Source organism: Thamnophis elegans, chromosome 9 (assembly GCF_009769535.1).
Source record: "Thamnophis elegans isolate rThaEle1 chromosome 9, rThaEle1.pri, whole genome shotgun sequence".
NCBI lineage: Eukaryota > Metazoa > Chordata > Lepidosauria > Squamata > Colubridae > Thamnophis > Thamnophis elegans.
This window is the reverse complement of record NC_045549.1, coordinates 3,363,421-3,497,939: the sequence shown is the minus strand read 5'-3', so window position 1 is coordinate 3,497,939 and position 134,519 is coordinate 3,363,421. Positions and strand designations below refer to the sequence as shown.

Below are 134,519 nucleotides of genomic sequence, written 5' to 3'. Positions count from 1 at the left end.
TCTTGAGATTCATCATCCAGCACCTCCAGCCCTTTTCAGCATGTCTTCTTCAGCCTCGGGGAAGGACCATTCAAAATAAAGGCTCTGCAGTTTTGCAAAAGAAGAGGGGGGAAAAACCAGGATTTTCTCCCATGTGAGAAAACAAGGAGAGGGAGGGAGTGGGAGAGAGAGAGGGATGGGGAGAGAGGGGGAGAGGGAGGGGGAGAGAGAGGGAGAGAGAGGGAGGGGGAGGGGGGAGAGAGAGGGAGAGAGAGGGGGAGGGAGAGAGGGAGAGGGAGGGGGAGAGAGGGGGAGGGAGGGAGAGAGAGAGGGAGAGAGAGGGAGGGGGAGAGGGGGGAGAGAGAGGGAGAGAGGGAGGGAGAGAGAGAGGGAGAGGAGGGAGAGGGAGGGGGGAGAGAGAGGGAGAGAGAGAGGGAGGGAGAGAGAGGGAGAGGGGGGAGAGGGAGGGGGAGAGAGAGGGAGAGAGAGGGGGAGAGGGAGGGGGAGAGAGAGGGAGAGGGAGAGGGGGGAGAGAGGGAGAGAGAGAGGGAGGGAGAGAGAGAGGGAGAGGGGAGAGAAAGGGAGAGAGAGGGGAAGGAGGGGGAGAGAGAGGGAGAGAGAGGGGGAGAGGAGGGAGGTAGAGGGAGGGGGAGAGCGAGGAGAGAGAGGAGGGGAGGAGAGCGGGAGAGCGGGAGGAGAGGGAGGGAGAGAGGGAGGAGAGAGGGAGGGGAGAGGGAGGAGCGAGAGAGAGGGGAGGGGAGAGAGAGGAGAGGAGAGAGAGGGGGAGGAAGGAGGGGGAGAGAGGGAGAGGGGGGAGAGGGAGGGGGAGAGAGGGGGAGAGAGAGAGGGATGGGGAGAGAGGGAGAGGGGGGAGAGGGAGGGGGAGAGAGAGGGAGAGAGAGAGGGATGGGGAGAGAGGGAGAGGGGGGAGAGGGAGGGGGAGAGAGAGGGAGAGAGAGAGATGGGGAGGAGAGGAGAGGGGGGGAGAGGGAGGGGAGAGAGAGGGGAGGAGGGAGGGGGAGAGGGGGTAGAGAGGGAGAGAGAGAGGGAGGGGGAGAGAGAGGGAGAGAGAGGGGGAGAGGGAGGGGGAGAGAGAGAGGGAGAGGGAGAGGGGGGAGAGAGGGGAGAGAGAGAGGGAGGGAGAGAGAGAGGGAGAGAGAGAGGGAGGGGGAGAGAGGGAGAGAGAGAGGGAGGGGAGGGAGGGGGAGGGGAGGGAGAGAGGGAGGAGGAGAGAGAGGGGAGAGAGGGAGAGGGGGGGGAGAGGAGGAGAGCGGGAGGAGAGGGAGAGAGGGAGGGGGAGAGGAGGAGAGCGAGGAGAGGGAGGGGGAGGGAGGGGGAGAGAGAGGGAGAGAGAGGGAGGGGGAGAGGGGGGAGAGAGAGGAGGGAGAGAGGGAGGGAGAGAGGGAGAGAGAGAGGGAGGGGGAGAGAGAGGGAGAGAGAGAGGGTGGGGGAGAGAGAGGGAGAGAGAGGGGGAGAGGGAGGGGGAGAGAGAGAGGGAGAGGGAGTGGGGGGAGAGAGGGAGAGAGAGAGGGAGGGAGAGAGGAAGAGAGAGAGGGAGGGGGAGAGAGAGGGAGAGAGAGGGAGAGGGAGGGGGAGAGGGAGGGGGAGAGAGAGGGAGAGAGAGGGAGGGGGAGGGGGGAGAGAGAGGGAGAGGGGGGAGAGAGAGGGGAAGAGAGACGGTTCATTGGAGAAGGATTTAGGGGTGACACGATAGAGTTCCAATATTTGAGGGGCTGCCCCCCCAAAGAAGGGGGAGTCAAGCTATCCTCCAAAGCACCTGAGGGTAGAACAAGAAGCAATGGGTGGAAACTAATCAAGGAGAGAAGCAACTTAGAGCTAAGGAGGAATTTCCTGACAGTGAGAACAATTAACCCATGGAACAGCTTCCCACTAGAAATTGTGGCTGCTTCATCACTGAAGGTTTTTAAAGAGAGATTAGACAATCCCTTTCCTGCTTGAGGAGGGGGAGTTGGACTAGAAGACCTCCAAGGTCCTTGAGATGTATTTGTACGCAAAGCTTCTGGTGCTTTGAGCATTGCACCCAAAAATGGGAGCCAAAGACAGAAAAATATATCATTTTCAACCCTCAAAAAAAAAAAAACCCTGCTCGGCTCTTGCTATCGTGTTACATAGCAAAGCCAGGAAGAGAAACAAGATATTTTAGGGTACCAAATAAACGAAAAAGAGACATTTGATGGCTGGATTATCTTCCCCTTTTACTGGTGTGTGCTATCATATCTTCCTTTTTCTTTCCTTTTATCATCATCCTGTATTTCATCCACATCCATTATCGCGGAACAAACAAGAGAGACAAAATGTTTTAAGCTGTATGTCTTTCCCCGGGTAGCCCTCGACTTGAAACAGTTCACTTAGCGACTGTTCAAACTTACGACAGCACTGGGGGGGTGGAAAATGACGTGCGGGTTTTTTTTACCCCAAGTTTTTTATTTGGTAACCTAATCAAAATTCCATTTTCAATTAAACAGGCTTACGATTTTTCACACTTACAACCTGTGGCCACCTGATCAAAATCCAGTCGATTGGCTACTGACTCATACTTACGACAGCCGCAATATCCCGGGGTCGTGGGATCCCCTTTTGAAACCTAAAGTCAGATTCACTTAACGACCAAGTTTGCATCTTAATCCCTGCAGCGATTGACTTAACAACTGTGGCAAGAAAGGTCGTAATATAGGGCAGAACTCATTGAACAAGTGTCTCACTTAGCAACAGAAAGTTTGGGCTCAACTGAGGTCGTAAGTCGAGGCCTCCCTGTATTTAAAAAAAAATGCTGTAAAATGACTACAATCCTCACCTTACAACCACAATGGCAAGGCGCTTCTGAAACGAATCGGACCCAATCTTACGACCATTTTTGACACGGCTGTTAGGCAAATCCCTGCCGTGAAGTGAATTATGCAGTCGTTAAGCGAATCAAGCTTCCCCCATAAGACTTCGCTTGTCAGAAGCCGGCTGGCCGGGTTATAAATGGCGATGGCCGTTGCTAGGGGGACGCTGCTGTGGTCATAAGTCTGAGGACCAGTCATACGTCAACTTATTTTCATTATCACTGAAACCTTGAATGGCCACTAAACAAAACGGCTGTAAGTCAAGGACCACCATGGCCCATCAACTGGATGTAGATTGTACAACGGTTAAACCATGGTTTGTTAGGAACCAGCATCAGAGGGCAGGAGAAGAAAACCAAACAACTAAATGAACACAATTTAATTCACATAGCAACAATTATTTATTTAACCACCCCTTGTTTAACAATTACTTCCTAACAATGAAACCAATAAATAATCATAATCAAAGTCATTAATTAAAACATGGCTTTTAGAGAGCATAGTTCGTCACGCACCTCAACACACTGTGACTTACGGAGAGCAGAGCGGCCATGAGACTCGATAGCCACATCGATATCATGCCTGCCTGCCTGCCAGATAAGGTCAAAAAAGTCAAGATGGCTGCCACGAACGGCGCCATGAAAACTCCGCCTGGCTTTTGCACCAACGTTTGAGCTTTTTTTGAAGCCCTTCTGTGAACATTATCCTCAAAGATAATAAGGAAAATAGGCCTTCAAACTGAAACCTTTTGACGTTACTGATCAATTGGAGATGGGCAGGCCTATAAATTTAATTAATAAGTAAATAAATAAGAAAGAAAAAGGGTAGGTTTTGCTCGAGTTCAACCTCACCCAAATTACCCCACAATGAATGAATATGTGAATTTGCTCAAGCCGGGCATTAGGAAAATCCTTCCAAATCAACTTACTTGGAAAGGAATGATAAAAAGGGAGTGATATTTTTTGTAAAAAGCTATTTATTTATGGAGGCCTCCAGAACATCCAAAATACAAGAGCTAACTAAGTTCAAGCCAAACCAACATGGACACTGTCATTACCAATTTGAACTGAACAAGGATATAAGCGTTTTGCACACTTGGGATGAGCGTGCAATGGCTACCTCGCTTCAACGCAACATAAAATATTCACAACCGAACGGCCCAGGTGTCGAAACTTTGCGCTACACCCATCTCTCCCTCTTTCCAGACTGCAAAAAAATAATAATAATAATTGAAATCTGAAATCATGCAGGCCTTCAAAAAGCTTTGGGGAAAAAGAGCAGCTTCGCAAAATAAATCAAAATAAAATAAAAATCCCCACCAAGGATTGCAAAAAGCACACACCGTTTTCTCCCGCTCTGCAAACACAGAATTCGATCATTCCAGTTTGTTCCAAGCTGCAACTTTAATTTGATTTATTTTATTTTATTTTTTGCAAGCCACCCCCTTGGAGGTTGCTCCTCCGCTTACAGAAGCAGGCCTGCTTTTGAGGTTTAAGAAAAAAAAATCAAGCCAAGATTGAACTAACCGCCTTTGGAGAACAGCCACCGTATTCGGCGTGAAGATTTTCTGGCCTCGGGCTTCATTTTTCCCATCATGCAGTGCAGAAAGCATGGAGGGAAAGAGGAAGGAAAGAGGGGGAAATGGCCCCTATTTGAGTTTTCTACAGCACAGTCTTCTCTAATTGGCCTGTGGTTTCCTATCAGGGTCATAATCAATCAATCAATCAATCCATCAGACTAGAATTGGAAGGGACCTTGGAGGTCTTCTAGTCCAGCCCCCTGCTCAGGCAGGAGACCCTATACCATCTCAGACAAGTGACTGTCCACTCCCTTCTTAAAAAACCCCAGTGATGAAGTATCCACAACCTCTGGTGGCCAGCTGTTCCACTGGTTAATTGTCCTCATTGTCAGGAAATTCCTTCTTAATTCCAGGTTGCTCCTCTCCTTGATTAGTTTCCAATCATTATTTCTTGTCCTGCCTTCAGGTGCTTTAGAGAAGAGCAGAATCACACAATAACAGAGTTGAAAGGGACCTTGGAGGTCTTCTAGTCCAACCCTCTGCTCAAACTGGAGACCCTCTACCATCTCAGACAAGTGGCTGTCCAGTCTCTTCTTCAAAACCTGCAATGATGAAGCACCCATAACCTCTGGTGGCCAGCTGTTCCCCTGGTTAATTGTCCTCACTGTTAGGGAATTCCTCCTTAATTCCAGCCTGGAATTAATGCTTCTCTCCTTGATTAGTTTCCATCCATCGTTTCTTGTTCTGCCTTCTTGTGCTTTGGAAAATAAGTTGTCCCCCTCCTCTTTGTGGCACCCTCTCAAATCCCGGAAGACTCAAATATTGGAAGAGTGACGTGTGTCGTGTTCTCAGAGCGAATAGGAACTCCGGCTGAGGCTCAGTCTAAAGGTTAAAATTTGGGTGGATGGGTCACCACTAGGAAATCTACAGGCTGCAAACCAGATTAAGCGATTGGAAAAGCAACGGAGGAGGAAATCATGATGTCCAGAAATGAATTTGGACATGGACAGGATCTTGAAGAATCAAGTTTTTACAATCACAGATTGTATTAGATTTATATCTAATATAACTAAATACCTCACTTTCATTGTACAACGTATATTCAATTACGATTAATATTTTTTTTCCCTTTTCAATAAACCTAATTCCCTTACATTCTTGATTGTCTGTTTAATAACAGTATACCTTTGTATAATCACATATCCCGATATGAAAAGATTTTACCAACCATTTATATTTGTATATCACTGTTTTCAATTATGCATAATCCCACCAATCATCTATCGAGTATTCTTATATTCATTATTGTCCTTGTACATCATACATTCAAACAAAGATGCTATTCCTTCATTTTTCAACGAGGCATTCTAAATAGTCACTTCATATGTATTGAGAATATGGACGTAAAAACACTTGTAACCAAACGACATGTGATATGTAATGGATTAGAATTTTTTTTTTAATGTTGTTGTTGTTTTAAATAAAAAGAAAAAAAAACTTGAAAAAGAAGAATCAAGTTTTGGCTGGAGAAAGGTTTAAAAAAAATATTATGCAGGCAGAAAAGGAAGGAAGATGGACTTCAGAAAATCTTGGTTATATTTCAAGCTCTTTTGCAGCCTTGTTCTTGGCTATTTTCTTTGTCTTATATTAAAAATATATATATATTACGTATGGATCTGGCATGTTCCCGGAGCTTTCTGCCATCTGCCAAAAAGACTAACACACCACAGCATTTGGCTCTTGATTCTACTTTCACGCAAAGGACTTCTGGAAAAGGAATAATAATTTGCGGATGATCCAGTGCCTATAAGGGCCATTTTGGAGGGTCTGGGTGGCAGAGAGACGCTTAAAGCGTGAATTTAAGGGCTTTGCGGGAGAGAGGAAGTGCAGAAAAGGGGCCTCAGTTGACAGAGCTTGGGGGGAAAATCATATCAGCCTGGCAAGGTAGATGGGCAGGTGGATCGGTCCAGGTGTATAGCCATTCCAGCATCTGATCCCAGATCCCAGGCTTGGCACTTGAAGACAAGTGAACTTCCAAGACACGTGGAAAAACAGAGAGAGAGAAAAGAGGGAGGGAGGGCGGAAGGAAGGAGAAAGGGAGAGAGAAGGACGAGAAATGAAAAAGGAAAGAAATGTAGGAGGAGAAGCAAAAAAAGAGAAAAGAACAAAAAAAGGAAACGGGAAGAAGGGAAAGGGAGGGAGGGAAGGAACTGGAGAGGAAGGAAGAAAACGAAGGGGGAGGGAAGGAAGGGAGGAAGGAAGGAAGGAAAGAGAAATAAAAGAAAAAGAGAAACAAGAAAGAAAGGAAGGAAGAAAAGAAGGAAGAGGAAGGGAAGGAATAGAATGGAATGAAAAGGAAAGAAAGAAACAAAAAGAGAAAGAAAGAAAGGAAGAAAGAAAGGAAGGAAGAAAAGAAGGAAGAGGAAGGGAAGGAATAGAATGGAATGAAAAGGAAAGAAAGAAACAAAAAGAGAAAGAAAGAAAGAAAGAAAAAGGAAGGAAGGAAGAGGAAGGGAAGGAATAGAATGGAATGAAAAGGAAAGAAAGAAACAAAAAGAGAAAGAAAGAAAGAAAGAAAGAAAAAGGAAGGAAGGAAGGAAGGAAGAGGAAGGGAAGGAAGGGAATGGAATGAAATGGAAAGGAAAGGAAAGGAAAGGAAGGGAGGGAAGAAGGAAGAAAGGAAGGATAAAAGAAAATAAAGTAAAAGAGTAAAGAAAGGAAGGAAGTAGAGACACACCTGGAAGGGAAAGGGAATGTGGAAAGGAAGTTAAGGAACTGAATATAATATGAAAGGAAGCTGTTTTAAACTCTTTCACACGCCAATTTTAAATATTTTCTTTCAAAATGCAAAAGCAACTCTGGAAAAGATTTAAACTCCCCTGAATAAGGGAACTTTTCGCAACTCAGGTGGGAGGGGAAGTGAAGAGCCCTCTGAATCCGGGGGGAGGCAAAATGGCATTTTCCTCCCCAGAGGAGAAAGCATTGTCCAGGATGAAGCTCAAAGATAAAAAACACTGGAACTGTTTTGACTCCAGGCCCTAGAGAGGAGGCAGCGGTTGCCTGGGCAACGGGAGAATTCAGGGATTTGCATCCTCCGGGGATGGGTACCCAAAGCGATACCATTTCGAAAGGGGCCAGGTGAGGCTGTAAGGCACTTATAAACATCTTTAATAACATTCACTGGCATGGATGCTTATCAGAGGGCATTGGACTGCAACAACCATCATCCCCAGTCGGTGTGGTTCCCATACACCCAGAAGGAAGCTGCTTGCGAATCCAGAATGTCTCCATTGGCTGCAAAATCTTTCCGAAAATGCTTGGGATCATAAGCGAGCGAGGTTTTATGACGTGCAATTTTCCCATAAGCCTCTCCTTCACAGGAAGAACAGAGAACTCCCAGAATTCCCTGTGCTGGCTGGCTGGCTGGCTGGCTGGGGAATTCTGGGAGTCAAAGCCTACCTACCTTAAAGGCACCGAAGTCGAGATACATTGCCGTGGGCTCTCGTGACACGTGGCACAAGACTGAAAATGGAGTAGAAATCAAAGTAGGTTTTCCTGCATTAAAAGGGATTTTTAAAAAAAAAAAATTTAAACACATAAGCACATCAACAAAAACAAACACGTAACTTAAAAACAACATAGGAACAATAAGTTCCATCGTATATCATACCGCAGTTCCAAATCGGTTTTTTTACAGTTAGTGTTTTTCCTACTATACATTTCTATCTTTCATTCATAATCTCCTTATTCATTATCCATTTTTATGTACATTTCTTTATTTGTTTAAACTTAGCTACTTATGACCAAATATTATTTACCTATATTATGCTTTATATTTTTACTGTCATTTATTCTCTTACATACAGATTATACATTCACATAATTATTCTTTTTCTTTGCCATTCTTATATTATTATTATCCCATTTGGAAGGTTATAAGGTATATTTTAAAATGCTTTGTTTACCATCCTTCGCACCTGCTAAGACACCACCTTGTTTTCTCTTTCTTTTCCTTTCTCCCTCCCTTCCTTCTCTACTTCCTTCCTTCCTTGTCTCTGTCCCCTTCTTCTTTCCCTTACCTCTTCCCTACTCCTACCCTAAAAGGGATTTCTTGCATAGGCAGACAAAGGAAACATTGACAGAAGAGAATATTTGAATTGAACATTAGGGTCTTCTCTCTGAACTTGTTTTCTTGCAAACGTTTCATGACCCAACTAGGGGATGTCATCAGGTTCAGGTTCAGGTTCAGGTTTGTTTTATTTATATGCCACCCTATTCCCTGCGGGACTCAGGGCGGCGAACAACCCAAGGGGAAAAGGGAAACACAAAAGTACAATACAAGCATTTAAAAATAGCCAACAGCCACACAGATCGAGAGGGGAAGGGAACTCATCACCCCCAGGCCTGCCGACACAGCCAGGTTTTAACGGCTTTCCGGAAGGTCTGGAGAGAGGTGAGGGTCCGAATCCCTGCGGGGAGTTCATTCCAAAGGGCCGGAGCTGCCACAGAGAAGGCCCTACCCCGGGTGGTAGCCAGATGGCATTGGCTAGTAGACGGAACCTGGAGGAGGCCAACCCTGTGTGATCTAATGGGTCTTTGGGAGGTAATTGGCAGCAGGCGGTCTCTCAAGTGAGGAGGAAGTGGGGTGGAGGAGGAGGAGGAGGAGGAGGAAGTCAAGGAGGACTTAGAGGTTTTTGGGACTCCCTGAGCTTGGTTGTTTTCTTGTAGATATTTCATGACCCAACTAGGTAACATCATCAGTGCTGGAAGAGAGAAGAGTGAGGCATGCAGGGATGAGGAAGAGGACAACTAGGACTGGGACTAGGACTGTGGGATTTTTAGTGCTGTCTGAGTTTAGGGGTTTTCTTGCAAACATTTCATCACCCAACTAGGTAACATCATCAGTGCTAGAAGAGAAAGGGGCATGCAGGGGGGGGGAGGAGGAGGAGGAGGAGGAGGAGGAGGAGGAGGAGGAGGAGGAGGAGGAGGAGGAGGAGGAGGAGGAGGAGGAAAACTTAGGGGTCTTTGAGCTTAGTGGTTTTCTTGCAGATGTTTCATGACCCAGCTAGGGGACATCATCAGTGCCAGAGGAGAGTGGGGTGTGGGAGGAGGAGGAGGAGGAAGAAGAGTCCTTGATGCTCTCTGATCTTGGTTGTTTTCATGCAGACGTTTCATGACCCAACTAGGTAACATCATCAGTACCAGGCGGGAGAGGGGCATTCAGAGACCCCACTCCTTTCTAGCACTGATGATGTTCCCTAGTTGGGTCATGAAACGTTTGCAAGAAAACCACCCAGCTCAGAGAGCACCAAGGACCCCATAGTTCTCCCTCCTCCTCCTCCTCCACCACCACCACCACCTCCTCCTCCTCCTCCTCACAAAGCCCACACCCTTCTAGCACTGATGATGTTCTCTAGTTGGGTCACAAAACATTTGCAAGAAAACCGCCAGGCTCAGAGAGCACCAAGGACACCACCGTTCAACCTGTGCTGGATATATTTTCTTCTACTGGTTCCATGTCTCTGCATTTTCCCCACCTAATTCTATTTCTTTTTCCCTGTGGCTTCCAGGGGCTTCCGTACAGGAGCCGCAGGTGCCGCTAGGCCTGACTGTCTTTTCCCCAAATGGACCTGAAGCTCCCTGAAGCTTCTTCTTTTAAGAAGCCGACTTAAAAGGCCACCTTTTCGTCTCCTGTTCCCCCCCGCAGGGCCAGATTATGGTTTCCATTAGCTTCTCCTAAAATTGGGCTCTGATTGGGGAGGGATCTGTGTTTCTTCCTAATTTAATTTGTCTTTGCATTAAATGAAACAGGATCCAGGCCGGGGATATAAACAGCAGCAGAAACAGCCGGAACGTTAGACGGGACGATGGCATGAAGGGTTCTAGATTGAGCCAGGAGTGTGCCAGGAGACATCCGGCATCAACGGGCAGGCTGCAAACTTTTCCAGAGCTGGAGGGGGGAAAAAAGAGGATAAACAGGAGGATAAATAAATGTTGGTTATTACTATCATGATTCCTGTGGTTATTACTCTGTTTAAATACCGCAGATGAGAGAGACTCACAGCAGGGAGCATCGCGGGGAGCAAATTAAAACCTGTGCAGGAAACATCACTCAAATCAAAACTGTAATTAATTTAGAGGACTTATTCTTAATAAGAATAAGTGAGGGTGTGTGTGTGAATCGAGATTGCAATCCAAATATAAAAGGGAAGGAAGGAAAGGAGGAAGGGGAGGGAGAGAAAGAAAGAGAGAGAGAAAGAAACGAAGAAGGAAGGAAGGAAGGAAGGAAGGAAGGAAGGAAGGAAGGAAGGAAGGAAGGAAGGAGGAAGGAAGGAAGGAGAACCATCTTCGTTCAGTGGCCCCATATCAATCGTAGCCTTGGAAGGGACCTTGGAGGTCATTTAGTCCAGCGGTCACCGACTGGTGGGCCAGGGATGACTGATGGTCCATGAGAAAATTTCGTTGGTCCGCAGAAAAATTATTTGCATTTTCTATATTGCACTAAATCCGGGGTCCTCAAACTACGACCCCTGGGATGGATACGTGCAATGAACGCTTGTGTTGCTGCAGAGAGTCTCCCCTTTGGGGTCTTTTTGTGGGGGGCAGAAATTCCCACTTGGGGTCTGCTTCGGCCTCCTGATGGGGGGCTTTGGGCGAAAGCTGGAGGGAAGAGCCGCTGGTGGAGAAGAGCCGGAGGGCCTCGTTCCAGTGGGACTGCCTCATGGCCTGGAACTGGCTGACCATCTCAGCCCGCTGAGCCTCCAGGCGCCGGCACCTGGCCTTGCACTCCCGCAGGTCTTCCCTCTGCTTGGAAAGCCTATGCTCCTAGTCCTCAGTGAGGTGCTTCTGCTGAGCCTCCTTCTCGGCCGGATCCAATTTGAACTGAGCTCTTTTGCCAACTCTTCCTCCTGGGGGCTGCTTAGCTCCAGCAACTGCTTCCTGTTGGGGCCCTAAAGAGCCCGGGAGGGCAGGCGAAGAGGGGCTGGGAGGGGAGGGGCGAGTAGTGTCCATCCAGTCACATGACCACCTAGCCACGCCCACCCAACCGGTCATTAGGCAGATCATATTAGTGGTAGACGGGATTTAAAAGTATGAATTTAGTGGTCCCGGAGGTCCGAAAGTTTGGTGACCCCTAGTCCAATGCAGACAAACGGGGGGCCAATATTGCTTGAAGACCCCTAGTGATGGAGTGTCGTTCGGCCCTCGTCCCCACCCCTCCTATCCACAGAAGATTCCTTTCAACGCAGGAATTCACATTTTGGCTTTTTGACAAGTTGCAAACTTTACAGCGCTGGCTGCCGATCGGGTGGATGACGTCCGCGAGTCCTTTTGATTCTTGCGACTCGAGAAATAATTGGGAAGAGATTTCAGGCAGAGGGAAGGAAAGCGTCACCAGTTTTGGTGCTGATGCGGTTTCCGAGGCAACCAAGTGCAAAGCATTCCTCGGCCTCCACCTTTTCGAAATCCCCAAATCCTGAAACTCAAAAGAAAGTAAATCCATTTGCCTCTCTCTTTTTTTTTTCCCCCTTTGATCTGACAGCGGCCTGAGTGCAATTTTTTTTTAAAATTCCAACTTGATTGCGAATTAATTATGGCAGCTATTTTGGCCCAAGGAATCAAAGCTCCGATTCCAGAACTGAATTAAATCAAACGGCAACAGATGTGGCTCAGGGATCCATTACAAGCACGTGGCTTTTTTAATGATGCCAAGAGATTTTGTGCCCTCGATGAAGGATAGAAGGGGGGGGGGGGGTTTCACTTCAAGATTGCCCCACTGATGGAGACATCTATGGGGCTAGGTCAAAACAAGTGAAAATGATTCTTTTATCCAAATGAGAGATTATATTTCATTGCGTCCCTGGTTTGAAATTGCTTCCGGATTTTGTGTTTGCAATGAGAAATATCTCTATCTCTACTACATCTATATATCTACCTACCTACCTACCTACCTATATCACTATTTCTTCTTCCCTCTGCATCTGTTTTTATCTATCTATCTATCTATCTATCTATCTATCTATCTATCTATCTATCTATCTATCTATATCACTATTTCTTCTTCCCTCTGCATCGGTTTTATCTATCTATCTATCTATCTATCTATCTATCTATCTATCTATCTATCTATCTATCTATCTATCACTATTTCTTCTTCTCTCTGACTCTCTTTTTATTTCTATCTATCTATCTATCTATCTATCTATCTATCTATCTATCTATCTATCTATCTATACACACACACACACACATATGCTGGTCTTGTTGTATTTGGGTCTTTTCCCGTGTAAGATTGAGATTGTCTTGGCAACGTTATATATATGAAATTTTGATTCTGTTTTTGTAAACCAGACAGGCTTATTGTTATAGAAATAGCTTGCGCATACTGTTGTGTAAAGGCAAAAAAAGTTGTGGTTGTCGTGTTGTTGCCTTCGACTGTGCTAAAGCGCGTCGGATGTTGGTGCCTTTTTCTGCCATTACATTATACCATCTCTTTTCCCCTTCCTTTTATTTCCCCATGGGTTTTTTTTCTTTATATTTTATACTTTATGTATATCTATGTGTTTTATATTTCATACGGTAAACTAATAAAAAAGTTAAACTGGAAATGGAACTCTTTACAATAAACTTTAAAAAAAAAGTCAAAATGATGTCCACGGTCTGAATGTTTATATCCCAAACTTTTTTATTATTTTTTTACGAGAATCGTGCATGAGATGCGTGGGAAAAAGGGGGTGGGGCTTCAGTTGCATGGCTGCGGCTGCCATCTTGACTTTTTTGCCCCTCCTTGCAAGACTATCCTGCTTGTTTGCAAGCACCAGCCCGAAAGCCACATGGCTGCTGTCCAGGGGGAGCTTCACAGTCCAAATTTGATCCCGCCCGATTTTACAGCTCGCCCAGCTGCTTCTGGATCCACTTGTTAAAAAGTTCTTAAGTTTGGAGTGATGGGATCCTGAATTTGTTCCCTAAAGTCCCCGACTTACGACCACAATTGAGCCCGTGTTGCTAAGGGAGGAATTTGTTATGTGAGTTTGGCTCCATTTTACAAATTTCCTTGCCACCGTTGTTAAGTGAATCATTGCATTTGTTAAGCTGGTAACACGGTCGTTAAGTGAATCTGGCTTCCCCGTTGACTTCACTCGTCACAAGGTTCACAAAAGGAGATCATGTGACCCCAGTTGCTACGGCAACTGTCGTAAATATGAATCAGTTGCCAAGCATCCAAATTTGGATTACATGATGATGAGAATGCCACAGCCGTCGTAAGTGTGAAAAACAGTCATGTCACTTTTTCAAGGGTTAGTGTAACTTCAGTCAGTCAGCCATGAATGGTAAGTTGAGGACTAACTGTATATGATCTTTTAGCTGCCGTTGTTAAGTGAATCACAGAGTGATCATTTTCATCCTTCGTACCTGCTTCAAACCTACCTGTCTTTATTGAGGTAGCCCAGTTTATGTAGCTGTTGAAAAATTGAGGCTACAAACTAGGAGACGGTGAGTTCTAGTCCCACCTTAGGCATGAAAGCCAGCTGGGTGACTTTGGGCCAATCAACAGGAGACGGTGAGTTCTAGTCCCACCTTAGGCATGAAAGCTCACTGGGTGACATTGGGCCAATCAACAGGAGATGGTGAATTCTAGTCCCACCTTAGGCATGAGAGCCAGCTGGGTGACTTTGGGCCAATCACCAGGAGACAGTGAGTTCTAGTCCGACCTTAGGCATGAAAGCTCACTGGGTGACTTTGGGGCAATCACCAGGAGACAGTGAGTTCTAGTCCCATTTTAGGCATGAAAGCCAACTGGATGACCTTGGGCCAGTCCCTCTCTCTCAGCCCTAGGAAGGAGGCAATGGCAAACACTTCTGAAATCTTGCCAAGAAAAGCCCCTCCAGGCTGTTTCCGGAGTCAAAGTAGACTTGATTGCAAGTAGAGGCATAATTTCCTTTAATATTTTGAGGTCCAGTTTTCATTCACGCCTGCAAAATTAACTGGAGGTGGAGAGAGCCAGGAGAAAGGATTTCTTGGAGACGTTATTTAGGGGTGGACATTCCTTAGCATTTGAATTTTTCCTAGCTTTGGAAGGGGACAGAAAACCCCTCCTGTTTCTGTAGGAAAAGTTATCTTCCGATCCATGGGAAACGGAAGCCGGGCACGGGCGTTACGATCGCTAATTTCTGCCATTCAGAGGGGTTTGTTTCGCTTGGCCGCTGAAGCGTAGCAGAGCTGGCAGGAATGGGGAGAAGGACGAGAGGATGGGGAGGAATGAAGGTCGCTCTGACCTGGTCCATCCTTGACCAGTTAGCCAAATCCATTTTGCTTTTGTTTAAGCAGAGGAAAACTCGTGATTGCTTCCTTGGCAAGGTTAGATGTGGGGAGATATTTTTTTTCTTATAAGGTCAGGCTTAGCTTGTCCCTGAGCTGGTTGAGGTCAGCTTGGCCCGCTGAGCTGAGGGGGCGAAATCAGAAGGACCTTCACTGTCTACCCAAAGCCCAAATTCCGTCCCTGCCAGACCAAGGAGAACCTGGCTGGTGGGAGATACTCGGCGCCTCTTTTCGGCTTGGCCCAGAAGGGGTCCATTTTTCCCGCTAGCGTTTTGTAGGGTGAACTCCAATGAAGAGGAGGGAGGGAGAGAAGGAAGGAAGGAGAGAAGGAGGGGAGGAGAAAGGAAGGGTGAAATGAATGGAGATGGAAAGAAGGAAGGAGGGAGGGTAGGGAGGAGGGAGGGAGAAGGAAGGAGGGAGGGAGAGAAGGGAGGGAGGAGAAAGGAAGGGTGAAATGAAGAGTGGAGATGGAAGGAAGGAGGGGAGGAGAAGGAAGGAGGGAGGGAGGGACAAGGGAGGGAGGAGAAAGAGAGGGTGAAATGGAGAAGGAAGGAAGGAGGGAGTTAGAGAAGGAAGGAAGGAGAGAAGAAAGGAAAGAGAGAGAAGGCAGGGAGGAGAAAGGAAGGGTGAAATAAAGAGTTGAGAAGGAAGGAAGAAAGGAAGAAGGGAGGGAGAGAAGGGAGGGAGGAGAAAGAAAGAATGGAGAGGGAAAGAAGGAAGGAGGGAGAGAAGGAGAGGAGGGAAGATGGAGGGATGGAGAGAAGGAGAGAGAGAAGGGAGGGATGAGAAAGGGTGGAGAGGGAAGGAAGGAAGAAGGAAGGAGAGAGGGAGGGAGAGAAGGGTGGGAGGAGAAAGAAAGGGTGGAGAGGGAAGGAAGGAGGGAGAGAAGGGAGGGAAGAGGGAGGGAGAGAGAGAAGAAGGAGGGAGGGAGAGAAGGGAGGGAAGAGAAAGGATGTAGAGGGAAGGAAGGAAGGAGGGAGGGAGGTTCTCACAAGGGATGTTTACCTGTGAAACTCTGTGCACATCATTCAATTGTATGAACACAGTTTATGGTTGAATGAACATAAATCATAAACTAATAGAGTTGGAAGGGACCATGGAGGTCTGCTAGTCCAGCCCCCTGCTCAGGCAGGACACCATTTCAGACAAATAGCTGTCCAGCCTCTCCCGTGTTGGGCCACCCTCGACGTCTGGTGGCAGGTAGTTCCACTGATTAATTGTTCTGACTGTCAGGAAATTTCTCCTCAGTTCTAAGCTGACACCCCTTCCCAAAAAAACATCACCCCTGTAAACCGGGCCACGCCCGCTTTGCCTCCGATCGTGGCTGCTCTAGAACTGGGGGTGGCTCTCTACACTTGGAAACTTTTAAGGCCTTCCCCACATGCTGGCTGGGGAATTCTGGGAGTTGAAGTCCCCAAGTCTTAAAAGTTGCTGAGTTTGGGGCGGGGGGACTCCTGCTACAGGATGAAGCCTTCAACATGTAGATTTGTTCGACTGGTCGCTGGCTCCTCCAGCGAATTCATTTCCACGGCTCTTTGTGCTCACCGATCATCCGTTGGCAATTAGGAGAGATTGCATCGCCGCCCCGAGAGTCGGAGGCCGGCCTGAACATCGTTTTTGTTGTTGTTAATGGACTGGAATCGCTTGCAGAAGTTTCAGCCTTCCAAACGCTTCAACCTCTCCCATTTTCTGGCCCTGCCAGGTTCATTGGAGCTGTTAATGTGCCCGCTGCTGTGCCAAGGCTGTTTTTATGGGGCTGGAGGCATCGCGTGGCAAAGTTCGTCTTCCTGGATACATTGCCAAAGGGGTTTGAACGTCTTCTTCAATTTAGGAGCTTGGAACGGCTTCCTTCTCCGTTCGTTCTTCGTTCGTTCTTTTGCTTTCTTCCTCCTTCCCACAAAGGGATCGGTGTGTGTGTATGTGTGTATTTGTGTGTGTTTCAATGCTGCGTTTCCAATTGCACTGGCTTTGTATTTAGGAATGAAAATGGGCTGCTTCGGGGATCCTGTATGTTCCTGGTGGTCTCCTATCCCCATTGTACCGGTTTCGATAGGGCCCAGTTTTCGGGCTCAACCAATCTCATCTGCTGAGACCCTCTATTTCATCAAAAAGTGGGAGGGAGGGAGGGAGGGAGGGTGAAGAAACAATCCAAGGAAGGGGATGTAGGGAGGAAGGGAGAGTGGATTGAGATGGAAGGAAGGAAGGAAAGAAGGAAGAAAGGAAGGAGAAACAGAGGGATGGAGAAACAAACCAAGGAAGGAAGAGGATGTAGGGAGGGTTGAAATGGAAGGAAAGAGAAGAAAGGGAGGGAGGGAGAAATGGAGAAAAGAAGGAAGCAAAGAAGGGGATAGAGAGGAAGGAGGGAGGGAGAGGAGGGAGGGAAGAAAGGAGGAGAAACAAAGGAAGCATGGAAGGGATGTAAAAAGGGTAAGGATGAAGGGAGGGGAGAAGCAAGCCAAGGAAGGAAGAGACTGTACGGAGGGAGGCTGGAAGGATGGAAGGAAAGAGGAGGGAGGGAGAAATGAAGGAAGGAGGAAGGAAAGGGGAGAGAGGAAGAGAGAAAAGAAGGAAGCAAGGAAGGGGATGGAGGGAGGGAAGAAGGAAGGGAGGGAGGGATGTGGTTTGGCTTGTTGTGAGTTATGGTTAAGCTACCAGTAGTTCTATCCACACAACCTCCTGCCTGTTTAAATAAGCCCTTAAAGTCACACTTTGTCCCTTCCCGGGCTCTTTGAGGTCTGAAGAATCAGGACCCCTCCCAGTTAAGTCCCAGTTAAGTCCCAGTTAAGCTGATTTATTGCTCAGGCCTTTGCACCACAACGTAATCAACTGATGTTCAGCACTAAACTGGCATTAGATAGAATGAGATGTAGATGCAGAATGAGATGTAGCTCCCACTTGTGGCAACGTTCGTGACTCCAGGCTTATTCCTCTCTTGACTCCATCCTCAAGCTCCTCTCCCGGTCCTTCTCCTCCATGCCTTGAGTGAAAAAGTCCCCCTGTGGCTCTTAAAACCAATAGTTGAACTTCTCCAAACTTTCCTTTGAAATGTTTTTTTTTGGGGTTTTCGCATCTGTCTGCAGCTGGAATAGCCAGGTTGTTCCCGGACTCTGCCCAAACCAGAGTTTGGACCATGCCATCATTTGACCCAGCAAGGGCCGAGTGGTGTGGAACTGAGGAAGTGGGCTGGGGTCGAGAACGGTGCTGTTTTCTCTTGCAGCCAGAGAGAGGAGGGTGTGTGTGTTCGCGCTAGGCTCTGCAGCCCCTTTCCATATCTGCTTCGTTGGCATCCCGTTATCTCTCATGGCCACTTAGCAGAAACTGCCACAATAGCGTTTTAAAGACATGCTTGGCAGTTCATTACTTCTGCACAAGAGATAAAGGCGCTCTGGGAAAGCTCTCACTGGCAAGTCACCAAGTTTGGTGTGTGTGTGAGTGAGTGAGTGAGAGAGAGAGAGAGAGAGAGAGAATGAGAGAAAAAGACTAAAATAAAAAGAAATAAGAGTAGAGAAAAAGAGAAAGAGGGAGAGAGAAAGAGGGAAAGGAGGAAGAGAGGAAGAAAGAGAATGAGAGGAAGAGGGAGAGAGAGAGAGAGAAACCAAAAGAGAAGAGAGAGACAAAGAAGGTAAGAGAGAGAAAGAGGAAGAGAGAGGGAGAAAGAGAATAACAGAAAGGGAGAGAGAAGAAAAGTGAGAAAGAGGGAGAGGGGAAAAAAGAAAGAAAGAGATAGAGAAAAAGAGAGAAAAGAGAGAGCGAAAGAAAAAAAAAGAAAGAAAGAAAGAAAGAAAGAGAGGAAGGGAATAAAATAATGGTACCCAGATCACACACTGTTTGATGGAAGTTGAATGTTGAAATAAAATAGATAAAACATGAAAAATAAATAAAAAAGAAAGAAAGGATTGAACAACCATTTGTCCTGGATGGTAGAAGGACACCCGCCTTGGGCAGGGGGCTGGATTGGAAGACCTCCAATGTCCCTTTTATGCCTAATCACAGTTCTATGATTTTACGTATCTCGCCTACATTCAAAAGGCTGAATCTTTTGGATGGTCCATAAATGCAGTTTTAAGGCGCAAACATTCAGGCGGAAGAAGTCAAGACAACCCCTTTTTTCTCCATCTGACTGGATGAATATAATTTATTGGGTTTTAGAATCGCATCCAAGTTACAGGTGTAAAAAATAATAATCACAAACAGCCAGTATAAACGTGTAAATAATACAAAATAAAGGTAGAAGTACTTTTATATATTTACGGAATCAAGTTGTGTAATAATACAGATAAGCCCAAAAGCTTCAATCACACGGTTTTTTTCAGTTTAACTGAAGTTACAGTAGAGTTTTTTTTTTTTTGGTAAAAAATAACACATTTTGACGGAGTCTTGCAAACGCGGTGAAAACTAGTATGAAACTTTCCATTTTGGCACCGGGTTAAAAAAAAAAAAGGAGAGAGAGAGAGAGAGAAAGAGTGAGACGACGGTTAGCGGAGGGCACAAAGTCCGTTTCTTACTAGTTTTCTGAGGTACGCTTTTCATCGTCTAAAAGTAGATTTAGCAATGCAGTTCTAACAAACTCACAGTTTTTATGTCTTATCCTTCCCCTGATCCCCTATCCCTAACCTGGAGGGGATTCGAGAGCTTATCGGCTGTGCAAAATTCAGGAAAAATAATGAAAATTAAGATTCAGAAGACAATTTCGGGCACGCTTAAGGGCCCCCCCCCCTCCCCCCAGTTGATGCTGCTGAAAATAAAAAGGGAATTTGGGCCGGAAAAAAAAGGAAGTGTTTGAAGAAGTACCCCCGATGTCACCCCAAATCCCTGGCAGCCGTCGATGCCATTTCATCTGGTGGAAAGTTGGCCCATCCGTCCTTAACCGGACGGCAGAGGCGGCCCGACTCGGGGTCCACCTTCTCCAGATGTTTCCCCATTTTTATTCCAGCAGCAAAGTTGGGAGCTATAAGCCTGCCGCTCTCTCAAGTTTGCAATAATCTGCCCCCCCCGGCCCCCCCACCCTCCCCGTATAACTTCAGCGACTTCTGACCACACTCATCCTCATGTCGATAGGGAAAAGAAATCCACACATACGGCTACATGGGAAGTCAGCAAGCACGGAAACTCCTTGAGGACTCGACTCTGGGCCTCCCGCCGACGGAAAGGACCCCAAAAATCTCGGGGAGCCGCGGGTAACCCAAGAAGGCCTGTAATAGCACTTTGGATGGGGAGTGTTTGCGGCTCCAGAGTGTGGAGCCGCTTTTTCAGTGTGTGTGTCTGTGTGTCAGTGGTGGGTTCAGGCCAGTACGGCCTGGTATGGGCATACCGTTAGTAGCCAGAAGCAGCTGACAGCGGCTTGCCCACGTTCGATACTGGTTTTTAAAGCCACCGGCCAATTGCGTACATGTGCACAGTGTGAAGTGCCTGCGCGATCTTCAACAAGTTGCTGGGTGTCGCAGGGGCGGTGGAGTGCATGTGCGTTTGCAGCGCATGTCTACGAAAGGATGTGTGGCCGTAAGCACCATACTAGTAGCGACGGGGAGAGGAACCCACCACTGGTGTGTGCGTCTTTGTGTGTTGTGTTTTTTTTCCTACCGCAGGCAAATTTTCTTTGCCACCCCTCCCCAATTAAATGTCTACCAGCCCCGCCATTCCCCTTCCCCTTCAAATATATATTTCTATATATATATATATAATAAAATAAAGAAAATTAGTGTCCCCCCCCCCTCTTTAATAAAAATGCTGTCGGTTTGTTGAAGCAATTCCTAACAGGGGGAAAAAATAACCCTGCAATTTGTCTTCAAATTCCCGACAGGATCAAGTATTTCTCCATTTATTATTGACTTCAGTCCTCAAAGAGTTTGGAGATTTCATTCTTTAAAAAAAGAACACCAAACAGAGAGCCTAGCTAAATATCTGTGCTAAATATGCTTTACTAAGTTCATAGTCCTTCCACCAAATGGTTTTTTATTTTCTCCTTCCCTTCAAAAGAGGGGGGCGAGGATTAAGGGCCGTGACGTCATCCAGGTATCCAGATCGTCGGCGTCTTTTAATCGTCGGCGCCGCAAATAAGGCACTGGTATTTCTGACGGGACCCTCGTCATCACAGTTTTAGAAATCATTTTTGCTGTTTAATTTCTCCTCGCCCTTCCCTACCCGGTTTAGGGGAGGGGGAGAGAGACAATCGTAAATCACAGTTCAAGATCAACCGAGTTTGAGGTAACGAAACAATTTTTTTTTTTAATAAAAAGATCCTTACCCAAAAAGAGAAGAAATATTCGCGTGGTACCAAGTTGGTAGAAGGTCTTGAATCTAAAAATACGGTGATTTTTTTTTGCTTTGATTTAATTCTTCTATTTTGCATGCAGTACAAAAGACACCCTTTCTCTACCGCGTCTTCGCTTCCGGCTTCTGCTAAACGGCTGACTCGGCTGCGCTTTCCCCCCACACAACTTAACGCAACAGAAATGGCCCACAACAGAAAGGGGGGCATCCAGGGACCCCTGTGGAGACGCACCTGGAAGAAACCTATTCTGCACCCTAAAAGTCCCCCATTCTGTGTCGGGATGGGACGACCAGATGGAGAACTTATTCGGGGCAGAAAGAGAGCATCTGGCTGAGCCAAGGAACCCCGGGATATTTAGGCCTTTGCAGTGGTGATACCTGATCCTGGTTACATGTATCCCCTATAGCAGTGGTCTCCAACCTTGGCAACTTTAAGACCTGTGGACTTCAACTCCCAGAGGGAGTTCAAGTCCACAGGTCTTAAAGTTGCCAAGGTTGGAGACCACTGCCCTAGCTCTTGATTTGCCAGATGCTACCGGGGCACCGTTGGTAACAGACACTGGCTCCAGTCCAAGAAGCAGGAAAAGTTTCCTATGCCATGGGAAACTGTGACCCGCAAGACGATAGCTGTTCTCAAAAGCTTCGTCCACGGACTGTGAATTTCGGAGCAAACAGACACACGATGTTGTGTTGACTTCTCCCCTACGTGGTTTGTGTGGGTGAAAGGCTGTGTTTAATACAATCCTTGGAGCAATGCTTGTCAAACTGGGGCACTTGAAGATGGGTGGACTTCAACTCCCAGAATTCCCTGACTGGGGGGGGGGATTTTGGGAGTTGAAGTCCACCCATCTTCTAGTCCCCAAACTTGAAAAAAAAAAAACAACTACAGCCTTGGGGAATTTACTTTTTCTACGCAGGACCCGCGTGTTTCAGAGTTCGGCAGAGCTTTCGATGCGGCAAATCTATTTCATTCATAACAATTGCACTTAAAACCTACTCAATCGCCTTTTTTCAACGCCGAAGCAGAGACAAATCGGGCTAGGCTGCCCCTTTGTCTCCGCTTCCAGATGCTGGGTAGCAACAAGGTTATTTCTAGATAGATATAATATGGCTTCGCGGATCGTTAGACAAACTATCCTAAGCAAAAAAATTAAAAAGGAGCCTTCCGTAACTGTGGCTGGACGAGCAAAACTTCTCCACTGGTTCTCCCTATGAAGCACTGGAGAAGCCGAAGGTGTTTTGATTATTTGGATTTCGTTGGATTATTTCACCTTTCTGGAGGTCTCCCAGTTTGGAGAGAGATAGATAACTCAGCTGGGATAACTCTGAAATGGCAATGCATTTTGTGCTAAAACCTGCACTGCGATTCCTGGGGAGAAAATGGTGAGAGTCACCTTCCCTTCCCATCTCCCAAAACACCGAGCGTCTTTTCACCTGTTACAGCCACGTTTCCTCCTCCTGAAACTATTCCTAGCTACGTTATTCCTACCAGGCACTATCAGTTACATCTGAAGAATTAACTAGGTTACAACCATGCATAGATAAAATTCACAATTCTGATAAGGACACTCTATTCGCCTGTAAGAGGGGCCTTCGGGCACCCCACGGAAAGCTTCACGCGCCGATATAACCAGGGTTCGCCAAGCTTTCCATTTAAAACAAAAACCACTTTATCCCTTGCAGACGGTCCTACGGAACTAAAAATTAAGAAGCCACCGTAAAGTATTCCAAAGCTTCTTTGTTCCAGATCAACCTGGACTCTTTTTCCAGGGGGGAAAAAGAAAAGAATGAATTAATCGACCTAAGACAGTGATGGTGAACCTTTTAGGCCCTGAGTGTCTAAACTGGAACACGCGTGCTTTTTGCGTGTGGTGGGCACCAGAGTGCCGGAAACTCAAAGACAAGCTGGCTGGCACGTGCATGTCTGTTTTTGGGTCATTTTTGGCCATTTTGGGGGGCTGTTTTCAGGCCATTTTTTGAGTCGTTTTCTGGCCATTTGTGCGACGTTTTCTGGCTAAAATGGCCCCCAAACAGCCTGAAAATGGTCCAAAAACCGCCCTGAAAATGCCTGAAAAATGGCCCATTTTGGGGGCATTTTGGGGGGCGTTTTCTGGTGCCCTAGTGCATGCAAAAACCAACTCGCACACATGCCACAGGTTTGCCATCACAGACCTAAGAAGTGAATATCAAATGGCATGAAGGATTTGGGGTTTTTTTTGCAAAACATTTGAGGCATCTTTTCTCGGCCTGGAATGGATCGGCACGTTTCTGTTTCAATCAACACAGCCCACATTTTAATAGGTAGCTGGCATTTCTTCCGAAGAAGGTGATCGCAATTAGGACACCCGCTGCCAATCTCATTGGGTACCTTAGGAGCAGCTTCGTGGAATACTTTAGGGGTGGGGGGGAATTCAAAGGCATTATGCTATTTTGGGGCAGGCTGTCAGAATATTTACGTCCCCCCAATTTTTGCTTTTAAGAGTAGTTTAGAAACTTGAATTCCGGGCACTCTTTAAGAATGCCAACCTTCTCCACTGCTTATTGTAGAAATATATTCCATTTTGCACTTATCTTCACATGGTTACTTGTGGGTTTGGGGCAGCTGTCTAAGAATATTTCTCTTCCCCCGTTTCTCGTTTTAGCAATGTCATCTAAGCTGCCATGTTGGTTAGATTTAGTCCTTAAGAACAACTTTGTTCCCTCATTTGTCCCTTGAGGAATATCTCCCCCAAACCTCAAATGTTGGTTTGGGCTCAAGATTGATGGCATTCCCCTATTTCTCGCTGCAGGAATACTAAGCAAGCCACCATTGTTGGTTAGGAGTGGTTCTAGAACAGTGTTTCTCAACCGTGGCTACTTGAAGATGTCTGGACTTCAACTCCCAGAATTCCCCAGCCAGCGAATGCTGGCTGGGGGATTCTGGGAGTTGAAGTCCAGACATCTTCAAGTGGCCAAGGTTGAGAAACACTGTTCTAGAACAAAAGTATTCACCCATTTCTTGGCTTAGAAACATCAAACGAGATGCCACATTGGTCATTAACATATCTGGTTAACACCAGATATGTTTCCCTATTTATCGCCCTAGGAACATCTTCAAACCATGATATGTTGGTTTGAGCACTGTCAAGATCACTCGTGTTCCCTCACTTCTCACTTTGGGAACATCACCAAACCACCATGTTGGTTAGTCGCTGTCCTTAAGGACAGGAAGGTTCCCCCATTTCTCGCTTTGAGAACATCTTCAAACCATCATATGTTGGTTTGAGGCACAAATCAAGGTCATTTGTGTTCCCCCATTTCCCGCTTTGGGAACATCTTCAAACCATCATATGTTGGTTTGAAGGACAAATCAAGGTCATTTGTGTTCCCCCATTTCTCGCTTTGGGAACTTCTTCAAACCATCATATGTTAGTTTGAGGCACAAATCAAGGTCATTTGTGTTCCCCCATTTCTCGCTTTGGGAACATCTTCAAACCATCATATGTTGGTTTGAGGCATCATCAAGGTCATTTGTGTTCCCCCATTTCTCACTTTGGGAACATCTTCAAACCATCATATGTTGGTTTGAGGCACAAATCAAGGTCATTTGTGTTCCCCCATTTTTCGCTTTGGGAACATCTTCAAACCATCATATGTTAGTTTGAGGCACCATCAAGGTCATTTGTGTCCCCCCATTTCTCGCTTTGGGAACATCTTCAAACCATCATATGTTGGTTTGAGGCATAAATCAAGGTCATTTGTGTTCCCCCATTTCTCGCTTTGGGAACATCTTCAAACCATCATATGTTGGTTTGAGGCACAAATCAAGGTCATTTGTGTTCCCCCATTTCTCGCTTTGAGAACATCTTCAAACCATCATATGTTGGTTTGAGGCACAAATCAAGGTCATTTGTGTTCCCCCATTTCTCGCTTTGGGAACATCTTCAAACATCATATGTTGGTTTGAAGGACAAATCAAGGTCATTTGTGTTCCCCCATTTCTCGCTTTGGGAACTTCTTCAAACCATCATATGTTAGTTTGAGGCACAAATCAAGGTCATTTGTGTTCCCCCATTTCTCGCTTTGAGAACATCTTCAAACCATCATATGTTGGTTTGAGGCACAAATCAAGGTCATTTGTGTTCCCCCATTTCTCGCTTTGGGAACATCTTCAAACATCATATGTTGGTTTGAAGGACAAATCAAGGTCATTTGTGTTCCCCCATTTCTCGCTTTGGGAACTTCTTCAAACCATCATATGTTAGTTTGAGGCACAAATCAAGGTCATTTGTGTTCCCCCATTTCTCGCTTTGGGAACATCTTCAAACCATCATATGTTGGTTTGAGGCACCATCAAGGTCATTTGTGTTCCCTCATTTCTCGCTTTGGGAACATCTTCAAACCATCATATGTTAGTTTGAGGGACCATCAAGGTCATTTGTGTTCCCCCATTTCTCGCTTTGGGAACATCTTCAAACCATCATATGTTGGTTTGAGGCACAAATCAAGGTCATTTGTGTTCCCCCATTTCTCGCTTTGGGAACATCTTCAAACCATCATATGTTAGTTTGAGGCACCATCAAGGTCATTTGTGTCCCCCCATTTCTCTTTTTGGGAACATCATCAAACCATCATATGTTAGTTTGAGGCACAAATCAAGGTCATTTGTGTTCCCCCATTTCTCGCTTTGGGAACATCTTCAAACCATCATATGTTAGTTTGAGGCACAAATCAAGGTCATTTGTGTTCCCCCATTTCTCGCTTTGGGAACATCTTCAAACCATCATATGTTGGTTTGAGGCACAAATCAAGGTCATTTGTGTTCCCCCATTTCTCGCTTTGAGAACATCTTCAAACCATCATATGTTGGTTTGAGGCACAAATCAAGGTCATTTGTGTTCCCCCATTTCTCACTTTGGGAACATCTTCAAACCATCATATGTTGGTTTGAAGGACAAATCAAGGTCATTTGTGTTCCCACATTTCTCGCTTTGGGAACTTCTTCAAACCATCATATGTTAGTTTGAGGCACAAATCAAGGTCATTTGTGTTCCCCCATTTCTCGCTTTGGGAACATCTTCAAACCATCATATGTTGGTTTGAGGCATCATCAAGGTCATTTGTGTTCCCCCATTTCTCACTTTGGGAACATCTTCAAACCATCATATGTTGGTTTGAGGCACAAATCAAGGTCATTTGTGTTCCCCCATTTTTCGCTTTGGGAACTTCTTCAAACCATCATATGTTAGTTTGAGGCACAAATCAAGGTCATTTGTGTTCCCCCATTTCTCGCTTTGGGAACATCTTCAAACCATCATATGTTGGTTTGAGACACAAATCAAGGTCATTTGTGTTCCCCCATTTCTCGCTTTGGGAACATCTTCAAACCATCATATGTTGGTTTGAGGCACAAATCAAGGTCATTTGTGTTCCCCCATTTCTCGCTTTGAGAACATCTTCAAACCATCATATGTTGGTTTGAGGCACAAATCAAGGTCATTTGTGTTCCCCCATTTCTCGCTTTGGGAACATCTTCAAACATCATATGTTGGTTTGAAGGACAAATCAAGGTCATTTGTGTTCCCCCATTTCTCGCTTTGGGAACTTCTTCAAACCATCATATGTTAGTTTGAGGCACAAATCAAGGTCATTTGTGTTCCCCCATTTCTCGCTTTGGGAACATCTTCAAACCATCATATGTTAGTTTGAGGCACCATCAAGGTCATTTGTGTCCCCCCATTTCTCGCTTTGGGAACATCTTCAAACCATCATATGTTGGTTTGAGGCACAAATCAAGGTCATTTGTGTTCCCCCATTTCTCGCTTTGGGAACATCATCAAACCATCATATGTTGGTTTGAGGCGCCATCAAGGTCATTTGTGTTCCCCCATTAATCGCTTTGGGAACATCATCAAACCATCATATGTTGGTTTGAGGCACAAATCAAGGTCATTTGTGTTCCCCCATTTTTCGCTTTGGGAACATCTTCAAACCATCATATGTTAGTTTGAGGCACCATCAAGGTCATTTGTGTCCCCCCATTTCTCGCTTTGGGAACATCTTCAAACCATCATATGTTGGTTTGAGGCACAAATCAAGGTCATTTGTGTTCCCCCATTTCTCGCTTTGAGAACATCTTCAAACCATCATATGTTAGTTTGAGGGACCATCAAGGTCATTTGTGTTCCCCCATTAATCGCTTTGGGAACATCTTCAAACCATCATATGTTGGTTTGAGGCACAAATCAAGGTCATTTGTGTTCCCCCATTTCTCGCTTTGGGAACATCTTCAAACCATCATATGTTGGTTTGAAGGACAAATCAAGGTCATTTGTGTTCCCCCATTTCTCGCTTTGGGAACTTCTTCAAACCATCATATGTTAGTTTGAGGCACAAATCAAGGTCATTTGTGTTCCCCCATTTCTCGCTTTGGGAACATCTTCAAACCATCATATGTTGGTTTGAGGCATCATCAAGGTCATTTGTGTTCCCCCATTTCTCGCTTTGGGAACATCATCAAACCATCATATGTTGGTTTGAGGCGCCATCAAGGTCATTTGTGTTCCCCCATTTTTCGCTTTGGGAACATCTTCAAACCATCATATGTTAGTTTGAGGCACCATCAAGGTCATTTGTGTCCCCCCATTTCTCGCTTTGGGAACATCTTCAAACCATCATATGTTGGTTTGAGGCATAAATCAAGGTCATTTGTGTTCCCCCATTTCTCGCTTTGGGAACATCTTCAAACCATCATATGTTGGTTTGAGGCACAAATCAAGGTCATTTGTGTTCCCCCATTTCTCGCTTTGAGAACATCTTCAAACCATCATATGTTGGTTTGAGGCACAAATCAAGGTCATTTGTGTTCCCCCATTTCTCGCTTTGGGAACTTCTTCAAACCATCATATGTTAGTTTGAGGCACCATCAAGGTCATTTGTCTTCCCCCATTTCTCGCTTTGGGAACATAATCAAACCATCATATGTTAGTTTGAGGCACAGTCAATATCATTTCTCGCTTTGGGAGCACCCCAAAACCACGATGCTGGTTAGCAGCAGTCGCTAAGGACAAGTATGTCCCCCTCATTTCTCATTTTAGGAACATCTTCAAACCATGACATGCTGGTTTGGGGCACCGTCAAGATTATTTGTGCTTCCACATTTTTCATTTTAGGAACGTCTTCAAACCATGATATGTTGGTCTGAGGCACCGTCAAGATGATTTGTGTCCCCCCCTCCCCATTTCTCATTTTGGGAACACCACCAAACCGCCATGTCGGTTCATAGCGGCCTTTAAAAACGGGCACGTTCCCCCATTTCTCGCTTCAAGAACATCTTCAAACCACGATATGTCAGTTTGGGGCAGCCCTTAAGATCATTTACATTTCGCTTTGGGGATTAGGGCCCCCCAAATTAACCTTTTCAGATGCGTTCCCCTCAGGAATAAGCCGGGCTAGCAAACAATCACAGGCCCCGATTATCTCGGTCACTAAACTGAAGCCAAAGCGTTTCGGGAAACGTCCGAAAAGCAAAACGAAGGAGCAGACAGTTCCGTAAACGCTTGAAATGAATAAAATAAAATAAAATAAAACCTCTACATTGCTTTTCCACCAATGCGCTCTAGATGACTCGACAACAAATTTGGAAATCACGCCGGCCCACCAATATTCCTGGGACCGTTATTAAGATGCCAAGCTAATGTGAATGCAACTTAATTTTAAAAAAAAACCCAAACAAACCAGCTTTACAGCTAGCCAAGATGAAAGAAGATGATTTCTTGGTGGCAAATTAATTTTCAGACTGTTGAAGAAGGGTCTCGGGGAGTTTTTTGGTACCCCCACGTGGATCCCCGGCTTAGATCTTCTGCTCGAAGAGATCGTGGTATTCCTGTTTGTCCAGCTCGCTGTTGTACTTTTCAATCTCTCGGTTCGCCTCTTCCAAGTAATCGTTCATGAACTGGTCCATGACTGGGATGAAACCGTTAAGGAGAAGGAGAAGGAGGAGGAGGAGGAGGAGGAGGAGGAGGAGGAGGAGAAGAAAGAAGAAAGAAGAAAGAAGAAAGAAGAAAGAAGAAAGAAGAAGAAGAAGAAGAAGAAGAAGAAGAAGAAGAAGAAGAAGAAGAAGAAGAAGAGGAGGAGGAGGAGGGGGGGGGAGAAAAGGATTTCCGGGAAGAAGTCGGGAAACAACTAAAGGGGACTAAAAATAGTACTGGAATTACTACTGTTCGGATCGAGGCTTCCCAAGAACAGGAAGCAACTCCTTATCCCGACAAAAAACCCTTTTATTAATTTACTTAATTAATTGACTTTGGGCTAATCACCAGGAGACGGTGAGTTCTAGTCCCGCCTTAGGCATGAAAACCAACTGGGTGATTTTGGGCCAATCACCAGGAGATTGGGAGTTCTAGTCCCGCCTTAGCCCTGAAAGCCAGCTGGGTGACTTTGGCCAATCACCAGGAGTCGGTGAGTTCTAGTCTCGCTTTAGGCATGAAAGGCAGCTGGGTGACTTTGGGCCAATCACTAGGAGACGGTGAGTTCTAGTCCCGCTTTAGGCATCAAAGCCAGTTGGGTGACTGGGCCAATCACCAGGAGACGGTGAGTTCTAGTCCTGCTTTAGGTGTGAAAGCCAGCTGGGTGACTTTGGCCAATCACCAGGAGTCGGTGAGTTCTAGTCCCGCCTTAGGCATGAAAGGCAGCTGGGTGACTTTGGGCCAATCACCAGGAGACGGTGAGTTCTAGTCCCGCCTTAGGCAGGAAAGCCAATTGGGTGACTTTGGGCCAATCACCAGGAGAGAGTGAGTTCTAGTCCTGCTTTAGGTGTGAAAGCTCACGGGGTGATTTTGTGCTCTTTCAGGCCAACCCACCTCACAGAATTTTGGGGAAAACGGGAGGAGGAAAGAGTGTTAGGTATGTTCATCACCTTAACCTGATTTATAAAAAAATAGTAGTGAGATATAAATAAAAGAAAGGCATGAATAAAGGAAGGCTGCACAAGACACGCGGTTATAGCAAAAGATACGTGGATGGTAATCCATCTTGTCTCCAAAGAAATTCACAAACTGCGTCCCGTTGTAGAAATAGCCAGCTGGAAGCGGATCGAGGTGCCGGGTCACCTGGGATTCAGAGAGAAATTTTGCTGGGCGCAGGATCCCCAAAACATTCTCTTACAGCAGTCTTTCTCAACCGTGGCGACTTTTAAGTCCTGTGGACGTCAACTCCCAGAATCCCCCAGCCAAGGTTGAGAAACACCGTCTTACAATGTATATTTGGGCCAGTTTAGTCTGCATCGTTTAAATATTTGATTATATTTTGATCGCTTCTCTATGGGTTTTATAGCCAGGAAGCCACCCCCAGAGTCACCTTAGAGCGGGGATGGGCTAACCTTTTCGCCCTCGCGGGCAGAAATCGTGCATGCGTGTGACAGCACGCGCATGTGCCCACACCCATAATGCAATGTGCCCTGCCTGCCTGCGCATGTGTGCAAGACCCCCCATGCTCTCCCACCCCCACGCACGTGCGTGACCTCCTGTGCCCCGTCCCTGAAGCCTCCTGGGTTCAAAAATAGAGCGCAGGGGAGGGGGGGCGCTTCCTCAATGCATGCGCACGTGACCCCCCCGTCCCGCGCCCGTCCATGCATGCGCAAACGTCTCCCACGTGCGGCAGAGACCCGAAAATCAGCTGGCAGGCAGGAGGCACGCACGCAAGCGTAGTGAAGCTGGGCTGGGCGACGGCTCGCGTGCCTGCAAGCGGGGGGGGGACGGACTCCGTGTGCCACCTGTGGCACGCATGACACAGGTTCGACATCACGGCTTTGTAGGGAAGATGGTTGGTAAAGAACTTTGAATAAATAAAAATATAAATCAATTTGGATCACAGGCGAAGCAAACTTGTCTAGAAACCGAGTCTCGTGAACCAACAACGCAGACAAAAGCAGTCCCTTTTCAGTCCTAGCCGCAGCAGAAGAGAGTCCTCGAATATTTTAATTTAGCGGATTAAATGAGATAATAAATAAAGACGGAAGGGGCAAGAATAGACAAAAAACACAGCCAAACCATGGCGTCAGGACTCCAGTCGAGATGAAAACTTGGCTGTCTTCCCTGTGTCTACTTTTATCTACTTTTATCTACTCTACATCCCAAAGCAGCAGAAACAATGGATGGAAACTAACCAAGGAGAGGAGCAACCTCGAACTAAGGAGGAATTTCCTGACAGTGAGCACAATTAACCAGTGGAACAGCTGGCCACCGGAAGTTATAAATGCTCTATCGCTGTAGGTTTTTTTAAAGAAGAGATTTGACAGTCCCGTGTCTGAAATAGTATAGGATCCCCTACTTGAGCAGGGGGCTGGACTAGAAGACCTCCAGGGCCCCTCCCAGTTCTGATGGATGGATTGATACTTTTTTGCTCGGCTCTGTTTAACTCGGCTCCTCCTACCCGGAAGCCCTCTGGCTCACTTACGTGAATGGTCTTGATTTCCTGCGACGTCAACATGCCCCGAGTTTTCAGAGCTTTTCGTTGTGGTTTCTGTTTTTGGGGTGAGACAAATAAAAATCCAGTTTAACTTATTTAAAACCCAAATGAAAAACGAAGCAAACAGAAAGAAAAACAAAAAAAACCAGGGCCTGATAAATGTAGGGTATAATTTAAGAACGATTGTTTGGTTTGAGCAACATAAACCATCATCCACCAAACAAACCATCATCCACCAAACAAACCACCATCCGTTAATCAAACCATCATCCACCAAATGGATGCTAAGGGGTCCCAGCAGTTTTTCTTCTTACAATCATGCTCCGATGATACATGTGGATGGAGAGAGGAAGAATTTGGGAAAGAAAGGTTAAAAGCAAAATGTTTAGAATGCAAAAAACATGAAATTCGACATGAATACAGGTAGTCCTCAAGTTATAACCGTTCATTTAGTGCAGTGTTTCTCAACCTTGGCAACTTGAAGATGTCTGGACTTTAACTCCCAGAATTCCCCAGCCAGTGAATGCGAAAACAATTTTGTTTTAAATCGTGTTTTATTCCAATTTCGGTTTAAATCGTATTTTACTCCAATTTCGTTTTAAATTGTATTTTATTCCAATTCCATTTTAAATTGTTTTTATCAGATTTTAGCCATAATTTGTGTCTGGAACTCTGCATTTTGACAGGGCCCAAGGGCTAATCAACAAAGCAAACTCAACCCAACTCAATGGCGGCAAGAAAAGTCGTAAAGTGGGAAAAAAACTCAAGCAATGCCTCAGTTAGCGACATGAATTTTGGCTCAATTATGGTTGCTGAGTCGAGGGCTTTTCAGTGTTGTATGCTAGCTCAAGTGGCACAGTGGTTAGAGTGCAGTACAGCAGGCCACTTCAGCTGACTGCTAGTTCAGCGGTTCAGATCTCACTGGCTCAAGGTTGACTCAGCCTTCCATCCTTCCGAGGTGGGTGAAATGAGGACCCAGACTGTGGGGGCGATATGCTGACTCTGTAAACCGCTTAGAGAGGGCTGGAAGCCCTATGAAGCGGTATATGTCTAACTGCTGTTGCTATTGCTATTGCTATTCTTTGTGGCAGCCCCTGAGATATTGGAAGATCCTATCATGTCTCCCCTAGTCCTTCTTTTCATTAAACTAGACATACTCAGTTCCTGCAAGCGGTATATAAGTCTAACTGCTATTGCTATGTAGATTTGTGCCTGGCTTGAAGTCAGCTGGACGGTTTGTAGCCCAACGATGTGACCCTGATATTAGACGTCCTACCGCCATTTTACCAGGGGACGTAACACGAGGACTGTGGCCACCAAATATTCAGACTCAAATCTTGAAAGCCCCAATGGAAACTTGGACAGCAACTATCTGAGAGAAGACTGTGACAGTGAGATAGTGTGGCGCCAGGAGTGGGCAGCTTCTAATCCAGATATGTTTAATTTAATATCTGATCTAGCACAAGGCTTTGATCTCCTAAATCTGGAGAGCCCCCAACTGGATTTGAACCAATTACGGCAGGTGCCAATCCTGGAAATATAAGTGGGGGCTGCTTGATTCTCCTAACCGTAACATCCTGCAAACCTGACATCGTATTGCGACGGTATGCGCCCCCCCCCCCAAAAAATGTTTACTGGATCCCTGCCTGAAATGCAGCATCTTGAGGGCAGTGCTGCCCAATGGTTAAAAGATCTAGCTAGCCGGCCATCGGCTTAGCCACTCTGGTAACTGCTCAGATATGATTTCATTTTATTCACAATTTTTATGCGCCGCGAGGGCTGTGTGTTTTTGAAATGGTTCGCTGCTGTTTGCTGTGTTTCATATCTCGATGCACATTTGATATACTGGGGTTTTTGTATGTGTAGGTTTTTATATTTTGATACGCGTTTCATATGCTCTGGTGTGCAATGGGTGGAAACTAATCAAGGAGAGAAGCAACCTAGAACCAAGGAGAAGTTTTCCTGACAGTGAGAACAATTAATCAGTGGAAGAACTTGCCTCCAGAAGTTGTGAATACTCCAACACTGGAAGTTTTTAAGAAGAGATTCGATAATCATTTGTCTGGAACGGTATAAGGTTTCTTGCCTAGGCAGGGGGTTGGACTAGAAGATCTCCAAGGTCCCTTCCAACTCTTTGTTATTCTATTCCATATTTCCATTCCATTCCATTCTATTCTATATTTCCATTCCATTCCATAGTCTATTCAATTCAATTCCATTCCATATTCTATTCTATTCTATTCCATTCCATTCTATATTTCCATTCCATTCCATATTCTATTCAATTCTATTCCATATTCTATTTTCTATTCTATTCTATATTTCCATTCCATTCCATATTCTATTCAATTCCATATTCTATTTTATTCTATTGTACTCTAATTTTCTATTCTATTCTATTTATTGTATTCTATATTTCCATTCCACATTCCAGTCCATATTTCATTTTATTCTAATTTTCTATTCTATTCTATTTTCTATTCTATTCTATTTATTCTATTTTATATTTCCATTCCATTCCATATTCTATTCTATTCTAATTTTCTATTCTATTCTATTCTATTCTATTCTATTCTATTCTATTTTCTATTCTATTCTATTTATTCTATTCTATATTTCCATTCCATTCCATATTCTATTCTATTCTCTTCCATATTCTATTCTATTTTCTATTCTATTCTATGCTATTCCATTCCATTCCATTTTCTATTCTATTCCATTCTATTCCATTCTATTCTATTTATTGTATTCTATATTTCCATTCCATTCCACATTCCATTCCATATTCTATTCTATTCTAATTTTATATTCTATTCTATTCTATTTTCTATTCTATTTATTCTATTCTATATTTCCATTCCATTCCATATTCTATTCTATTTTCTATTCTATTCTATGCTATTCCATTCCATTCCATTTTCTATTCTATTCCATTCTATTCCATTCTATTCTATTTATTGTATTCTATATTTCCATTCCATTCCACATTCCATTCCATATTCTATTCTATTCTAATTTTCTATTCTATTCTATTTTCTATTCTGTTTATTCTATTCTATATTTCCATTCCATTCCATATTCTATTCTATTCTATTTTCTATTCTATTCTATGCTATTCCATTCCATTCCATTCCATTTTCTATTCCATTCCATTCCATTCTATTCTATTCTATTCTATTTATTGTATTCTATATTTCCATTCCATTCCACATTCCATTCCATATTCTATTCTATTCTAATTTTCTATTCTATTCTATTTTCTATTCTATTTATTCTATTCTATATTTCCATTCCATTCCATATTCTATTCTATTCTATTTTCTATTCTATTCTATGCTATTCCATTCCATTCCATTTTCTATTCTATTCTATTCTAATGGTACACATTTCATATGCTGTTTATTGTTAAGTTTTTATGCATTAATGCTGTATTTTGTTATATGGAGGTTCATTGCCAACTGCGTATCACCCAGGATTTGGGGTGGCCTTAAACCTACTCAGTTTTTTTCTCCTTTGAAGAATTCATATCGTGAGAAGAGGAAGAAAAATGTTTTATAAATGACAACCTAGACTGATGCTTCCATTTGACAGCCTGATACATTTTTTAAACGACTTGGCACGTATATCAAAGACCCAGAAATCAAGCGTTACATCTGATCAAATGTTCCAGAGATCGATTTTCATGCGATGTTCAGAATCGATACACATTCATTATGTGAATCACAGATGCGGAATTGTGGCGGTTTATGAATTTTAAGATGCTTTTAAATGTCAAGCTTCCGGAAAAAAAAAATCTCTTTAATGTGCCAACTGGATGGGCTACATAGCTAGACTGCGTGGGTTTGCATTTTAAGAGGTGCGTGTGCGCGCACAGAAATGCAGAGAATGGACTTTTTGCTCTCCTTCTTCACCTACAGAACTATGCCCGTTTTCAATCCTTAACACAACAATCTAATATAAAAGACATTTCTGCTCTTCAGTGTCTATTCTCCAAAGCACCTGAGGGTAGGGCAAGAAGCAATGGATGGAAACTAATCCAGGAGAAAAGCAACCGAGAACTAAGGAGACATTTCCTGACAGCGAGAATGATTAACCAGAGGAACTGCTGGCCTCTAGAAATTGTGGGTGTTCCAACACGGGGGGCGGGTGGGAGGGTTAAGAAGAGACCGGACAGTGTCTGTGTCTGAAATGATATAGGATCTCCTGCTTGAGCCGGGGGCTGGACTAGAAGACCTCCAAGGTCCCTTCCAGCTCTCTTATTCTATTAACACTAAGAGTGAAGCAGCACGTGATATATACTTAGTGCACATACACATCCACCTGTTTATGTCTATACATACACACGCACAGACACAAATTCACACACAAGCAGTCCTTGACATACGACAGATTCCTTAGCGACCGTTCAGAGTGACAACGGCACTGAAAAAAGTGATTTATGACCATTTTTCACACTTATGACCATGGCAGCATTCCCAGAGTCAAGTGATCAAAATTCAGGCGCTTGAAAACGGACTCATATTTATGACGGTGGCAGTGTCCTGGGGTCATGTGATCCCCTTTTGTGACCTTCTGGCAAGCAAATTCAATGGGGAAACCAGATTCACTTAACGTACTGCACTATACTGTATTTCTTTTCTATTCTATCCTATTCTATTCCATATTTTCTACTCTATTCCATTCCAATTCAATTCTATTCCATTCCATATTTTCTATTCTATTTTATTCCATTCCAATTCCAATTCAATTCTATTCCATGTTTTCTATTCTATTCTTTCCAATTCAATTCTATTCTATTCCATATTTTCTATTCTATTTTATTCCATTCCAATTCCAATTCAATTCTATTCCATATTTTCTATTCTATTCTATTCCAATTCTATTCTATTCCATTCCATATTTTCTATTCTATTCCATTCCAATTCCAACTCAATCCTATTCCATTCCATATTTTCTATTCTATTCCATTCCAATTCCAATTCAATTCAATTCCATATTTTCTATTCTATTCTATTCTATTTCATTCCAATTCAATTCTACTCCATTCCAAATTTTCTATTCTATTCTATTCCATTCCAATTCAATTCTATTCCATTCCATATTTTCTATTCTATTCTATTCCATTCCAATTCTATTCCATTCCATATTTTCTATTCTATTCTATTCCATTTCAATTCAATTCTATTCCATTTCTATTCTACATTTTCTATTCTATTCTATTCTATTCTATCCTATCCTATTCCATATTTTCTATTCTGTTCCATTCCAATTTCAATTCTATTCCATTTCATATTTTCTATTCTATTCTATTCCATTCATTATCTTTTCTATTCCACTCCATTCCAATTCCAACTCAATTCTATTCCATTCCACATTTTCTATCCTATTCCATATTTTCTATTCTATTCCATTCCATATTTTCTATTCCATTCCATTCCAATTCCAACTCAATTCTATTCCATTCCACATTTTCTATTCTATTCTATTCTATCCTATCCTATTCCATATTTTCTATTCTACTCCATTCCATTCTCTTTTCTCTATATTCTCTTCTATCTACGTTCTCTTCTCTTCTATTTCAGATTCAGTTATATACTTATTATTTATAGGGATGTGTGTGTGTGTGTGTGTGTGTGTGTGTGTAAACACACACATGTATGTACGTGCACACACCCAAACTTGGTTCTTGGTTTTGATGTGTGGGGCTCTGCAGTTAGGCCCAGAAGTACCAATTGCACTAACTAATAATTATCCAAGCACTCCAACTTGGTTATGCATGTAAAAGAAGAGTCGGAAGGCCACTGTGGAAGAATTCCAGCTACTGCTGTGTTTGAAAAGCAAGCCCTATTTATAGAATCGGTCTGCAGACCTTTTTCTGCTTTTTTTCCCCCCTGTCTTGTCCACCCGATGGCACTGGTTACCCGGCCCTCTTTCTGCGCAAAGCTCTTCTTCCCACCTGCCCCGCGATTTCTGCAAAGGTCGGATCTGCTGATCTAGTTGGTCGTTCTGTGACTTTGTGAGAACTCACTCCCCGTGACTCTTCGCCTGCCGCCCTGCGCTCGGTCATCGGGAGAACCGAGATTAGCTCACCCCGACAGATGCCTTGAAGCCCGCGAGGAAAGCAGAAGGGCACCGGGGGGCTTTGGTGGCAGCAGGGAAAGTTGAACTCACTGTGGCTGTGCTCCAGACGAGGAGTGCATGCAAATTATCCTTATGTAACAGATTTCTCTGGAGCCACATTTGCACATTAAAAATCCAGAATCCTTCATCCGGGGAAGATCTCTTTATCAAAGCCCACTTTGCCATGACAGCGGTGGTATCAAACCAGATGCTCCAGCCAGGAGCATCAGTCTGCGCCAGTGGTGGCATTCAACCCACTTAACAACCGGTTCACCGAAAACGCGAGAGTGTGCGCACGCACGGCTTCCGTGCATGCGTGGCGGCCCGGGGCAAGGCTGGAGCCAGGGAATGGCACATTCCCCAACTTGGCCGAGGTGGGTGGCAAGTGGGCGGCAGACAGAGCCGGGGAATGGCGTATCCCTGGACCCCCAACCCGGGGCGAAGGGCGAAGGGGGTGGCATGATTATCTTTGGTAAGATTAGCAGATTAGCTGGATGGTCTGGACCGCGTGGCGAAGGGAAGATAATATATATCAGTGCTTCTCAAACTTGGCAACTTGAAGATGTCCGGACTTCAACTCCCAGAATTCCCCAGCCAGCATTCGCTGGCTGGGGTATTCTGGGAGTTGAAGTCCGGACATCTTCAAGTTGCCAAGGTTGAGAAACACTGATATATAGGGTGGAGCGGGCGGGGCTAGCTGGTGGTGGTTGATTTTACCGGTTCTCCGACCTGCACAAAATCGTAACAACCGGTTCGACCGAACCAGTACGAACCGGCTGAATTCTACCCCTGGTTTGCGCTCAAATTTCATAACCTAGTGCATTTCTTTCTAAAGGCATTATGGGCGGCTGGTTCCCTCCAGCTTTCAGAGCCAAACCCCCGGACTTAGATGCTCTTCAAGAGATAAGACGTGGATCTGCCTTGGAAGACAGCTTGAAAACGTCAGCGGGTGGCAAATATCTAGCAAGAGCTCCAAGTTGGCATGTTCATCGTTCCGTGGTTCATACAGAATTCATGTTCTTTATGTTCCATACATACGTTGATACGTACATGCATGAATAAAGTTCGTACATGCTTTATGTACGAGGAATTATTGAGTCTGTCTCTTACACTATGTTTTATTTATACACTACACATTGTTGAGTCTGTCATCTGCACCTCCATAACTGTCTGGTTTGGCTCTGCAATCCAACAAGACAGACAGAGACTTCAGAGGAGAATCAGAACTGCAGAAGAAACAATGGCTGCCAACCTGCCTTCCATTGAGGATCTGCACGCTGCATGAGTCAAAAAGAGGGCTGTGAAAATATCTACAGACACCTCGCATCCTAGACATAAATTGTTTCAACTCCTACCCTCAAAACGATGCTATAGAGCACTGCACACCAAGACAACTAGACACAAGGACAGTTTTTTCCCCGAACGCCATCACTCTGCTAAAAAGATAATTCCCTCACCACTGTCAAATTATCTACTATATTACTATTATTCTTCTCTTCCTTCCTAGTACCTATCTCTTCCCACTTATGAGTATAATCATGTTGCCTGTATCTTTACAATTTATATTGTTTTGTTTCCTAGTACGATTTGATTGCTTATTAGTAACCTAGGACTATCAACAAGTGGTATATTTTATGCTTCTTGATGAATGTATTTTATTTTTATTTTTGTACACTGAGAGCATCTGCACCAAAGACAAATTCCTTGTGTGTCCAGCCACGCTTGGCCAATAAAGAATTCTATTCTATTCTATTCTATTCTTCTACAGAATTTAGGTTCTTTATTACCTCCCTACGACCGATCAGATCCCACAGATTAGGCCTCCTCCGAATTCCATCGGCCAACTCCCCGGGGGAGGGCCTTCTCTGTGGCTGCTCTGGCCCTCTGGAACGATCTCCCCATTGAGATCCGGACCCTCACCACCCTTCCGGCTTTCCGCAAAGCCACTAAGACCTGGTTGTTCCGGCAGGCCTGGGGCTGATGAATTTCCAGCCCCACTTGAATTGTTGCGACTGTTGTTGTGTTTTAATTTGTCCGTCTTTTGTTTTCCTGTTTGTATCCCCCCTTCCCCTCTGGTTGTTAGTCTCTCGGGAACAGGGCGGCATACAAATTGAATAAACATCAAACAACATTTATGTTCCATACATACATTCATACGTACTTGTATAACTAAAGTTCGTACATACTTTATGTCTATACACAGTTCAAACATACGTCATGCTCATAAATACTTTATAAAGGCTTAGTAAGACCGTACTTGAAATACTGCATCCAATCTTGGTCACCACAATGTAAAAAAAAAGATGCGGAGACTGTAGAAAGGGTTACAGAGAAGAGCAACCAAGATGATGAGGGGACTGGAGGATGAGACATACGAAGAACGGCTGCAGGAATTAGGTAAATCTAAAAAAGAGAAGGACTTTTAAGGTGCACCTGATAGCAATCTTCCAATATTGGAGGGGCTGCCCCAAAGAAGAGGGGGGGGGTTGTTCAACCTGTTCTCCAAAGGCACCTGAGGGCAGGGGAAGCAGCAATGGGTGGAAACTAATCAAGGGGAGAAGCAACCTAGAATGAAGGAGAAATTTCCTCACCGTGAGAACATCTAATCGGTGGAACAGCTGGCCTTCAGAAATCATAGGCGCTCCACCACTGGATGTTTTTAAGAAGAGACTGGACACCAATTTCTCACTTAGCGACATACATTTTGGGCTCAATTGTGATCGTAAGTTGAGGACTTCCTGCAGTTTCCTAAGGAGTGGGAGGTAACACTTCTCCTCCCGCCCAGCAGAGAGACTCACCTGCTTGGCCGTCTGCCTCAGCCAGTCCTTGATGTCGTCTTCCTTGAGGGAGCATCCCACAAACACCAGGAAACATTCCTGGGACCCAGAATAGTCCCGGTTCTCGGTTCTGGACTCAGGAGGGAAAGGGAGGGGCCCCTCCTGGACAGGGACCAGGCTTAAGGTGTTGGAAGATGCATGGTGACATACTTCAACCATCCGGTCAGAATCTGCGTCAGAGAAACACCAAAGGGGGAGGGTTATTAATGAGTGGTGACTTTTGTTCAGTGAGGGGAGGGGATGGGTTCTTCAGGTGCTCTCAGGTATTGTTGTGACTTGCCAGTGGCCACCGGAGCTGGCAGCAGATTCGGACACTGAGGAGGTTGGGGAGGAACCTGGGCCAGTCCTGGAGTCTGGGGAAGGCTCTGAGGAGGGCTCTGTGTTGGAGGCAGAGAGGGGGCCAGGACCGTCCGACAGTTATCAGCTGCCTTCGGAGTCGGACATCAGTGAGGCAGAAGAACAGCTGGAGCCTGTTCCCAGTGTGCGCATGCGCAGAGTGGCCAGACGAAGGGAAGAGCTAAAGAAAAGGGGTCGACTTGGGAGTAAATGCACAGGTGGATGGTGAATGGCCCCTCCCAGAGGGAATAAAAGAGGAGTGGAGCTCGCAGGAGGCACTTAGTTCATTCCTGCATTCTTGCCAAATATTGCGGCATCTGAAAGATCTCGGCCTGGCCACTCGGAGTCAGACATCAGTGAGGCAGACAAACGGACATTAAATCAAACCTGTGCTGTCTTCAGCTCCAAAACTGAGACACATTTTGAGACTCTGCAATGCACTGAGCACAAGGGCAAGCATTAAAAATACGTACGTAGATGCAGGGATTGAGGATAAAATAATTCAGAAATGGGGGTAAGGTGGAGGCTGAACAGTTACCTGAAAACTTGACTTTGCCAAAAATGTGGTATATGTTCCCAGAGAACGGACTCGATTTGTTAGACGACTTCAAAGCTGTTTGAAAAGACAATACCTCGATTAGAGCAGTGTTTCTCAACCGCGGCAACTTTAAGAAGGGTGGACTTCAACTCCCAGAATTCCCAGGCAGCCATGTTGACTGTGGGATGCTGGGAGCTGAAGTCCACCTGTTTTCTAGTATTTCTCATTGTGAACATCCTTTAGCTTAAACACAGATGAGCTGCATTGTCAAACTGGATGTCAAATTGTTTTTGCTTCGCACAGGTCGCTTTCAGAACGTGAGGGGAGCCGAATGTCAACTGTTAAAGTTGCCATGGTGAGGAAAGTGGGGGAGCGCATTCCACGCATACCTTATTTTCTTTTGACTCCCTGAAATAAGTGCTTGGCCTTATTTTCGGGGAGGTCTTATTATTTTTGAGGTACAGGAGGTGGCGAGCGTGGTCACCTCATGGCTGCTGCTGTGTTGCAATATTTTCTGGGGAGGGCTTATTTTAGCCCATGCGCTCAAAAGCCTGATTGGGCATATTATCCAGGGGAGGTCTTATTTTCAGGGAAACAGGGTAGCATCATTTTGGGTTTTTGCAAAATGAGAATTTGATTGCCTTCTAATTCAGTGTTTCTCAACCTTGGTGACTTTAAGAAGGGTGGACTTCAACTCCCAGAATTCCCCAGCCAGCTGGCTGGGGAATTCTGGGAGATGAAGTCCACCCTTCTTAAAGTCACCAAGGTTGAGAAACACTGAATTAAGAGAAATACAGCTGAATTGCACGCACATTTTACTCCCAAGTGCTTCTGCACAAGCTGAAAAATTATACCCCAATGAAGAAAGGATACGTAAGGGGAAAAGTTGCTTCAAGAAAAAACATTTCCTTTTTTTAAAAGAAGTGTTCTAGAATCAGTTGCATAAATGTGAAAATCATTAGATTATTTGGGAGTTTTTAAACCATAAAAATTACAGTCAAGGCTGTACCGAGGCTGCAGCTTCTGATAACAATTTCAGCCATATATTCTTGTTAGCCATTCCAGAGCGGGGGAAATGCACACGCGTTGTTAAGATTCCATGTCGCCGGCCTCTTATGTATCCGAATTTACAACCTAAATGCTGGAGATGTGATTGTGCTGATGCTACTTACTTTCATATATGGTGGACTTGAGAGACCGCCTCCTGCCAATTACCTCCTCACGACCTATTAGATCACACAGATTAGGCCTCCTCCGAGTTCCATCCGCCAGTCAGTGTCGACTGGCAACTACGCGGAGGAGAGCCTTTTCAGTAGTAGCTCCGACCCTTTGGAACGATCTCCCCGTGGAGATCCGCACCCTCACCACCGTCCAGACCTTTCGCACAGCCCTCAAGATCTGGCTATCCCGTCAGACCTGGGGATAAAGATCGTAATCCGTCCCCACTCGAATGATGAATGAATGTTGTGTTCTATTTTAATTTATGTATTGTTTATGTCTTATTGTTTTGTATTCCCCTCCCTATAAATTGTAAGCCACCCTGAGTCCCCTCAGGGAAAAGGGCGGCCTATAAATAATAAACCTTAAACTTTAAAAAGGTTAAAGCACTCTGGGTAAAAATATGGTGGATTATGCAAAATGTTCTTTAAAAAAGGATAAAGTTTACCCCTCAGTTATTTTTGTTAGGTATAATTACTGATTGTTCAGTTGTAGAGATTAACCTGATTTTGCATTTAATAACCGCAGCTAGACTGCTGGTGGCGCAATACTGGAAGAAGGAAGATTTGCCTACTATTCAAGAATGGACTTTAAAAGTAACAAACCTAGCAGAGATGGCTAAAATATCTGCATATCTCAAGGACCATTCAAACGAGAGATATACACTGGAGTGGAGAAGATGGATTGACTATACTGAAAATAAATATGGGACTAAGAAATTTCAGATAGCTTATGACTAAAGAAACAAGGAATGATATAATTTGTTTAGAGCTAGCCTAGCAAGGAGGAGTTAAAGCTCAAATGAAAGATGAGATTAACTTTTTTAAAGTTTATTTTAGAATGTTTTTGTTAAAGATTTATACCCTGTATTGGTTCTGGGAACTCGGGGGGGGGGGGGAGGGGAGAAGGTTGGGGAGGGGTTGGGTGGGAGGGAAGTAAATATTTGTAAAAGTTTTTTTTTTCAAAATTCTCATTAAAAAAAAAAGATTCCATGTCGCTGAAAAAAGATGATAATTTACCTTTACATTTGGCCGCGAAGCGCATTTTCTCCAAAGGACGGTTAAACCACACACAAATTTGGACCATGGGGGGGAAGACAGAACCGGCTCTAAATTTCCCATCAAACCTGAAAGGAGAGAAAAAAAATATTAACCACTTAAAGGAAAATATTCACACTTAATAGCTAATCGCTTTTTGAAAAATCAGGCAAATTGAATTAAAGGCCGATTTTACGTTTTTGAACGTTTTAATAAAGCAGGCAAATTCTGCTTTCCAAAGGCAGAAACAACTGAAGAAGAGATAATGACTCTTTTCTTTCTGTAGTCACAGAAATATATATTTTGTCCGGAGTGGTCTGCTTTGAGCTTGGCACGCCGGTTAAAAAAAAGCATTAAATACACAGATGAGGATACAAATAATCCTCGACTTATGACCACAACCGAACCCAACGTTTCCATCGCTAAGCAAAACAGTTGTTAAGTGAGCTTTGCCCCACTTGACAACCTTTCTAACCACGGTTGGGAAGGAAACCTCCGAAGTTGGTAAGTGAACCATGCAGTCGTTAAGCAAATCTAACTTCCCCCATTGACAAACTGGGAGGGTGAGCACATGACCCCTGGATGTTGCAACTGTCATAAGTACATGCCAGTGGCCAAGCGTCTGAATTTTGGTCACGTGACTGTGGGAATTCCACGACGGTCGTAAATGTAAGGACTGATCAGAAGGGACTTTTCCAATGTTGTTGTAATTTTGAATGGTCACTAAATAAATCGTTGTAAGTTGATTACTATTTATAGTTCTGCCTAACTGCGCCTGGTTTGGTCCCCACTTCAGAAGAGCCCTCCACTTAGGCTGCAAGTTGTTATTTTTCTTGAAATTAAAAAAAAAATGGTTAAGGAGCGTATTAAACATGTGTGCCCCTTAAAACAGAACAGACACACACACAAAATTGCAACTTCATGCGATCATATAAACAGTGTGAGAAGGGTTCCAGATGTGCTGGCCTGCAGCTGGAAGGGCCGGGCCGCGGGAGGGAGATTAAGCCTTCTAACAGCGGAGAAGGAAAACTTCCTAAAAATCCCTACCCGCAAAAGGGACAAGGCTCCGTTTACCTTGATGAAAGTGCATTCTGGGAAGCTTGGCATACAATTAGGGATCAGCGCTAATTAAAGGGGAGGAGGATTAATGGCAATTAAGTATGGGGTGGGAATCCTCTTAAATAGGGGCTTTCCAAAGTTGGCAACTTTTAAGACTTTGTGGACTTCAACTCCCAGAATTCTTCAGCCAGGAGGAATTCTGGGAGTTGAAGTCCACAAGTCTTAAAGTGGCCCAGTTTGCCAAATGATGATGATGATGATGATGATTAAATGAACTGTTCTTAAGTCAAGGACCCCCTGTACTTGTACACGCATATTAAAAGACACCGGTTCAAACATTTTGCCGAACGGAGATACTTGCCATCCGGGGTACATTAAGTAGCGAGTTGCCAACATCTGGGGCTCGCAGAAGCTGTTTTCTGAGAGAATTAGCTCGATGTCCTCATTCCTAGCGGGGAGAGAAATCAAAATTTTATGGACTTATTAATATTTAGTGAGGTTTTGTTTTCACGGGGCCTTAAAGCAGCCTTTCTGAAATCGGATCTCTCTAGATGTGTCTGCAGCTGCCAATTTTTCCAATCAAGGTCTCAACTTCAAAGGCGGTGGGAGGTGCCAAAATCCCAGAAGTGACATCAGGTAAGGAAAAACTGATCCCAAACTCTAAAGCTTTATGTAAAAATAAATTTCTCTCTTTTTTTGACTCCAGGCCGGGGGCTGGCAACCATAAACACTCAAAGAGCCATTTGGGCCCATTTCCCACACAAAAGGGAGCCACAAAACTCTTCCCACGCCTGACTTTTTCCTGAACGCTCATAAAACTAGCATATGTATTTAAATTAAAGGTCCTGTTTCCTTCTGAAACTTTTATTTTCTTGGATTTTATCCATAGTTGCCCTACTGGGGGTCGAAAAGCTCAATAAACGGCGTGCTGGCGGGCGTCGCACATTGGCGGCTGTGACGCATATTTTGAGCGACAGGGAGCCGCAGCAGAGGGATGAAAGAGCCACATGCGGCTCCAGAGCCGCAAGTTGCTGATATCTGGTCCAGGCTACGAGACCTGTTTTATCTTGCCCTGGCTTATAAATGCTTATTTATTTATGACATTTACATGCCGTCCGACTCACTGGTAAGGGGGTTCTGGCCGGCTTTCGCAATTAATAAAAAGATAAATATGAAAGCCATTAGATATGGCAGAGTGTTTAAAGCAATCGTAACAAGTGAAAAACTTTTTGATATTGATCACAAAATTGATCATGGCTACAACATGGCTAAAAAGCAGGAGGCAGTGAGTTCTAGTCCAGCTTTAGGCATGAAAGCTGGCTGGGTGACTTTGAGCCAGTCACCAGGAGATGGTGAGTTCTAGTCCTGCCTTAGGCATGAAAGATGGCCAGGTGACTTTGAGCCAGTCACCAGGAGACAGTGAGTTCTAGTCCAGCTTTAGGCATGAAAGATGGCCAGGTGACTTTGAGCCAGTCACCAGGAGACAGTGAGTTCTAGTCCAGCTTTAGGCATGAAAGCTGGCTGGGTGACTTTGGGCCAATCACCAGGAGACAGTGAGTTCTAGTCCAGCTTTAGGCATGAAAGCTGGCTGGGTGACTTTGGGCCAATCATCAGGAGACAGTGAGTTCTAGTCCAGCTTTAGGCATGAAAGATGGCCAGGTGACTTTGGGCCAATCACCAGGAGACAGTGAGTTCTAGTCCTGCCTTAGGCATGAAAGATGGCCAGGTGACTTTGGGCCAATCACCAGGAGACAGTGAGTTCTAGTCCTGCCTTAGGCATGAAAGCCGGCTGGGTGACTTTGGGCCAATCACCAGGAGACAGTGAGTTCTAGTCCTGCCTTAGGCATGAAAGCTGGCTGGGTGACTTTGGGCCAATCACCAGGAGACAGTGAGTTCTAGTCCTGCCTTAAGCATGAAAGCTGGCTGGGTGACTTTGGGCCAATCACCAGGAGACAGTGAGTTCTAGTCCAGCTTTAGGCATGAAAGCTGGCTGGGTGACTTTGGGCCAATCACCAGGAGACAGTGAGTTCTAGTCCTGCCTTAGGCATGAAAGATGGCTGGGTGACTTTGGGCCAATCACCAGGAGACAGTGAGTTCTAGTCCTGCCTTAGGCATGAAAGCCGGCTGGGTGACTTTGGGCCAATCACCAGGAGACAGTGAGTTCTAGTCCTGCCTTAGGCATGAAAGCCGGCTGGGTGACTTTGGGCCAATCACCAGGAGACGGTGAGTTCTAGTCCTGCCTTAGGCATGAAAGCCGGCTGGGTGACTTTGGGCCAATCACCAGGAGACAGTGAGTTCTAGTCCAGCTTTAGGCATGAAAGCTGGCTGGGTGACTTTGGGCCAATCACCAGGAGACAGTGAGTTCTAGTCCTGCCTTAGGCATGAAAGCTGGCTGGGTGACTTTGGGCCAATCACCAGGAGACAGTGAGTTCTAGTCCTGCCTTAAGCATGAAAGCTGGCTGGGTGACTTTGGGCCAATCACCAGGAGACAGTGAGTTCTAGTCCAGCTTTAGGCATGAAAGCCGGCTGGGTGACTTTGGGCCAATCACCAGGAGACAGTGAGTTCTAGTCCTGCCTTAGGCATGAAAGATGGCTGGGTGACTTTGGGCCAATCACCAGGAGACAGTGAGTTCTAGTCCTGCCTTAGGCATGAAAGCTGGCTGGGTGACTTTGGGCCAATCACCAGGAGACAGTGAGTTCTAGTCCTGCCTTAGGCATGAAAGCCGGCTGGGTGACTTTGGGCCAATCACCAGGAGACGGTGAGTTCTAGTCCTGCCTTAGGCATGAAAGCCGGCTGGGTGACTTTGGGCCAATCACCAGGAGACGGTGAGTTCTAGTCCTGCCTTAGGCATGAAAGCCGGCTGGGTGACTTTGGGCCAATCACCAGGAGACGGTGAGTTCTAGTCCTGCCTTAGGCATGAAAGCCGGCTGGGTGACTTTGGGCCAATCACCAGGAGACAGTGAGTTCTAGTCCAGCTTTAGGCATGAAAGCTGGCTGGGTGACTTTGGGCCAATCACCAGGAGACAGTGAGTTCTAGTCCTGCCTTAGGCATGAAAGCTGGCTGGGTGACTTTGGGCCAATCACCAGGAGACAGTGAGTTCTAGTCCTGCCTTAAGCATGAAAGCTGGCTGGGTGACTTTGGGCCAATCACCAGGAGACAGTGAGTTCTAGTCCAGCTTTAGGCATGAAAGCCGGCTGGGTGACTTTGGGCCAATCACCAGGAGACAGTGAGTTCTAGTCCTGCCTTAGGCATGAAAGATGGCTGGGTGACTTTGGGCCAATCACCAGGAGACAGTGAGTTCTAGTCCTGCCTTAGGCATGAAAGCCGGCTGGGTGACTTTGGGCCAATCACCAGGAGACAGTGAGTTCTAGTCCTGCCTTAGGCATGAAAGCCGGCTGGGTGACTTTGGGCCAATCACCAGGAGACGGTGAGTTCTAGTCCTGCCTTAGGCATGAAAGCCGGCTGGGTGATCTTGGCTTCCCTCTCATCCCAACCTACCTAACAAGAGTTGTTGTTGTGAAAGAAAGCCGGATGAGGAAACTGCTGGCTGTGTTTGCCACCTTCAGTTATTTATAAAAATAATAATAAAGGTGGGATACAAATAATATATAGATATATAGATATATTCTTAACAGCTGACTTTTCTCCAGGGAAAATGCAGCGGGGACTAAGCCACATGCTATTTCTCAAGCTTTTATCATTTTTGGACTTTTCAAATGCTTTATGGATTACCGAGTTACGATGCCGTTTTCTGCCAGGATAAAAGAAACCGAAGAGTTGGCAGCTCGGATGAGCTTTTGCAGCTGGACAAGGAGCGGGCTTCTCTGCTCGGTTGTGTGGCTTGTAAACACCACATTACTCACTAAACCTGCCAAGGAAAAAATACCATCAATGTAAGGTCAAGAATGCTCCATTCTTTGGAATTTCAGACTGCCATTTCGTAAAGCAGAGGTGGGGAACAATTTTTATGACTTGCGGACTTCAACTCCCAGAATTCCTGAGCCAGCATGGGAGGACGACGGCCCTTTTATGACTTGTGGACTTCAATTCCCAGAATTCCTGAGCCAGCATGGGGGACGACGGCCCTTTTATGACTTGTGGACTTCAATTCCCAGAATTCCTGAGCCAACATGGGGGACGAAAGCCCTTTTATGACTTGTGAACTTCAACTCCCAGAATCCCTCAGGTAGCCATGCTGGGTGGGGAATTCTGGGAGTTGAAGTTCACAAGTCATAAAAGGGACGTTGTTCTCCATGCCGGCTCAGGAATTCTGGGAGTTGAAGTTCACAAGTCATAAAAGGGACGTTGTTCTCCATGCCGGCTCAGGAATTCTGGGAGTTGAAGTTCACAAGTCATAAAAGGGACGTTGTTCTCCATGCCGGCTCAGGAATTCTGGGAGTTGAAGTTCACAAGTCATAAAAGGGACGTTGTTCTCCATGCCGGCTCAGGAATTCTGGGAGTTGAAGTCCAAAGGTCATTAAAAAAAAGGGCCACTGTTTCCCTCCCCCTCCCCTTGCCAGCTTAAGAATTCTGGGAGTTGAAGTCCACAAGTCTTAAAGCTGCTTTTTTTTTTTCCAAGAGGCAGAACTGGACTTTCTTGTTTTTCTTCGAAGATGTTTCGCTTCTCATCCAAGAAGCTTCTTCAGCTCTGACTGGATGGCGGGGAGTGGAAAGATGGTCTAGGGCCTCCTAGAAGAAACGGCCATTATCCCCAGATCACACGGCTTATGTTTAACAGGATTATGGAGCATGCCACTGCAGGAACTTTGGGGAGTTTGTGCCAGTTCATCCCGACAAGCCAACTTTGGAGAAATAACTGACCTTGCGAACACTGGTCCAGAAACTTGGGGAAGAGAAACCTGAAGAAAAAAAAAGACAAGGATGAATGTGGGAATCTTCGTAGTAAGAACTTTTAGAGAAAGTTAAATCTGTGACAAGCTTGTTCTCGGGATTCAAATTCAATGACGTTCTGTGAGTGAACATACTTCTAGAACTTGGGTCTCCAACCTGGGCGACTTTAAGCCTGGAGGATTTCAACTCCCAGAATTCCCCAGCCTTGCGCTGGCTGGGGAATTCTGGGACTTGAAGTCCACACATCTTCAAATGACCAATGAGGAACATAGCTTTAATCATTTTCCCCCTGCGGGTAGTTTGCTGTGGTCTTTGAGGGCATGGAAGCCAACAGAGGTCCACATTTTATCCATTTTTGGGTAATCTCAGCCATTCTGGCCTAATTTGGGGAGGTCTCCAAATTGGCATCTTTAAGACGTGTGGACTTCAACTCTGTCTGGCTGAGGAATTCTGGGAGTTGAAGTCCACACGTCTTAAAATTGGGGACCTCTAGGTTAAGGCCTCAGGCTAGGAAGCAGGAGGCAAGAGTTTGTCTCACCTCAGCGATGGAAGCCAGATGGGGGTCTTTGAATCAATTGCTCTCTCTCTCTCTCTCTCTCTCTCTCCCTCTCTCTCTCTCAACCCAACCTACCTTACAGGGTTGTTGTGGGGAGAATAATAGTTGAACACGTTTGCCACCTTGAGTTGTTTGTAAAAAATAATAAAGATGGGATATTGATCTGGTCTAGGCTTCCCCACCAGCACGAAGCCGAGTCCTCGTCCCGATAAACCCCTCTTATTTAATTGACAGTGAATTCCTCTCCAGCAAAGACTTTCCTCTCCCACATTTCAAGAGAGTTCACAATTATCAGGCTTGGCGAGTGGCCAGGCCGAGATCTTTCAGATGCCGCAATATTTGGCAAGAATGCAGGAATGAACTAAGTGCCTCCTGCAAGCTCCACTCCCCTTTCGCTCCTCTTTTATGTCCTCTGGGAGGGGCCATTCACCGTCCACCTGTGGCCTTACTCCCAAGTTGACCTTGTGCCTTAGCTGTTCCCTTCGTCTGGCAGCTCTGTGCATGCGCACACTGGGAACAGGCTCCAGCTGTTCCTCTGCCTCACTGATGTCTGATGGAAGCTGATAACTGTCGGACGGCTCTGGCCTCCTCTCTGCTTCTGACACAGAGCCCTCATCAGATCCCTCCCCAGACTCCCGGACTGGCCCATCTTCCTCCCCAACCCTCCTCACTGTCCGAATCTGCTGCCTGCTCCGCTGGCGGACCACAACAGATACAAATAAATACATTAAATTAATAAAGGGCCGCCCTCCACAACAGTCTCAGTTTCTTATGAGGGGAAAATTAATTGCCCACACCTGGACCTGCTAGAAAAGGCACCTGGGCATGGAGATGGGGGGACATACCTGTGTTCCATGTAAGAGCTGAAGGGCTCGACACATGTTGTGACTGCGCCAATCACAAAGGAGGCCTTCACGTCTGCGTCCGGGTGAGTCTGAAGGGCCTGGACAACGTCAATCACGTCAGTGTATCTGCGGAGGACATCAAACAAAGTCAATTGGAGGAGGCGGGGGAAGAGCTGGATTCGCTTAACGACCGTGCAACTTGACTGAACAACTGAAGTGATTCCCTTAACAGCCATGGGGAGGGGGAGGGGGGAAGCTATAAAATCAGACGTGACTCATTTAACAACCACCTTGGGGAGTCTGGTTCACCCTGAGGTCGTACGTCGAGGATTACCTACCTGTACAGATGGTTCCTGGATTTACAACCGTTTGTTTAGCGACAAATGTTAAAATGGCTCTGAAAAAACGTGACTGTTTTTCACACTTACGACCCGTTCCTGTGATCACGTGATCAAAACTGAGACACTTGGCCACTGATTCCTGTTTATGACGGTTGCAGAGTCCTGCCACCACCCTTTGTAACCGCCTGACAAGCAAAGTCAATGGGGAAGCCATATTCACACAATAAGGGTGTTACTAAGAACTGCAGAGTGTTGTGGCCTATTGGCCACCGGCCCCTCCAGCAGCCAAGTCAGAGGAGGAGGAGGCGTGGGAGTCAGGGCCAGCTCAGAGGGGGAAGAGGGAATGGAGATGTCAGAGAGAGGGGGGGGGGGAGGCTGGGCTGTCCGTCAGCCCTCAGATGGAGAGTCAAGAGCCCCCAGGTCTGGAGGTGGCTGATGAGGAAGAGGAGGAACAGCTGGGTCCAGTGCCTGACGCACAGATATGCAGAAGGCAGAGGAGAGGAGAGCAGTGGAAATCTATGGGCTGGTCCTTGGGACGGAAGAGCCTCTGCTGCTAGCAAAGCCCCACTCTAGCTCTGGGGATAAAAGGCAGCGGGCGGAGATGAATAGATGTGGCAGAGGAGAGGAGAGCAGTGGAAATCTATGGGCTGGTCCTTGGGCTGGAAGAGCCACCGCTGCTAGCGAAGCCCCACTCTAGCTCTGGGGATAAAAGGCAGGGGGTGCAGAAGAACAGATGTGGCAGAGGAGAGGAGAGCAGTGGAAATCTATGGGCCGGTCCTTGGGCTGGAAGAGCCACCGTTGCTAGCGAAGCCCCACTCTAGCTCTGGGGATAAAAGGCAGGGGGCGGAGATGAATAAAAGTGGCAAACGACTATTCATCTCCCTGCCGGACAGACCTGCGGTGAGAGAGAAACTCTTTGCCGGAGCTGCCGGCGCTCCTAAGAAGGGAATAATTGATTTAAAATACAGAGGGTCTGTCGTGTTGGGGAGCTGGGCCAGAACATAGTGATTCACCGAGGCAAGAAAGATCGTAACCTGGGGCAAAACATAAAATATAGCCGCATAAAATTTGGGCTGCATCGTGGTCGTAAGTCAAGGACTCCTTATAGAAAGGACGGAAAACTCCCGCCCACAGGTGCAGCGATGGGAATCTGCTTAAATAAACGCATCTTAGTGGCATCTAGAAAGGGCCACTGAACTGCGATTGGATTTCTGGGCAAAAGTACCCGTGTTTGCTGGATCGACGGAGTTGAGATTGTGAATTTGCGAAGCCCAACTTTCTGCTCAGGGCAAGGGTCCAAATCACAGCATCCCCCCGACAGATGGCCGTCCAAACCTCCGACTGAACCTGTGCAGGGAAAGGTTAGCCCACCACGCTCAGGGTCACGGGCCCCACTGTCAAAATGGCTGTCACTGTGGGGAATTTTTAAAACATATATATCCTCTGCCACGTTGCTCTTAACTTCCCACCCGTGGCTGGTAGAGCAACCGAGGGCAGGTCGTAACCTCCTCCCGCGTCGACGCTCCTTTGAAAATGCCACCCGCTGCCCTCTCTCGGCCCTCGTTCCTCGTGGCTAAATCTGCCACCTCTCCACCGGTCGTTCTGGGGTAGGGTTTCATTTCTGATTCTGGTAGAAAAGAACGTGGGTGGCTCAGGGATGAACCACGATGCTTCCCCGAGCTTCCTTCTTTCCTTGCAGATGTTTCACGACCCAGCTAGGTAGCATCCTCAGGACTAGAAGGGAAGGAGCTTGCAGAGAGCAGGGGGGAGGAGCAGAGGGGGAAGAGGAGAAGGATTATGGGGTCCTTGATGCCCTCTCAGCTTAGTTGTTTTCTTGCAGACGTTTCAGGACCCAACTAGGTAACATCATCAGTGCTAGAAGGGGAGGAGTTTGCAGAGAGGAGGAGGAGGAGAAGAGGAGGGGGAAGAGGAGAGGGGGAACGGGAGGAGGACTGTGGGGTCCTTGGTGCTCTCTGAGCTTGGTGGTTTTCTTGCAGACGTTTCATGACCCAACTAGGTAACATCATCAGTGCTAGAAGGGGAGGAGTTTGCAGAGAGGAGGAGGAGGAGAAGAGGAGGGGGAAGAGGAGAGGGGGAACGGGAGGAGGGTTGTGGGGTCCTTGATGCTCTCTGAGCTTGGTTGTTTTCTTGCAGACGTTTCATTACCTGACTAGCTAATAACATCAGTTGCCTAACAGGGAGTGAGATTTACAGAGAGGAGGAGGAGGAGGAGGAGGAGGAGGAGGAGGAGGAGGAGGACGACGACGACTGTGGGTTCCTTGGTGCTCTCTGAGCTTCATTGTTTTCTTGCAGACGTTTCATGAACCAACTAGGTAACATCATCAGTGCTAGAAGGGGAGGAGTTTGCAGAGAGGAGGAGGAGGAGGAGGAGAAGAGGAGGGGGAAGAGGAGAGGGGGAACGGGAGGAGGATTGCGGGGTCCTTGATGCTCTCTGAGCTTGGCTGGTATTCTTGCAGACGTTTCATGACCCAACTAGGTAACATCATCAGTGCTAGAAGGGAGTGGGATTTGCAAGGAAGAGGAGGACGAGGCGGAAGATAACTGAGGGGTACTTGGTGCTCTCTGAACTAAGCGGTTTTCTTGCAGACATTTCATTACCCACCTAGATAACATCATCAACACTAGAAGGGAGTGGGGTTTGCAGAGAGGTCGACAACTGAGGGGTCCGTGGTGCTCTCTGAACTTGGTTGTCTTCTTGCAGACATTTCATTACCCAACTAGGTAACATCATCAGTGCTAGAAGGAAGTAGGATGGGCAGAGAGGAGGTGGAGGAGGAGGAGGAGTGGGTCCTTGGCGCTGGTGGCTTTCTTGCAGACATTCCATGATCAAACTACGTAACATCATCCATGCTAGAAGGGAGTGGGGTCTGCAGAGCGGAAGGGGAGAGGAGGAGGGGGACAATAGGATCCTTGGGGCTTTCTGAGCTCGGCTGTTTTCCTGCAAAGGTTTGGGGTTCAACTGAGATCGTTAAACCCAGGACAACTTGTTTTATTACTTCCTTGCAGTTCTCATTCGACCTCTTCCAGATGTGCTCCACTGCAACCCAGATACTGATTGGAGGGGAAGGAGAGGGCACTTTGGTCCAGCACATCTGGAAGGCCTCGCGTTGGGAATGGTCAAATAAAGGAGACCCTCCACATTCAAATGCCAGATGCCCCCACCCCACCCCTTGCCTCCCCCCCAGGGAAAAACGGTGGCCTTGAGGGATTGTTTGCAAGTTATCCCAAGGAATGCAAGCTGACTCAGCCTTCAGATTCTGGGTTATGGACCCAGAGAACCCCCCCACCCACCCCCCATCCCCAAAACGCAACCAGGAAGTCTCTTGCAATTTTTATTTATTTATTTATTGAGACACACTTTCCAGTAAATCAAAAATGGGCCGAGGAGGAGAAGAATATGGCCCCTTTTTTTTGGCGGTGGGGTGGGGGTGGGGGGGTTATTCCCTTGTGAAATCCATCTTTTTCCTTAGATGGGATACAGCTGCTGGATTTTGGGAAGATCTCCCAAAAAGTTTGCTCAGATCATCCCCGATCGCACAGGCTTTGCGAGCACGTCGATCACGGGAATACGTTTATGCCTGTGGTTATTTGGCTGCATCTGTCAAAGGCCCAACTCTCATTCTTAATTTCGCACTTTAGAATTTTGCCAAAAAGGCTATTTTGCCGTGAGGGGTGAACCTATGGCAGGCAGGCCACAGCTGCCATGAAGAGCCCTCCCTGTGGGCATGCGTGCCGTCGCCAGCTGCTTTTCTGGTATGCGCCGGCCAGCTTGTCTTCGTGGGCACCGGAGCGCCTGAAAACGGCCTGAAAAATGGCCAAAAAACTCAGGGTGTTTTCGGGCTGTTTCCCAGGCTGTTTTTAGGCCATTTGGGGGGCATTTTAAAGCTGCTTTTCGGGTTAAAAACGGCCTGAAAACAGTCCAAAAAAGGCCTCAAAACAGCCCCCCCAAAAAGGTCAAAAAACAGACATCCGTGCGTCAGCCAGCTGGTCTTCGTGGGCACCAGAGCGCCTGAAAATGGCCTGAAAAATGGCCAAAAATAGGCTGGTTTTAGGGCATTTGGGGGCTGTTTTCAGGCTGTTTTTTGGGGCCAAAAATGGCCTGAAAACAGCCCCCAAAAGGCCTCAAAACGGCCCCCAAAATGGCCAAAAAACTTGGTGCCAAAAAGGTTCACCGTCACTGGGCTATTGGTGGTGATGGTGATCCATTAAGTTCCACCCCGTTTCCAAAATTAGAAAGGCAAAAAAATAAAAGGCCCTTCCTAAAGACTTTCCAAGGTCTCTTTCATGCTAAACAAAACACGGAATAAATGCATACTTTGGACTTCGAGATTTCAAATAGTTTACACAATGCTCTGAAGGTTTCCACACTTAATACTGAATTCCCTTGGATTAAACAGTTCTTCCCTTGGGGAAGGAGATTCAAGACACTCCACCCAAGATACAATGCTGGCCACATCCTTTTTTTTTTTTTACTACTTATTTAGGGAATGTGATTTTAATCAAGAATAAGGCAGCTTGCTCCCCTCGAATAGCTTGGAACCGCTTACTAAAAAAACCACAATATATTTGTTATGTATATTAAAAGCCACTCGCTTATTATTAAACATCTTGTATTTCATAAACTATTCCTCCCCCACCCCCCTTTTCAAAGCTGCCTTGGTTAACTTGAAACAGAGCCCGTGTTTTTTGGGGAATGGATATATGTGTGGCAAAAGTATACAACCACAGCTGGGCTCAAAACTTCCGTGGCGAGGCGAGATATTTGTTAAGCGGGTTTTGCCCCATTTTATGACCTTCCTTGCCAAAGTTGTTAAGTGAATCACTGCAGTTGTTAAGTGGATCTGGTTCCCCTGTTGACTCTGCTTGTCAGAAGGTCGCAAAAGGGGATGAGAGAGAGAGAGAGAGAGAGAGAGAGAGAGAGAGGGAGAGACAGGGAGGGAGGGAGAGAGAAGATAAAGGTTTCTCTTGCACATAGGGGGCGGTGCTCATCTCCGTTTCAAAGCCGAAGAGCCAGCGCTGTCCGAAGATGTCTCCGTGGTCATGTGGCCGGCATGACTCAACGCCGAATGCGCACAGAACGGTGTTCCCTTCCCACCAAAGGTGGTTCCTATTTTTCTACTTGCATTTTTTACATACTTTTGAACTGCTAGATTGGCAGCAGCTGGGACAAGTAACGGGAGCTCACTCCGTCATACGGCACTAGGGATTTGAACCACTGAAATGCAGACCTTTCTCATCGAAAAGCTCAGCCTCTTAGCCACTGAGCTACCGTGTCCCTTTATAGATAGATATAGGTACAGGTATAGATATAGTTATAGATATGTAGATGTACATATAGATATATAGGTAGGTAGGTAGGTAGGTAGGTAGGTAGGTAGGTAGGTAGGTAGATAGATAGATAGATAGATAGATAGATAGATAGATAGATAGATAGATAGATAGATAGATAGATAGAGCGGGCTGATTGATAGTTGGATGGATGGATGGATGGATGGATGGATGGATAGATGATACATAAATAGAGATAAATAGAGATAGATAGGTAGATAGATAGGATAGATAGGATAGATATTGCTGAATGGTTGATAGTCAGATAGATAGATAGATAGATAGATAGATAGATAGATAGATAGATAGATAGATAGATAGATAGCTGATAGATTGATAGATAGAGCTGATTGATTGATAGTCATATACATTGTGTGTGTGTGTGTTTGTGTAGAGAGAGAGAGAGAAAGAGAGAGAGAGAGGGAGAGAGGGAGAGAGAACTGATAGATAGAGATAGATAGATAGATAGATAGATAGATAGATAGATAGATAGATAGATAGATAGATAAAGAGGCAAGCAGGAAGATACGCAACCTTCTCAGTCCAGTTCCAAAAATCAAAGGGAAAGCTGGATTTGCTTAATGACCGCACAACTCACTTAACATCTGCAGTGATTTGCTTAACAACCGTGGCCAAAACGACTGTAAAATTTGACATCACTCACTTAACAACCCCTCTGCTTAGCAGTGGACATTCTATTTCCAAGTGTTAAGTCAAGGACCAGCTGTATAAAACCAATTCAACCTTCAACAGTGAAGTGAGGATGGGTATATTTAAAACAAAAACAAAAACCCACAACCCTGGTAGGGTGGGTGAAACTTCTTACCCTTGAAGGACCACCAGGAGCCTCATTTTCTTCCGGTGATAAGCAGAAGGCCGGCTGCTTCGGCTGTGCTGAGATTCAAGGACCCCGGAGAGGTACTTCTGGAAGTGGGCAGCGCTGAAGCATTCAGGACTGTCCATGGTTTGGCGATAAACAAGCCACCTTAAAGGAAGGAAGATGGTTTATTTGCTGCGCTCACCCGAGCCTGCTCCACTCCTCAACCCAAACTGTCAAAACAGGAGCACGGCAAATACGAACTTGGCTTCCAGAGACAAGAATTATTTGCAGCTCGGAGTTGTGGGTCTTTGGTACTCTCTAAGCTTGGTAGTTTTCCTGCAAACGTTTCATGACCCAACTAGGTAACATCATCAGTGCTAGAAGGGAGTGGGGTTTATGGAGGAGGAGGAGGAGGACTGTGGGATTCTTGGTGGTCTTTGAGCTTGGGGGTTTTCTTGCGGATGTTTCATGACCCAACTAGGAAACATCATCAGTGCTAGCAGGCAGTGGGGCTTGCAGGGAGGAGGAGGAGGAGGAGGAGGAGGAAAAGCAATATGTGGTCCTTGGTGCTGTCTGAATTTTGGTTGTTTCCTTGCAGACGTTTCATTACCAAACTAGGTAACATCACCAGTGCTAGAAGGGAGTGAGGTTGGCAGAGAGGAGGAGGAGGAGGAGGAGGAGGAGGAGGAGGAGGAGAACAATGATTGTGAGGTCCTTTATGCTAGCTGAATTCAGTAGATTTCTTGCAGAAGTTTCATTAACCAACTGGATAACCTCATTAGCACTGATGATGTTAACTAGATGGGTGATGAAACGTCTGCAAGAAAACCACTGAGCTTCGAGAGCACCATGGTCTCCACCACAAGATGGTTTATCTGAAAGATTTCTGCCAACCGAATAGTCTCTCTATAGATGGGACTTCTACATGTAACGGGGCCTACAGTGATCAGAGTTCCCGTTTTCAAGCTGGCCGAGAGATACAATCCCGACATTTCTTAAGCTGGAGAAGTAGACATGCTTATATTTTGCACAATGTTTGGGAACAACTGTCCCTTTTGGGAGATCTGTCGGATGGCACAATGTGCTAAGACTGGCCAGGGTTTCAGCTGAATGTAACTTTTAATCAACCACCAAGAAAGGACAAAAAATAAAATGGTTCTACCAACCTTCCATATTCTTTGTTAAACGTGACCAAGAATGAGCATAATTCACTTGATTGGCATCCAGGAAGACCCGTCAAGATAGTAATGACCACCTCAAAAGAGAAAGGAGTGTTAAGATTATGAAATTGTCGTACTTTGGGGGGGGGAATAGTTATGGACTATCGCGATTTAGGATCAGGACTCAGATTCTAAATCTGAAGAATGTTTGAATGTTTATTTTATTTATATGCCGCCCTTTTCCCCCGAAGGGGACTCAGGGCGGCTCACAACTCAACTAAGGGAGGGGGATACAGACAAAAATTAAAAACAACGCGCAACAATACATAATTTAAAACACACAACAGTCATACCATTCGAGAAGGGGGTAGAAGCTTTTTAGCCCCAGGCCTGTCGGAATAGCCAGGTTTTGAGGGCTTTGCGGAAGGTCTGGAGGGTGGTGAGGGTTCGAATCTCCACGGGGAGATCGTTCCAGAGGGTCGGAGCAGCCACAGAGAAGGTTCTCCTCCGAGTAGTCGCCAGTCGACACTGGCCGGCGGATGGAATTCGGAGGAGGCCTAATCTGTGGGATCTAATCGGTCTAGAGGAGGTAATTGGCAGAATCTGCTCCAGCTGAACCGGTGGAATATCCGTCTCAAGGAGACACCAAGCCACGAGGCTGATCAAAAACAGTGGCACTGGGACTGCTGAAACAGTCGGATGAAGATGAGGTCTTAGTGCTGCGCACGGGTAGAGAATAAAATCTCTTGATCTGCCTCCTGATTTAAGAGGCAGCTGTGACTCATATTCCTTTTGCTGGAAGCAACAACTGAACCCCAGCGCCCGCCTGATGTTCCTGTGAATCCTGTTCACCAAAGAAACCTTGGACTTCTGACCTCTGGATTGGCCAATAATCCTGATCCTGCTCTTGGAAGCTTGGACTGATTTTTGGACTATTCTTCTGCGTGCTCCTATTTAAAAGCCAATCATTCAAACAAGCGTCTGAGACTCTTTCCTGGCCTGAATTCTTTTGTTATCTCGTGACCTTGAATTAACTGAATTACCACTGCAACCGTGTATGAGTCAGTAGTTGAAACCAGAAGGACAGAGAGGGGAATGTTGTAAATCGTGAAGATGTGACTAAAGACACTGCCATCATCCATAAATGCAGGCCAACTCCCAAGTGCTCAAAACACTATCATGTGGGGGGGGGGACGGGTGCAGAGATCCAAATTTCAAATCTGGGTGGTACGTATCTTTTGGGGGATTCATCGTAATTTTTAATAGTCACTCAGTGACCGGTTGTAAATCAAGGACTATCTGTATAGCCAAAGTGGACGAAGCAAACAGCAACTTGGAAGTAAAAAACAATGCATGATTTATAATGACGACCTTACCTTATCATTCTCCTTCTCATTATTAGGAATGTCCTCAGTCTGCTGCAGAAGCACCGGCAGATGCAACCTCATCACTGGTTCTTGGCTGACGCTACTGATAGTAAAGTGCTGTAGAAAACTTTGAAGGAATAAATGTAGTCAGAATCACTCCACTTCACTGTCCTCATCACATTCAGTCTATTTGCATTTTTGGAGATGCCCTGAAGGGAATTCTCTGAAGACCTGCTTTATGTCCATGTAGACCAGCCAAGATGGAGCTGAGAACTATCTGAGAAGGTTCAGGTTCTAATGACTTTGTCCAACCGAAGTTTCTCAACCTTGGCGACTTGGGTGGACTTCAATTCCCAGAATTCTCCAGCCAGTTGAACTCTGGGAAGTCCACCTATTTTCAAGGTGCCAAGATTGAGAAACACTGGCCCAACCCAAACACGGAGCGCCTAGTCAACCCTGACTGATCATTAAGAAGCTCGCCTAGCAGATCTCCTTAATATTTGAATGAGAGGTGATCTGGGAATCTCAGTGTTGAAGAAGTTAGAAAGTACGGGGAAAGCAAATCATGGCAAAACAACTCCACGTCTTTTGCAAAAAAATCTATCTGGGTTTTGGAGTTAACTCAACTAAAGGAAATTTTATTTGTTACAACCTCAGAAAATTCCCACTCATTCAATGAAAGAGACCTTTACACAGCATAGTCAGGGATCTTGTTTGTTAAGTACAGCGTCTAAATATTCCCAAAAGAAGGCCCAATGACAAGGATTTCCCAAACGTGCTTTTTTTCCCTGGAGTTTCTTTCCCCCACTCCTCTGAAAATATTTTACTTCTGACCCAAGAAGCTTCTTCAGTTCTTCAGAAGGGAAGCAAAATGTTTTCAAAAGGAAAGCCAAGAAAATCCAGTTGTCTTTTGGTGAAAGCACCTTTGGGAAAATTATGATCTGGATGATCGAGATTTTCTCCATAGATCAGTGTTTCTCAACAACTCTGGCAACTTTAGAGGCGTGGACTTCAACTCCCAGAATTCTCTAGCCAGTACAGTGGCTGGGGAATTCTAGGAGTTGAAGTCCACGTCTCTTAAAGTTGCCAAGGTTGAGAAACATTGCCATAGACAATGGCAAGGATACTGGGAATGGCAGCTGAGCAATGGTGGGAGGGCCAGGATGACCTACCCATCATACAATTAAGCATGACACAGCTCGACTTCCGTGGGATGATCGGATTTGCCTCAGAACAAAGGAATTATGGGAAACTCTTACCTGGCCAGATCTGGGAGGCTGGTAAGGAGTCTCACTTGGTTCCATCGTTCTCCAGCAGGATAGGATAAGACCTCAAGAGCTTCTGCATGTTGGAATGTCTAAAAGAAGGACACTAATGAATTGTTTAGCCCTTACAACTCATGTCAACACAAAAGTGTAAAGACACAATTAGGTCTCGGTGTCTTAAACCAGGGGTGTCCAACCTTGGCCACTTTAAAGACTTGTGGACTTTTAACTCCCACAATTCCCCAACTAGCATAGCTGGCTGGGAACTTCTGGAAGTTGAAAGTCCACAGGTCTTAAAATTGGCTGGCTGAGGAATTCTGGGAGCTGAAGTCTTTAGGTCTTAAAGTTGCCTGGCTGAGGAATTATGGGAGCTGAAGTCCATGGGTCTTAAAATTAGTTGGCTGAGGAATTCTGGGAGCTGAAGTCCATGGGTCTTAAAATTAGTTGGCTGAGGAATTCTGGGAGCTGAAGTCCATGGGCCTTAAAGTTGACTGGCTGAGGAATTCTGGGAGCTGAAGTCCATGGTTCTTAAAATTGGCTGGCTGAGGAATTCTGGGAGCTGAAATCTATAGATCTTAAAATTGGCTGGTTGAGGAATTATGGCAGCTGAAGTCCACGGATCTTAAAATTGGCTGGCTGAGGAATTCTGGGAGCTGAAGTCCATGGGCCTTAAAGTTGACTGGCTGAGGAATTCTGGGAGCTGAAGTCCATGGGTCTTAACGTGGCCAAGATTGGACACCCCTGCCTTAAATACTAACATTCAACATCAGGTAAGCCTACAAGAACATCAGGTCTTTTATCTCAACTCTGTTCACACAGATCCTCCCCCCGTCCCTCCACTTTCTCTTCAATGCTGCTTGTGCAATACAAGAATTGGAATAAAAAGCCACCAGCTTACAATCTTTCCTGTTCTGCAGACAGAGAATCGTCCTGGATCATTTTCAACGTGACTCCCGTATTTCCCTGCTGTTGCCAGGCGGAAAAGACCTACAATGACAAAGAAGGCCTAACTTACACAATTTCACGAGGCATAGGTAAAGGTTCCCCTCGCACATATGTGCTAGTCATTCCCGACACTAGGGGACGGTGCTCATCTCCGTTTCAAAGCCAGCGCTGTCCGAAGACGTCTCCGTGGTCATGTGGCCGGCATGACTCAACGCCGAAGGCGCATGGAACACTGTTCCCTTCCCACCAAAGGTGGTCCCTATTTTTCTACTTGCATTTTTTATGAGCTTTCGAACTGCTAGGTTGGCAGAAGCCGGGACAAATCATGGGAGTTTACTGTGTTATGCGGCGCTAGGGATTCGAACCGACAACTGATTGACAAGCTCAGCATCTTAGCCGCTGAGCCACCACATCCCTAAAATGCTGGGTACCAAAATGCAATTAAAAATTCTCTCTGTCGGTATCCTTTAATCACTGTGAATTGTGCTTCCTGATATTGCTCTGCTAATCGATGAGGCGAGAGGCCAATCAACACGCCTGATAATTAGGGGATTAGCAGAGCACAAGGCATGCCCGCATCCTCTCTCCATTCTGCCGGGACGGCGAGCAAGTACCCCCCGTTGGTCTCCTCTCGGCTGAAGCGAAGGAGAGGCGTTTGCACATAAACCGAACCCAGAGCACGGCAGACCTTACCTGGGAATAGAAAGCTTTATAAAGGGCCGACTTTGGGAAAACTGCAATCATCAGGAGGTTGTTTGGGGTGTGGAGCTGGACTGGCAGATGAGGAAGCAGAGAAGGCTTGTGTTGTACAAAAAGTGCAGCAACCACACTGGTGGAATCCTAAAACACAAAGGAGAAGAAGAAATGGGGGGGGGGGGAACTTAATGGGTAGACCAGGGGTGACCAAAACTGGGAACTTTCACACTTGTGGAGTTGAAGTCCACAAGTCTTATAGTTCCCAAGTTTAGACACCCCTGGGGTAGAGATTTTGATCTAAATTAAGCAAGGAGGAAGTTTACAATCCCTCTAAGTCAATGGTTCCCAAACTTGGCAACTTTAAGACTTGTGGACTTCAACTCCCAGAATTCTCCAGCCAGCAGAGCTCTGGCAACTTTAAGACTTGTGGACTTCAACTCCCAGAATTCTCCAGCCAGCAGAGCTCTGCTGGCTGGAGAATTCTGGGAGTTGAAGTCCACAAGTCTTAAAGTTGCCAAGTTTGGGAACCACTGCTCTAAGTTGTGTTAAGTCGATGTTCCATGGCTCTGAAGCCAGGAAAACAGCATTGTAATTTGCTGGTTTTAAGGCGCAGGATAGATAGAAGTCAAGATTGAAAATAGCCAGGAAAGGAAGAAGAATAGTGCTGTGTCTTAACCAAGGGCCGCCCAGGTGTACCAGGACTATAAATCCTAGCATTCCCAGCCAACATGGGAACTGTAGCACCAGCACAGTTGGAAAATAACAGCAGGGCAAAGTCAGACTAAAAATCTGGCTTGCTCAACTAACGAAGGTTGTGTTTTTGAGCCAGTGTGAAGAATTCTGGAGCAAAGGAACTCAATGTTACACTATGTTTTATTTATACACTACACATTGTTGAGTCCGTCATTTGTACCTCCATAACTGTCTGGTTTGATTCTGCAACCCAACAAGACAGACAGGGACTTCAGAAGAGAATCAGAACTGCAGAAGAAACAATGGCTGCCAACCTGCCTTCCATTGAGGATCTGCACGCTGCATGAGTCAAAAAGAGGGCTGTGAAAATATCTACAGACCCCTCGCATCCTGGACATAAATTGTTTCAACTCCTACCCTCAAAACGATGCTATAGAGCACTGCACACCAAGACAACTAGACACAAGGACAGTTTTCCCCCGAATGCCATCACTCTGCTTAACAACTAATTCCCACAACACTGTCAAATTATCTACTAAGACTGTATTACTATTATTCTTCTCTTCCTTCCTGGTACCTATCTTTTTTCACTTATGACTATAACCATGTTGCCTGTATCTTTAAAATGTATATTGTTTTGTTTCCTAATATAATTTGATTGCTTATTGGTAACCTATGACTATCATTAAGTGTTGTATCTTATGATTCTTGATGAATGTATTCTTTTCCAATTTTTCTTTATGTACACAGAGAGCATCTGCACCAAAGACAAATTTCTTGTGTGTCCAATCACACTTGGCCAATAAAGAAATTTAATCTAATCTAATGTATTCTACTCCATTCCATTCCATTCTTTTCTATTCTATTTTCTCTATTCCTTATTCTATTCTATTCTACTCTATTCTACTCTATTCTCTATCCTCTATTCCTTATTCTATTCTATTCTATTCTATTCCATTCCATTCCATTCTTTTCTATTCTATTTTCTCTATTCCTTATTCTATTCTATTCTACTCTATTCTCTATCTTCTATTCCCTATTCTATTCCATTCCATTCTTTTCTATTCTATTTTCTCTATTTCTTATTCTATTCTACCCTAATATCTATCCTCTATTTCTTATTCTATTCTATTCTACTCTATTCTATTCTACTCTATTCTTTATCTTCTATTCCCTATTCTATTCTATTCCATTCTTTTCTATTCTCTCTATTCCTTATTCTATTCTATTCTACTCTACTCTATTCTATTCTTTTCTATTCTACTCTACTCTACTCTCTATTCCCTATTCCTATTCTATTCGCTGGTTTTCTTGTAGACATTTCACTACCGAACTAGGTAACATAATCAGCACTAGAAGGAGGTGGGGCTTGCAAGGAGGAGGAGGAGGGCTATATAGTCCTTTAGCACCTCTAAACTTGCTGGTTTCCTTGCAGACATTTCACTACCCAACTATTCGTGCCCAACTCATGTATTGAGGAGCCTTGGCCAATAAACCTAGTTGGCTGGAGCCCGGCATCTTTTCCTCCATGCCTCCCCCAATGTAAAAAAAGCAAACAAACAAACAGAGGAGGCCAAGGAAGAGAAAAAACACACCCTTGTGTACTCATTTCCATGGAAACCAAGCCTTCTTATCCTTTTCCCTTTTCGACCGATGTCCGCAACGGCTGCCCCGTTCTTGCCCGCTTTGTGTTATTTTTAGCTGTGCAGCCTCACCCCAGGCCTCGCTCGCGAAAACAATACAAATTCCCTTTCAAGGTTTTTTTTTGCTTTGGACGAAAAATAAAAATAGAAAAAAAATACCTGGCTACGTTTCAGGAGTGACTAGAGGGTCCCCATAAATAGCCTGCAGGGAGGTTTTTTTTTGTTTTGTTTTTTTACTGAAAATGAAGATTTTGAAAGCGAAGAATAACCAAAAAGGAGGTCAAGACCCAGCTGGGTGGTTTTTTTTTTTGCAAGGCTTACAAAAGAGGAGAGAAAAGAGAGTGGGAAAAGAGAGATAAGAAAGAGAAGAGAGAGAGAAGAGAAAGAGAGTGATGAGAGTGAAAGGAGAAAAAAGAGATGAGAGAGAGAGAAATGAGAGTGAGAGGAGAGTTGGAGGAAAGAGAGAAAAGAGAGATGAGAGAAAGCAGAGAGAAAAAAGGGAGAGTTGAGAAAGAGAGATGAAAGAGAGGAAAGAGAAAGCTGAGAGAGATATGAGTGATAAGAGAGAGAGAGAAAAGAGAGAGTGGGAAAAGAGAGATGAGAAAGGGAGAGATAAGAAAGAGATGAGAGAGAGAGAGAAAAGAGAGAAAGAGAGTGACGAGAGTGAGAGGAGAGAAAAGAGATGAGAGAGAAATGAGAGTGAGAGGAGAGTGAGAGGAAAGAGAGATGAGAGAGAGAGAAGAGAGAAATAGAGTGATGAGAGAGGAGAGAAAAGAGATGAGAGATGAGAGAGAGAGAAAAGAGAGAGTGGGAAAAGAGAGATGAGAAAGGGAGAGATAAGAAAGAGATGAGAGAGAGAGAGAGAAAAGAGAGAAAGAGAGTGAGAGGAGAGAAAAGAGATGAGAGAGAGAAATGAGAGTGAGAGGAGAGTGAGAGGAAAGAAAGAGAAGAGATGAGAGAGAGTGAGAGATAAAAAAGAGAAAGAGAGTGATGAGAGTGAGAGGAGAGAAAAGAGATGAAAGAGAAATGAGAGTGAGAGAGTGAGAGGAAAGAGATGAGAGAAGAGATGAGAGAGAGGAGAGAGAGAGAGAGAAGAGAGAGTGATGAGAATGAGGAGAGAAAAGAGATAAGAGAGAGAGAGAAATGAGAGTGAGAGGAGAGTGAGAGGAGAGAGAGAAAAGAAGAGAGAGAGAAAAGAGAGATGAGAGAAAGATGAGAGAGAGAGATGGGAGAGAGATGAGAGAGAAAAAAGGGAGAGCTGAGAAATAGCAATAGCAGTAGACTTATATACCGCTTAATAGGGCTTTCAGCCCTCTCTAAGCGGTTTACAGAGTCAGCATATTGCCCCCAACAATCTGGGTCCTCATTTTACCCACCTCGGAAGGATGGAAGGCTGAGTCAACCCTGAGCCGGTGAGATTTGAACCGCTGAACTGCTGATCTAGCAGTAGCCTGCAGTGCTGCATTTAACCACTGCACCACCATCACCTCAGAAAGAGAGATGAAAGAGAGAAGAGAGAAAGCTGAGAGAGATATGAGTGATAAGAGAGAGAGAAAGGAGAGAGAGAAAATTGATGAGAGAGGAGAGAGAGAGGAGAGAGAGAGAAAGGAGAGATGATCTGAGAGAAAGAGAGGAGAAAGGGGGAAAATCCACAAAAGCTTTGGCTTCGGGGTTGTTGTTGTTGTTGTTTTGCAGATTTAATCAGAGCGAACAGGCCCTTCGCAGAGAAGAAAGGTTAGTTGTGGGGAAAAACCCCAGAGGGCAAAGAGAGACATTTCTCCCCCCACGACTCTTTGCGGCACAGATGAGGTCTGCTAAGATGGCAGCCGCGGGCCCTTCCGTGATCCGCTGGCTGGCTGTGTTTGAGAATTTGGCGTGCGGCACTGCGTTGTTGGGCTCTTGGGCTAAAGAGGGGGAGCAGGGGGGTATTAATGGTGTTTTGATCATAAGGTGAGGAAGAGGAGGAGACGATTTGGGGGCATTTTGGAGAGTAGAAGTGGAGAATGGGGAAGGACCACGAGGGTCAGCTAGTTTGGTGGGTTTCAAACGTGGCAACTTTTAAGCGGGGTGGGCTTCAAGAATTCCCCAGTCAGCTACACACAAACACAGGCACATTTATGTGTGTGTTCTCTCTTTCTCTCACACACATCTCACTCAGACATCTCTCTCACACAATCAGATATGTGTCTCTCAAAACATATCTCTCTTTCTCTCTCACAAACACACATCTCTGTCTCTCACACACATACACACCCCTCTTTCCCACACATTTGCACACAAACACACAGGTCTCTCTCTCTGACACTTTTCTCACACACAAACATCCACGTCTCTTACACGCACATGCATACGTGCACCTCTCTCACACACAAACATCTCTTACACAGTCTGTCTTGCAGAGAAACACACCTTTCTCATATACACACACAAACACACATCTCTCTCCAACACAAACTCACACATCTCTCTCATACACAATCTTTCCCACAGACACATCTTTCCCACAAACACACACCCACATCTCTTTCACACAGAGACAACTCTCTCACAAACATGTGTTTCTCTCACATACCCAACTCTCACAAACATCTCTCTTCCTCACATCTCTCTCACACAAACATCTGTCTCTCTCTCTCTCTCACACATACACACAAACACCTCAAGTCTTTCTCTCACACCCCTCACAAACACCTCACACACAATCCTTCTCTCACACGCATCTCAAACACCTCAAGTATTTCTCACACACCTCACAAACACCTCACACACAACCCTTTTCTCATACGCATCTCACGCAGAAACACCTCAAGTCTTTCTCTCACACACCTCACAAACACCTCACACACACTCCTTCTCACACACGCATCTCACACAGAAACATCTCAAGTCTTTCTCTCACACCCCTCACAAACACCTCACACACAATCCTCTCACACGCATCTCACATAGAAACATCTCACATTCTCTCTCTCTCTCTCTTACACACACACACACACACAAACACAATCTGACTCATTGTCTGTGTCTGTCTGTCTGTCTCTCTCTCTCTCTCTCTCTCTCTCACACACATACACACATAGATATGCTGGCTGGGGGATTCTGGGAATTGAAGTCCACACATCTTAAAGCTGCCAGTTTTAAAACCAAAATTCTAGCTGAAGTACCTCATGAGTCTTAACCAATGCATAAACTGGCCCAGTTCCTTTCTTCTATCTATACCCGGAGTCTGGCCCTGGTGCCTTAACCATGGTTAAGTCCCTCTCCCACAACTACTTTCATCCTAGCTAAACCTTTGATCCAAAGCTTCTGGACAGCACTCTAGAATGAGGATGCTGCTCCAGTTCCCACTCTAGAAGATCGGATGGGATCAAGGGGGAAGGTCTGTGCATCTTGTTCCTCATTTTCAGGGAGAATCCACCGATTTGAGGCTTCGGGTGACGATTTATAAGGTATTATTTCAAGGGCATATATGCCTTGTGGGAGATGATGAAGAGAAAAGCTGATGCAATGCAATGCAATGTAATGTAATATAATGAGGATTTATAGCTGGAGGGACTCAGCCCTGCTCTGAAGAATTCCAAAACAGGCTGAGAAGAAGCTGAGAGGAAGCTCTTCTGCTTTTATGGAATATTTAAATTAGATTAGATTCTTTTTTTAATTCCACCATTTTTACTTTACTAGCTGGATACTTGTGCTTCGCGACGAAACTATGTGATTGGGCAATGCAGGAGAAGTCCGGTTCATTCTGGTTCAATCCGTTCTCTCAGTGGTGGTCGGTGATTGAAACACATAAGGGAATATTGTTCCCACCACCTTGAGTCCAGAAGCAGTTCCATAGGTGGAAGGCATAGACATCTTGATGAGGTACCGATATTTAGTACTGTAAGGAACCCCAGACCCCTCCTGAGTGAAGGAGTGAAACGTCTGTCGTTTGAATTGAAGTAACGGAATGTGAGGCAACTAGCAGTTGGAACAGAATTCTTTTCAGGTGGGGAGGGGGAGTAGAATGTCTAACGCCTTAGCATCGCAGCATGTTAATATAAGGCAACTGACAGTTGGAACAGAGTTCTTTTCAGATGGGGAGGGGGAGTAAAATGTCTAACGGCTTAGCATCAGAGCGTGTTAATTACTGTATAAGAATTATTAATGATCTGATAGTCATTTCGAAAAACCCTTTCTCAGAGAGAACCTAGAAACCAAGAAGAACATACGTGCCAAATTTCAAGTTTGTAGGCTTTACAGTTCTGGAGATTTTGTGATGAGTGAGTGGTACTTGGCTTTTAGATAGATAGATAGATAGATAGAGAGAGAGAGAGAGAGAGAGAGAGAGAGAGATAAGTAACTCAGGGTGGTGTACCTCCCCAACACACCTTCCCTCTGCTATATTCCCCATAACGACCATCCTGTGAGGTGGGCTGAGAGGGGGGGAGGGAGAGAGTGTATGAGAGAGTGGGGGACTGGCCCAAAATCACCCAGCTGGGTTTCATGCCCTAAGGAGGGACTAGAAGTCTGTGTCTCCTGGTTTCTAGCCTGGTGCTCTAACCAGTAGACCACACAGTCTTCTCGTTTCATACTTCATACCAGCAGGCTGGCGTGCACTTACCCCGTCATAGAACTGGATGGACACCATGTGCGCCTTGGGGATGGTTATGCTCCCGTAGTGGGGGTGATGGAACAATAAGCCCTCGGAAAAGAAATAAAGCTTTCCTGCAAAGAAAAATAAACCAAATTATGAGATCTTCAGTTTAAAGTGATTTATACCCCAATTACCAAAGCCTCCTGGTGGGAAACCTCCAATGTCTGACCGATATTAAGACCACAGATATTAAAAACTATCGACAGATAGTTCAAAGTCTGTAATTACAATCTGCAATTAAAACTCTGAATGACGAAACATATTCCAGGCATAATTGTGTAGATGGTAGATTTTATCTTTTTAGGTTCAAACATTCGCTGTAGGGGGTTAGGGTTAGGGTTAGCCTCCCAAATCCTCTGCATGCCTCGTTTTTTGCAAAAAAAAATAAAATAAAATTAAAAGGACATGCAAAGCTTCGGGAAACTTGTAGAGTGCTACAAGCACAGTTTGGTTCATCCATAGTAACCTTTGCTAGACCAATTCTCTAATACAGCTCATCTGCCTGGAATCCGCACTGTATATTGGATATCGGTTATTAATACAATTGTATGTGCTATGGCAACCAGTTTTTCGTTCGTTTTTGCCCCCCAACGCCAAACCCCCAGGAGCACTTTGCAAGCCTCCCAAACCCTCGGAACGTCCATTTTTGAAAAGAGGGCGGGGTTTTGGTAGGGCAAAAATACTGTATAAGATGCACTCAGATTTTCACACTCTTTTTTGGAGGGAAAAGGTGCGTCTTATACTCCGAAAAATACGGTAAATAAAAATACAATAATTGGTCTTACTAGGGAGATGATGACAAGCCTAGGCAGAATATTAATAACGGAGAGACTTCACACCGGCAAGGCGTGTACTGTCAAGACTATGGCTGCAAAATCTGGCTTACAAACTTGGATCTCAGAACGGTCCAAATCCCCACCCCACCCCCCCAAAAAACCCCTATTTGGCTTTGAATTGTGGTACTGTAGAAATTTTCAATTTCTTACCTTCCTCCGGTCTGCAGAGTGAATTGCTAGCGACAATATACGCTCCATCGCCTCCCGTCAGGAGGGTTCCCAGGAAAGAATCTTCTTTCTAAACAAGATGAACAAGAAAAGAGGGAGGGGGGGGGTTCAAAGGATGTATGAAAATCATTTGCTTTATCATGAAAGGCCAATAACTGGAGACTAAAACAGATGAAGAACGGTTGCAGGAACTGGGTATGTCTAGTTTAAAGAAAAGAAGGACCAGGGGAGACATGATAGCATCTTCCGATCTCTCAGGGGTTGCCCCAAAGAAGAGGGAGTCAAGCTATTCTCCAAGGCACCTGAGGGCAGAACAAGAAGCAATGGGTGGAAACTAATCAAGGAGAGATGCAACTTAGAAATGAGGAGGAATTGCCTGACAGTTAGAACAATTAATCAATGGGACAATTTGCCTCCAGAGGTTGTGAATGCCCCAACACTGGAAGTCTTTAAGAAGATGTTGGATAGCCACTTGTCTGAAAGGGTATAGGGTTTCCTGCCTAGGCAGGGGGTTGGACTAGAAGACCTCCAAGGTCCCTTCCAACTCTCCTATTCATTGTATAATGCCGATGCTCTAGGACAGTGATGACTAACCTTTTTTTTAGCTCCCGTGATAAAAGTGGGGGGAGCGCAGGGGGAGGGGTCGAGCGTGGGCATGCCACACCCATAATGCTATGCATGTACCTCCCCTGCGCGCGGATGTGCGCACGACCAGCGCCCTCCCCCGCTTTTGGCACAGTTTTTTCACCCTCCCCACGCTCCAGAGGCTTTCTAGGAAACCTCTAGGAGGTTGAAAAATGGACCTACGGGGAACCCAGAAGTTCGGGAATGGTGACTTCCGGTTTGTCTGTAGGGCCGATTTTCGACCTCCGGAGCATTCAGGAGGCTTCACTTAAGCCCCCAGAGGGTGAAAAACGGCCCTATGGACAAACCGGAAGTCCTTCGTCGAACTTGTCCTTAGGGCCGTTTTTTCGCGCTTCCTTTTCAAGCAAGTCTCCAGAGGGCGAAAAAACGGCCTCAAAAGAAGGCCGAAGTCAGCTGCCCAGCGCACGCACGTGCAACGGAGCTGACAGGGTGACGCCTCGCGTGCCCCAACCAATGGCTCCATGTGCCCCCTGTGGCACGCATGCCATAGGTTCGCCATCACGGCTCTAGGAGAAGAAGGGGCAGAATCTAGGGCGGCAATAAAAGTGGCATCAGCCCTCTAGGGCAGTGTTTCTCAACCTTGGCGACTTTAAGTCCTGTGGACTTCAACTCCCAGAGCATAGCTGGCTGGGGAATTCTGGGAGTTGAAGTCCACAGGACTTAAAGTCGCCAAGGTTGAGAAACACTGCCCTAGAGTCTCTACATAGACTGCAAGTGGGCAAACTCCAACCTGTTGACCCTTATCTATCTTAGTTGATAAAAGGTCAGGGGTGGGATTGAACGGTCGCTAAATGGGCGGTTGTAAGCCGAGGACTCACTGCACTGCGCTTCGTGCCAAGAAGCTCAGAACTTCTTCTTCTTCTGTGCCTGCATGGAGCTGTCAATAAAAGTTTCATTCTTGGTAATAAACAGGGGCCAGGGGTTCCTTTAGCAATAGCAATAGCAGTTAGACTTATATACCGCTTCATAGGGCTCTCAGCCCTCTCTAAGCGGTTTACAGAGTCAGCATATCGCCCCCACAGTCTGGGTCCTCATTTCACCCACCTCGGAAGGATGGAAGGCTGAGTCAACCTTTGAGCCGGTGAGATTAGAACCGCCGAACTGCAGTTAACAGTCAGCTGAAGTGGCCTGCAGTGCTGCACCCTAACCACTGCGCCACCTTTGGCTCTCCATGCCAATGGGACGGTTAAGATTGGCAGCTGAGGTTCTCAGGGCTTCAGAAATAGGGCAGATTCTACATTTTGCGGACACAGATTTTAAATGGGGAGCTTAAAACATGCCTTGTCTCTCACTGCGGGGCTTTGGCCAAATATGCTGCTGTCCATGGTGCTGACCTCTAGCTGTATCAAGGGGCTGAGATGCAGGTAGTAGAACAGAACAGGATAGGAGTCGGAAGGGACCTTGGAGGTCTTCTAGTCCGACCCTCTCTCTGCTCAGGAAGGAAACCTGACAAGTTCAGACAAGTGGCTGTCCAATCTCTTCTCTTCTATGAGCCGAGGTGGCGCAGTGGGTAGAGTGCAGTACTGCAGGCCACTTCAGCTGACTGCTAGTTCAGCAGTTCAGCGGTTCAAATCTCACCGGCTCAAGGTTGACTCAGCCTTCCATCCTTCCGAGGTTGGTGAAATGAGGACCCAGACTGTGGGGGCGATATGCTGACTCTGTAAACCACTTAGAGAGGGCTGAAAGCCCTATGAAGCGGCATATAAGTCTAACTGCTATTGCTATTGCTATTGCTAAAACCACTGTAAACTGTGCTCAGGTGAACACAAGAGACCACAAAGGGCCATAAATGCAGACCGGCAGCCACACAGCCGAAATGCAACCACATGGCAGCAGGGACGGAAGGCTGCTGAAATTTTGAACCTGGGTTATTAATATAGTTTTGGGGCGGGGGGTGTCTTTCATAATTTCAAATGGCCGCTGTAACCTGTAATACATTTTTTTCTCAACCTTAAAGGTGAAAGTTCCCCTCGCACATATGTGCTAAGTTATTCCTGACTCTAGGGGGCAGTGCTCATCTCCGTTTCAAAGCCGAAGAGCCAGCGCTGTCCGAAGACGTTCCTGTGGTCATGTGGCCGGCATGACTCAATGCCAAAGGCGCACGGAACGCTGTTCTCTTCCCACCAAAGGTGGTTCCTATTTTCTACCTGCATTTTTTACGTGCTTTCGAACTGCTAGGGTGGCAGAAGCTGGGACAAGTCACGGGAGCTCACTCCGTTACGTGGCGCTAGGGATTCGAACCGCCGAACTGCCAACCGTTCTGATCGACAAGCTCAGCGTCTTAGCTCCTGAGCCACCATGTCCATAGCTTCTCAACCTTGCCAACTTTAAAATGTGCCAACCATGCTGACTGGAGAATTCTGGGAGTTGAAGTCCACCCATCTTAAAGTTGAGAAACAGACAGTGTTTCTCAACCTTGGCAACTTGAAGATGTCCGGACTTCAACACCCAGAATTCCCCAGCCAGCGTTCGCTGGCTGGGGAATTCTGGGAGTTGAAGTCCAGACATCTTCAAGTTGCCAAGGTTGAGAAACACTGGACTAGACTAACAGAGGAGCAAAACTAACCAGCTTACAACATTGAATGCTGGCTAGTGGTGTAGTTCACAATTCCTCAATCACGCAGGGTCAAACTAGAAGAGAAAAACCACCAGGGTTTGTAAGACGAACCTTCAGGAGTTGCTGCGCCCGTTCGGAGAGTTTCACTTCATTCTCTTCCACCTAGAGCCGAAAGCAACAACAGGTTGAATCCTGGTTTAGGGATTACAAACCCTGCATTCAATCCTGGCCTTCTATTCTCCACACCCCTTGTCCCACTCTGCAACTTTAAAACTTAACCACCCCGCAAGACAGTCATAAAGACTGGAAGAGCCTGGAATACTTCCAGCAGTAAATACTTCAAATACTTCAGCAGTAAATCAGAAATGCAAAATCTTAATAATAGAATTATGTTGTGCTTGAAGGCCTGGGGCCCGTTTCTTGGTTATGATGGATGAATGAAGGTGATTTTAGGCTTTATTGTTCTCCGTTTTAAAATTGCTTTTTGATACTGTTAAGAGTCGCGTATCTGAGACAGGCAACCATTTAAATCTACTAAATAAATTATAATCCCAAGTATTAATCCTGGACGAGGCAAGAGTTTGATAAGATTTTTTTTTAATTATAAAAGCCCCCTGGAATACTGACATTTTAATAAAGGTGGGATGGATTTCCTTAGCCATGAAAACAGTGAAAGGTTTTCCACATCTCACAGAATGATCTTTGGGCAAAACCTACAAAGTTGGCTAGTTTTTTTTCCCTGATATTATTGGAGAGATGTAATCTTTCTGCCGATTGGTATAAATAGAAAATGAAGCCAGTTTGAAGTAGCAGTTAAAGGCACCAGGCTAGAAACCAGGTGATGGTGAGTTCTAGTTCCCGCCTTAGGCATGAAAGGCATTTGGATAACTTTGGGCCAATCACTAGGAGATGGTGAATTCTAGTCCCGCCATAGGCATGAAAGGCAGGTGGATAACTTTAGGCCAATCACCAGGAGACGGTGAGTTCTAGTCCCAGCTTAGGCATGAAAGACAGATGGATAACTCTGGGCCAATCACTAGGAGATGGTGAGTTCTAGTCCTGCCATAGGCATGTAAGACAGGTGGGTAACTCTAGGCCAATCACCAGGAGACAATGAGTTCTAGTCCCAGCTTAGGCATGAAAGACAGATGGATAACTCTGGGCCAATCACTAGGAGATGGTGAGTTCTAGTCCCAGCTTAGGCATGAAAGACAGATGGATAACTCTGGGCCAATCACTAGGAGATGGTGAGTTCTAGTCCTGCCATAGGCATGTAAGACAGATGGATAACTCTGGGCCAATCACCAGGTGATGGTGAGCTCTAGTCCCGCCTTAGGCATGAAAGGCATTTGGATAACTTTGGGCCAATCACTAGGAGATGGTGAGTTCTAGTCCTGCCATAGGCATGTAAGACAGGTGGGTAACTCTGGGCCAATCACCGGGAGACGGTGAGTTCTAGTCCCACCTTAGGCATGAAAGACAGATGGATAACTCTGGGCCAATCACCAGGAGACGGTGAGTTCTAGTCCCAGCTTAGGCATGTAAGACAGGTGGGTAACTCTGGGCCAATCACCAGGTGATGGTGAGCTCTAGTCCCGCCTTGGGCATGAAAGGCATTTGGATAACTTTGGGCCAATCACTAGGAGATGGTGAGCTCTAGTCCCGCCTTAGGCATGAAAGGCATTTGGATAACTTTGGTCCAATCACTAGGAGACGGTGAGTTCTAGTCCCACCTTAGGCATGAAAGACAGATGGATAACTCTGGGCCAATCACCAGGAGACGTTGAGTTCTAGCCTTGCCCTATGCACGAAAGCCAGCTGACCTTGGGCCAGTCCCTCTCCCTCAGCCCTAGGAAGGAGGCAATGGCGAACCATTCTAAAATCTCACCACCACAACTGCAGGGACCGCTCTAGGCCGTTGCCAGGAATCAAGACTGACTCTAGAGGCACCAAAATCAACCAGTAAAAGAAACATAAAATAGAGTTATGGTGTGTATAAAGCTCCCTTCTAAACCAATAAGCCCCCCTGTTTGTGATAATTGTTTGGTAGAGCCTGAACTCCCCAGCCTCAGCTGCCCGCAGCCACATCAGCGCTTCCTGTGGCTCCTGGCTCTTTTCTGACCCTCAATCCCTGGAAAAAATATCAAAGGAGCACACACACACACACACACACACACACACACACACACACCGAGGGAGAATTCACCCTCTTTTGTTTTCAAGGACCTGAAAACCCTCACAAAAGAACAATCCTTCCCTCCCGGCCTTTCATGGGCTTAGAAAAAAAAAAACAGCTTTGTAATCTGTTTTCTCAATTTCGTTTCGCAGAGGAAGGGGGGTGGGAAGGGAAACCTCCAAGGCTTTTTAGCAGGAATAGAGGTCCACTCACCAGCCAAGAGGCCGATCTTGGGATGGCCGCTGTGAGGATGAGGTAACTGGTCTCTGTGCTGATGCTGCCATCTGCAGTCGAGGGGAGAAGAGAGAAGAGGTTGAGCTGCTGCTGGATCCTCTCTGAAAGCAATTCTGAAAAGTAGAAGTTACTGGGGGGGGGGGCTTGGGGTTCTCCGAGTCCTCCGAGTAGGAGGAGGAGAAGTAGCAGCAGAAGGAGGAGGACGAGAAGGAGGAGAAGGAGAAGAAGAGGACGAGGAGGACGAGGAGGAGAAGAAGAAGAGGAGGAGGAGGAGGAGGAGAAGAAGAGGAGGAGAAGGAGAAGAAGAAGAGGATGAGGAGGAGGAGAAGAGAAGAAGAAGAGGAGGAGGAGAAGGAGGAGAAGGAGGAGGAGAAGGAGAAGACGAAGAAGAGGAGGAGGAGGAGGAGGAGAAGAGGAGGAGGAGAAGGAGAGGAGGAGGAGGAGAAGAAGAAGAGGAGGAGGAGGAGAAGGAGAAGACGAAGAAGAGGAGGAGGAGGAGGAGGAGAAGAGGAGGAGGAGAAGGAGAGGAGGAGGAGGAGAAGAAGAAGAGGAGGAGGAGGAGAAGGAGAAGAAGAAGAAGAGAGTTAAGGTTAATTTGAGTTAAGAAAGGTTAAAATTAAGGTTAAGTGAAGGCTAAGGTTAAATTAAGGTAAAGTTAAGCCTAAAGTTAAATTAAGGTTAACTTTACGGTTAAGATTGAGTTGAGTTAAGAAAGGTTAGTTAAGGTTAAGTTAAGGCTAAGGTTAAAATAAGGTTAACTTTACAGTTAAGGTTGAATTGAGTTAAGAAAGGTTAAAGTTAAGGTTAAGTGAAGGCTAAGGTTAAATTAAGGTAAAGTTAAGCCTAAGGTTAAATTAAGGTTAACTTTACGGTTAAGATTGAGTTGAGTTAAGAAAGGTTAGTTAAGGTTAAGTTAAGGCTAAGGTTAAATTAAGGTTAACTTTACGGTTAAGGTTGAATTGAGTTAAAAAAGGTTAAAGTTAAGGTTAAGTGAAGGCTAAGGTTAAATTAAGGTTAAGTTAAGGCTAAGGTTAAATTAAGGTTAACTTTACGGTTAAGATTGAGTTGAGTTAAGAAAGGTTAGTTAAGGTTAAGTTAAGGCTAAGGTTAAAATAAGGTTAACTTTACAGTTAAGGTTGAATTGAGTTAAGAAAGGTTAAAATTAAGGTTAAGTGAAGGCTAAGGTTAAATTAAGGTAAAGTTAAGCCTAAGGTTAAATTAAGGTTAACTTTACGGTTAAGATTGAGTTGAGTTAAGAAAGGTTAGTTAAGGTTAAGTTAAGGCTAAGGTTAAATTAACTTTACGGTTAAGGTTGAATTGAGTTAAGAAAGGTTAAAGTTAAGGTTAAGTGAAGGCTAAGGTTAAATTAAGGTTAACTTTATGGTTAAGGTTGAATTGAGTTAAGAAAGGTTAAAGTTAAGGTTAAGTGAAGGCTAAGGTTAAATTAAGGTTAAGTTAAGGCTAAGGTTAAATTAAGGTTAACTTTACAGTTAAGGTTGAGTTGAGTTAAGAAAGGTTAAAGTTAAGGTTAAGCTAAGGCTAAGGTTAAATTAAGGCTAAGCTTCAGATGAGTTAAGTAAGTTTAAATTTAAGTTAAGGTTAAGTTAAGGTAAGTTAAGAAAAGTAAAAGTAAAGTAGTAAGGTAAAGTAGTAAGGTAAAGTCATTGCGTATGGGAGTGAAATCGCAGAGGTCTCCTCCCTCCCGGCCACCCAGAGGGTTTCTTCCCCCCCATAGAACCTTTTTCTTTGACAAGAATCTGGGAGGTCAGGAAGGACTCTGAGAAGACCACGGAGCCCAGGCAGCCTCTTCCGGCCAGCAGGTCAGGGATGTCGTACACCGCCATGGTCACCTGTAGCAAACCAGAGGGGGGAAGTGTGACAAACCGGTGCAATTCTGTATGTCTGTGGCTTTTATTTTGAATTTTGTTCCTTCTGCTAAGGGCTCTTTTTCAATTGTTGTGAGCGACAGAGAGCTAACCTATTTGAGATGGGCAGCTATACAAATTGAACAAAACGAATGAGTAAATCTACTAGTGAAGGACGAGAAGTCAGGGTTATGAATTAAAACAGATGTATTAAAAGAGCCGTGGTGGCACAGTGGTTAGAATGCAGTAAGGTCCAGGTGAAGATTCCCCTCGCACATATGTGCTAGTTCAGTGTTTCTCAACCTTGGCAACTTGAAGATGTCTGGACTTCAACTCCCAGAATTCCCCAGCCAGCATTCGCTGGCTGGGGAATTCTGGGAGTTGAAGTCCAGACATCTTCAAGTTGCCAAGGTTGAGAAACACTGTGCTAGTTGTTCCTGACTCTAGGGGGCGGTGCTCATCTCTGTTTCAAAGCCGAAGAGCCAGCGTTGTCCGAAGACGTCTCCATGGTCATGTGACCGGCATGACTCAACGCCAAAGGCGCACGGAACGCTGTTCCCTTCCCACCAAAGGTGGTGCCTATTTTTCTACTTGCATTTTTTACGTGCTTCCGAACTGCTCGGTTGGCAGAAGCTGGGATGAGTAACGGGAGCTCACTCCGTTACGTGGCACTAGGGATTCGAACCAACAAACTGCTGACCTTCTGATCGACAATCTCAGAGTCTTAGCCACTGAGCCACCAACGTCCCTAGAATGCAGGTTAATTGTGCTGACTGCCACCTGCCAGCAGTTCGATCCTGACTGGCTGAAGGTTGATTTGTCCTTCCGTCCTTCTGAGGTGGGTAAACTGAGGAGCCAGATTTTTGGGGGCAAGAGGCTGACTCCGTAAACCGCTTAGAGAGGGCTGCAAAGCGGCATATAAATCTAAGTGCTATTGCTATCAAATGTTTCTACCTTTCCACAAAATGAAAATATAAGACACGTAGGAAAATCTCTGTTGGTTTTATATAGAGGTAATCCTCGACTTAATGACAGCAATTGAACCCCAAATTTTCATTGCTCAGCTACGCAAGGTAGTTGTTTGGTGAGCCTTGCCCCATTTTACGACCTTTCTTGCCACTAAGGGAATCACTGCAGCGGTTAAATTAGTAACACGCCTATTAAGTGAATCCAGCTTCTTTCATTGTCTCAGGTTCTAATGCAAAATGTCCCCTCGGGTCACTCAAATGTACTACATTTTTCGAAGTATAAGACAAACCTTTTCCCCTCTAAGAGTGTGTGGAAATGTTGGTGCGTCTTATACACTGAATACAGCCATTTTTGGCCTCCTGAAGCTCTGCCTCCCACCCATTTTTCGCAAAAACTGAGACGTTTTTAGCAAAAACTGAGACGTTTTTCGCAAAAACTGAGACGTTTTTCGCAAAAACTGAGACATTTTTCGCAAAAACTGAGACTTTTTCGTAAAAATTGAGACATTTTTCACAAAAACGGAGGCGTTTTTGCCTTCCCCCAGCAGCCTTCTGCAGGCTTCAGCAGGGCTGGGGGAAGGCAAAAATGCCCCCTTCTTGTGAAAAAACGGGCAAAGAACGGGGCATTTTTTGCAAAAATGGAGGCATTTTTGTGAAAACGGCCCATTTTTCGCAAAAACGAGGGCGTTTTTGCTTCCCCCCAGCCCTGCTGAAGCCTGCAGAGTGTTCCTGGGGGACAAAAACTTGTTTTTCTTACTTATCTCTTCGAAATCTTGGTGCGTCTTATACACCAGTGCGTCTTATAGTTGGAAAATACAGTAAACAATTATGCAGCATGCCCAAAAACTCACCGTTTTAACTAAGTAGAGGCTGTCCTTGTTCTCCACTGGAATAATTCTGTAGGGAGGGGAAAAAAAACATTTTAAGGAGGCTTTCATTGCAATGTATGGCAAGTCTCAAAGGTTTAACCTTGATAGCATCAGTTGGGAAGAAATAAAAGGGGGAAAAAAATCCTTCAGCACTGGAAGAGAGAATATCTTTTTTTAAATTTCCTTATAGACAATGAATTCTTATCGCCCCCCCAAAGTCTTGCTTTGTGTTAAGACGTGACAGTGAGTAGTTCTCACGTGGGAAGAGCTGCTTTAGTAAAGTCTTCCTGCCAAATGGCCATCAAGTGACCCTGGGAAATGGCAACCGTCGTTAAGTAGGACATGCCAGTTGTTCGAGTCCTGCCTTGGATATGAAAGCTGGTGGGGTGAGTTGGGCCAGTCACCAGGAGATGGGGAGTTCTAGTCCTGCATTAGACAAAAAAGCCATCTGGGCGACATTGGGCCAATCCCCAGGAGATGGTGAATTCTAGGCCTGCCTTAGGCACAAAAGCTGGTTGGGTGACTATGAGCCAGTCACCAGGAGATGGTGAGTTCTAATCCTGCCTTTGACATGAAAGCTGGTTGGGTGACTTTAGGCCAGTCACCAGGAGATGGTGAGTTCTAGTCTTGCTTTAGACACGAAAGCCAGTTGGGTGACTGTTGTGGCCCAGCAGGAGCCGCTGGAGCTCCGACAGCGAGGGGCCCTATGAGTCGGCTCTGGAGGATGTGGAGGACCCTGGACAGGGTTCCGACTCTGAGCAGGGTGCAGAGAGGCTGGTTGGCCACCAGGAGGCGCCTGAGCCTTGGACCAGTGGGGAGGAGACAAGGGAGAGTGAGCCGGATGCCAGTAGTGAGTTGTTCCTGGATGCACGCCATCGAAGAGCTAATAGGCGTCAGGAACAATTACTCAATTACAGGAGGTGATTGCACTCAGCTGGTAGTCATTAGGCTCCTCTCCAGACTATAAAAAGGACTGCTTGTGCACACGCCCCTCTTTGCAGAAGTCAACACAGAATTGAATGTCGGAGAACTTTGTATGAGCTTGGCAGGCTGGATTGCTGCCAAGTCTTATCTACGTTTAATGCTGCCCAAGCTTGTCGGTGCTGGGTTGCTGCCAAGGACCTGTTTGTTAATTAAATGCCGTAACTTATCTCTGGCTCGGAGTGTGCGTTGGTGTGGAACGAGGGGGGTCAGAACAGGTGACTATGAACCAATCACCGGGAGATGGGGAGTTCAAGTTTCGCCTTGGGCACCAAAGCCATCTGGGTGACCGTGGGTCAATCACCCGGAGAGAGGGAGTTCTAGTCCCGCCTTAGGTGCGAAAGGTACGCCGGGTTCCTCTTTCTCAGCCCAAGCCACCTCACAGAGTTGTTGCCATGGGGAAAAGAGGAGGCAGGAGCCTTCGGGGAGTTCAGATATATATAAAAACAGTGGGATAAAAAAAATCTAATCATCATAACAGCAGCAAACCACAATCAACAGGCCATCATGGGACGATGTCTGGTCAAGAGGAGGAAAGGACTCACCTCCCTTGGTTGTTCACAGCTTGCATCCAGAAATCAATCTTGGTGCTGCGCAAAAGAGGGATAATTATTTATTTTTTAAAAAGAGGAAGATAAATAAAAACGCTGAAGTTAGCCAGATTCCCCGGTTACACTAAATCAGTGTTTCTCAACCTTGGCAAGTTGAAGATGTCTGGACTTCAAGTCCCAGAATTCCCCAGCCAGCATTCGCTGGCTGGGGAATTCTGGGACTTGAAGTCCAGACATCTTCAAGTTGCAAAGGTTGAGAAACACTGCACTAAATGTCGTGTTGCACAGGAGGAACGCACAAGTAATCCTCAGCGCATGGCCATGATTGTGCCCAAAATTTGGGTCGCTAAGCCAAGCAGTCGTTCAGTGAGTTTCGCAACGTTTCTTGCCACCGTTTTCAAAACGGAATCCCTACAGTTCGGTTAGCCACACGGCCGTTAAGCGAATCTGCCTTCCCCGTCGACTCTGCTCGCCGGGAGGTCGTAAAAGGGGACGGCGTGACCCCGGGACACTGCAACCGTCGTAAAGACGTGCCAGTGGCCGAAGCGTTTAAATGTCAACTAGGAGATCGCGGGAAAGGGTTGCAAATGTTGTGGGTGTGAAAAACAATCCTAAGCCACTGTTTTCAGGGTCTTTGCAACATCAAATGGCCACTACGGCCGTAATCTGAGGACTACGGGGAGTGTAGAGAATGCATATGTGGGTACGTGCATAATTTTGTATTTTATTTATTTATTTTGCCACGTTTACTTAGTAGGCTATCGGAGGGGGTGACCCTTTGAGAGCTGCTTCTAACGAAATTTCATATTAATGTTTGCCAAGTAAGGTACATTCAAAATATTAGCTTTTTACTTTAAGTAAAATACTTAAAGTATTTTAAGTCTCTAAAAATAAGGTATCATGGTTTCAAAAATCAGCCCCAGGTGAAACAATCCGCTATGCCAATGTTGGCGAACTCTTTTGGCAAAACGGGAGTGTGCGTGTGTATGCGCCAGCGGGCTGCTCTTCTGGTTTTGGGCGTGTGCATGTGCAACGCCCTCCCCCGGTCTTCCGGTTTCTGGTGCGCATGCAGGCGCAAAGACCAGAAGGCCGGTGCCACACTGGAAACTGGAAGAGCACCAGCCCGGTGCGCCTGTGCGCGGGAGAAACCAGAAGAGCAGCCGCCCAGCACTCACATGCGCACTGGGCAACCGCTCTTCCGGTTTCCAGCATTCCCGCGAGCATGAAGACTAGGCGGCTGGCTGGCTGAGCAATGGGCGACGGTTCGCGTGCCTGGAGAGATGCCTCTGCATGCCACTTCTGGTACCCGCGCCATAGGTTCACCGTCATGGCATTATACAATCCCAGTTTATACAAAAATGCTTAGAACAAGCGCGCCATACTCATGGCCCGCGGGCCGCAATCCGGCCCACAAGGTGCTTAGACCTGGCCCGCGGGCCGGCCCTGGAAACGGTGGTAGAGCGACCCGTGGTGCCTCTGCAAGCAAAAACAGAGCTCGGGAGGACCTAGGGTGTCCTCCCTGAGCTCTGTTTTTGCTGGCGGAGGGTTATAGGAGGTTGTCGCGGATAGAAACGGAACCCGGGAGGACCACACGCCCCCTCCCTGAGTTCTCTTTTCAGTCCCGGATGGCTGCCAGAGGCCGTCGCGGCTCAAAACAAAGCTTCGATGAGTGATGTTGAGCTGGCCAAACCCACCCTGGCCCGAGGTCAAACACAACCCTGATGCCGCCCTCAATGAAACTGAACTGGACACCCCTGGTTTAGAAGAGAGAGAGAGAGAGAAAGAGAGGGAGGGAGGGAGGGAGGGAGGGGGAGGGAGGGGGAGACGTACCTTAGCGGAGTTTTAAAGCATGAGAGTTGAAGAGCGTCAAGCGTATTGAAAAACACTTTCTCTGCTGTTTCTTTCGCCTGTGAAGAGAAAGGAATGGGGGGTGGGGGGGGGGGTCAAATCCGATCAAAGCTATACTAAAAAAAAATGCTTGAAGAATAAGTACAGGTAATCCCCGACTTACAACCGTTCATTTAGTGACCGTCTGTAGTCACAAAAATGCGACTCGTGACCATTTTTCAAACTTAACCGCCACATCGCTGATAAAAGGGACGTGTGCATTGGTCACAATTGCGAGCTAATTGCCAAGCATGCGAGTTTTGAATCACTTAACGACCATGGGAAGGCTGAAATGGTCGTTAAGTGTGAAAAATGGGTGATGGGTCACTTTTCACAGGGCCCCTGTAACTTTAAAGGGTCACTAAGTGGGGTGGTTGTTAAGTCGAGGAGGGAAGTGCGTACCTTTGTAACATGGGAGGTTTTTGAGAAGGTGTCTATGCCAGCCAGGACAGCTTCCACCACAGCAAAATAGATCTGAGACAAGAGTTTACTGGGAAAGGAAAGAAGAAAGGCCACACGGATCACGACGGTGAAGATTTTTAAATTCACACAATCCAGAATTCTTTTATGGAACAGAATCACACAATGATAGGGTTTTTTTTCCCCAAAAAAGAAAAGTCCCTGAAGGAAGGAAGAATTAAGGGTTGTTGTTTATGGATTTCAAGATTAGAACAGGAAAGAGAGGTAAAATAAAGATAAAATATAAATAGAATTATAACTGCCTGCCAAAAGTCTGGAAAGCTTCCCTTTCCCCTTTGCCTTCTCTTCCTTTTTCCTTTCTTTCCTTCCTTTTTCCTTCCTTTCCTTTTTCCTTTCTTTTTCTTTTCCTGTTTTCCCTTTCTCTCCCTCTTCCTTTTCCTTTCCTTTTCCATTCCTTTTTTCCTTTCTTTCCCTTCTCCTTTTCCCTTCCCTTCCCATCCCATCCTATCCCATCCCTTCCCTCTTGTTACTATTTCCATCTTCTTTCTTATTCACCATTCTTTATTTTCTTCCTTTATTTTCTAATATTTGTAATTCTCTTATCTTGTTAAAAATTCTTCATTCAAAATTATATTTTTTTAAAAAGACCCTGAACACAGAGTAAACCTTAGTAACTAGGTGCCATTAGTAATATATAAAGAAAGCAAAGAAGCTGACACAAATCAACAAAGTATATTAGAAGAAGCCTGATTTTTAGATGCAAATCAGAGCCTTTGGAGTGGGAAATAAAAAAAAAGCATTCAAACTGCAATTGTGTAGTGTGTACAACCACAACTGACAACAAGTTCTTCTGCTCAGCCAAGAGGTGCTTTAGAAAGGACCATGGAATCGGAAAAGTATATTTTTTTAAAAACTTACACTTCTTCTGTTTTCTTTTCCAATCCATCGCCATTCCCTTTTTACACAAATAAAAGAGAAATACGGTTATTACTCTCTCTCTCTCTCTCTGCCATGGCAAAAAAAAACCACATCCTCCACCCTTCAATTATTATTTTGCATCATTCTCTTTTTTATTTCAAGCTATTTAGATCTCATCAGCTAGCCATACCCACGCTGGGATTCAAACTTGGGCTGTTTTTTATATATTAGGCAGTTATATTAACCTCTAAGCCACAAGCTCTCCTCCCTTATCAGCTGAGCCAGGGGAATGATTAAATGTTGTTGTTTTTTTGTCAAAGCACCTGGTATGCCAAATATGGGAGGGAGCATACTGCATGTATACTGTATGTATATATGTTCCAGCATAACTCTGGAGCGCCTCGAGCAATTTCAACCAAACTTGGAACACAGATGACTTACCTTCTGGAAACAAATACTAGGTGGGGGACGGGACACCCCTGGGGTGTGGGTATGGGTGTCTGTGGGCGTGTGTTCCAGCATAACTCTGGAACGCCTGGCCCGTTAAGGAGAACGAGTGGGGCGTCCTAGAGGAAGTTGCTGTCATCACTCCTGGTTTGCATTCTGCCTGACAGTCCTGTGACCTGGTGAGCATTTCTTAAGGCCTGACTAGTGTGGGGAGCCTCAGAAAGCAGGCAGGGGAGAAATCCTGGCTCAGCGGCTGGACTTACCCAGGTAAGGAGTGTGAGTGGTGCCAAAGAAATAGGTCCGGGAACAAGCCAGGGGTCCCTTGGGGGAGACACACTGGACCACCTGTGGTTGGGAAGCACAAAATGGACTGGTCAGTTAGGACCTCCACATCCGTCTGTCTGTCTGCCGTCCCTCCCTCCTTCCATCCATCCATCCATCCATCCATCCATCCATCCATCCATCTATCTATCTATCCCTCTACCTACCATGCTTCCCCGAAAATAAGTCAGGGTCTTATTTTCTTTTGACCCCCAAAATAAGCGCTTGGCTTTATTTTTGGGGAGGTCTTATTATTTTTTAGGTGCAGGAGACGGTGAGTATGGTCACCTCATGGCTTCTGCTGTGTTGCGATATTATCGGGGAGAGTTTATTTCAGATCATGCGCTCAAAAGCCCGATTGGGCTTATTATCTGGGAAGGTCTTATTTTCAGGGAAATAGGGCATCCATCTATCTATCTATCTATCTATCTATCTATCTATCTATCTATCTATCTATCTATCTAACTAACTAACTAACTAACTAACTAACTATCCATCCCTCTATCGATTTACAGTATCCCTCTATCCATCTGTCTGTCTGTCTATCATCTATCTATCTATCTATCTATCTATCTATCTATCTATCTATCCATCCCTCTATCAATTTACAGTATCCCTCTATCCCTCTGTTCGTCTGGCTATCTATCTATCTATCTATCTATCTATCTATCTATCTATCTATCTATCTATCCATCCATCCATCCATCCATCTATCCATCCATCCATCCATCTATCCATCCATCCCTCTATCCATCCGTCCGTCCATCCATCCATCCATCCCTCTATCCATCCCTCTATCTATCCATCTATCCATCTATCCATCTTCTATCCATCTACCCATCTTCTATCCATCTATCCATTTTCTATCCATCTATCCATCTTCGCAGGTTGAAGACGAGTGAACTTCAACTCCCGGAATCCCCCAGGCAGTGAGGCGCAAGGCCTCGGCCACAGGGCTCCACCAAGTGCTTCTGAACATGTCAGCTTACCATGTGCTTGGCGACGCTGCCAGCCAGGCCCGTGTTGCGAAGCAGGTGCCCTTCCGAGGGGAAGCTGAAATTGCCTGAATTCAGATTTTCTCTGGACGAGTGGGTGCCGAAGAGCGCAAATGGTTGCCTGCTGGGGCTGATCAGACACACAAAGAGCAAATGACACACCTCACTTCTATAGCAATAGCAGTTAGACTTATATACCGCTTCATAGGGCTTTCAGCCCTCTCTAAGCGGTTTACAGAGTCAGCATATCACCCCCACAGTCTGGGTTCTCATTTCACCCACCTCGGAAGGATGGAAGGCTGAGTCAACCCTGAGCCGGTGAGATTTGAACCGCTGAACTGCTGAACTAGCAGTCAGCTGAAGTGGCCTGCAGTACTGCACTCTACCCACTGCGCCACCTCGGCTCTTGGCTATGGGAAGCCAAAGAGCTAAGAAACAGGCCACGGGTCGAAACGGGGAAAGAGAGAGAGATTTAAAAGCGCAATACCGCAGCAGGAAAAATTGGCAGGAGTTGGAAAAACATCTTTTTCCCGGTAGCCATTTTTTAAAATTTATTGGATTAAAAGTCCCACATTTTCTTCGGTTGCCGCTTAGGTCAACAGAAGCACAGAGGGGATGGAGGCGAAAGGACCAGGATGGGGAAGCTATGGCATGCGAGCCATCGTCTGTTGCTCTTCTGGGTTCCGGTGTGAAAGCGCCCGAAATGGCCCGGTGCGCATGCATGCCGGCCACCTGGTCTTCCGGTTTCTGGCACAGATGCGTGCGCGAAGGCCAGCTGGCCAGTATGCATGTGTACACCAGAAACTGGAAGATCATCTTCCCCGTGTGCGCATGTGCGCCGAGCGACTGTGCTTTTGGTTTTCGACATGCACATGCACACTGACCAGCGGGTCGGTGTGCACATATGCGCACCAGAAACCAAAAGACCAGGTGTCTTGTGCACATGCGCGCACCAGAAAGCAGAAGGCCATCTTCCCGGCGCGCACATTGTTCCAGTTGTTTCAGTTTCTGGCACACATGTGCGCGCATGCTTTTTCCCCCGGCAACACTGCGATAGGAGAACAGAACTGCTTCTCCGTCGCTCCATCCCCTCTGCGTTTCTCTTGAAATCAGCAGCAAAAAAGGGCTGCTATGCATCTGTCAGCACCTCTTCATTGGGTAATTAGGAAAGAAGACCACGAGACTCCATGAGTAGAAATCAAGTGTACTTTTACTAATTATAAATGATTAAAGGCATAGCGAAGCGAAGTCTGATTATTTAGGCGCGAAAGCGATTGATATATAGAATAGCCCATTCCGCACCCCTTGGCATCCCAGTTACAGTCCAATCATAATTCTCCCAAGGGTCAGGTGTGAAATAACTTCAAAAGGCATCACGAAGATGGAATGTCGGTGCCGTTAGTCCTGGCGGGAATCTCCTACGCATGCGTAGTCCGACAGGCAGCTGAGCTCCAGAACCTTCCTCCAGCACAATGAGTAACCCCTCCCAAATACCATGCCCTCCCTCCCCGTTTCATGGCAGCCGAAGCAACAGCAAAGCAGAGGCTGACAGCATCCACAGAGAGCATCTGTAAGCCTTGAAAAAGATGCAGCGGCTTTAATGATCTTAAGAGAGGCGGCTGCTTTAACGATCAGCCAAAACCCAACTTTGCTGGCTGCCGTACAGGTCGTCCGCGACGTACGACCACAATTGAGCCCGACATTTCTGTTAAGTGAGACAGTCGTGAAGTGAGTCTTGCCCCCTTGCATGACCTTTCTCGCCGTGGTTGTTAAGTGAATCACTGCAGACGATAAGAAACCTGGTTGTTAAGAGAACCTGGTTTCCCCATGGGGTTTGCTTGTCGGAAGGTCGCAAATGGGATCGTGTGACACACACATCCCTTCGCGGACACCGCAACCGTCATAAACGTGAGTCGGTTGCCAAGCGTCTGAATTTTGATCGCATGACCGCGGGGGAAGCGGCAGTGGGTCGTAAGTGTGCAAAACGGTCATAAGTCATTTTGTGAAAAAAGTTTAGTGACTTCGAACAGTCACTCAGTGAACTATTGCAAGGCGAGGACTATCGGTATTATGAGGTAATTATTCGGCGTGGCAGGAAACAAACGCAAGCATGTTTATCAGAGAGCAACAATATTCAGCGGTTTTTCTCAGGGAACAGAAATCCTGATTTAAGCAGGGGGGGATTCAGCCGGTTCGGGCGATCCAGATGCTAATTTTACATCTGATTCACCGAACTGATAGTTGCAAAGACTGGCTGGCCACGCCCACCCCACTACACCCCTCCCAGGAGTCTCCGCGTGGCCCATTTTGGATGCCAGGGAAGTGCAGGGCCCGTGCGGAGGCTCTGGGGCGGCAACAAACGGGCCTCCTGGAAGGTCCAGAAGTCCAGAAACAGCCTCGTTTTGGCCCTGAGCCTGGAGGGGAGGGCATTTTCATCCTCCCGGAGGGTCACAGAAAGCCTCCAGAGCCTGGGGAGGGAGAAAACACCCCCCATACATGGTGCAGGAAGCCGAGTAGGCCACGCCCACCATGGCCACGCCTACCCAGCAATCTGGCAGAGAACCGGTTGCTACAGTGGTGGGTTCCGGATCCCGGTGCAATGGGGCCGGGCGTCCACCACAGGCACTCGCGCAGCACATGCACGCGTATTTACCGCCTGCAACGCTCCAGCTGCTTGGCGGAGCGTCGCGCAGGCGCCATACACTCCATGTGCGTGCGCGTAATCCCCGATCGGCTCAAATACAGATAAGGAGGGTGGGCAGGCGGGCGGGTTCTCCGGAGCACGGTACTGGAATGATACTTAGTGCTTCCAGCGGGAACCGGTCCGCCTGCACCAGGGTGTACCGGTCTCGTCCCATCACTGGGTTGCTAAACTTTTTCAATCCCACCCTTGGATTTAAGAAGAGAAAATCTCACCCCAGGTTTAATTCCCCCTCCGAGCCTTCACATAAAAAGGATTGGCTAAGAAGTGACATAAAGACCCCCCCCTTTTTTTTCCTGCCAGAAATCTCCTAAAAAGCTGCAATCAGACAAAATAACAGCCAATCTCCTGTCCTGCTGTACATCCATTTCCAAGGTGATTATCTGGACTGCAATTTCGAAACGTTGCCCTGTAAGAAGGCAGGAGTTATCCTTGAGGATAAACGATGAGACTTTGGAATGATTGCCATACATCTTACATTTTACGGTATTTTTCTTTCGGCTATTTGATGGAAGAAAATGGTTTTCAAAGAGTCAAGGTGCAAACATCTCCTCTAGAGCTCTCTTTTTTTTAAAATTATTATTAGAGGACAAAACTAGAAATCATATTTGTGTGTTGATATAACCTGGTGCAGGGCAAGGAAGTAATGGAAAGAAAGGATACCTGTTATCTGTTATATGACTTGAAATCAACCCGTGGCTGAAGTAACTTCGGAATGGCTGCAGAGGGAGGAAAAAAACATTGATTATCGTTAAAATAAGGTAAAGATAAAGGTTCCCCTCGTTCCTGACTCTAGGGGGTTGTGCTCATCTCCCTTTCAAAGCCAAAGAACCAATCTATTCTATTGTATTCTATTGTATTCTATTCTGTATTCTGTCCTACATTTTGTTTTGTATTCTGTTCTGTTCCCTATTCTATTCTATTTTATTCTGTTCTAATCTATTCTGATCTGTTCTCTATTCTATTCTACTCTATCCTATTCATTTCTATCGCATTCTACTCCGTTCTGTATTATGTTATGTTCCATTTCTGTTCTGTTCTCCTATGCTATTCCATTCCATTCTCTATTCCATTCTGTTCTATTCTGCATTCTGTTCTGTTCGATTCGAATGCCGTGGTGGCTCAGTGGCTAGAATGCAATATTGCAGGCTAACTCTGCCGACTGCCAGCAGTTCGATCCTGACTGACTCAAGGTTGACTCAGCCTTCCATCCTTCTGAGGCGGATAAACTGAGGACCCAGATTGTTGGGGGCAAGAGGCTGACTGTAGATGCCCACTTAGAGAGGGCTGCAAAGCCCTGTGAAGCGATATACATATAAGCCGTATAATTGCTATTGCTATTCATGCTGTTTGTCAAAAACGCTGGAATTCCCCTGGGCGCTTCCAGCCTTGTGCCTCTCTGTTTCCATTGGGTGGCATCCAAATCGCCTTCAGCAAGCAAGATTGATGCCTTTTTTGTTCTTGGAAAGGAAGGATATTTACAAGCCTGAAAAGTCTCATCTCAAGGACTCAAAACGCACAAAAAGCTTCACGATGCAAACGGAGGAGCTGGGTGGCAAGAAAACACCAGCAGTCCTCGACTTATGACCCCTATTGTTGTGGCCCGGCAGGAGCCCTTGGAGCTGCCACCAGACTCCGACAGCGAGGGGCCCTATGAGTCGGCTCTGGAGGATGTGGAGGACCCTGGATAGGGTTCCGACTCCGAGCAGGGCGCAGAGAGGCTGGTTGGCCACCAGGTGGTGCCTGAGCCTTGGACCAGTGGGGAGGAGACAAGGGAGAGTGATCCAGAAACCAACAGTGAGTTGTTCCGGGATGCACGACATCGAAGGGCTACTCGGCGTCAAGAACAACTACGTAATTACTGGATGGTTTGCTCCCGACAACCGCCCCTCCCAACTGCTTCTCCTTTAAACTCCATCCCCAGGTGTGCCTTGTGAAGGGAATCTGGGCCCTTTCCTTCCTCGTAAGCCACACAGCTCATGTTGGTCTCTTCCCTGCCTTCCTAGGATGAGGAGGGGGTGGGCCTTGGCCTTCATCTGAATGCCCTTTCCCTTGTTCTACCCCCTCCTCCCCTGCTCTGCCCAGCCTGGCTTTGCCCTTCCCCGGTTTCCTCCACAGCCAATGGAGCCACTCTCTCGTTCTCTGTCAACTATAGCAATAGCAATAGCAGTTAGACTTATATACCGCTTCATAGGGCTTTCAGCCCTCTCTAAGCGGTTTACAGAGTCAGCATATTGCCCCCAACAATCTGGGTCCTCATTTTACCCACCTCGGAAGGATGGAAGGCTGAGTCAACCCTGAGCCGGTGAGATTTGAACAGCCGAACTGCAGAACTGCAGTCAGCTGAAGTAGCCTGCAGTGCTGCATTTAACCACTGCGCCACCTCGGCTCTCTGGTTAACTGTTCGTCTTCTTCCGTCTCAGAGTCAGACTCCAACGGGGGCATGACGAACGGTTCATAGAACGTGGTTTTTTTTAGTACTGTTGTAAGTTTGAACAGTCGCTAAATGAAGGGTTGCAAGGCGAGGACTACCAGATATGTAAAATTTGAATTTTTTTCTATCCCTCTTGAAATCCGTCTCCTACCTCTCCAGTCTGAGATTCTGAGAGTTCCAGCATGAAAGGGATTTCAGTGTCAAAATTGGCAAAGAGGTTGGTCCATTGATGTTCAAAAGTCATCAAATCCTGGAAGAGAAAAAAGGCGTTAACTCCGCCGAGCCAACGCTATTAACCCCCCGCCCTTTCAAAAGAGAGAGGAGGTCAAATATTCCCATTTACAGAGCTGGAAAGAGGGGGGATAACCTGCTCAAAAAGCACCGGAGGATACTTCTGAACAGAAATATCTACACGAAGGTTTATATTTAAAATTACAAACCGCTAGCTGAAAAAAAGACAATTGTCTAAAAAATCCAAGCGGCGGCCACTAGATGTCAGCAGAGGCCCAGTTTTCGACTCTTCCCATTTTCTCGAAGAAAACCTTCCACAATATTAAGAATTAAAAGCTTAAAAACAGACAGAAAACAGGCTGATCAAAGCGTTGTGTAGATTCTTGTAGGAATATAAGCTGGAGGAGGAACATGTCAAAGAAACTATGGTCGCCTGGGTGAAAAATTTCCGTTATAATGTGGAATTGGCTAAGTGGGAAAAACTTTGGATACTGAATCAGAAACTAACAATGGCTATGGCGTATAAAGAAAAATCTTTATAAGATGTTCTACAGATGGCATCTCCCCCCCCCAGCACGGCTTTCCAAAATGTTTAAAAATCTGCTGGAGGTGTAAAAAAACACCGGGCCCTTTCTATCATATGTGGTGGACGTGCAATGAGGCAAAAAAAAAATATTGGAAAATGATTCAATCATGGTTAGAACAAATGGTGGGAGACCACATTATGTTTAAACCAGATTTTTTTCTCCTAGGTATAATACCGGAGGGGTTTAAGAAAGATACACTTTATTTAATTATACATATACTAACTGCGGCGCGCATAACTTATGCACGATATTAGAAAAAAGAAAATACACCATCAGAGCTAGATATAATCAGAAAAGGGTTGGCCTGTGCGAAAGCAGATAGGCTCACTCTTGAACTTAAAAATAAAGGGGAATCAGAATATTTTGAAGTCTGGAACAGATTTTATGATTGGTAGAAGACAAGGTGACAAGACTGGAACAAAATGTATATATTGCGATTGGACAGAAGGATAGACAATGTATTAAGTAGGCTAATTGTTAATGGTTGAGACCAGCTGTATATAATGTGAATGTATTGTCACTTCGACTTTGCGATACTGCATTGTTTTCAATGTAAAAATAATAAAAATATATTTTAAAAAAAGCTTAAAAGCAGCCTCTTGGACTCACACCTGAGCCCATAGCAAACCCAAAATCCAAACTGAAAGAAGCCACAACATGGCATGTAACGGAGATCTGAGCACTGCTTACACACTGAATTTGAAAAGCTGCGCAGAGTATTTGGCGGGGGAGGTGGTAGGAAGTTAAAACCCGCCCCTCTCTTAGAAAAAAATGAAACATCCTGTGAAATGTTGAAAAGGCAGAATATTATATTTCCCTGGATCAGAAATGGAGGAATGTGTTTTTAGGCAGGAAGCAGACTCTCTCTTAATAGCTCCCCCTACCTTTGTCAATGGGCTATTAAAAGGCCTGCCTATTCTACATAACAAAGATCTTCCCCTTCAGCTCCAGGGTGATGGTGTAGGAAGTTAAAATCCGCCCCTCTCCTAGAAAAAAATGAAATGTCCCGGGAAATGTTTTTTTAGCCAGGAAGCAGACTCACTCTTCATAGCCCCCCACCTTTGTTGATGGGCCATTAAAAGGCCTGAGCCGGTCTACTCTACATAACAAAGATCTCCCCCCTTCAGATCCAGGGTAATGGGATTAAGGCATGATAGTATTAGCCTCTTTTCTTCTTCACCCAACATCTGGAAGCCTGGGATCGAAGTCAAGGCCTCCCGACTGTGAGGCGAGAGCTCCACCTCGAGGCCACCGTACCACTCCAACAAGCCACGGACGGTTCCACCACAAAACCGCATTCGACTAAAGCGCGCTCGACGAAACTGCGTACCTGACGTCATCACAGTGCGACGAAAAAAGCATGCTGTGAGTGCTAAAGCTAAAATTAACCCCTAAACCTAAACCTAACCCCCCGAAACCTAACCCTAAACCTAACCCTAAACCTAACCCTTAACCTAACCCTAAACCTAACCCTAAACCTAACCCTTAACCTAACCCTAAACCTAACCCTTAACCTAACACTAAACCTAACCCTTAACCTAACCCTAAACCTAACCCTAACCCTTAACCTAACCCTAACCCTAATCCTAAACCTAACCCTTACCTTAACTTGAATCGGCTTTCAAAGCGCTTTTTAAAGCGCCCTTTTTTCTCCGCGGTCGTTGTTGTCGTGCTGCTGATGACGTCAGCGACGCGCTTTAATCGGGCGCGCTTTAGTGGACCGTGGTTTTGTCGTGCCACGGCCACGGACCTGCCCCAAACATTCTCAAAGGCAGCTGGACACAAACAGGGTCCGCCTTGGAAGCCATTTTGGAATGGGGAACCATCTCTCTACAGCTTTTCCTCCTTTTCATCCCACAGAACCGCTCAGCGGATCCAAGATTTTTTTTAAAAAAATGACCCACCAGAAAACGACTCTGGACATTTACCTCGTCCAGTAAGCTCTCCAAAGACATGGGATCCACTTTGCTGTAGGCCTTCCAGAGATCCAGACTGACGTCCATCAGCTGCAAAGGGAAAGATCGAGTCAGAGGCGACAAACCTTTCTCGCCTCAGGTGCCAAAGGCACGTGCGCTACCCCCATAATTTAACACCCCTCCGAGCCGTGCCCCCTGCACATGCGCGCGGGACCCCCTCACTGCACCTCGCACATGCGCGCACGGCTTTCTGGGAGCCTGTGGAGGGCGAGAAACAGCCCAGCACACAAACTGGAAGTTCAGGAACAGACTTCAGGGTTTCCCATTGGGCTGTTTTTCACCCTCCGGAGACTTCAGGGGAAGAAAGAAAGAAAGAGGGAGAGAGGGAAGGAAGGAAGGGAGAGAGAGAGAGAGAGAGGGAAGGAAGAAAGGAAGAAAGAAAGAGGGAGGGAGAGGGAGAGAGGGAAGAAAGAAAGAGGGAGGGAGGGAAGGAGAGAGGGGGAAGAAAGAAAGAGGGAGGGAGAGAGGGAGGGAAGGAAGGAAGGAAGAGAGAGAGGGAGGGAAGAAAGAAAGAAAAAAAGAAAGAGGGAGGGAGAGGGAGGGAGGGAGGGAAGGAAGGAAGGGAGAGAGAGAGGGAAGGAAGGAAGAAAGAAAGAGGGAGGGAGAGAGAGAGGGAAGAAAGAAAGAAAGAAAGAGGGAGGGAGAGAGAGAGGGAAGAAAGAAAGGGGGAGGGAGAGAGAGGGAAGGAAGGAAGGGAGAGAGAGAGAGGGAAGGAAAAAAGAGAGGGAGGGAGAGAGAGAGGAAAGAAAGAAAGAGGGAGTGGCTTGCTGGCCATGTGACCTGGTGGGAGTGGCTTGTCGGCCATGTGTTTTCTTTCTCTCTCTCTCTCTCTCTCTCTCTCTCCTTCCTTTTGTCTCTCTGTCCCTTTTTTCTTTTTTTCTTTCATCTCTCTCACACTCTTTCTTTCTTTTTTCTTTATTTCTTCCTTTCTTTCTCTTTCTCTCTCTCTGTGTCAGTCTGTGTGTGTGTGTGTGTGTGTGTGTGTGTGGCAGTGGTGGGTTTCAAAAAAGTTTGGACCCTCTTCTGTAGGTGTGGCCTGCTTTCCGGGTCCACTGGTGGAACCTCTTCTAACCGGTTCGGTAGATTTGACGAACCGGTTCTACCGAATAGGTGCGAACTGGTAGGAACCCACTTCTGTGTCAGAGGCTCTGGCAGCCTAAACACCGTAAGCAGAAATGCACAATAGGTTTAGGTTTAGGTGTATTAGATTTATATGCCGCCCTTCTCCCAAGGATTCAGGGCACCGTACAACATTAAAAGAAACACATACTACAAAAGTTATAAAAAAATTAAATAGAATAATCGAAACAAACCCAATAAGAATTGACAATAACATTTTTTTTTAAAAAAAAAATCCGAATTAAAATTAACAATGACCAATAATTTATTTTGTTTTGTTCAGGCCAGGCTGGCTTGCTGGAAAAGCCAACTTTTTAGGGCGCGTCGGAAGGACCGGAGGTCGGGGATTATACAAAGCTCCGGGGGCATTCCAGAGGGAACACGCAACAGAATGACAGCATCATGGGGGGTGGAAGGGACCTTGGAGGTCTTCTAGTCCAACCCCCCCACCCCCAATTTACAAACTCCATCCCACTTGAAACAAACAGCTGTCCAGCCTCTTCTTCAAAATCTCCAGTGATGGGGCACCCACAGCCTCTGGAGGCAAGCAGTGCCACGGATTATAATGGCTCACCATGTCACAACTGGGCACAACCAGAAGAATCGTTGGCAGCTGTGAGGGTTTCTGTCCAGCTTTAATTCCCTCCACCCCCACCCCCAACGCATTTCAGCCACGGCTGCTAACAAGCAGGCTATTCTAGCTGGAGAACGGTACCCGTGGGCACCATTGTTTTGCCAGAAGGGCCGTTTCCCCACCCCACCCTCCCCCAGCTGAGCAGGCCACTCAAAGACCCCCCCACCCCCACCCCGCGGCTGTTCCCAGCTAAAACGAAAAGGTCCCATCATGGGGCTGAAACGATCCTATACACCGTGTGTCCCCCTGGAAATAAGGCAGGGTCTTATTTTCTTTTGACCCCCCGAAATAAGCGCTTGGCCTTATTTTCGGGGAGGTCTTATTATTTTTGGGGTGCAGGAGGCGGAGAGCGTGGTCACCTCGTGGCTGCTGCTGTGTTGCGATATTTTCGGGGAGGGCTTATTTTAATTCATGCGCTCAAAAGCCCGATTGGGCTTATTTTCCAGGGGTGTCTTATTTTTGGGGGGAAGGGATAGAAGATGTCTGATCTGGAAGCCGTCTTTTACATTTAAGCCTCCAGGCCTGTCACATTTTCAACTCTGGGAAAGTGGGAGGAGGGGGGGGATATATGGAGTATGGGTGAGATATAGTCAAAATAACGTTCCTTTCTCAGAGAGTCAAGGACACCTTGCCCTGCAGCTGCGATGGTGTGACTGGGAGGCATCTCCGGTTTTTCTGGGGAGTAACGCAGCTGAGGAGCAGCAATTGGCTCGGCTGAGAAGATATAGGTAAGTAAAGCGCAGGAGCAGGCGGGCGGCCCCCCTCGATAGTTTGAGCTACCAGGTTTCCCGAAACCGGTCAGAACCGGCTGAATCCCACCCCTGGTCACATCCGAGCCAGCCCTTCCGTTCTTACCTCGTATTTCATGGTGAAGAAGCCATCTCCGCCGATGCCTTCCAGGGCAAAGGCTTGCACGATGGGCCATTTTTCCACCACAAACATGTCGAAGATCTGCAGGTGGCCTGCAAGACACCGAACACAATTTTTTGGGGGGGGGGGGATTTTGGCAACTGTTTCCTCCACTTACAACCATTCGTTCAGTGACGGATTGAAGTTAAAAAGGATCGGATGGTACATTGGCTAAAATGTACCCAAACATGAAGCCGACCTGCTGGAAGTGTAAAAAAGTACAAGGGACTTATTATTATTATGGTGGACTTGCCCGGAAACACAAAAATATTGGACAAAAATTTGGAAATGGGTGGAAGAAATTACAGGAGAACAGATAAAATACAAATCCGAAATCTTTCTGCTGGGAATAATCAAAGGGAAATATACAAAGAAAATTAAGTACAGATTAACACATCTGCTAACTACAGCTAGAATAGCATTTGCCCAGTTCAGATAAGAAATTAAACTAAATTTGGAAATGGGTGCAAGAAATTACAGGAGAGCAGATAAAATGCAAATCCGAAATCTTTCTGCTGGGAATAATCAAAGGGAAATATACAAAGAAAATTAAGTACAGATTAACACATCTGCTAACTACAGCTAGAATAGCATTTGCCCAATGCCGGAAACAAAATAATACCCCCTCAGACGAATTAGTGATTAAAAAAAACTTTGGATTGTGCAGAGATGGACAAATTAACGCTGAAATTAAAAGATAAAGAAGAGTCGGAATATTATGAAACTTGGAACAATTGGTACAAATGGCTGCAAAACAAGAATAAAATTAATTAAGCCAAAAAACAATATATATAAATATATATAGAACTGTGTATAAAAGTGTGTAAATATAGAAGCGAAATATTATATACATGTACAGGTATGATGACACAACAATGTTGATGTAATGACTGTAAGGTGTTGCAGAAGGGAAAAAAAATAATTCAAAAAGGATTGGATTGATCTCGACAGACTGGGGGACCCTGGGCCCTCTCTAACAAAATGAAATTTAATGCAGAGAAAAGCAAAGTCCTACACTTAGGCAAGAAAAACCAAAAGGACACATATAGACTGGGTGAAACCGGGCTTAATAGCTTGGAGAATAGCTTGACTGCCTCTTCTTTGTGGCAGCCCCTGAGATATTGGAAGATGCTATCATGTCTCCCTTAGTCCTTCTTTCTATTAAACTAGACACACCCAGTTCCTGCAACCGTTCTTCATATGTTTTAGCCTCCAGTCCCCTAATCCTCTTTGTAATATTCATCATTACCCTGACAATAAATGACCAAGCAGAGTCTTGCAAATATCTTGCATCAGTTTTGGCTAGTCTCAGTAAACACACACACACACACACACACACACACACACACACAGACCACTTCACAATCCCTGCGGAAGGCTGCTCTGCTTAAGATCTTGGCATCCCATTGTTAACAGGAAATCAAGATTCTTTTCTGTTCTAAAAAAGGAAAGTTACATTATCATCATCATCATCATCGTCGTAAAAGAATCTGTTCTTTCCTCCCATAAAGAGAGGATTTAGACGCTTCTGCTGTAAAAGCACAAGGGATCGATTGTGTTTCAGTTTTACAGGGTGTGATTAACGCAAATTAGGCAAATTGCTCACTTTGGAGACAACGCGGGTGTGATTCTCCTTCGAGGATGAAGGCCAAAAATCCAGATGGGGAAAAAAGTTAGGCAGTCCTTGAATTACGACTACAGTTGAGGCCCAACATTTCTGCTGCTAAGCGAGACGGTTGTTAAAGTGAGTTTTGCTCCATTTCACGACCACGGTAAGCAACCCGGTTGCTAAGTGAATCTGACTTCCCCATTGACTTTTGCTTGTCAGGAGGTTGCAAAAGGAGATCACGTGACACACACACCCGCAGGGCGCGTCAACCGTCATAACTATGAGTCAGTAGCCAAGCGTCTGAATTTTGATCACGTAAATATGGGGGGAGGCTACAGCGATCGTTAAAATGTGAAAAATGGGTCACAAGTCGCTTTTGTTCAATGCTGCCGTAACTCCGAACGGTCACTAAATGAACTGTTGTAAGTCGAGGACTGTCTGATAAAGAAGTGAGGTGTGCCCCATTTTACGTCCTTTTTTTGTCACCGCTGTTAAGGGAGTCGTAGGGTCGTTAAGTAAATCTTGGCTTTGCTCTTCGGAATTGGGATGGGAAGGTCGTCAGCGGAGATCACGCAACCCCAGGACGCTGAAACCGTCACAAGTACCTGCCAGTTTCCAAGCCTTTGAGTTCTGATCACGTGACCACGGGGATGCTACAAAGGCCGTAACAGTGAAAAACGGCCGTAAGTCACTTTTGGCAGCGCCGTAGTAACTCTGAATGGTCACTAAATTATTACATTAAATTATTAAATGGTTTCACCATCGGGCAGAAGACATCAATCCACAGCCAGCCAAACAAATAGGTTTAAAATTAGTTTCTATCCTTAAAACACAACCACAATCGCTCTACACACACACACACGGAAAAAGAGGACTAGTTTTTCCTTTTCTTTCTTTCTTTTTCTTTCTTTTTTTCCTAATTACTTGCCTAGGGATTACCGTATTTTTCAGAGTATAAGATGCAGGTTTTGAAGAGGCAATTTTTTTCAAAAAAAGTTTTTGCACTCTGCAGATCTCCCAAAAACGGCCCCATTTTTGGCAAAAATGGGCCAGGTTTTTTTTTTTTAAAGGGCATGAATAACCTTTAGGAGGTTTGTAGAGTGCTTCTGGGGGGGGGGACCAAAAATGTGCAAAAAATGGCCCATTTTTCACAAAAGCAAGCCCATTTTTTGTTTAAAAAAAATTGCATGCATAGCCTTTAGGAGGCTTGTAGAGTGCTCCGGGGGGGGGGGGGAAATGAGCAAAAAACGGCCCATTTTTCACAAAAACAAGCCTGTTTTTTGTCAAAAAATTTGCATGCATAGCCTTTAGGAGGCTTATAGATTGCTCCTGGGGGGTGGGGGGGGGCAAAAATGAGCAAAAAACGGCCAATTTCTGCCCTCCCCAGCCCCAGGAGCTGTCTAAAAGCCTCCTACAGGCTCTGCACGGCCATTTTGGTGAAGGGAGTGGGATTTCGGGAGGAAAAAATGCTATATTCAGTGTATAAGACGCACCCAGATTTTCAGCCTCTTTTTTGAGGGAAAAGGGTGAGTCTTATACACTGAAAAATAGGGTATTCTTTACACTATTTATGCTGTTTGTGTTTTTTGTCACTGATTGCGCCAGTGAGGCTAAAACCAATTTCGGTGTATACATGATGAACAATGACAATGAAGGCTAGACTACTAAATGAACCGTTGTAAGTCAAGGACAGTCTGATTTCCAAGAATTGGATTTTCCCCAAACCTACCTTGGGAGCTGAAGGGAATGCCGATCCGGCTGCAATCTCGAACCATATCCACAAAGCTGGAAATTTTAAATTCTTCAGCCGACTCTTCATCTTCATACTAATAAAACAACGAGAAGGGAAGAATCTTTTGAAAATAAAGAGTGTAGTCAGCTTTCGTGCCTAAGATGTGAGTAGAACTCTACGTCTCCTGGTGATTGATCCAAATTCACCCCGCCAGCTTTCATGCCTAAAATGGGACTAGAACTCACGACCTCCTGGTGACTGGCCGAAACACAACCAGTTGGCTTTCGTGGCTAAGGCAGGGCCAGAGCTGACCACCTCCTAGTGATTGACTCAAAGCCACCCAGCTAGCTTTCACAGCTAAGGCGGGAATAGAATTCCCAGTCTCCTAGTGATTAGTCCAAAGTCACCCAGATGACTTTCATACCTAAGGCGGAACTAGAACTCATCATCTCCTGGTAATTGACCCCAAAGTCATCTTGCCAGGTTTCATGTCTAAGGCAGGACTAGAACTCACCACCTCCTGGTGATTGGCCAAAACACAGCCAGTTGGATTTCATGGCTAAGGCGGGACTAGAACTCCCAGGCTCCTAGTAATTGGCCCAAAGTCACTCAACTGGCTTTTATATCTATGGTGGAACTAGAACTCAATGCCTCCTGGTTTCTAGGCCAACAACTTAACTACTAAACCAAACTCTTTCTTTCTTTCTTTCTCTTTTCTTTCTTTCTTTCTTTCTTCCCTCCCTCTCTCCCTCCCTTCCCTCCCTCCTTCTTTCTTCCTTCCCTCTCTCTCTCCCTCCCTCTTTCTTTCCCCTCTCTCTCCCTCCCTTTCTTTCTTTCTTCCCTCTCTCTCCTCTTTCTTTCTTCCTTTCTTTCTTTCTTCCCTCTCTCTCTCTCTCCCTTCCTTCCTTCCCTCCCTCTATCCCTCCCTCTTTCTTTCTTTCCCCTCTCTCTCCTTCCCTCCCTCCTTCTTTCTTTCTTTCTTCCTTCCTTCCCTCTCTCTCTCTCCCTCCCTTTCTTTTTCTTTCTTTCTTTCTTTCTTTCTTTCTTTTTCTTTCTTTCTTTCTTTTTCTTTCTTTCTTTCTTTCTCTTTCTTCTTTTCTTCCTCCCTCTTTCTTTCTTTCTTTCTTTCTTTCTTTCTTTCTTTCTTTCTTTCCCTTCCTTCCTTCCTTCCTTCCTTCCTTCTTCTTTCCTTCTGGGTGAAATATGCCAAGCAAGCCATTTTCTGCCCCAAAGTAAAAAAAATACTTGTGCAAGCCCTCAAAAGCTGGCTCGTGTCGAATTACGAAAAGGACACCTTCGTTCCTGCCACTCTCCCATCGCGCCATTCTCCCTGCTTTCAAAGCAGCAAATTTCCTGCCAGAGGCCCACAGCTCAACCAACAAGCCAACAAAAGGAAGGTGGCTAAAATACAGCTTCTGCGCATTTCCCAAAGCCCGAACGCTGGATGGTGTAACTCTGCCAAACTCGATTTGAAGAAGAAGAAGAAGAAGAAAAAAGGATTTTACAGAATTTGTTGAAAGGAGGGCGATAAAATGAAGAGAGCCTTGGCACTCGAAGCCCGTTGAAGAGGCTGTTTTGTGATTTTTCAGGAGGGTTTTTTCATAAACCCCCTCCAATTTAAAATCCACGCCTATTGTGCTCTGGCCGCATGGATGCCAAATTCGCTTTATGGCGGTTCCTGGCATTTCGTTATCCCAGGCGGCTCCCGCTTCGGGTATTGTGGCGCACGAGGTCGGAAAAAGAACGTAATACAAAAGAACAGCAGAAACCAGCTTGGGACCCAAAATTGGGCATTTTAAAAGCCCGAGTGGTGGTGGAGGGGAGATGCCAACTCCCCCTACGAACCCGTCAAACGTCTCCAAAATGAAAGACGCCGATGGCAGAGAAGGAAGCCGGCTTGAGAGCATTTGGAAAGCAACAAGAGACGAGGCTGGATGGATCTACGACACCGTGGAATTATAGAATGCTAGCTGATAACGCAGCGTTCGCCTGGGTATTTATTTATCCTAATTCTGTATTAGACAGGAAAAGCCCCGATTTTGATGAAAATGTCGGGACCAAACGTAATTTCTAAGGTTGGATTCCCCCCCCCCCCGCTTACCAGAGGGAGCCCCCTTGTGAAGAACTGTGAAGCCGTTACCATGGCAACTCCGCTGCACTGTACAGTAGGAGCCATTTTACGGCAGCGCGGTAGAAGCCATTTTAAGGCACAACAGGCTGCATTTTAACAGAACACACTGTTCTTGTGTGTTAGGTAGAGGCAGAAGTAGGGCCTCCTGCTTGGGCAAGGGGTCGGACTAGATGACCTGCAGGGTCCCTTCCAACTCTGTTAATCCGTTAATTTCTCAACCTTGGCAATGCTAAGATGTGTGGACTTCAACTCCCAGAATTCCCCCGCCAGCAAGCTGAAATCCGGCGCAGGAAGTCCCCGAACATTCACACTCCGTCCCCCGTCCCCCCTGTTGTTCCTCGATTTGCGGCTCACTCGCTCACCTCGGTTTCCGTCAGGCAGTGGAAATGCAGATTTCTCCAAAACGCCACGTAGGGCAAAAGGTAATTGTAGTTGACAGGGTTGCAGTAGAGATGGACGCTGTCTGGCTTAACCAGCAGGATCACATCTGCAAAACAAGTGGTCGTAAGAAGAGGACTCGTTAGAAGTGGGGAAGCATTCATCGGAGACCGGGAACACAGGCTCACACCACCCCGTGCTCCCTCTTACCATCGAGGACTTCTTCAGGGAATCCTGATCTCTCAAACTCATTGTTGTTCTGGCTGTACAAGCCGAAGAGGAGATAGTTGGCGAGTTCCCGGCATCCTTCATTGTACCGACTATCAATTCCTGAAAACAACAACAAAAAAGGACATTTGGAAAATTAGAGAGGTTATTTCTTGTTTGGGCTCGGGGGGGCGGGGGCTGACCGTTCAGGAAGTACCAAGAGAAGAGAGTATTTGCAGCTCAGGGTTGAACCTGGGGAGGGTGGGGGTGTCCTTAGTGATCTCTGAACTTGGGTGCTTTCTTGCCGACGTTTCGTGACCCACCTGGGTAACTTTATCAGCGTCAGAAAGTAGGAAACAGCCTAATCGAGAGTTGTAAGCATCCTGCTCAAGGAACCACCTATATATGAAGAGAGTAGACCTTGCTCCCTTGTAGCACGGATGGTGTTACCTAGTTGGGTCATGAGATGTCTGTAAGAAAAGAGCCAAGGTGGCGCAGTGGTTAAATGCAGCACTGCAGGCTACTTCAGCTGACTGCAGTTCTGCAGTTCGGCGGTTCAAATCTCACCGGCTCAGGGTTGACTCAGCCTTCCATCCTTCCGAGGTGGGTGAAATGAGGACCCGGATTGTTGTTGGGGGCGATATGCTGACTCTGTAAACCGCTTAGAGAGGGCTGAAAGCCCTATGAAGCGGTATATAAGTCTAACTGCTATTGCTATTGCTATAAAACCACCAAGCTTAGAGAGCTCCAAGGGCCCTACATTTCCTCCCCTCCCCCTCCTCTTTGCCTTCTATTTCTCCTCCTCCTCTCTGCAAATCCCGCTTCCTTCTAACACTGATGATGTAACCTAGTTGGGCCATGAAACGTCGTGCAAGAAAACCACCAAATTCAGAGAGCACCAAGGATTTTTTTTTTCCAATAAACCTAATTCCCTTACATTCTTGGTTGTCTGTTTAATAACAATATACCTTTATATAATCACATATCCCAATATGAAAAAGATTTAGCAACCATTTATATTTGTATATCACTGTTTTCAATTATGTATAATCCCACCAATCAACTATCGAGTATTCTTACATTCGTTATTGTCCTTGTACATCATACATTCAAACAAAGATGTTGTTCCTTCGTTTTTCAACGAGGTATTCTAAATAGTCACTTCATATATATATATACCAATTTTTAATTACTTCCTTATTAGAATTATTTATCAACAACAAGATATCTTTATAATATATTCTTAGGGTTATACATTATATCACCGATCCTCTATCAAGCAAACCTAAATTCATTGTTAATATATACAGGATATTTCTATTTTGCCATTCTAGATATGACGTATTGATCTTCCCCACGCTGGATATGATGCCATTTAGCAATTTAAAAGAGGGTTTTGGGATATCCCTCCTTTAGGAAAACACACAGCTCACATCGATTGGAGCAGCCAGAGTGAATTAATTGTGGGTGCGGTTTTGCATAAAGTTTACACCTTGGGAAGGTAGCTGGTGTCAGCAGGATGTGTTCCCGCCCCACCTGTGGTGCCAGAGCGTTTTAATTTGCTTCCGTGAGCTCAGAGTGACTTCCAGCCAAAAGGTGGATCACCGAGACGCGGAATATTCCGGTGCAACATGATTCCACCAAGCAGCCAAACTAGAGACGCCAACTTTGATACCTGTTGCAAGAAGGGCCAGGGTTTTTGTGGGACCCTCAAATGTGGCACCTTGGAAATATGGTGCCGTTTGATTTCCCTGTTACTGAAGTGCGTAAGATTGTTGTCCGGAGGGACTACCCGCTCTCCATTCTGGACCAGTTACTGCTCCTTCGTCTGGAGGGGGTTTTAAGTAGAACAAGCGATTTGCAATTTCCTTGATGGCGGAGTGGAAATATCCAAGAACTCCAAAAAGGATGGGCAATAATTTCTACTCCCGATCCCAGAAAAACTTAGAACCAAAACTGAAGCCGCATAAGAAATTTCGTTTCATTTCTTTGTTTTCTATCACGCTTTTATTATTCTCACAAACACCCCAACGCAGCAAATGTATTCCATACATCTTCCTCTGCATGTTTTCTCCATCACAACAACCCTACGAGGTGGGCTGGGATGAGAGCGAGAGATTGATCCAAAGTCACCCAGCTGGCATTCTTGCTTAAAACAGGGCTAGAACTCACCATCTCCTAGTGCTCCGCCCTAAGTCACCAAATGGGTTACATGCCTAACACAGGGATGCACACATCATCTGTTCACGCCCAAGGCAGGACTAGAATTCCCTGTCTCCTGGTGATTGGTTCAAAGTCACCCAGTTGGATTTCATGCCTGAGGCAGGACTAAAACTCCCTGTCTCCTGGTGATTGGTTCAAAGTCACCCAGTCGGATTTCATGCCTGAAGCAGGACTAGAACTCCTTGTCTTCTGGTGTGATTGGCCTAAAGTCACCCAGTCGGATTTCATGCCCGAGGCAGGACTAGAACTCCCTGTCTCCTGGTGATTGGTTCAAAGTCACCCAGTTGAATTGTTTACGTTCATTTGTTGTAAAGGAAGGAAGGTAGGAAGGAAGGAAGGAAGGAAGGTAGGAAGGAAGGAAGGAAGGTAGGAAGGAAGGAAGGAAGGAAGAATGAAGGAAGGAAGGAAGGAATGAAGGAAGGTAGGAAGAAAGGAAGGTAGGGAGGAATGAAGGAAGGTAGGAAGAAAGGAAGGAAGGAAGGAAGGAAAGAAGGAAGGTAGGGAGGAAGGAAGGAAGGTAGGAAGGAATGAAGGTAGGAAGAAAGGAAGGAAGGAAGGTAGGAAGGAAGGAAGGTAGGAAGAAAGGAAGGAAGGAAGGTAGGAAGAAAGGAAGGAAGGTAGGAAGAAAGGAAGGAAGGAAGGAAGGAAAGAAGGAAGGTAGAGAGGAAGGAAGGAAGGTAGGAAGGAAGGAAAGAAGGAAGGTAGGAAAGAAGGAAGGTAGGGAGGTAGGGAGGAAGGAAGGAAAGAAGGAAGGAAGGAAGGAAGGAAGGGAGGGAGGGTTTAAAATCTTCCAAAGGAGGTTCAGAGGGGGCCCTCTGAAATCCGAGAACCGCAATGCCGTGTGCCATTGCACAACCCCCCCACGGGGCCAGGGCAAGGCCAAGCTCTTAAGAGGGGTCCAGGCTGGGGGGATTAGGCCTGGGGGGAGCATCTGGGAGGGAGGGGCTGGGGGAAGGGACAAGGGCAGCCGAGCCTCCTCCTCCATGGGGTGACGCAGGGATAAAGCTCCGGGGCTGCCAAGGTATCCGAGCCAGGATCAGAATTATGTCTGGGGGAAACTAGGGCAAGAAAAGGAGGCCGAGCCGGTCAGTTTCAAAGTTAAAGAGTTCACAGATGGGATTTTTTTTTTTTTAATACGCACAACGCCCGGCTAATTTTTAGGCAAGTCAGAACAAGGTTAAATGCTGTCAGCGTTTCAGTAATAAATCTCCTTCCCACCTTCCATCTGGCACCTGTTCTTAGCCCAGGTTCTGCCTTCGTTTCATTTCCACCAGCTGGAGAGACAGTTTGGTCTAGTGGTTAAGGCACCAGGCTAGGAAGGAGGAGACGGTGAGTTCTAGTTCTGCCTTAACCATGAAAGCCGGCTGGGTGACTGTGGGCCGGTTACCAGGAGACGGGGAGTTCTAGTTCAGACTTAACTATAAAAGCCAGCTAAGTGACTTTGGGCCAGTCACCAGGTGACGGTGAGTTCTAGTACTGCCTTAGCCACGAAAGCCAGATGGGTGACTTTGGGCCAATCACCAAGGGACAGGGAGTTCTAGTCCTGCCATGAGAGCTGGCTGGGTGACTTTGGGGCTATCACCAGGAGACCGTGAGTTCTAGTTCTGCCTTAACCATGAAAGCCAGCTGGGTGACTTTGGGGCAGTCACTAGGAGACAGTGAGTTCTAGTTTTGCCTTAACCATGAAAGCCAGCTGGGTCACTTTGGGCCAGTCGCCAGGTGACAGGGAGTTCTAGTCCTGCCTTAGCCATGAAAGCTAAGGTCAGGGATTATGCGAAGCTCTGGGGGCAGCTCATTCCAGAGGGAAGGGGCTCCCACAGAGAAGGCTCTCCCCCTGGGGGTGGCTAGCCGACACTGTCTGGCCGACGGCACCCCAAGGAGGCCAACTCTGTGGGATCGCACTGGACGGTGGGAGGCTACCGGTGGCAGTAGGTGGTCTTGCAGGTACCCTGGGCCTAAGCCATGGAGGTCATAATTAGTACCTTGAATCGCACCCGGAAGACAACCGGGAACCAGTGCAGGCCGCCTAAAAGGGGCGTAACATGGGCGCACCTAGGTGCCCCCATGATAACCCGCGCGGGCGCATTCTGGACCAGCTGAAGCCTCCGGGTGCTCTTCAAGGGCAGCCCCACGTAGAGAACGTTACAGTAGTCCAGGCGAGAAAGGATGAGGGCACGAGTGACTGTGCACACAGCATCCCGATCCAGGAAGGGGCGCAACTGATGTACCAGGTGAACCTGGTTTATCCTGCACTGTCTGTCTTATTCGGGGAAAAAGCTGGAGAAGGGGTGTGTGTGTGTGTGTGTGTGTGAAAGAGTCCAGAATGAGAGAATAAAGGCCTTTTTCATTTACTTATCCTCCCCTTAGGAGGGGAAATTCCATCAATGCTATAATTCATAGAATTATAAATTCTATAAAAAGCAGCCACCTTCTCTACGAGGAAGAAGCTTGGCACGGATCAAATGCTCCTCACTCAGGCTACGAAGTGCCACTTTGTCCCTTTCACACAGCACACACCACACACACACACACACACATGAACACGAACACACCAGTCAATGCATGTGAAGGGTGAAAAGAATTTACCCAAAATGCAGAGGATGCCATCTGGCTGGGACTTGCTGCTCTCCGTCAGAATGTTTTGAATTTGTCGAAGTCTGCTGCAACTGGAAAGAGAAAGGGGGGGGCACACACAAGAATTAAGAGGTTGCGGTGGGAGAGGAAGGAGCCGAGTTGTTTTATGCCGAATTGGCAAAGCAAAGAGTACCCCCCCTCCCGTTGTTGTTTTTTGGCCTTCTGCAGTTTTGCAAAATGCTATAGAAATAGAACAAAATTTGAAAGAAAATAGAATAGAATTGAACTGAACTGAATTCAAAATAGAATAGAATGCAGAATTAGGAAGAACAGAACAGAATAGAAATAAGAATGAAAAAAATAGAATAGAATAGAATTTTAAAAAAAATAGAACAGAATTCAAAATAGAATGTAATTTGGTAGAATAGATTAGAATTAGAAAGAATAGAATAGAATAAATATTGGAGAATAGAATAGAATTAGAAAGAATAGAATGCAGAGTAGAATAGACTAAATACTGGAGAATAGAATAGAATGCAGAATAGAATAGAATTAGAAAGAATAGAATTGAACTGAATTGAATTCAAAATAAAATAGAATATAGAATAGAATTAGAAAGAACAGAATAGAAATAAGAATGAAAAAAATAGAATAAAATAGAATTAGAAAGAATAGAACAGAACAGAATTCAAAATAGAATACACTTTAGTAGAATAGAATAGAATTAGAAAGAATAGAATTGAACTGAATTGAATTCAAAATAAAATAGAATATAGAATAGAATTAGAAAGAACAGAATAGAAATAAGAATGAAAAAAATAGAATAAAATAGAATTAGAAAGAATAGAACAGAACAGAATTCAAAATAGAATACGCTTTAGTAGAATAGAATAGAATTAGAAAGAATAGAATGCAGAATAGACTAGAATAGAATGCAGAATAAAATAGAACAGAATAGAATAGAGTTGGAAGGGACCCTGGAGGTCTTCTAGTCTAACCCCCTACTCAGGCAGGAAAACAGCCTAGGCCATTTCAAACAAGCTACATGATTTCAGTCAAACGCTACTTCTTAAGGAGTGTTATGATCTCCACGATCATACACGATGTTTGTAGCACCCCCCACGAACAGGTCTTCAAATCCAAGACGCACGGCAACCGACTCATATTTATGACGGTCGCAGCGTCCCTGTAGGGGTGTGTGTGTGTCAAGCGATCCCCTTTTGCGACCTGCTGACCAGCGAAATCCGTGGGGAAGCCAGATTCGCTTAACAACCGTGGGAGGAACTTATCAGCCGCCGTGATTTACTTAACCACTTAAGAAAAGTCGTAAAACGGGGCAAAAAGCCGCTTTAAAAAAGCGTCTCACTGAACCACAGAAATTTCAGGCCGATTGGTGGTCGTAAGTCAAGGACTCCCTGCATTTTGCTGCTGACTGTTGCAACTGTTATTTCTTTTTCTTATTTTTCTTTTGAAAAAGTTTTTTTTTTAAATTAAACGCTAATTAAAACATTGGACGCTGTGTTAACTGTCCTGGCAAAATCTTTGCCATACATGCGAAGATATAAAAGTTATACAGGATAAGCACCGTGCTTATTTACAACTGGTCTATTCAGGATTTACAAATATAAAAATATTGTCTTTCTAACCAATGATGCTTTGTTTTTAATCTTATACATTTGCACTGTTGTAGTTTTCATGCATAATTCTAATCTCTATTCCAGTGGTTCCCAAACTTGGCAACTTTAAGACTTGTGGACTTCAACTCCCAGAATTCTCCAGCCAGCTGGAGAATTCTGGGAGTTGAAGTCCACAAGTCTTAAAGTTGCCAAGTTTGGGAACCACTGCTCTATTCTATAAATCTTAGGTGTTGGGGTCTTTCCTATTTTGTTCCAACCATCGATAAAATTTGTCCCAGATGTTATAAATATTCTTGAAAACCGTCATTTCTGTTCTGACAGCCAGCCAGGGATTTTTTATAGCTTGGGTGCCAAATTCCAGCCGACAAGACCGACAGATCCAGGGAAAAGCATTTGAGATTTTTTTTTCTTCTTCCTTTAAGCCGAGAATTCCCAGATTCTGCCATGACCGACTCGGGGCAAACGTATTGTATCTCCCACGCAGGAGAGAAACAACCCTTGGTGTCCAAACTTGGGAACTTTTAAGACTTGTGGACTTCAACTCCCAGAATTCCCCAGCCAGCCATGCTTAAAGATTAGAAGATGAAAAACAAGGCAACACGGTTGGAATTACGATATTTTTTATATTTGGAAATGCTGAATAGAACAATTGTAAATCAGCACGGTGCTTATCATGTATAACTTTATATCTTCATATGCATGGTATTTGTATGGCTTTGCCAGGATGGTTACACGGTGTCCGATGTTTTAATTTGTGTTTAATTAAAAAAAACTTTTAAAAAAAATAAGAAAAAGAAATAACGGTTTCCACCGTCAGCAGCAAATGCAGGGAGACCTCAACTTACAACCTTAGAAAGTCAAGAAATATGATGTTTTCTGCAGGGACTGCATGCTTTCTTTCCCCGTTCCATTTCAGTTGAAAAGCACCGTCAAATTAAACGAAGAATAAATAAAAACGGGGGAAATGGAATAGTAGAGAAGAAGGGCAGAAAATGTCAAAAGAGGCTCTTGCAGATGTGTAGGAAAATGACTTGAAAGCAATTACGCTGGCCTGAAATCTTGGAACGAGCCGAGAAAGGCTGACTCATTTCCTTGGGGTTATTTTTATACGTTCTCAGAAGTCCATCGGAGTCGGCGATTAGAAATTTTAAATTTCAAAATTGCAAAGACTCAGACAGTGAGGAGGGTTGGGGAGGGACGTGGGCATCAATCCCTGGAGTTTTACCCCACGTTTTTCGTGTCGGATGGCCGTTTTTCCCTTTTGCATTTGATTCTTGTCAATCAAAGAACATAATTCTGCATGTATCGAATGTAGAGCCAAATAAAGATGGGTAAAAGTTTTAAAAAAATGTCACTTTTAAAATCTCTCCCTCAAATCAAAGACTACCTCTACTCTGAAAGTGCAGGAAAAGAAAGATTTGGTAGCCAAGCTCCTTCCAAACTCAGCTTCTGCTTCCATTTTGTGGCCATCTTCATCTCTAGCTTCAGGTCTTGTTGGAGTCTCCAGTGGTGACTCCTGGGCTATTCATGTGATTTGGTCAAAAGAGTCAAGATGGCGGCCTGCAACTCTGCGGTCTGTTGTGGCCTGCCAGTGGCCAGTGGAGCTGGCGGCAGATTCACACAGTGAGGAGGAACCTGGGCCAGTCCTGGAGTCTGGGGGAGGCTCTGATGAGGAGTCTGTGTCGGAGGCAGAGAGGGGGCCAGGGCCGTCTGACAGTTATCAGCTGCCTTCGGAGTCAGACATCAGTGAGGCAGAAGAACAGCTGGAGCCTGTTCCCAGTGTGCACATGCGCAGAGTTGCCAGACGAAGGGAAGAGCTAAAGAACAGGGGTCGACTTGGGAGTAAGGCCACAGGTGGACGGTGAATGGCCCCTCCCAGAGGGAATAAAAGACGAGCGAAAGGGGAGTGGAGTTTGCAGGAGACAATCAATTCGCTTCATTGGTTCGTGACTCTCCGAGGCTCCTTGCCAAGTTCTGCAGATCTCGGCCTGGCAGCTCTCCAAGCCAGATAAGGTCTGTGACCGTAAATCCTCCTTTGAAAGACTTTGCTGGATGTGAAGGAGCAGAATTGACAGCCAATTAATAAAAGGGTTTTTTGTCGGGACAAGGAGTTGGCTTCAGGCTCTTATAAATTAAAGGGGTGTGGAGTTTGCAGGAGACAATTAGTTCGCTTAATTAGTGTGAAGATTTGTTCGTGGCTCTCAGAGACTCCTTGCCAAGTATTTTCTTGCACAGCCGTTGTGTTTGGAAGATATCGGCCCAGCAGCTCTCCCAGCCTGATAAGGTCTGTGCTTGTAAATTCACCCTTGAAAGACTGTTTGCCAGGACTTTGCTGGATGTGAAGGAGAGGAATTCACAGGAGCGTCATAAAAAGGGGTTTTGTCGGGAGAAGGAGAAGCCCAGGTTAACGGCTTTTATTGGTTAGTCCTTACAATACTTCGTTTTAGTGACTGCTCGAAGTTACAACGGCACGGAAAAAAAATGTGACCGATCATCGTTTTTTCACAGCAACCACACCCAGTCATCGAGATCAAGAGCCTTGGCAAATATTTCATACTTATGACGGTCGCAGTGTCCCAAGGTCAGACACTTCCCTTTTGACAGGCAAAGTCAATGAGGAAGGCAGATTCAATGAACAACCTGGGTGACTAAGTTAACAACCGCCGTGATTCACTGAACAACGGCGGCAAGAAACATCGTAAAATGGGGCAAAATTCACTTAACTGTCTTACTCAAGAATTTTGGGGCACAACTGAGGTCATAGGTTGAGTACCTGTATATACAAAAACAGTAATTGTGGCAGTTATCTTCTTTCTTTCCTTTCTTTGTTTGTTTTTCTTTCTAGTCTTCCTTCCTATCTTTCTTTCTTTCTTTCTTTCTTCCTTTTCTTTTTCTGTTTCTTTCCTGTCTTCCTTCCTTTCTTCCTTCCACTCTCTACATTTCTTCCTTCCTTTGTCTTTTTTTCCTGTCTTCCCATGTTTCTTTCTTTCTTCCTTGTGTTCCTTCCTTCCCTTCTTTCCTCACTGTCTGCTTCCTTCCTTCCTTTTTCTTTCTTTCTTATTTTCTTTCTTTCTTTCTTTCTTCCCTCCTTTCCTCCATCTGCTTCCTTCCTTTTCCACCCTTTCTTTCTTTCTTTCCTTTCTGTTTTTCTTTCTTGTCTTCCTTCCTTCCTATCTTCCTTCCTTTTCTTTTTCTGTTTCTTTCCTGTCTTCCCACATTTCTTTCTTTGTCTTCCTTCCTTCCTTTCCTGTCTTCCTTCCTTCCACTCTCTACATTTCTTCCTTCCTTTCTCTTTCTTTCCTGTCTTCCCATGTTTCTTTCTTTCTTCCTTGTGTTCCTTCCTTCCCTCCTTTCCTCGCTGTATGGTTCCTTCCTTCTTCTTTTCTTTCTTTCTTCCCTCCTTTCCTCCGTCCGCTTCCTTCCTTCCTTTTCCATCTTTCTTCTTTCTTTCTTTCTTTCTTTCTTTCTTTCTTTCTTTCCCTCCACTCTGTTCATTTCCTACCCCACCAGCCTTGCCTGCACACAAACCTCCTCACAAACCCCCCCCCCCACGACAATCGGCTCTTCTAAGCTGTGGAATGCGACACATTCTTGGGGGCTGAAATCTCCTTTCCCAGCCTGCTTGAAAGGCGTCTGGGCTTCGAAGCCAGGCAGAGGTTTCCCCAAATGCAGATATCTCCGACCTACAACCTCCATAGGGACTATTTACGTGGCTGAGGGAGGCCTTTGTTAAGTGTGCCGCGCCCTGCTTTATGACCTTTTATTGCCAAGGTGAGGAGGAGAAGAGCCATGCTTAGATTTTTTACAGGGAGTCCTCGACTTAACGACGCAACCGAGCCCAACATTCCTGTTGCCAAGGCAAGGCGGTTGAGTGACGTTTGCCCCATTGATGACTTTCCTTCCTTGCCACAGTTGCTAAGCAAATCACTGCTGCCGTTAAGCGAATCACACGGCCGTTAAGCGAATCTTGCTTCACCCCCACCCCCCAATTGATTTTCCTTGGGGAAAGGCCATCTGGGAAATGGCGAACACGGGACTCTTTGTCACCCGTCATAAATACGAGCCAGGGGTGGGTCAGTTTTACTACACCAGTGTTTCTCAACCTTGGCAACTTGAAGATGACTGGACTTCAACTCCCAGAATTCCCCAGCCAGCAAATGCTGGCTGGGGAATTCTGGGAGTTGAAGTCCAGACATCTTCAAGTTGCCAAGGTTGAGAAACACTGTCCTAGACACTGAATTGTTTATACACGAATGCTGGCTGGGGAATTCTGGGAGTTGAAGTCCAGACATCTTCAAGTTGCCAAGGTTGAGAAACACTGTACTACACAATGCACATACATGCACGCTGTTCAATGTAAATTATTCTTCATGCACGCACAGAACCATTTACAGGGAACTGTGCACACGCAGTCACTAAAAAAACCAAAATGGTGGCAGCCCAGTGGCTGCGAGGCAACCAATTCTGGGGCGTGGCAGGCCTGGGTCACTGCCAGCTCTGCAGCCCGGGCTTGAATTCCGCTACCGGTTCAACCGAATCGGGAGCAACCCGCCTCTGATACGTGCCCGAGCGCCTGGATTTTCTTCATGTCATTGCAACAGTGCAGAAACCGAGGACTACAAGAAATGCGAATCCGCTGTGCTGCAGGGGATATGTGTGCACGCATGCACACGCATGCACACGCATGCAGCACCCTCGCCCAAAGAAACGTGAGCTCCTCTGTCCTTGGTGCATTGGGGACAAGGTTACCTAACACCCCAAGATCCTTACACGTTGCTGTGTTTAGTTTCACACATTCCTCAGAATTTATGTTGCATTCTTCTCCTGTGAGGACTGGTAGATATTAAGCCGGTAGTTGAGAATGTATTAAGTTACCTGTCACCTATTTGCCCTTCCATGCAAATAGAGAGAGAGATTTAAAAAAAAAAGCAGAAAGACCAAGAAATTAAAAAACAGGTACAAAACCGGAGAACGAATAAAAGGTAGAAATACAAAGTAGACTGCAGACAACAATGGTAGGAATTAAAAGGATATAAGATGATATAGAATTGATAGAAAAGTTATATGAAAATATGTATAGATAGGTAGGTAGGTAGGTAGGTAGATAGTTAGATAGTTAATTAGATAGATAGATAGATAGATAGATAGATAGATAGATAGATAGATAGATAGATAGATAGATGATAGATGATAGATATAGATAGATGATAAATAGATGATAGATGATTGATAGATAGATGATAGATAGATAGATAGATAGATAGATAGATAGATGATTAATAGATAGATGATAGAGATAGATAGATAGATAGATGATAGACCATAGATAGATATAGATAGATTATAGATAGATGATAGATAGATGATTGATAGATAGATGATAGATAGATAGATAGATAGATAGATAGATAGATAGATAGATAGATAGATGATAGCAATAGCAGTAGACTTATATACCGCTTCATAGGGCTTTCAGCCCTCTCTAAGCGGTTTACAGAGAGTCAGCATATTGCCCCCAACAATCTGGGTCCTCATTTTACCCACCTCGGAAGGATGGAAGGCTGAGTCAACCCTGAGCCGGTGAGATTTGAACCGCTGAACTGCTGATCTAGCAGTCGCCTGCAGTGCTGCATTTAACCACTGCGCCACCTCGGCTCTATGATTAATAGATGATTAATAGATAGATGATATAGATAGATAGATAGATAGATAGATAGATAGATAGATAGATAGATGATTAATAGATAGATGATATAGATAGATAGATAGATAGATAGATAGATAGATGATTAATAGATAGATGATAGAGATAGATAGATAGAGATAGATAGATGATTAATAGATAGATGATAGATAGATAGATAGATAGATAGATAGATAGATAGAGAGAGAGAGAGAGAGAGAGAGAGAGAGAGAGAGATAGGTGATAAGATAGATAGATAGATTTGGGTATATAAGATTTGTATGTACAGATAAAAGGAACACAACACACATGTAAAAGAAGTATAATGTGTTGCAAAGAGGTTATGTTTGCATAAACAAAATAAAATATTTTCCTTTTAAAAAGGAAGAGAAATATGATCAAAGGCTGCAGTAGATTTCTCTGGAGATCACAAGGGGGAAGTCCAACCTGGGCCACTTTTAAAAGATGTGTGGACTTCAACTCCCGGAATTCCCCACTCCCTGCTTCTCCAAAATAACCCGCAATTAAACCCTCATCACACGCCAATCTTTTTTTCCCAGGCTTGCATTTTCGGCTGCTGTTTTTCCTTAGGCCGTCAACGACAACAACAACAACAACATAAACTCCGTGTCTGCTTATCAAGCACCCCAATTTTGATCCTGTGAGTGTAGGAAGGCTGTGACGGTTGTAAGGATGAGGACTGGTCACGAGATCCTTTTTTCCCCCCCAATGGCTGTTGTGATTTCGAAGGGTTGCTGAACAAAATGGTTGTGAGAGACAAAAAAACAACAACCGACACTACTGCGCTACAAAGAACCCGTTAGAATGTAGAACATAGAATAGTTGGAAGGGACCTTGGAGGTCTTCTAGTCTAACCCCCTGCTCAGGGAGGAAACACTAGTGGAGCACCCACAACTTCTGGAGGTTCAACTTCCACTGATTGTCCTCATGTCAGGAAATGTCTCCTTAATTCTGGGTTTCTTCTCTCCTTGATTAGTTTCCATCCGTTGCTTCTCGTCCTGCCTTCTATTCCTTCGGAGAGTAGCTTGACTCCCTCTTCTTTGGGGCAGCCCCTCAAATATTAGAAGACTACTACCATGTCACCCCTGGTCCTTCTTTCCGTCCAACTAACATATACCCAATTCCAGCAAAGGTTCTTCGGTTCCACCACAAAACCGCGTAGCTGACGTCATCACAGCGCGACGAAAAAAGCACGCTGTAAACGCTAAAGCTAAAATTAACCCCTAAACCTAAACCTAACCCCCCTAAACCTAACCCTAAACCTAACCCTAAACTTAACCCTTAACCTAACGCTAAACCTAATCCTAACCCTAAACCTAACCCTAAACCTAACCCTAAACCTAATCCTAACCCTAAACCTAACCCTAAACCTAACCCTAAACCTAACCCTTAACCTAACCCTAAACCTAACCCTAAACCTAACCCTAACCCTTAACCTAACGCTAAACCTAATCCTAACCCTTAACCTAACCGTAAAGCTAACCCTAAACCTAACCCTAAACCTAACCCTTAACCTAATCCTAACCCTTAACCTAACCCTAAACCTAACCCTAAACCTAACCCTAAACCTAACCCTAAACCTAACCCTTAACCTAACCCTTACCTTAACTTGAATCGGCTTGCTTTCAAAGCGCTATTTAAAGCGCCCTTCTTTCTCCGCGCTCGCTGTTGTCGCCCTGCTGATGGCGTCAGCGACGCGGTTTAATCGGGCGCGCTTTAGTGGAGCGCGGTTTTGTCGTGCCACGAGGTTCTTCATATGTTTTAGCCTCTAATCAACGCCTTCGTCTGAAAAATATGCTGATTTTCCACTCATTTGCTTAGATTCCTGAAATTGCTCCCATCTCCCCTGCAGACTCTCTAGTTCTTTCTCAACTCTTATTATCTTTTAAGATTTGTGGACTTCAATTCCCAGAATTCCCCCAGCCAGCATGGAAAGACCCTTTTGTTATTAAGGGCTCAGGAGAGGAAGCGCTTTTGGCCATTTTTAGGCAGGGTTTTATTACTATAAAAGGATGCAGGAAAGAGACTGGATTTTCACCAGAAGGCCAGATCAATCATCTCTACAAGTAGTCCTCAAGTTACGACAATGGAGCCCCAAATTCCTGCTGCACAGCAAGACTTTGGTTTAGTAAATTTGAGAGAGGGAGAGGAGGAAGTGGAGGAGGAAGGGGAAGAGGAAATTTCTGCTGCTCAGCAAGGCAGTTATCGAGCTTCGTGCCATTGCACAACCTTTCTTGCTGCAGGCTCTTAAGTGAATCACTGCAGCTGTTAAGTTAGTAACACAGTTGTTAAGTGAGTCTGGCTTCCCCATTGACTTTGTTAGAAGGTCGCAAACGGGGAACACGCGACTCCAGGGCACTGCGACCGTCGTAAACATGAGTTGCCAAGTATCACGTGGTAATGGGGATGCTGCAACGGTCGTAAGTGTGAAAAACGGTGCTAAGTCAGTTTTTTAACTGTTTAACTGTTTATTAGTGAGTTTATTTATGAGTCCCCTTCGGGGGGAAAGGGCGGCATATAAATAAAATCAACATTCAACATTCAACATTAAATTTATAGGCCGCCCAATCCCGGAGAACTCCGGGTGGCTTACAGAAACAGAAATTAAGAGAAATTAAAAACAGATAAAAACACGACAAATTTAAAAAGACACAACATGCACTCAATCTAAGCGGGGCTGGACCTCAATCCAGAGGTCAACAGTCCCAGGCCTGCCGGAATAGCCAGGTCTTAATAGCTTTTCGGAAGGCTCTGAGAGTGGGGAGGGTCCGGATCTCCATAGGGCCGGAGCGGCAAGAGAGAAGGCCCTACTCCAAGGCGTCGCCAGCTGGCATTGTCCAGCTGAAGGCACCTGGAGAAGGCCCATCCTGTGCGATCTTATCGGTCTTAGGGAGGTGTGCGGCAGAAGACGGTCACGAAGACGTTAAACGGCCACTAAATGAATTGTTGTAAGTCGAGGTCGAGAGCCAAGGTGGCGCAGTGGTTAAATGCAGCACTGCAGGCTACTTCAGCTGACTGTAGTTCTACAGTTCGGCTGTTCAAATCTCACCGGCTCAGGGTTGACTCAGCCTTCCATCCTTCCGAGGTGGGTAAAATGAGGACCCGGATTGTTGTTGGGGGCGATATGCTGACTCTGTAAACCGCTTAGAGAGGGCTGAAAGCCCTATGAAGCGGTATATAAGTCTAACTGCTATTGCTATTGCCTCCTCCCCACTCCGATTCTTTAGGGTCTCTTCACAATCAACCCACGGTTTAGAGCGAGAAGGCGAGCAACTGGCTTGAAAGGATCTACAGCGACGCTCCCAAGTCACCCATATTTAAAAGATGCATTCACACAACACCTAACTGAGCCAGCCGGCTTCCTGGTTGTGCAATGCACAACGAAACACAACGATCCGGACAACAAAGTTGGGCTGCAAATCCTCCTCGTCCCCCCCACCCCCACCCCCAGGTTTGCAAATGCACCAATTCCACCTGAAAGGGGGTTGAGCGTGTTGTGGGAACGCAACCCAATTCTCAAATTGCTGGGTTGAATTACAGCACCGGTCGCTAATCGGGGCAGCCAGCTTGGACTATTCCAGGAGCGGATTTTGATTTATTTTGTGTGGGGGGGATGGAAGGTTTTTGTTTTTTTTAAAAAGAACCACAGTCATGTTGGCAGACGGGGGATTTCCTGGTGGTGCCCCATCCACCTCTGGTCTCTTCCGCTCTGCTAAATTTCAACTTGGGGCGGGGAGGAGAACCCCAAAGATGCTTCTTTGCAGGGTCATCAGGAGATGAGAGGGGCTTTCTTTAAAGAACCACAGACATGTCTGCAGAGGGGGGGGGGAAGGATTTTCCTGGTGGTGCCCCATCCACCTCTGACCCCAACTTCAGCCAGCTCTGCTAAATTATAACTTTGGGGGGGGGGGGAGAACCCCAAAGATGCTTCTCTGCAGGGTCATCAGGAGACAGGAGGGTGTTTTTTTAAAGAACCACAGTCATGTCTGCAGACAGGGGATTTCCTGGTGGTGCCCCATCCACCTCTGGCCCCCTCCAGCTCTGCTAAATTTCAACTTTTGGGGGGGAAGGAAAAGGAGAACCCCCAAAACATGCTTCTCTGCAAAGCCATCATGAAGAGGGACCGCCTGTCAACCTGTTTTCTTGGCATGACCATCCAGCCACCCCCCCCCCCGCCCCAAATCTGGATCTCCTGGTGGCCTCCCATCCCAGAACAATCCCCTTAGCCCTCCTGCAGGCTTTGCACCACTCTTCCCCAGGGGCCAAAACTCTGCCCCCCCCTCCCCACGTGCCCCAGGCCCCGCCCCCTCTCGAGGCCCCGCCCCCCGCCCCACCCGCGGCTCCCCGGGGAGGGGCCAGCCCGGAAGCGCCCGACTCGGGTCAGGGGAGCCGTGCGAAGGCGGCGGCGCGTGTATAGCCTCACCTGACGGCGGGCTGGGCGCCCCCTCGGACCTTGGAGCGCCCCCTGCGGGCCGGGGGCGGCAGCAGCACCCGCGGGCTGCGCGAGGGGAGCAGCGCCATTGTCCCTCCGCCGGGCCTGCAGAGTGCTCTGACGGGAGGGGCGGGCCGTACCAACGGAGCAGCGGCTGGAGGGAGGGACGAGGGAGGAGCGTCAAAACACCGCCCCCAGAAAGGCGGGTCCATTTGCCTTCCTCCGATATCCCCCTCCCTGACGTCGCCGCAGGACACCCCCACTGCCCGCCGCCAAGATGGTACGTCCCAGGAGCAGCTGTTCGCAGGGGTGTATGTGGAAAAAGGCGAGAGACGGAGAGAGGGAGAAGGCGTTGCCTTGGCAACTGCAGAGCAGCCGGCCACGCCCCTTAGCGACCGCCCTGTCGGACGCGGAGGAAGCAGGCGGGCCTTAGCAACGCCTCTCTTTCCCCAAGCGGCGCCCTCCGCCCTTGGGGACTCCCAGGCCCATCCTCCCCTTCCCTGCCTATCCAAGACTACAGCTTCCAGGATTCCCAGCCAGCAGGAACTTTTCACAGATTGGAGAGGTGGAATTGGGTTAAAACAGCCACTGAGGATAGTTGCAAAGAAGATGCCACGGAGCCGAGTGCGAAGTCTGGAGGAAGGGAGGGAGACGGACAGCTGCCTCTCAGGAATGATCTATGACTCATATTTTGCAACCTGAAAGGTGGCTGGACTTCCGTTCCCAGAATTCCCCATGGGAGCCAGGGGATTCTGGGAGTTGAAGTCCAGGCATTGATGAGATTTCAAAACATTGTTTTAAGCATCATCTGATTTTAATCTCTCCTGTGGTTTATCTTTCTTATTAATTTATCATTTAATTATTTGACTGTTTTATGTCTAATTTCTCCTGTGAGTCACTCAGAGTCACCTATACAAGATGGGCAATTACATAAACCTATTTTTCCCTCTTTTTCCACTTTTCAGTTACAGTTTTCCACATTTCTGACTGAGACATCAATGGTTTAATGCTATTTTTTAATGCCATTTTCTAAGAGACGTTTAAAGAAACACCTGGATATTCTCCCACACGTTCAAATATAAATGTGGGAGCTTCATCACTGGAAGCTTTCCAGAAGAGACCAGACTGCCGTCTGTCACAAATGGTGTAGGGTCTCCTACTTGGGCAGGGGGTTGGACTAGATGACCTACAAGGTCCCTTCCAACTCTACCCTAAAGCTTAATCTGATGGGATGAGCCAGGTTCTATCAAGTTTTTCTCTCGCTCCGTTTCCCCCCCTTTAAACAAAAGAATCAAACTTTGCAATTTTCTGGGGCTGCACCCCAATAAACCGTTTAAGGCTTGAAAAATGATCATCGCCCAGCATCTCTTTCCAAGGGTCACCCAGAGGGCAGCTCTGCAATTTCTTGCCAGGGAAACTGTGGGCAGAAAAACCACCTACGGTTTTCTGCTGGATAGAAATTGTTAGATAAAATTGGAAACAGCCGCATAAATCAAGCGTCTCCTGCAGCAGAAAACCCTGGAAATCACCTGGCTGAGATCTGTCCCAGGAAAGGAGGAAGCCCCAAACAGCCACATTCAGATGAGAGAGGGAGGATGGAAGATAGGAAGGAAGGAAGGGGAAGAGAGAGAGAGAGAAAGAAAGAAAAAAGGAGGGAAATAAGAAAGGAAAGAGAAAGAGAAAGAAAGGAAAAGAAAGAAAGATTGATAGAGTTAGGAAGGAAGGAGAAAGACGTGGGAGGGAGGAAAGGAAGGAAAGGAAAAAAATAGTGAAAGAGAGGAAAAGAAAGAAAAAAGAGGAAGGAAGGAGAAAGACGTGGGAGGGAGAAAAGGCAGGAAAGGATTGAAAGAAAGTGAAAGGAAGGAAGGAAAGAAAAAGAAAGAAAGAAAAAGAAAGAGGAAGGAAGGAGAAAGACATGGGAGGGAGGAAAGGAAGGAGAGAAATTGAAGGAAAGAAAAAAGGAAGAAAGGAGAAAGACAGGAAGGAGGGAGGAAAGGAAAGAAAAAGAGATGGAGATAGGAAGGAAGGAGAAAGAGGAGGGAGGAAAAGGAAGGAAGGAAGGAAGGAAGGAAGGAGAAAGAGAGAAAGGGTTTCCTCCATTGATTTTCAGCTGCCTTCAAATCTGGAGCTGACCCCATATTTTTTTTTGGGGGGGGGTTCAAAATAAATATGCTTTGGGTTCAGATCTTCCTTGGATGCACTTGTGCCCCCTTTCCATCTTCTTTCCCCTGTTGTGGTGTCCTTGTGTTTCTGGTCTGTTGATCCCTGTTGCCATGATCTTGTCGATTACTGTCAATCTCACCTTGGGCCTTTCAATTCTTGTTTACTTCAATTCTTGTTTACTTTCAATTCTTGTTTATTCAATTCTTGTTTACTCATGCCATGGGCTCCGGGTGGAAACTTAATGATTAAACCAGCAATCAATATCCTCTCTGCAGCTCTGGAAAGTCTCCAGGCCTTCAAGCCACAGCCGTGTGTCAGACACAGGGGGTCCGAAACGGGGTCAAAAACGTCAAGATGGCGACTATCGCAGGGCCCTTGAAGCTCTTGCCCACGTTTATGTGGGTTGCCATGCCGGGGGAGGGTTTAACCGTGTCTGACCTAGGCTTCCCAAAAGCATGAAGCCGACTCCTTTGTCCCGATAAAATCCCTTTTTATTTAGGTTTTATTTAGAATTCCTCTCAGCAAAGTCCTGGCCAACCGTCTTTCATGAGATTTCACAACCTTTATCGGGCTGGGAGAGCTGCCAGGCCGATATCTTCCAAACGCCAGGCTGTAGCAGGCAATTCCTTGGCAAGAAGTCAGGAACCGATCTTCACCTGAATGAAGCGAACTGATTGTCTCCTGCAAACTCCACTCCCCTTTTGCTCCTCTTTTATTTCCTCTGGGAGGGGCCATTCACCATCCACCTGTGGCCTTACTCCCAAGTCGACCCCTGTTCTTTAGCTCTTCCCTTCGCTTGGCAGCTCAGCGCATGCGCACACTGGGAACAGGCTCCAGCTGTTCTTCCGCCTCACTGATGTCTGACTCCGAAGGCAGCTGATAACTGTCGGACGGCCCTGTCCCCCTCTCTGCCTCCGACACAGAGCCCTCATCAGAGCCTTCCCCAGACTCCAGGACTGGCCCAGGTTCCTCCCCAACCCTCCTCACTGTCCGAATGTGTCGCCAGCTCCGCTGGCTGCTGGCAGGCCTCAACAGACCCCCAGAGATGGGGGCCGCCATCTTGACTCTTTTGACCGTATCACACGAATACCCCAGGAATCACTTCTGGACACTCCAACAAGACCTGAAGCTAGAGATGAGGATGGCCACAGAACGGAAGCAGAAGTTGAGTTTGGAAGGAGCTTGGCTACCAAATCTTTCTTTTCCAGACCTTCAGAGTAGAGATAGTCTTTGATTTGAGGGAGAGATTATCTTTAAAAAGTGAGGTTTTTTTTTTACTTTACTTTTTACCCATTTTTATTCGGCTATAGATTCTATAGTTATATACAGAATTACAAATAAATCTAATATTGAACGTGAAGAATCCACCATGACTGAATGCTGAAAAAATATAATAAAAAGCCTGATAAAAAAAAAATTTAGGGCTGTTTTTTTTAACTCCCGGAGGGGTTCTTTCCCAAAGCCGCCAGCATCAGAGAGCGACATAAATATTTTTGCTTCGACTCATCTCTTTTAAGCCGCAAGTTGGTCTCGATTATTCTGTCCGGATCGCCCAAGTGACGCCTCTTTCTCTAGAAAAATGAACATAAAACCCAGGCCTTGTTCCGCTCAGCCCAACCGCTCTTCTTCCGAATTCTATTCTTCTTCCCAAGGCAGAAGATTAACACTTGGAGCTGGGACAGTCTCCTCCAAAGGCTTTGCTCTCCCAGAGAGGAGGCTGGGTGGGAAACAGAGAGAGGAAGGCAGAGAAATATGCTTCCCTGTGCAAAAAAACACTCAAAACAGAAGGTCAAGCAAAGCGATTATCTTCCAGAGCTGAGATAAGGGATAAAACTGGCCGCCTTCTCCTCCCGAAATAAGAAATCGTAGATCATCCGTCACCCGGCTTTTGGGAGGTGATTTTGTAGAGAAGGGCTGGGGAGACTTGGAAACAGGCATCCTCCTCGGGGTACGAGGCCAGCGAAGGTGGGAAACGTTTTAGAGAATTGAAGGAAAATGAAACCAGGATAACGGAAATCCTGATCCCGACTGTCAGATCGGGTGAATGGAAGAGGCAGACTCAGGTTAACAGTAACAACGGCTCTTTATTAGCGCAAAGGATGTACAATCCAGCAGAGACTCTCTCCGGCAGCAGCCCTTTTATAGGGAGTTGTCAGGCGTCTCAACCAATCACCTCTCAGTATTTCCCGCCGGATCAGAGGACCTTGGTGGAAATTCCATACTGTCTGTCAGTATGTAACACCAACTGACGTCACTTCTGTCCTCTCTTCTGTTCTTTTTCTACTCTGTTCTGTTCTGTTTTGTTCCATTCTGTATTCTGTTCTCCTATTGTTTTGTTTCTGTTCTGTTCTGTTTCTGTTCTGTTCTATTCTGTTTATACTCTGTTTATGTTCTCTGATCTGTTTTGTTCTGTGTTCTTCAGTTTGTTTCCTATTCTATTCTATTTTATTTTATTCTATTTTATTCTTCTGTTCTGTTTCTGTTCTGTTCTATTCTGTTTATACTCTGTTTATGTTCTCTGATCTATTTTGTTCTGTGTTCTTCAGTTTCTGTTTCCTATTCTATTCTATTCTATTCTTCTGTTCTGTTTCTGTTCTGTTCTGTTTCTATTCTGTTCTGTTTCTATTCGTTCTGTTTCTATTCGTTCTATATCCTATTCTGTTCTGTCTATTCCTTATTCTATTCTATTTCATTCTGTTCTGTTTCTCTTCTCTTCTAAAATGTCTCTGGGAATCAGTTTAGGGACAAAACTGTTAACTGTTACGAGTTGCTTTTAACAAAGGAGGGCAGGAAAGTGTGTCTGTGTGTGGTGTGTGTGTTTTGGGATGGATGTACTTTTGCACCGATTGTGTGTGCAAAATCCTTTTTGGCACAAGAGTTCCCTCAAGGTCGCATTTGGGCAGCTTTGATTTAGCCCACCTCTTCGCAGCGAGGGCTTCTGCAAAAGGTGCAGTCTGTTCTCTCGACACCAAGGAGGCAGTAGAAGCACAAGAAACTCACACCTGCTGCAGACAGACACCCTTGGGCCCGTCCTGGCCAGAAGGCGCCAGGGATCGGAGAGAAAGCCAATGCAAACGTCTCAGCTCCGGGTGCCGGAGACAGGGACGCACCTAGCTAAATAAAGTATTCCATTTACAGTCGTTACGACATACAACCGCAATAGGCAGCCCTCCGTACGGTCATATGTCGAGGACCATCTGTTCTGTCTAAGCATCTTCAAGATGCTTAGAAAAGGAAGGGCGTGGGGGAGGAGTAGCAGCCCCTCCTCCAGCACCCCCTTCAGTGAGTGGAAGAGAAGACCCTCACCCCGTGATGGTTAACTTATGTCAACATGCCGGAGGTGGCACGAAGAACCCTCTCTGTGGGCATGTGCGCCATCGCCAGCTGCTCTTCCAGTTTTCAGTGCACACATGTGCGCCAGTCAGCTGGTCTTCGCGGGCACCGGATGCGCCTGGAAAACAGCCCGAAAAGTGGCCAAAAATGCATTTGGGGCCCATATTCAGGCTGTTTCTTGGCCCGTTTTCCTGGCTGTTTTTTCTGCCTTTGGGATGTTTTTGGGGCTGTTTTCAGGCCATTTTTCAGGCTGTTTTTCAGGCCATTTTACGGGCTGTTTAAATGGTTGTCCACTAGGACTCCAAGGTCCCTCTCACAGTTTCTACCATTGAGCCAGGTAGTTAAACCATTTCCCTGTGTTTCACATGTCAGGCGAAAGAAGCGGGGATTGAAAATGAAGGGGGGAGCTTTCACACACACCCCTTCCCCCCTTTTCTTGGCAGTGAAAATGAGTTCCTTTATTCTTTGAATCAAATCCCATATGGGCGCCAGATCCATAGACGTATGGGAGAGAAAACGTCTCCAGCATAAGTGAGATTCCGAAGGAATAATAAATATATGTAATCAGGATAACAGAAATGGACTCGTTTTCGCTCAAGGAAAAAATAAGTCAAAACGAAACTCGGGCCTGCACAATTGAGCTATATAGAATATGATTTATTACGTTATTACAGATAAAGTGAACTTCGAACGCCGATGTCTCTTGGGTGAAAATCTGCAGCTAATTGCATTCTGCCTGTATTTATTTGTCTTGTTTACAGTTATGCTGTTTTTTTTTGTTACCGCTGGCTCTGCGGAGTGCCTAGTTTTGGCAAAATGCAGGAATTTTGACTCATTTCCGATGCGCGACCTTGGCACAGGAGAGATCTGGCTTCTCCAGAATGAGATCATGCAAGATTCATCTTGCATCTGGACTCCAGGTTTGCCAAAATATAATTTAAAACTCTTTTTTTAAAAAAAAGCCAGCAGCTGATGTTGGATCAAAAAAGAAAAGGAAACTGCAATACACAAGGCAGCTGAACCAAACACACCAACATTGTAGAAAGGAGTGGGGGATTTAGTTACTTTATGACTCAAGGAGCGAAGAGGAAATGGAATAAGGAAAGTGGACATATTGTGGCAACAATTTCAATTAACGACGAATGAGTCCTGGACTTATGGCCAAACCGAGCCATACATTTAATTGGCTAAGCGTGGCAGGTGATAAGATAAAGCCTTAGTCAGAATCTTCCACACCCCAAATAAAGACACCCAGACCTAAACTGAGCAACATGGTATATGTAGTTCAATGCAGTGAGCCATGTGTTGATCTGTGTCAGTGTCAGGCACGCAGCCATCTTTTTTTTTGGATCGTTGACCCTGCCACGCTTTTATCTTCTACTATGCATTTTCTATGGTGGGAAAACTGGGCTTGTACGGAGTGAGATGAGAGGTAGCCATAACAACATTCTTTCTAGAAAGCAAGGCCCATCCTTTGTCTTTGCACCGCTGCACCTGACCGGCAATGGATGGGTGGAAGCGCCAGCGTGGCAGTGGGAGATTGGACCATGGGAATGGGATTGTGGGGTGGGGGGCAAGATCTTGAACTTTCAACTGGGGAGGGGGGGGAAACCGGGAAGCTTTCAGATTCAGGTTTTCCCAGATGGGCCAACATGGCCCTCTTCATCAATTGGGAATCTGAGGAATGCTTTGCCTTGGACTTGATTTAATTTTGGATGCTATTTGGAACCCTGACAATCTGTACATCGGGCTTTATTGCCAAGGGCCCCAAGTTTGCTCCTCTGTCCGTGGACAGGCTTGACGGTCGGAGGTTCGAATCCAAGCCCCCCCACTTTTGGGGGGGTTGTGCATAACTGCAAAGGGTTGCTAAACAACCAGTAACTGGAGGACTACACGTACGTTGCATCTTTCCTGCCTTGTCGGAATCGCTGTTCCCCGTCTCTCGCACCGGAGCCGAGACCTTCTCTAGGGCTTGCTCCCATCCCTGGTAGCTTTTGGCCTCGACTGCCCCAATGGTGTCTTCTGCAGTTATGAGTTCTTTGCGCTTCTACTGCCTCCTTGTGTTGAGACAACAAACTGCACCTGATGCAGGCTGCAGGAACAGCGTGAGCTAAATCAAACCCACCCAATTGCATTTGATGGATGTTGGGCTTAAAGAATTTTTTGCACAGAAAAATCTGTGCAAATGTATAACCATGCACACACACCCTCACACATTTCTGACCCTCCTTTGTTAAAAGCCACAGATAAATCTGAGTTAAGCACTTATCAATAATACGAAGCTTTCATCTCTCAGTAACTCCCACAGAACATTTCACAGGTGATCCTTGATTACGACCTCGGTTGGGACCAGAATTTCCCTTACTAAGCAAAGAGGGCGGTTTTATTTCCCTCAAATTCTCAGGACAGAGTAGAATAGAAAATAAAAAAGAATAAAATAGAAATAGGAAAAGAATAGAATACAGAATAGAATAGAATAGAATAGAATATAGAATAGATTAGGATAGAATAGGGAATAGAGTGGAACAAGGAATAGAACAGAACAGAATGGAATAGAATAAGGAATAGAATAGAAAAGAATAGCATAGAAGGAATATAGAGACTAGAAATATAGAATAGAAATGTAGAATAGAATAGAATATAGAATAGAAGGGAATAGAATAGCATAGCATAGAATAGAAAATAGAATAGAAAAATAGCATAGCATAGAAGAGGATAGCATAGCACAGCATAGAAGAATATAGACTAGAATATAGACTAGAATAGAAATGTAGAATATAAAATAGAAATGTAGAATAATAGAATAGAAATAGAATAGAAATAGAAAAGAATAGTATAGTATAGCATAGCATAGCATAAAAAGAATAGCACAGCACAGCACAGCATAGATAGCATAGAAAGAATATAGGTTAGAAATATAGAATAGAATAGAAATATAGAATAGAATAGAAATATAGAATAGAATAGAAATAGAATAGAATAGAATAGAAAAGAATAGCATAGCATAGAAAAGAATAGCATAGCATAGAAAGAATATAGATTAGAAATATAGAATAGAATAGAAATGTAGAATAGAATAGAATATAGAATAGAATATAGAATTGAATAGAACAGAACAGAACAGAATCACTTATTCACAAGTTTGATCAGACACGCAAGGCATTTACAGGTGGTCCCTGACTTACTACGTCAGTTGGGATCAGAAGAAAGGAAGCTGGTTTCATTTTCCTTCAATTCTCTAAAACGTTTCCCACCTTCGCTGCCTCGTACCCTGAGGAGGAGGCCTGTTTCCAAGTCTCCCCAGCCCTTCTCTAAAATCACCTCCCAAAGCCGGGTGATGGATGATCTACGATTTCTTATTTCGGGAGGAGAAGGTGGCCAGTTTTTATCCCTTATCTCAGCTCTGGAAGATAATCGCTCTGCTTGACCTTCTGTTTTGAGTGTTTTTTTTGCACGGGAAGCATATTTCTCTGCCTTCCTCTCTCTGTTTCCCACCCAGCCTCGTCTCTGGGAGAACAATGCCTTTGAGAGACTGTCCCAGCTCCAAGGTTAATCTTCTGCCTTGGGGAAATAGTTCGGAAGAAGAGCTGTTGGGCTGAGCTGAACAAGGCCTGGATTTTATTTTCATTTCTCTAGAGAAAGAGACGTCAATTGGGTGATGCTGAAGAAATGATCCAACCTGAATAATCGAGACCAAATTTGCGGCTTAAAAGAGATGAGTCGAAGCAAAAATATTTACGTCGCTCTCTGATGCTGGCGGCTTGGGAAAGAAGCCCTCGGGGACTTAAAGAAAAACACAGATTAAAAAATGGTAAAGTAAAAATATCATTTAAAAAAATTTCTCCCTCAAATGATCCGCAATCCATGGAAAGGTAGAGGAGATAAAACAATTTTCCAATTCAATTTAAAATCTACTTAACTCGCAAATTTATACACAGCATTTTGCCTCAATGGAGATCGCAGAATTTATATATATATTTTCTATTTCTGAATAGTCACTGGATTCCCATACGGTTAGTCCTCAACTTACGACAGTTCACTTAGTGAGGGTTCAAAGTTACAACGCACTGAAAAAAGTGACTTAGGACCGCTTTTCACACTTAATGAACGTTGCGGCATCCCGTGGCCACAATGATCAAAATTCAGATGCTTGGCCACTGACTCACATTTATGACGTGTCTCGGTCTTTCTGTTTTTTTTTTTTCTTTGAAGACATTTCGCTTCTCATCCAAGAAGCTTCTTCAGCTCTGAGGATGGTGAGCGAGAAGGATTGGTACTCCTTGCAAACAGGTCATTTGCATCCTTAGAGGGATTCAGTTGAAGCTGAATTCAAATTTAATTCATTTGGTGCTGGATCAAATTTGGCGGAACAAGTCATAGTTCGTTGCGCTCAAATATGGTGCCAAGTCATAATTCGTGGCATAATTGCCCTCTGGGGATCCTTGATGACACTACAATGATGTCACACCCATTATGACATCATCTCATAAAGTGTAAGTTATATAATTTGCATAAACGGTACAAATTACAGCATTCATCTCATAGATATACTAAGGTTTAAGGTTTAAGGTTTATTGGGATTTATATGCCGCCCTTTTCCCTGAGGGACTCAGGGCGGTTACAACCACAGGGGAGGGGGGTGCAAGGTCGAAACAAACAATGTTGCCAAAGAAAAAAATAATAAAACACAATTCATTCAGCAATCAAACACTCGGGCGGGTAATTGAAACCTATCCCAGGCCTGTGGGAGAGCCAGATCTTGAGGGCTGCGCGGAAGGTATGGATAGTGGTGAGGGTACGGATCTCCATGGGGAGCTCGTTCCACAGGGTCGGGGCAGCAACAGAAAGGCTCTCCTCCGTGGGTGCCAGTCGGCATGACTGGCAGATGGATTCGGAGGGGCCCAATCTGTGCGATCTAATTGGTCGATTTAGGGAGGTAATATACTAGTTACAAGTGTCCTACAAAAACTCAATAAAGAGGTTTTTAAACTTTTGTAATTTAAAAATTTCATAAAATTGGTTTGTTCTTCACAACATATCAGTTATGGCTAATGAACATTCACTGCATCTTTTCTTTTAGGGGAAAGCACCCTAATGCCACCTAGCTAATCTATATAGATATATATAAAAGTGAACTACCACTCAACATCATCTCAAATCTCCAGAACCGTGAAGCCTACAAACTTGAAATTTGGCACGTATGCTCCTCTTGGCTTCTAGGTGCTCGCTAAGAAAGGATTTTTTGAAACGACCATCAGATCATCAGTATTTCTTATACAGTAATTAACACGCTCCGATGCTAAGCCGTTAGACATTCTACTCCCCTCCCCATCTGAAAAGAACTCTGTTCAACTGCCACTTGGATTGTGGGCGTGGCCAACACATGACTCATCTGGCCTAAGGGCTGGGAGTTTAGACATTCTGTCTGAAAGGGAGAGATGGGGATAACATAGGAGAGGCCTCTGTGGGGCAAGCCTGAGGGAGAGGGGATAGTAGAGGATCAATGGGGCCAGCCTGAGGGAGAGAAGGGAGAGGAGAGGGCCGATCATAACTACTCATTAATATTCAAGCTTTAACTGTCAATTTATCAAGCCCAATCACATAGATCCGTAGCCAAGCACGGGTATCCAACCGACTAGTAATTAATAAAACCCAGTTTTCTGAGTTTACCAAAACACTCTGAAGCCTCAGGCTGGGATCTGCATAACTTTCGAGCCTCAGAAAAAGCCATTCTAGTTTATGCCTCAAGATGTCATCTGAATGTGGCTGTTTGGGGCTTCCTCCTTTCCTGGGACAGATCTCAGCCAGGTGATTTCCAGGGTTTTCTGCTGCAGGAGATGCTTGATTTATGCGGCTGTTTCCAATTTTATCTAACAATTTCTGTCCAGCAGAAACTGTAGGGGTTTTTCTGCCCACACTTTCTCTGGCAAGAAATTGCAGAGCTGCCCTCTGGGTGACCCTTGGAAAGAGAGCTGGGCGATGATCATTTTCAAGCCTTAAACGGTTTATTGGGGTGCAGCCCAGAAAATTGCAAAGTTTGATTTTTTTGTTTAAAGGGGGGAACAGGAGAGAGAGAAAAACTTGATAGAACCTGGCTCATCCCATCAGATTAAGCTTTAGGGTAGAGTTGGAAGGGACCTTGTAGGTCATCTAGTCCAACCCCCTGCCCAGTAGGAGACACTACACCATTTGTGACAGATGGCAGTCCGGTCTCTTCTGGAAAGCTTCCAGTGATGAAGCTCCCACATTTATATTGAACGTGTGGGAGAATATCCAGGTGTTTCTTTAACTGTCTCTTAGAAAATGGCATTAAAAATAGCATTAAACTATTGATGTCTCGGTCAGAAATGTGAAAAACTGTAACTGAAAAGTGAAAAAAGAGGAAAAGAAAAAGGGTTTATGTACCTGCTCATCTTGTATAGGTGACTTTGGGTGACTCACAAGAGAAATTAGAAATAAAACAGTCAAATAATTAAATGATAAATTAAAGAGAGAGAGAGATTAAAATCAGATGATGCTTAAAACAATGTTTTTCAATCTCACCAATGCCTGGACTTCAATTCCCAGAATCCCCTGGCTCCCATGCTGGCTGGGGAATTCTGGGAACCGAAGTCCAGCCATTTCAGTTGCAAAATACTGAATTGTATATCATTCCCGAGAGGCAGCTGTCCATCTTCTTCCCTTCCTCCAGACTTCGCACTCGGCTCTGTAGCATCTTCTTTGCAACTATCCTCAGTGGCTGTTTTAACCAATTCCATATCTCCAATCTGTGAAAAGTTCCTGCTGGCTGGGAATCCTGGAAGCTGTAGTCTTGGATAGGCAGGAAAGGGGAGGATGGGCCCAGGAGTCCCCAAGGGCAGAGGGCACCGCTTGGGGAAAGAGAGGCATTGCTAAGGCCCGTCTGCTCCTCCGCATCCATCAGGGCGGTCGCTAAGGGGCGTGGCCGGCTGCTCTGCAGTTGCCAAGGCAACGCCTTCTCCCTCTCTCCTATTCTTATCATTTTACCACTGCAAAGAGCGGCTCCTGGGACGTACCATCTTGGGCCGGCGGGGGGTCCTTCGGCCAAGCGAGGGGGGAGAAAGAGGGAGGCAGATAGGCCCGCCCTTGGGGGGCGGTGTTTTTCGCTCCTCCCTCCCCTTTTTTCCCTCCAGCTGCTGTTCCGTTGGTACGGCTCGCCCCTCCTGTCTGAGCGCTGGGCAGGACCTGCGGAGGGACAAAGGCGCTGTTGCCTCTCCCGGCCTGCAGGGGCGCTCCGAGCCCTAAGTGTGAGGGAACTCGTAACGTCTGCCTTCGCACGACCCTTCTGACCGAGTCAGACCCTCCCAAACACCCTTAAAGCGGGGCGGCGCTTTTAAAGGGAATTAGTGCGGTCTGGGGCATCCCTCACGTTTCTTTTAGTCATTTTATCCTCACTTTCTCCGTTTTTATTATTTTTTGGCTCCCTCAGTGGAGACATTTTTCTTTCAGGGCTCTGAGAATAAAATTATTCCTTTTTAACTGATTTATTTTGCTTCTCAGGGCTAAATATGGCCAGAACCGTCTCAATGAAAGCGAATGGAGCCATCTCAGTAATAGTCCTCGATTTACGATGACTCAGTTAGTGACCGAAATGACCACGGCACGGAGAAAAGCGACCTAGGGCTGTGGCAAGCCGCCCTCCCCCCCTCCAATGAAGGAAATATTTGGGGAATATTGAAAGAGGCAGATATTTTATTTCCCCCTCAGAGGAGAAATGGAGAAACGTGTTCTTAAAGGCGGAAAGCGGCCCCGAAGTCTTCAGATGGAGATTTTTGTGCCCATGAAGAAATCCAAGCCGGCTTATTCACAAACGGAAATTTGCCTTCAGTCAGCCTGCCTCCCTCCGGAAGGGGTTAAAAGTAGAAAAACAAACTCCTAAAACACATCGCCCACCAAATTCTAAGGACAGTGTTCCCAAGGTCATGAAGCCGACTCCTCGTCCTGATAAAACCCCTTTTATTTAGTTTGAAAGTGAATTCCTCTCCAGCAAAGTCCCGGCCGACAGTCTTTCAAGAGATTTCACAACCGCAGACCTTGATCAGGCTTGGAGAGCTGCCAGCCGATATCTTCCAAACGCCAGGCTGTAGCAGCAATTATTGGCAAGAATCAGGAACCAATCTTCACCCGAATGAATTGAACTATTGTCTCCTGCAAACTCCACTCCCCTTTCGCTCCTCTTTTATTCCCTATGGGAGGGGCCATTCACCGTCCACCTGTGGCCTTACTCCCAAATCGGCCCCTTTTCTTTAGCCCTTTGTACATGTGTACACTGGGAACAGGCTCCAGCTGTTCGTCTTCCCCACTGATGTCTGACTCTGAAGGCAGCTGATAACTGTCGGACGGCCCTGGCCCCCTCTCTGCCTCCGACACAGAGCCCTCCTCAGATCCTCCCCAGACTCCAGGACTGGCCCAGGTTCCTCCCCAACCTCCTCATTGTCTGAATCTGCTCTGCTGGCCGCTGGCCACAACACACAGGACATACATGACCTCCCAGATGTAATAGGATTAACCCCCACCGTGGAAAAAGGCACAAGGCTCGGCTGCATTGCACAATCCCCTGCAGCATCTCAGAATCCAATAAAATCCATGTGCTCATCAAACCAATTTGGCCAGCCGTCCCAGAACTGCATGCTGTTGTTCGTTCTGCTCATCCCTAAACCTTTTTTTTTCTTAAGCAGCCTCCATTTTATTCCCGACTTGCAACTTGGGCTGGATTTTGCTTTCAACAGAAGTGAATGGAGCCATTTAAGTGATGTACGAGGAGGCCTCGATTTATGATGGTTTATTTAGTGACCATTTGAGTTTACATCGGCACTGAGAAAAGTGACTCAGAGCCATTTTGTTTTACCCTTACAACTGTTGCAGCATCCCCTGGTCACGGGATCAAAATTCGGGGGCTTGGCAACTGGTTCATATTTGTGACACTTATAGTGTCCCAGGCTTCATGTGATCCCCTTTTGCGACCTGGTAATCAAAATCAATGGGAAAGCCACATTCTCTTCACAACCATGTTACTAACTTATCAACTGCAGTGATTCACGTAACAACTGTGGAAAAAAGTCATCAAATGAGGCAAAATTCACTTAACATATCTCTCACTTAGCAATGGGACTCAATTGTGGTCATAAGTTGACGACTACCTGTAGTGTGTTCTCTGACTAACTTTACTTTCTTCTAAGTTAACATAAAGGCCAGTGTTAATCGTCTAATCCAATGTTTTATTCCCAAAAGATTAAGGGAGGGATCTGACACAGT

At 45.7% G+C, this 134,519-nt stretch overlaps 1 protein-coding gene and 1 long non-coding RNA gene across 2 annotated transcripts; one reads left to right on the top strand and one right to left on the bottom strand.

Annotated features, from left to right (window-relative positions):
• The first annotated feature begins 18,939 nt into the window (after positions 1-18,939).
• On the top strand, positions 18,940-22,448 carry LOC116513342. Its single transcript, XR_004255973.1, has 2 exons — positions 18,940-21,346; positions 21,449-22,448. It is a non-coding gene; the product is annotated as an uncharacterized LOC116513342 (long non-coding RNA).
• Positions 22,449-27,858: 5,410 nt separating this feature from the next.
• C9H20orf194 (chromosome 9 C20orf194 homolog) lies at positions 27,859-119,881 on the bottom strand. Its single transcript, XM_032224481.1, is given in 38 exon segments — positions 27,859-28,878; positions 29,930-30,023; positions 31,369-31,434; positions 40,299-40,507; positions 41,212-41,286; positions 43,449-43,555; positions 44,887-44,973; positions 48,260-48,395; positions 49,349-49,386; positions 50,780-50,905; positions 57,296-57,454; positions 58,456-58,544; positions 59,826-59,943; positions 61,076-61,151; positions 61,154-61,173; positions 61,980-62,068; positions 62,720-62,866; positions 69,662-69,765; positions 70,681-70,768; positions 74,012-74,062; positions 76,290-76,360; positions 78,049-78,160; positions 79,995-80,040; positions 81,539-81,583; positions 83,375-83,451; positions 83,834-83,921; positions 84,770-84,806; positions 85,480-85,561; positions 86,527-86,662; positions 89,897-89,952; positions 91,819-91,917; positions 94,414-94,491; positions 97,070-97,176; positions 100,462-100,558; positions 102,958-103,082; positions 103,184-103,303; positions 107,990-108,069; positions 119,742-119,881. Coding segments are annotated over 38 exon segments (3,546 nt in total). The 5' UTR covers positions 119,840-119,881; the 3' UTR covers positions 27,859-28,765.
• Positions 119,882-134,519: the final 14,638 nt, after the last annotated feature.